General features: G+C 41.4%; 1 protein-coding gene across 1 annotated transcript; it reads left to right on the top strand.

Moving 5' to 3' along the window:
- The first annotated feature begins 11484 nt into the window (after positions 1–11484).
- FAXC (failed axon connections homolog, metaxin like GST domain containing) lies at positions 11485–80278 on the top strand. The gene is made up of 6 exons (XM_003404329.3): positions 11485–11750; positions 18086–18221; positions 24128–24324; positions 34432–34655; positions 67723–67839; positions 77816–80278. Exons 1-6 carry the CDS (start codon positions 11485–11487, stop codon positions 78103–78105), a joined length of 1230 nt encoding a protein of 409 aa, XP_003404377.1. The 3' UTR covers positions 78106–80278.
- Positions 80279–121896: the final 41618 nt, after the last annotated feature.

Below are 121896 nucleotides of genomic sequence, written 5' to 3'. Positions count from 1 at the left end.
CATCGTTGCATCTTACTGCATTGTGTGTATATACCATAGTTTGTTTATCCATTCAAACTATAGATGGGCATCTAGGTTGTTTCCATCATTTTGCTGTTGTGAACAATGCTGCAATGAACATGGGCGTGCATATGTCTATTTGTGTGATGGCTCTTATTTCTCTAGGATATATTCCTGGGAGTGGGATTGCTAGATCATACGGTATTCCTATTTCTAGATTTCTAAGGAAACACCATATCATTTTCCAAAATGGTTGTACCATTTTGCATTCCCACCAGCAAGGCATAAGAGTTCAATCTCCTTGAAGCCTCTCCAATATTTGTTATTTCCTGTTTTTTTTATTCGTGCCAATAATGTTGGGGTGAGATGGTATCTCATTGTGGTTTTGATTTGCATTTCTCTAATGGCTAGTGGTTGCGAGCATTTCCTTATATGTCTGTTTTCTGCTTGAATGTCTTCGTCGGTGCAGTGTCTGTTCATTTCCTTTGGTCATTTTTTAATTGGATTATTTGTCTTTTTATTGTAGAGACATTGGATTTTCCTGTAGATTTTAGAGATTAGGCCTTTGTTGGATTTGTAATAGCCAAATTTTTTTCCCCAGTCTGTAGGTTCTCTTTTTACTCTTTTGGTAAAGTCTTTTGATGAGCATAAGTGTTTAGTTTTTAGAAAATTCCAGTTATCTAGTGTCATGGATTGAATTGTGTTCCCTCAAAAATATGTGTCAACTTGGTTAGGCCATGATTCCCAGTATTGTGTGGTTGTCCTCCATTTTGTGATTGTAATTTTATGTTGAGAGGATTAGGGTGGGATTGTAACACCACCCTTACTCAGGTCACCTCCCTGATCCAATGTAAAGGTAGTTTCCCTGAAATGTGGCCTGAGCCACCTTTTATCTCTCAAGAGATAAAAGGAAAGGGAAGCAAGCAGAGAGCTGGGGACCTCATACCACCAAGAAAGCAGCACCAGGAGCACAGCGTGTCCTTTGGACCTAGGGTCTCTGCACCTGAGAAGCTCCTTGACCAGGGGAAGATTGATGACAAAGACCTTCTCCCAGAGCTGACAGAGAGAGAAAGTCTTCCCCTAGAGCTGCCACCTTCAATTTGGACTTTTAGCCTACTTTTCTGTGAGGAAATAAATTTCTCTTTGTTAAGGCCATCCACTTGTGGTATTTCTGTTATAGCAGTACTAGATGACTAAGGCATCTAGCTTATCTTCTGGAATTTATGTGTTGGTTTGTATTCTGTTAACGCCTTGTATTAGGGACTCTTGTGGTAATCCTATTTTTTCTTCTATGATCTTTATAGTTTTTGGTTTTATATTTAGGCCTTTGATTTATTTTGAATTAGTTTTTGTGTATGGTGTGATGGAAATATTTTTAAACCTGGATTGGCGAGGTCCCCACAACTCTGTAATAACACGTTTGCATCATTATAAGCTACAGAAGCAAATCTGAAAATCTAAGGAAATAAAGATGGAAACAGGATCAAACAAAAGCATAGTACAGTCAATGCATAATTGCTTTTACTTACTTGGTGACACTGTGAGAAGTAAGACTCTTACTTGACCATTACTAATAAAATGCAAACGACATCCATGCCTTTTTGGTATCAAAAAAGCATCCTGACACTGAAGGTTTGCATAAAAATCAAGCAAAGTATTTTATTATGAGATCAATAAACCTCTTGTATTCCAGTGAAAAAAGGATGCAGCATGTATAAACCAGCCACTGTCTAGGACCTAAAAGGCTCTAGTTGGAACCAAGGGAAGGGGGGGCAGGCGGAAATATGTTCTCAAGATGCTCTGGTGGCAGAGCTGAAAATGGGAGTGGAGCATTACAAGATAAATACGGATGTGACATGTTTCCACTTCAGCTAGATGTGAACCCTTGTTTCTCATTGATGGACAGAACCTAATGTGTATAGAACTCATTGGCATCACATAGACTCCCCACTTTCCTGGCTCTGAAACAGGGTTTGAGTCTGGGGTTTGTAGACAGGCTCTGAAGTTCCAGGACTCCTCCAAAATAGGACACAAAATTGCCAGTGTGCATTTTTCTGCAGAAAATGTTCCAAAGCTTTCATCGGAGTCTCAGAAAGGCCTGTGACCCCCAGAAAGGTTAAAAATCACTGCTCTAAAACATTGCAGTGGGGAAATACAGTCTTTACTTGACAAAAGTATGTCAGGAAAAGAAAACCGTGATCACCCTCTCTTCTCCATATGTTTTGTAAATGTGAGCATAAAGGCTGTCAAAAGTCACGGAAGGCAAAAACTGGGACATGATTTAAATTACAATTTAAATTTTAAATTGCCTTTTTTGGTCATTATTTTCATATTTAATTGGATAGGCTTTCCAGGATTCTGTTTTCAGGCTTTGATTTTGTCAGAATAGTTGGTAGAAGACCAGTCTGGATTTATGCAATGTTTAAAAAAATTCAACTCACGATAAAGAAATTCTGGTTTTAGATACAGATGCATAGCTAGGTTAGTAGGTATGGGTGTATGTGTGAATGAATATATGGATGTAAGATAGGGAACAGTGGGGCCCCCAAATCTGCAATTCACATAAACAAAGTAACAAAGTAACAGAAAATAATGGGCCAGGGGGCAGAAACAAAGCCATTCCCCAGAACAATGGGGCAGGGTATCAGAAAACAGCCTGGAAACTTCCTTAATGTTGTCTTTCAGAACCACCCCAGGGACATGCGCAGAACATCCACCTATGACCACTGTGTGACCTTCCACCAGAGGCAGTGAGGGGCTGCAGCCACAGCTGGGGAATCAAACTCAGGGAACAGGGGACTGCGCAGGTGCGACACCCCATAATAAGTCCTGCTACGGATCCCAGAAGCCTCCAGGACAGGAGCCATCTTAAAGCCATCTTAAAAAGCTGCTGAGCACGCACCTTAGTTAACCTATGCCTGCTGAAAATAGGCCACTTGCCAGAAAACCGCAGCTAGGCCTCTGAATAAACATGAATCTTCCCCCCACCCTCAAGAATTTTTAAAAACCATGCAAGTCTTTTGTTCTGGGAGACGGGGGCGGGGGGTGGGGTGGGGCAGGTGGGGTGGGGTTAGCGTTGCCTAGGCCCTCCTCATCTCCGCTTGCAAGCCTCTTTTAGTAAAGCTTTCCTTGTGTGGAAAATTCTCTGTGCCTTACCTGTTCATTCTTGACCAATGAGAGGCAAAAACCTTATTTAATTAAAGGCATAGAGGTGCCAGCAACAGATAGGTGGATGAGACATACTCAGCCACAATATTGGCAGTAGAGGAAGAGTCGAGGTCCAAGTCCTACCTCATCAGCAACAGGACCTTCTCTCTAGAGATGTCTACCTTCACAGCCATACCCTAGCACTTAAGGTCACTTAAGAATACTTGAAATCATAGATTTGAACATTCCATTCAGAGGAGAAAGCCTCTCTAAAATTATGATAGTAAACCAAGGAAAGATTGGTAAATGACCAACTGGGAAAACTACTTGTGAACCAATTCACAAAGAGTTATTTTTTTCAATTAAGAACTCACACAAATCAATGAGAAAAATACCAAATACCCAATAAAGAGTGAACAGAAAAGTCAATACAAATGTGTCTTTAAAAAAAAAAACATTCAACTCCCCGCATGCCAAGAGAAACGCAAATTTAAAACAAGGCATTGCTTTTTCACATATTAAATTAGGAAAGATGAAAACATTTAAGAATATAATGTGTGGCAAGCATATGTATGAGGAAACAGACACTTTTAATATTAAGAGTGTAAATTGCCTCCTTCAAAGGGTAATATGGCCGTATGGAAACCCTGCTGGCGTAGTGGTTAAGTGCTGGCTGCGAGCCAAAGGATTGGCAGTTTGAATCCGCCAGGCGCTCCTTGGAAACTCTATGGGGCGGTTCTACTCTGTCCTATAGGGTTGTTATGAGTCGGAATCGACTTGACGGCACTGGGTTTGGTTTTTTGGTTTGGATGGCTCTGGGTTTTTTTTTAAATCATAATTACGGAGCCCTGGTGGCGGAGTGGTGAAGAGATTGGCTGCTAACCAAAAGGTCAGCACTTTAAATCCATCAGCTGCTCCTTGGAAACTCTATGGGGCAGTTCTACTCTGTCCTATAGAGTCACTATGAGTCAGAATCGACTTGACAGGAATGGGTTTGGCTTTCAATTTTATCACAATTACAGTGTATAACTCCTTTGATCTAGCAATCTCATATCTAAGAATATATATGTGTGATTGTATGCATGTAATATATCTATACATACATATATAGATACATTATGGGGAAAAAATTGAAGTTGTCAAGGATTTCATTTTACTTGGATCCACGATCAACAGCCATGGAAGAAGCAGTCAAGAAATCAAAAGACGCATTGCATTGGGCAAATCTGCTGCAAAGGACCTCTTCAAAGTGTTGAAGAGCAAAGATGTCACCCTGAGGACTAAGGTGCACCTGACCCAAGCCATGGTATTTTCAATCACATCATATGCATCTGAAAGCTGGAGAATGAATAAGGAAGACCGAAGAAGTGTTGACGTCTTTGAATTGTGGTGTTGGCGAAGAATATTGAATATATCATGGACTGCCAAAAGAATGAACAAATCTGTCTTGCAAGAAGTGCGGCCAGAATGCTCCTTAGAGGCAAGGATGGTGAGACTGCATCTTACATACTTTGGACATGTCTTCAGGAGGGATGAGTCCCTGGAGAAGGACATCATGCTTGGCAGAGTACAGGGTCAGCGGAAAAGAGGAAGACCCTCAACAAGGTGGATTGACACAGTGGCTGCAACCATGAGCTCAAGCATAACAATGATTGTAGGGATGGCGCAGGACCGGGCAGTGTTTCGTTCTGTTGTGCATAGGGTCCTATGAGTCGGAACCAACTCGGTGGCACCTAACAACAACAACAAATACTTATCACACTATATAACCTATATACAAAGATCCTCATAATCAATAGGAAACTAATTATAGAAATCATGATACACCCCTACAAAGAAATCCTATGCAAATATATTTAAAAAAAAAACAAGAAAGAAAAAATAAGGAGCACTGAAAAAGAATAAGATGCAGGACAACTTGTATACATGTACATGTATATATACATATATGTGTGTGTGTGTATAATGCTTTTATAATGCCTAGAATATTTCTGGAAATATGCATAGAAGCTGGTGACGGTATGTGTCTCTGCGGACGAACTGGGTGATGGGGGTCAGAGTTATCTGGGAGACTGTGTCACTCAGGGACACAGCAGGAAACTGGAGGCACACACAAACTGGATATTTTGAGGAGCTATGAGTCGAAATCCACTTGACGGCAGTGGGTTTTTTTGGATTTGCAAAAGTGCAGAGCCTCAAGGTTTGCAAGAGCAGTGAGAAAGCTTTGGACGTACTTACTAGAGCCCAGCAGAATAGCAGTGTGGAGAGGGCTGCCTGACAGGAGCCGTGGTCCTGGGCGAGTCTGCAGGAAAAAAGACTGAGGATCAATCATCCCCTCCTGTCCTCCACACTCCATTGTCGGGCAAACTCCACGAGGGGTGTTTCAGTGCGAGCAACCACAGCCTTTGCGCACAGAGTCCATTGATGTGGTCCATGCGAGTCAGCCTCCAGGTGCAGGGTGGGGGAGAGTCTGAGTGAATCTGGAGGCAAGAGGAGAATATCCAGCGTAGAAATTTACTTTTCAATGCATTTTTTGTAGCCTTTGAAATTTTGTACTGTGTACATGTGTTATTATTAAAAATAAATTATATCTTTTTTAATTGAGAAATGTTTATTCCTCCCTCCCACTATCACCTTTGCTTCCCTCTTTCACAGCCAAATTCCTTGAACGTGTTACCTGCACATACTCTCCTACCCTTCATGTTTCAATCCCCTGCCACCTAGCTTCTGCCTCCTCGAAACTTGAAAGTGCTTGCCCGCTGAGGTCATTAATGCCATTCCTGCTGGCTCAGTTCATTTTACAGGACTTTTAAGAAGCACAGACACTGTTGATTCTACCCTGTACTTTCTCGAAACATCCTCTTCCCTTGGCTTCTGCAGCCCAGCACTTGCCTGGCTTCCCCTCCTCTGCCTGTTTCTCCTTCTCATTTCCTGTTTGGGCCTCTCTTCCTTTTATGATCATCAGGCTTCTGTTCTTTGTCTTCTTCTCTTACGTAACATGATGAGAATCCATCACATTCTCACGTGTACTCCTATGCCTCCCCCCCCCCAAGGTCTTAGAATATATTCTTCTTCTTCTTTTTTTTTTTTTTCCTAATTATCAATTTTGGTGGCAATGTACACAACCAAACATACACCCATTCACAATTTCTATATGACCAGTTCACATTATGTCACCATTCTCACTATCGCTACCAATAGTGTTTCATCACCAATAATTTAGGCTCTCTGCCCCTTAAAGTTCTCATCTGTGCTTTAGATGAACTGTTGTCTGATCAAGCTCATATAGATAATTCTTTATAAGAGCCCCCTAGGGTCGCTATGAGTCGGAATCAACTTGATGGCAACGGGAAATGCTCAGGGCAAACATTTTTTTATTAATTGGGCTAAACTGTTGTTTAGTTTAGCAATGGCTTTGTGGGTACTCCCAGACCTTTAGTGACCACCTCCCCAATCTCAATCCTAGGCCTGAATCTCTTCTCTAAATCCACATATTCAGTTGCCTACTGGGCAACTCCACTTGGGCAAAACTCAAAGTGTCCCAAACTCTCCTCATGACCCGCCGGCTGCCCAATTATTCCTCATTTGTCTGAGTCTGGTCAATATTTGCATATCTTTTCTGAGCACCAAATTAATCTTGCAGAAAATGGTTTCCGAGGGTTGCACAATGATTTATTAAATGTCTGAGTCTAGTGGATCAGAAAGTAGACGGACAAAGTCACTATAATGACAGGCTGACTTCCAGCTATCGATGTTAGTTAGGATTCAGGACATCTGGGTAGGATAGTATTAGGTGTTTTCTCAAGAAAAGAAGTTTTACAGTAAGTTTCAGAGTAACATTTTTCAAGTAAATTATTTATTTTTGAGTAATACAGGATTATTTAATTAAAATACCATGTTAGTTTTCATTATGTAAAACCAGCAATAGTGTCAATCTCATATCCACTTATTACCAGAGCAGCAAGGTCTCTTAAGCTATGTTTCGAAGCAAAAAGTTTTATAACATCCTGGTGAAAAAAATTTTTAACATAAATTAAGTAAGTTTATAAAGTATTTCATTTGTTTATATTTGTGTTGGTGCCTGGAAAAGACCACATGACATCATTAATTCCTCAAGCAGGGAAACAGGGGCAAGATAATCACTCATTCTCATTCTTGTTTCCCCTACCACCTCCCTTCCCCTCCCCAAGTATATCCTCTCAGATCCTGGGATTTGGGCATCTTATCAGCCTCTCAAAAGGATTGCTCTGTTCTGATTGCTTTCCCAGAGTCTCGATTCATTTTCTTTCTATTTCTGATTCTTCTGCTGTTCCAACCCTTTTATCTATATGCCTGGTGTCCAAAGTCACCGAGAACAGATTGAGTTGATTAAGAACCATAAGACATGAGACACTTCTATTGGGCAGAGCTCTTGATCCTCCTCATCAGCCAGTGGTCTAGACCATCGTTACTCCAAGTGTGGTCTGGTATAAAATGGATGCAGAATTTCAGGCTACACCGCAGAGCTACTGAATCAGAATTTGCATTTTAACAAGATTCCCAGAGGTTCTTATGTAAGATAAAGTTTGAGAAGCATTGATCTAATTGTCACTTGTTTAATCATCATAGCAGAACCCAGGTGATACATATGCACTTCAAAGTTTGGGAATCACCGATCTAGTGGTTCCTCGTATGATCATGATGGCCAGGCTGCATGACATAGGACATAACAACATCTGCATAAGGAAATGTCTGCAGTCACTTTTCTCAAAAGGTGACAGTATAACCAGTTGGCATTTGTGGTTTTGTAGCCATTTGATTTAGACGTAGTTGAGATTTGAGCCATAGACTGAGAGCCCAAAGACGGGAATACCATGGACAGCGCTCCAGTACTAGTACTTGGCACCAAAGAGACTGTGGTGGAAACCACACAAGGCCACTGGTCTGAGACACACTTAAGTTTGAATCTTGGCTCTAGCATTACTTAGTTCTCAAAATAAACTTGTTAATTGACTTCTCTGGGCCTCAATTTTCTCATTTGTAAAATAGGGATGATATAACAGTCGTCTAATACAGGTCCTTTTGAAAACTTACTAGAATGATAAATGTAGCATTAGATAGACAGGTAAAACCAAAAACCAAACCCGTTGCCATTTAGGCGATTCCGACTCTTATCAAGTCTACAGGACAGGGTAGAACTGCCCAATAGAGTTTTCAAGGTGCGCCTGGTGGATTTGAACTGCCAGTCTTTCACTTGGCAGCTGTAGCACTTAACCACTATGCCACCAGGGTTTCCACCACAGACAGGTAGGCACTGATACATAGTAGTCTCTTCTCTTTGTGTTGTCACACCTGAATTAAAGTTAGTTAAAAAAACAACAAAAGTCCTTGAAAAGGAAAAATAACAACTTGCCTCTAGCTTGGACTAATGCCAATGGTTTTGAAAACAGAGGCTATCAAAATTGATAGTATTGGTGGGAGGGTGGAATAAAGATACGCATTCTGGCTCCTGAAGTCTTCATCCCATCCCACTAGTTGAAGGAGCCTGGGGGGCGGGGAGGGGAGCAGAAGAGCAGGCATGCTCAGCTCCCTATGCCTTCAACCTGGAGGGGCCCTGCACAGCCATCACGGGCTGAGCCTGTGATCTGGCTCTATGCAAGGGGTTCTGAGGAGCCATTCATGGAACATTTGGTCTTCCTGGCTCCTTATGTTAACCCAACTCTGGCCAGTTCTCTTCTCAGGCAGTGTGTCTCTGAAAATGTGAACCATACTTGAAGCAAAGACTAATACGAAACCCATTGCTGTTGATTCCAATTCATAGTGACCCTTACAGGACAGAGTAGAACTGCTCCACAGGGTTTTCAAGGCTGAAAATCTTTACGGAAGCAGACTGCCACATCTTTCTCCCACGGAATGGCTGGTGGGTTTGAACCACTGACCTTTTGGTTAGCAGCTAAGTTCTTAACCACTGCAACACCAGGGCTCTTTAAAGACCAATAATGCTTAGCAGTTAGTCACACTTCTTGATACTCCCAGGAAGTAGCCTTGGGCCAGTGGAGTCAGTGTGTGGACAGGGCAGGTCTGGCTCCCACCCCGGCTCTCCTTGGGTCTTGGTTGGCCCACCAGAGCAGTTGTGAGAGTAAAATGCAGTGAGTGGCTCTCTGGGATCAAAATATCAAATATACTGATATTCTTTAATTATTGGTTCACCATTTACTGAGAGGGAAGGCTGAGTGCTATGTAGGGAATAGCATAGGAGGAGAATGGAGAATGAGGTGCCAGCCCTCAATGTCCACCCTAGGCACAGAGCATTTCAGCTCTGACCACAAACTTGCCCACTCCTGCTTCCTACCAAGAACATCCTGCCACCTCCAGGCCCTTGTCTCCCTAGAAGATAGTCTGTAAACCACCTCTGTCACTCCAGCAGGCCCTTGGGTTTCACCCCTCCCAACCTGCTGACTGAAGATTCACTTTTGGCCTCATACACTACTTCTTCGTGAAGGTTGATGTAAATTTCATTCCCAGTGGTGTTTAGCACCCTTGCGTGTGGGTGCTTGGGCACCAGCTTGGCTAGCTCCTCCCTGCAGTCTCACTGGTGATTACATATGTGATCAAATGCCCCTGTTTTATTAACCATACAACCGCACTCACTGCCTGTTGTAAAGAGCTGGTGGTAAGGGAAGTGGAAAGGGAGTGTCTTGTTCCCCCCAAACTCTGCTCCCTCAAGCAAAAGTCTGGAGGATTCCTTTCACCTTAAGAGTGATGAACCTCAACTTCTTGAATTTTGTTTTTTGAATTTTATTTTATCCAAACTGAACTTTAAACTATCTATGCTCTTACTAATCATTTTTGCATACATCATACACTTCAATGAAACAGGCCCCTATTCTCCATCCTGATAAATTTTTAAAAATGAAGTTAAAAAGAAACATTAATAACACACACACACAATTACTTGACAGCTTTTCTACACCAAAAATTAAAAAAAAATTTTTTTTCAAAATAAACGCGTGAATCAAGGAGTTTTGTGATAATGATCTCAAGGGGGAAAGACTTGAGCTGGGTCTGTCAGAGGGGAAATCTCTCTAGTTAGAGTGGTGTTGTTAGGTGTTGTTGAGTCGGTTCCGACTCATAGCGACCCTATGCACAACAGAATGAAACACTGCCCGGTCCTGCGCCATCCTTACAATCGTTGTTATGCTTGAGGTCATTGTTGCAGCCACTGTGTCAATCCACCTTGTCGAGGGTCTTCCTCTTTTCCGCTGACCCTGTACTCTGCCAAGCATGACGTCCTTCTCCAGGGACTCATCCCTCCTGACAACATGTCCAAAGTATGTAAGACACAGTCTCGCCATCCTTGCCTCTAAGGAGCATTCTGGCCGCACTTCTTGCAAGACAGATTTGTTCATTCTTTTGGCAGTCCATGGTATATTCAATATTCTTCACCAACACCACAATTCAAAGGCGTCAACTCCTCTTCGGTCTTCCTTACTCATTGTCCAGCTTTCACATGCACTAGTTAGAGTACATTTTTGTTATTTGTCAAACTAGACCTCTCCTCCCCTAAGCACGTGACCGAGACTAGGTAACTGTGTGACGTAATAACAATGTCTTTATAAATTATTTAAATACACAGGGTTTTCCTGATGCCTAGAAACAATCTAATTTCCGACCTCTCTCCGGGCTCTCGTTCCCAGCCCCCGCCGGTTGAGGCGTTTCCTGCCCACAGCTCCGCGCGGCCCCAGGTGAGTCCTGCGCGCTCCCCGCAGGCAGGCGGGGCGGGAGCGCAGGCGGAGGGCGGGCCGGGCGCGGGGCGGGGGAGGGGGGCACCGAAATCCGGGCCCTGACTGCAGCTGCGTTTGTGGGGAGTCGCGTTTCCAGCCACCTCCGCAGCCCTTGCCCTGGTCCACGAGTGTTCCTGGGCGTGCCGCCTGGAGGCGCGGAGCCCACCCGGCGCGCCCCAGCCCTGCAGCTCCGGCCGGGCGGAGGCCGCCGGACCGCGGAGATGCGGGGCGGGGGCAGGGCGCGGGGTAGGTGACTTTATCCCGCCTCTGTTTCCCTGCCCCGGGGAGCAATGACATCACGCGGCCTTCTCCAGGCGGCGACACAAAGAGCGGCGCGGAGAGGCCGCTGCTGGGGGAGCCGGCGGCCGCCGCTGCCGCCCAGGGCCCCAGGGCTCCGCCGGCCAAGCCCGCGGCCCGCGGCCCGCGCCCTCACTCTACCGCCGCCGCTGCCGGTTCCTACTTCTCCGCCGCCCGCGCCGCCCGCGCGCAGCTGAGCCCGCGCCCGGCCGCGCCGGCCCCTTCCCATGCGGGCGGCGCGGGCCCTGGGAGGGGCGCCCGCAGCCAGCCACGCAGCATGCACTGGGGGGTTGGCTTTGCCTCGTCCAGGCCGTACGTGGTGGATCTGAGCTGGAACCAGAGCGTCTCCTTCTTCGGCTGGTGGGCCGGGTCCGAGGAGCCCTTCTCCTTTTATGGGGACATCATCGCTTTCCCTTTGCAGGATTACGGTGGGATCATGGCAGGGCTGGGCTCCGATCCCTGGTGGAAGAAAACCCTTTACTTGACCGGGGGAGCTTTGCTGGCCGCAGCTGCGTATCTGTTCCACGAACTCCTGGTCATTAGGTGAGCCGGAGAGAGGGCCCCGCGCAGGGGCGCCGACAGGGGCACCTGGCCAGGGCAGGGCTGGCGCGAGGGGGACCTGTGCCAACCCGTCGGTCACGCCGCCCAAATGCCCAAACGCCCTGCCCTTACCTTTACCGAACGGGAGTCCTTGGTTATCTGGCCTCGAGGGGCAGTTTAGAGCTAACAGAAGAATTAAATTGCTACCGGAAAGGAAAATCATTTGTCTCCCAACCTTTCAGTGCTAAACGCAAAAATACTCTGGGTCACTAATGGTTATCTGCAAAACAGTCTATTATGAAGTGTTTTTAGTAAAATGCTAAGTGCAGTGTGTTTTCAACAATAGAATTGAGCTCTTTTGAAAGCCTAAGTTCCACTTTTATGAATTGCCTTATTTGTTTATAGGTAGTAATACTGGAATCTTAACTGCTAACCCCATGTTTTACTTAAAGCTTAGTTCTCCACTATCCTTCCCCAAATGTCAGCATCCTCAAAAGACTGAAATTGCAAAAGCTCCAGTGAGCCTGGGTCCCTGTTAAGGATGCATGCGTGGCCAAGTGTGTGGTGTGCAGTTTTGATGCAGTGCTAACCTGGTTGCCTGGTTGTCTAGTATTTAAAGCTAATCACCATCTTCAGGTTTGAATGTCATTGTTGTGTGAGCAGTAGGAGATCCGAGGACAGGACTAGCACATGGGCGTGTTTGACATAACAGGAGTCACCCCGTGCCGTGCCGTAAACAATTGCATCTACTGCCGCAGAATGTTTACAGGGTTGACTAGGAAATACCAGAAAATGGAGGCCGTTGCTGCCGGTACATCCAGCTGGGCAGGAGATCTTTGTTTCAGGAGAGTAATACCAGAGGGTATTGGGAAGGCCGTTTGGTTGATATAGGAGGATTAAAATTTCCATGCCTTTGAGCCCTCAGTCACTGGATGATTACAAGATGCCGAGCGGTTTTCAATAGCTTAGAATGTCCCTTTTGGCCAGTGTTTTCTGAAGAGCAAGAACTGTGTCCACACTGCCTCTTTCCAGTGGGGGTGTCCTGCACAATAGGCTCTAAACAAAGATGGGGTTGGTGACCTTTAACAGGCCTGCTAGGATTCCAGGAGGGCATGGGACAGCCTGTCTTAGGTATTTTGAATATTTTCAGTCTCAGAGACTCTCTTAGGTCTGAGGAAATGTATTGGCTTTTACATTATTGATTCATACATAATTAAGAAGTTCTATTTTAAGCTCATTACATGTTTGATTCTGTCATTCAGCAGGGTGCCTTGAATCTAGTTGAACCAAATAGACGTTTTTAAATTGAATTCTCTCTCTAGATGATTGTATATTTGTGCTAGTTTTAGAGCTCTATTTCAAGTTGGGTTTCAAGCTGCATGAAGGACTAAAACATTTGTGCAGTAATTTAAACAGCAACTCAGTTGTGTCGCCATTGTATCCGAGTCCAAAGCTTTTTGAGAATCCTAAGCCATGTGGCTTCTCACCAGTTTTCCAAGTTGTGGATGGAGTGAAGGCATGGATTTACAGGACTGAGTCTAAACCATGGCTTAAATGACCTTGCAGAAATAGCGGGGAGTTCAGAGTTTGCCCTAGGAGCAGACCCCGTCCTGGGATATGTGGCTGTGAACACAGAGCCCTCTGCCCACAGATAGCTAGCTCCTTCCACAATTAGGGCACTTTAAGCCTTAGCTTTGGACACTTATTTGGATTAAAGTGTTTTAGGCTCTAGGCTTATTCGCTTTTGTTTTTTGACAAATGTTTGTTAAATCGAATTGGAAAACCCTGATATAATGTGAATAATAACAGTGTTACCCATTTTTTGAGCACTTAGTAGGACTATGTAAGTGCTTTACATGTATTACTGCATTTATTCCTCACAGCTGTCCTTTGAGGCATGATGCTTATTATATAGATAAGGAAATTGAGGCTGAAAAAGGTTAAGCAATTTGCCCAAGATCACACATGAGTAGAGCAGTAGAATCTAGATTTAAATAGGAATGTGGGTCTGTCTAGTCTGTACTTTTTTTGCCACTGCCTCCTAGGAAGTACCAATTCTGAAATAAGTTTTGATAGGGGGAGAGGAAGAGAAATGTAGAGATTTGGGCATGTGGTGGGGCCCTGCTGCAGGGGTGGATCATCCAGGAAGCAAGGTAAGCACTGTGCCTACCTTGCTTACCAGATCATCTGTAGTGAACAATTTCACATGGGTTTCACTGCTACAGGTTAGTAAGCAAGCACAAGTAAGCTTGTCCCTTACCTTGCTTATTGGGTCAACCGACCCCTCAGGGACCCATCAGGGATTGTAAATTTAAAAAGAGGCATTGATTCTGTAGGAGGGTGCTGTGGGGTTGGGAGAAAGACATGCCAGCCTAACCTAGAAGAAGAATCTTTGATGTGGTGAAAAAGTGAAATTGTTCGCTGCAAATGATCTGGTAAGCAAGGGAAGCACTGTGCCTATCCTGCCTATTGGATAATCCACCCCTGGGTGGGAAAGAGGGGGTTTGAGTTTCTGACAGACCCTGGGAGTGCAGGGCAGTGAGGGAATAGGAAACTGAGGAAAACTGAAGATTGAGACTTCAGAGATTACATGATAGAGGGCACTGCTTAAGACGAAAAATCTGAGCTTCAATTGTCTGTAGTTGAGGCAAAAACCAAAAACCAAAAAACCCAAATTTGAAATATGTGGGGTGGAAAATACACCTTGAAATGGCTATACTGTCTGAATTCCCTGCTAACTGCACACTTTTCACCACTACACTAGATTTTTCTGCTGTATAGACTTAATCTATGGCTATGTCTGCACAGAGGAAGGTAAACAGATGAGAATTATTTAGGAAGTTTAATTAATAATGAGTATAACCAAGGTAGGTGTTTCTGGTTTTAGGCATGGTTTTTCCATAACAATATTTTAAAACTCATATTGTCCCACTACATTGTTTTCCCTGAGTGGGGCTAGCTGTGTAGCTCTTAAATATAATAAGGCATTTGGAAATTTGTGGTTTGTAAATTGAATGATGAAGTAATGGCTTCATTACCGGTAGCTCATTTGCTCTTTTGGCAATGGGTTCAGCCTGTCCTAGAAAATATAGTTAGGGAATCAAAGCAGGCCACGGAGCCATCATCAGGTCTCCATAAACTGGTAGCTCCTCAGCCATATACAAAGGCATGGTCGTCTGTGATATCCTTAGCCAAGAGAGTAGGGGCTAGTCTTGATGCTCTAAAGGGGTTCCATTATATAAATCTCATTATAAGGCCACTTTAAAAACTATAGCTGTACAGGAAACAACCCACCGGGGCTTCTGATCCTAAGTTAGAAGTTCCTTACATGTGGAGGGAGAGCTCTGGAACGAGGTTGTCTGGGTTCAAATTCAGGCTCTGCCTTTAACCAACCATGTAACCTTGAATACCATAGTAAACCTCTTGGTTACTTGGTTTCCTTATCCGTAAAATGGGAATGATAATAGTAACTTTCCTGATGGAGTTGATTAAATGAACTAACACATGGGACGTGCTTAGAACAGAGTGTGACGTACAGTGACCGTTCAATAAAAGTTGGCCATCATTAGCTATTAAAACTTTCATCAGAAGATCCTCTGAGGCTTGAGTGGTCTGAATCAACTGTTAATAAAATTAACTGAAGAATCGCCCATTTTGGTGTAGTTTAAATGCTTAAGAGTTTGGGAACTGGAATTATTACAGACTTGACCTTAAATTGGTATTCCTTGGGCAAATTATTTAACCTCTTTGAGGTTCAGTTTCCTTGTTTATTGTAAAATATAAGAATAGTATGGTATACTAACTTTAAACTATAACAATGCTCACTCTATAGTATTATTGTCAGAATTATGTAAGTTAATATGTATGATGTGTGTAAAGTCGTTGATACATGCTTGACACATAGCTAGCATCCATTCTTATAATGGCATGACCCAAATTAACCATTAGAATTAGACCATCCTGGCCAGTGGAACAGGGGCTTTTATACTTATTCTCTCCTTTCAGTTCTTCAATTTTTGCCTGGAAAATTTACATGAAAATACCCCTTCGTGAGCTGAATTATTTGGCTGGCCAAAATCAGTTAATTGTCAAATCGATAGTCGCGCTCTGTAGGAACACAGTTCTAAGCAGGTTCTTGACTTGATAATGTCTGACCACCCAAACATTACCATCAGAATGAAAATTTTATTTTATAGTGAGTATTGCCAGAAAGCAGCAAGCAGCATTTTAGATTTTGACTTGAGAGGATTAATATTCTAAAAATATTTTTAACTCTTTAACTAAGTCATTTTTAAACTCTCTAAGTTGAAAAAGCATTCAGGTGGTAACCTTCTCCAAAAGATTCTTTTACTAAATAAAGATGCTTCAGTAGGTTGAGTGTCTGTGTGATGTTTATACAAAGAGCTTGCCCTTGCTTGGGTAGAAGTGGTGTGGGATTAAACTGGGAATGATGTGAGGGAACCAGAGGCTCAGGAAGGTCAAGGGGAAGAGTAAAGTTTATTTGACCAGGAAATGTTTAGGTAGAGTGAAAGATGGCAAGGTATGAGTGGGGCTGTGCGAAATGATGGCATTTTGTAGCTTAAGGGCATAAGACCACTTGAGAATAAATCCTGTCACTCTTATACAGGGCTTGATAGCTCACCAAATATTTACAGATACCACCCTATTTAATCCTCACAATCATTGATGCAGAATTGGTCCTGTCCTCACTTTCCAGGTGAGGAAGGCGTGGCGGTACAGGGTAACACAGCCAGTGAGCAGCAGGGCTTGGACTTGACACCAGGTGTCCAGACTTGGAATCCAGGTTTCACTCTACTACATGGTGGCTATTGAAAAACGGTACCCATGGAAGTCATCCCCACCCAAAAAAGTAGCCAAAGGAAAAGATGGTTATATGGCTGAAATAGAAGACAGGGAAGAGGCAGGGGTGCTAAAATACATGCTGTGTGGTGAAAGTGGGGACCCTGTGAAGGCAGAAATGTGAGAGCAGAGAACCCAGACGTCACCACAAAGGCCAGATGAGGACATAAGCAAGTTGGACCAGAATATTCAGTCATGGATTTCCTGCAAACCTTGGTTATGGCAGAGCACATCTGCACTACTATTCCTGGGTCTATTCTTAAATAGACTTTTATGGTATAGTCAAGAAGGTAGGCTCTGACTGCCTGGTTTAGTCAGGTTCTGCCATTTACTGGCAATGTGACTTTGGGCAAGTTAATCCTCTGTGCCTCAGTTTCTTCATCTATAAAACATGGATAACAACAGTTCCTAGCTCATAAGGTGATTGCGAGGATGAAATGAGACAATACCTGTGGAATACCTGCCACATAGTAAGCACAGAATATCATTTTTATCCATCCAACTTGTCTCTGTCAGGTAAACATAGCCGACTGGAGAAGAGGTGAACCTGTACCAGAAAATACCCTTCTGGCCCATAGGCTACAGATAACAGAGAAGGCTGAAATGTGGTTACTTTTCTGAGCCCTTGTGGTCATGGCCCTATCGAAGTTTGTAAAGTTCTCGTGTGTGTGTGTGTGTGTTTTTCTTTTTTTAAATCGTTTATTTTATTTTTTTCTTGTTGAGAATATACACAGCAGAACATACCAATTCAACAATTTCTACGTGTATGAATCAGTGACTTTGATTACGTTCTTTAAGTTGAGCAACCATTCTCACCCTCCTTTTCTGAATTGTTCCTCCTCCTTTAACATAAACTCACTGCCCCTAAGGTTCTTATCGATCTTTCAAGTTCCTGTTGTCAGTTTGATCTGTGCAGATAGTTCTTAAGAGAGCACAGTGCTCAAGGCAGACATTCTTTACTAGTTAAGCTAAACTATTTTTTGGTTTTAAGAAGACTCCAGGGAATATTTTTGGTTTAAGTTTAAAGATTATTAGGGCAATAGTTTCAGGGGTTCATCCAGCCTCCATGGCTCCAGAAAATCTGGATCCCAAGAGAATTTGAAATTCTGTTCTACATTTTCTCCCTTTTGATCAGGATTTTTCTATAGCATCTTTGATCAAAATGTTCAGTAATGGTAGCTGGGCCAGTTCTTCTGGTCTCATGGCAAAGGAAGCAGTTATTCATGGGGGCAATTAGCCATACATTCCATTTCTTCCTCCTATACCTGATGCTTCTTCTTCCTCTGTTGATCCAGGTGAATGGGGTTCTCTTATGTTTTGACTAAGCTTGCATTTTGTGTTTCTGGGTGAGGTGAGCCCCAGTGACAAACAGATCTGGTTGTAAATTGAAGAGTTCCAACCCAGCAGTGTCTTCTCAGGAACAAAGGGAACTGAATGTATAACACATGGACTGTTTATTTCTGCTTCGGTTTTGACAGGAAACAGCAAGAAATTGACTCCAAAGATGCTATTATTTTGCATCAGTTTGCGAGACCTAACAATGGTGTTCCCAGTTTATCTCCTTTCTGTTTGAAAATGGAAACTTATTTAAGGATGGCTGACTTACCCTATCAGGTATATATTACAAATATGTTTTATTCGCATGACAGCAGTATCTGTTATAGGAGGTAGTATTTAATCCCACAGAGTGCAACTAGCATGCTCTTGGTGGCAGAGGGGGTGGAGTATGAAAGTAGCAGTGTCCAGTCCTTAGTAAGATGGGAATACTTGATTCAGGGTCTCTTTTACAAAAGGGTATGTAGACCTCTAAGAGCTTCAGGGCAATGGTATTTTCCCCTGACATAGATCCTGGTTTGGTTAATAGTTTGAATAGGCCTGTTGTCATTGTTATTAGTTGCTGGCGAGTTGATGTAGACTCATGGCGATCCCATGTGTGCAGGTAGAATTGTTCCATAGGGTTTTCAAGTCTGTGACCTTTCAGAAGTAGGTTGCCTGACCTGTCTTCCAAGGGTGTCTCTGGGTGGTTTGAACTGCCAATCTCTTGGCTGTTAGTTGAGCACTTAACCATATGTGTCACCCAGGGATTCCAGGATAGGCCTGTTGGGTGGTTGTTACTAAAGATGAGTGCGCCATTGCCTCCTGTATTATTTGGGTTTTTATTTATTGACAGCATTATACTTTGTCTTTCATGAATCCCAGGAGCAGAGGCACCAGGAGGCCACTGGATAGATATTTGTAGATTTTGTGAGAGCTTTCCACAGTGTTCTAAGTTCTGTGTGAATGCTTGGGAAACACTTGCTCATTTCTGCATTAAAGAATGAATAGAGGAGTGTACTTAAAGGCATAAATTTCCCTCTGAGTAATGCTTTACCTGCATCTCACAGATTTGACATGTTGTGTTTTTTCATTGTCATTCAGTTCTTGTATTTTTAAAAATTTCTCCTATGTTTTTCTTTTTAACACAGTTCCAGCCAGGTGGAATTTTTTTAAGGCTTTGATTTTGTTACTGATTTCTAATTTTATGGTCAGAGAAGATAGTCTCTGTCGTATTGATTCCTTGGAATTTACTGAGACTTTTTTTTTTTTAGCCTATTGTGTCATTAATTTTTATAAATGTTGAAAATAATCTACATATTCTCTGGGTATAGAGCTCTTTATATATCTACTTGCTTGAGCATGTTTAGGGTGTCATTTACACCTTCTATATCTCTGCTTATTTTTTGTCTGCTGTTCTAGCATTTTCTGAAAGGAGTATGTTAAAATATTTAAGTGTATTTGTTGATTTATGTCTTTTTCCTGTCATTCTATCTGTTCTTGCTTTATATAATAATATTTGTCATTGTATCGATAAGTATGTATAATATGAAAGATTATATCTTTACTGTTTTGTTTCTTTTCCAGTATATAGCATTCCTTTTTGTCCCTTATGAATCTTTTAATCCTTGAATTCAATGTTATCAGGTATTAAGATTGCTTCTCTAGCTTTCTTTTGGTTCATATTTGCTTGACACATCTTTCTCCACCCTTTTGTTTTTGGCTGTTCTGTATTTTATGTTTGTCTCTCATAGGCAATGCATTAGTTTTATCCAATCTGAGAGTCTTTTAATTGGGTAGTTTAACCCATTTATATAATCTGGGGTATACTTGTTATAATTATTATTTTATTAGGACTTATTTCTAACATTTATTTTATATTTTATATTCAAGCCAGGCCTGATAATGTCTTTATTATGCCTTCATATTTGGTAATTTGAGGTTTAAAGTTCTTTTCATTTAGTGCTTTGAATATATTCCTGTATTGTCTTTTTGCATCAATGTTGCAATAGAAAAATCTGATAGTAATCTGATTCTTTTTTCTTTTTCTCTCTGGAAGCCTCTGGAATTTGTTTTTAATCTTATTATTCTTAAATTTCACAACAATGTACCTTGATGTGGGTCTTTATGTATCCCGTTTGGTCATTTATAAACTTTCACCCTGAGACCTTCCATATGTTTTTACTTCTGGGAAATTATTAATTTTCTTCATCTATTTCCTCCTCTTGTTCATCTTCCCTCTCTTCTTTCCCCCCTGTTCCTTATTATCTACATATTGGCACTTTTGCTTTTCTTTTCTGTCTCTTTGAATTCTATCCCTTAATTCTTTTCTGGTTCTTTCTGAGAGAATTCCTCCCTCTGAGCTTCTGTTGCACTGGTCTGTTCTCTTCCTGTATTCATCATGCTATTTATCTCATCTGTTATGCTCTTTGGAGCCCTGGTGGCGTAGTGGTTAAGAGCTTGGGTGCTAACCAAAACTGTTGGCAATTCAGATTTACCAGACGTTCCTTGGAAACCCTATGGGGCAGTTCTACTCTGTCCTGTAGGGTTGCTATGAGTTGGAATCGACTCGATGGACACAGGTTATTATGCTCCTTATTTTTTTTAATATTTTTCTTCTTAATGTTTCTACTTGGCTTGTATTATTAATCTCTTCCTTTATCCCTTAAAAAAAAATTATGCTAATTCAAGTTATTTGGTTTGTCCCAATAATTCTGCTTCTGGTCACATGTATTCAGTCTGTTGCCCTTCTTTTATAGTAGTTGTACTCCTCAAGTGTCTACTTGTTCTCATCCAAAAGCTTCAATATACCATGGACATCAGCCTCTCTGCCTGGGAATTTGTGCTGGGCAAGGGCTAAAGCCTAGACCCCCGTTTGTGTCCCTCTAAGAGAGTTTAAGAAAGGGAAGTGAGCAAGCCTCAGGCATTCCAAAACCAGGGTGGTCCCTCTGGTTTCCTGCCATTCCAGATGGCTCCTCTCCTCAGAGTTCATCTTGAAGCTCTTACAAAGAACAGCCTTGGGAGTAGGTGGTCTTTCTAGATTGTAACAGATCTGCTGGGAGATGAGAGGGGGAGGGCTCCTCACCCAGCCGAGCATTTGACTGCCCTGCTTATGGTTTTGCTTCTCTGACTCCTGACTTTCCACGGCCTGTACTTTCTGAGCCTACTTCGGTCTGGGAGATGGATGGGGCGAATTACATCCTCTCGGCTTTCCTAAGTGCTATTGCAGAGGTCCTCTGGGAATATGGTGGAGGTGGCACTCAATGTGGACTTCAGGTTGGGGCATCAGGAAGAGCATGGGGGTGTTTGAGGAACAGAAAGGGGTTCTTTTGACTGGGGACTGGAGTACAAGGGTAAGTGGAGAGAGAGAATCAGGGAGATTATGCAGGACATTGTAAGCCAGCACTGAAGGAGAAAATAGCAATTAGTAACTAAAAACAGACAAAGCTTAAATGATCTAATGCATTGAATCAGATCTGGAAGATCATTGTTCAGCCTGGTGTTGGCTGTCAGCACTTGAATGTGTTACTGAGAGTCTCAAATTGAAGGAAGAGATTGCTACCCAGCTTCCACCTATCTCTGTTCCATCATCACACTTGATCAGAATGCCTTTTTTAGCCATGACAACTTTAGGGCAGCTAGGGTCCAAACCCTGAATTTTGCGCACTGTAGTGCTTCTTGTACTCCTCCCCCATGATAAAGTACTCCTGCTGTTTGCAGCAGCTGCAGCAGCTGCCAGGCTGTTCTGCCCTTTCCTTTCTTTCCTTCAAGCCGTTGAGGCCAACTGCTGCAGACCTGTCTTTACCAGCCTCCTGCCTACCTTTGTTCATGTTTCAGAGCAGCTGCCTTTAGTGAGTGTAACTGAAGCAGTAGACCACCCTCCTAGCTGTGGAGCCTGAAGCTGTTACAGAGGTCTTGGAGAAGGAGAGGAGTCCCTGAGCAGTGCGAACATTAACACACTCAACTGCTTACCAAAAAGTTGGAGGTTCAAGTCTACCCAGAGGCACCTGGGAAGAAAGGCCTGGCAATCCACTTCCGAAAAGACAGCCATTGAAAATCCTATGGGGCGCAGTTCTATTCTAACACACATGGGGTTGCCATGAGTCAGAGTTGACTGGATGGCAACTGGCTGGCTTGAGAAGGGGAGAACTTAACCCCTTCTAAAATAATTATTTCTTATACGCATGTTTTTAAAGAAGTAGTCACCCGGGTAAATTTTTCCTTTTGTGAGGTCTCTATGAAAAATAAATGCAAGGAGTATTCAGGAGGTGGCAGAGATCCTAAATAGAAGGAAATGGTTTGGTGGTTTAGAAAGGGACACTCTGTCTGGCTAGAGTTCCCTGAACGCCCCATGCTGGCAGCGAGGGCTCGTGTTGATGCAAGTGATGCCTGGGAGGGCTCATAGCTCAGTTCTTGGACAGGTCTGCAGAGAGGTGTTCTGTCCTAGCCCCAGGGCACTCCACCCTCAGCCTGTTCTTTGCCCTGTGCCCTTTAGAAAAGACTAAAATGCCATATTCCTAAGATCATGCTCTTATACTTCAAGCTTTTTTAATTTTTTAACCTAAGTGAGACTGGAATGAATATTTGATGACCATTAGTAGGAACCCACAAGCTTTTTTAAAAAAAGCGCAATGTATTGGTCATAGTTATTTTTAAAAACCAAAAATCAAGATATGAATACTGGTAACTCATTTTTATTTAATTTTTGTTTTGTTTTGTAATAATTATAGATTCACTGGAAATTACAGAAAATGTGCAGAGAGGTGAATAGAGTTAATTTTTTTAAAAAGAAAAATAGCTTTACTGTTTTTTCTGATCACATATGACATGTGGACCTTATAAAAAATTCAAACAATAAAAAATGCAAATGGAAAGTAAAAATCACCTTTCTAGAGATATCCATTCCTTCTTATTATCCAACAGTGTCTGAACTCTCTACTTGTATGGAATATGAAGAAGAGTTTGCAATAGTGACTAATTTAGGCTGTGTAGAACACCAAGAGAGCTGATTCAGATTTAAAAATCAACTTTGGGATCTAAGTGATCAAAATTCACTGAGAAAAGCAATTGTATAAATGGAATCATTATCCCAATCTCCTCCATCAGTGTGGCTAAGATCTTGACTGTTTTCATACAGTAGGCAGCAAATGTCACTCTGTAATTATTACCATTATTTTTTTAAATTGTGCTTTAGGTGAAAATTTACACAGCAAATTAGTTTCTCATTAAACAGTTAATATACAAATTGTTTTGTGACATTAGTTGCCAATCCCATGATGTGTCAACGTTCTCCCCTTTCCTACCCTGGGTTCCCTGTTTCCATTCTTTGAGTTTTCCTGTCCCTTCCTGCCCTCTTGTGTTTGCTTTGGGGCTAGTGTGCCCATTAGTCTTGTATACATGATTGAACTACGAAGGTCACTCTGTAATTCTATGTGTTCACAAAATGTGCGAGCCCCCATCTCACCCCTTTCTGGGATCGAGTTCCTTTGAGACACTGTAAACTTCCAGTATGCGTATGAATCAAAGGGGAACTTGTCAGAAACATAGATTTCTAGGCCATCTCTCCAATATTCTGATCCAGAGGACTACGCCAGGGCCCAGGAGTCTGCATTTTTAGCAGGCACTGTAGTTGAGTCGCTATGAGTCAGAATTGACTCAGTGACAGTGGGTTTGGTTTTAAGGGTAGTTGAGTCTGTTGTGTATACTTTGTTATACCTAAGTGTTACAGTTCCTGGAACCACTTGTTTATAGTGTAGTGGTCTTAAGCATTATTCAGGTGTAAAATACAGAATCTTAAGTGAGGTATTTGGTCAATAGCCTAGTCAGTACAAGCTTCCTCATGGTTTAATTTTACATTTTGGACTGTTCATTTATTATAACTAGACTGACCATTATCAGGATCGTTTAGTACCCTTTCCTCTCAGGGATTGGGGGGCTGAGGTTCTATATTTTACAATAAGCCAGAGCCTAAGATAAAATCGATGGGAATAAAGTGATATCTTCCTGTGGGATAGTTCATCCCCTCCCCCCCTTTTTTCATAAAGTAACCATTTAATCTCTTCAAGAATTTATGTGCTGAATTCATTCACTTGAATAGTAAGTACAGTCACTACCAAATATAAGGTTGCAACGTTTGTTTCTGTTAATCATAGAGTGAAATATAAATACAACATTGTTCTTCTCTTTTTAAAATTTACTCTGCTTAGAACTATTTTGGCGGAAAACTGTCTGCTCAAGGGAAAATGCCTTGGATTGAATATAATAATGAAAAAGTTTCTGGCACAGAGTTCATAATTGACTTTTTGGAAGAGAAACTTGGAGTGAATTTAAACAAAAACCTTGGCCCTCATGAAAGAGCTGTCTCCAGAGCGGTGACCAAAATGGTGGAGGAACACTTCTACTGGTGAGTCCCTTGGGCTTAGTGGCGGGCGCAGCGCACCTCCTGACCACAGACTTCTCAAGTAAACTCCAAGTTCTGTTTCATTTTTTAGATACTCGTCCCACCTTCTCAAAAAACTTCTGTGTTAATCCTTCAGGATAAGAAGGCGCCAAAGTTAGGACTGTTAAATTGCTAGGTATCTAGACTAGGGATTGGCAAGCATTTTCTGTACAGGGTCAGATAATTTTTGGTCTTCGTGGGCCATGTGGACTCTTTTGCAACTACCCAGCCCTGCCTTTGTAGCAGGAGATCAGCCATAAACAATATAGAAGTGAATACTGGGACAGTGTTCCAGTGAAAGGTTTTCTAATGGACGTTGAAAATTGAATTTTATAAAATTTAGTATTTTATTCCTCTTTTGATTTTTTTTCAACCTTTTAAAAATGTAAAGTTTGCCGACCCCTGGTCTAGACTGGAACTCACAAAGGTGTGGGGGATAATTCATTCGCTTGGGATCAGGAGTATTTACAAATACAAAGTACTGAACTAAAGTAATAAATAGAAAATGAAGCCAGGGTAGAATTCCTAGGTGAAGTAATTTGCACATACCTTTGTAAGATTACTGTCATTTTTGTTTAGATAACAAGAGCTTCTCTGTGTTCCAGAAGTAACAGGCTACTCCTTTCTGGGGTGTCTTTGCTCTGATAGCCTATTGACTATAGTTTGTATTCCCTACGTTTAATGAGTTGCCCCTGCTCTGCGTTGTCACTGCTCTGCTGTCTGTGACACCGTGAGTTAAGCAGACACAGCCCTTGCTTTATAAACTCATTATCATGTGGGCCTTTTCCTTTTTCTTTCATCCGTTTTCTGGAGTTTCAGTATCTTTTTCTACACCCCAAGAGATGAGAGTAGTTTTCTCCCATTTCTGCGAACTTCTCTTGTTCTGAAGATTTAATTAAGAATTAAACGTAATTTTTTGGCATTGATTGTTATTCCTGGGCCAGGTGCTCACTCAGTAGCTTTTACTGCACCTCCTCCACCAAGAGATACACTCAGTGTGGGGTTGATTATAGAATGTCCTTCCTCATCATCTCTGTATTTCATCTAGATAGCCCTTTCTTTAATGGAAGACTTGCTGTTTCTGTCTCTCATTTTAAAGTGATTCTTTATTTTTCTTCTTACTACTTTCAGCTCTTGCCTACCTGACCTGAAGTACTGTTTTCTGCCCACCTCCATCATTATAGAAGTGAAGGGAGTGGGAACAAGGAGGGAATTAAGAGAGGGAAGAAGCAGAGATACAGATCTGTGTGGGAGTAATCACAGACTCAGTGTTACGGGAATGAAGCCAGGTCTTCTCCTTATAATACGGATGGAGAACTGCTAGGCCTGTCATCTTAAATAGTGCAGGGTTGCAGTGTGGGTAGAAATCCATGACCGTGATGTGCTTAGCTTCTGGGAAAAGCCTTGCTTGCCAGGCTCCAGTCCTGGCATTGCAGCAACTGAAGGAAATGAAGAACCAGCATAGGGCCACCCCGACCCTCTGTGTCTTCTGTCGATGCTGCCCTCTGCAGCACCACCTCATTTGATTGATGGGCTCGTTGATGCCTAGTGCTTTTGTTCTGTCTGTTTTCTCGAAAAAAAGCTGAAAGCCATACGTTTTAGTTGTTGCTTTGGGTACCAGTCTATAATTTCTATAGTGATTCAGAAAATTTATATTTGGGTTATAAAGTCTTTGATCCAGCAAGATACCAAAGTACCACCCATTGCTGCTTTCTGCTCTGGGTATGCATGTTATTTTATATGTTTACTTACTAGCAGAAGTTCACGTCCTCTTGCCTTCCCTCCCCTCATCCCTGAGCTAGTTCTTGATGGGAGGCAGGTCTTCGATGGGCGCGAGGAGGGTGGCTGTGGGTGGAGGGCACAAGGGAGAGTTGGGAGGCAGTGCTCTGGTAAAAAAAAAAAAAGAAAAGAAACCCAGTGCCGTCGAGTCAATTCCGACTCATAGTGACCCTATAGTACAGAGCAGAACTGCCCCATAGGGTTTCTCTGGTAGGGAAGAATATTTTACAAACCACAGATGCCCAGGTGGTTCAGGAGCTGCTTGGGGCATATGTAGTTGTTGTTGTGTGCCATAGTGTCCATTATGACTCATATCAACCCTATAGGACAGAGTAGAACTCTATGGGAGAGGATCACCAGGTCTTTTTGCCCACAGAGCCTCTGATGGGTTCAAACCACCAGCCTTTTGGTTAGCAGTGGAGCATTTAACCATTGCGCCAGAGGGGTTCCTTCATATGTAGTAGACTTTTCTAATGATAATTTGATTTCCTTAATTGACTTTATAAATTGAAAAATACTTTTTTTTTTGGGTTAGCTATTACTTCTTATTTGTGTTTACTCAATGATTACTGTATTTTTACGTAAATTACATGGGCCTTCTATGTGTTTCCCAACTGTGCCCTTCCCTGTGCCACGAGATGTTTTCCTGAGTGCACTCTTAGTTATCTAGTACTGCTGTAACAGAAATACAAGTGAATGATGGCTTTAACAAACAAATTTATTCTCTTACAGTCTAGGAAGCCAGTAATCTGAATTCAGAGCGCCAGCTCCAGCGGAAGGCGTTCTCTCTCGGTTGGTTGTGGGTGCAGGTCCTTGTCATCAATTTTCCGTGGTAGAAGACCTTTTCAGTGCTTATGTGTTATGCTCCCAGTGCTTTTTTCTTGGTGGTATGAGATCCCCCTGTCTCTCTGCTCCCGTCTCCCTTTTATATCTCAAAAGAGATTGATTTAAGACACAACATAATCATGTAGATTGAGTCCTGTCTCATTAACATAACTCCTCTAATCCTGCCTCATTAACATTATAGAGGTAGGATTTACAACATATAGGAAAATCACACCAGATGACAAAACGGTGGACAATCACACAATACAGGGAATCATGGACTAGACAAGTTGATACACAATTCAAAACATGCAGCATGCTAACTTTTTAACAGCATCGTATAAAAAAATTGACATAGAGGAGGTTATGAAAATACCTCCTGGGGGGAGGGGAGGAGTGTGGTTGGCAAACAAACATAGAAGGTGCGTGTTATTTACATAAAACATGGTAATTTGAGGAAAAATATTGAAGCTGGGAGGAGAGGCCTTTGTTGAGAGGAAATTTCCAAGTAACATAACTAATTCCCCCACAATTCTTTAAATACCAAGTAGCAGAAGAAAAAGGAAGCCCATCTCTGTCTGTTTTATCAGGCTTCCAAAACTTTAGCCAGTTTCTTGCTTTGGGGAAACTGTGCTAGGGCTTTCCTGAGATCTCTAAATCCCAGTGGAGGAAACATCCTTTCTGTCCACACGGGACGGAAAAACCTCAAGCAGAGAATCCCCAGTACCCTTCCCTTCACACCCTCTCCTCCCTCCCCTTTTCTGGTCCAGAGATCACACCCAAAATGTGCATCTGTGGCCCACCAGAGGGAAGTACCGCAGTGTGCAGGAAAACATTACAAGTGTGAGCTTTCCGTGAGATCTTGTTAAGTTCTGACTGTCACTGTGGGGAATACAGTTAGTTCCAAGGCCATGTCTGTACTCACAGAAGTGGAAGAGGAAATCCAGTAAACCCACCCAACTGATTTCATTATCTGGACTTTTCACATGTGTTTATTTTGACCTGAAACTGTAAGAATCTCCCACTTCAGGTATGATTTTCTGGAAAGCAGAGGCAATAGAAAGCATTATTATATAACATCGCATAATTCTGAGTCTGCTTTAGGCTTGCTCGGATAGGGTGGCTCAGTTATAAAGTGGTTTTTCTGGCACTTGAAATCCAATCATTTATGTTCCACTTGCTTGTAAAAGCTGTTATTGAAGATGAAGGAGACGGTTTTGTATTCCCTTTGTGCCACTGAATGCTTAAGTTAGATCCAATGCAGGGAAGCCCGTATAAGGGAAGTCAGAGAGACACAAGGTCAAATTCCTGGAATGAAATTGATTTTCGGTAACAGAAACTACAGCTTCTTCGGTGTGCCATACTGACCCCTTGTGGACATCAGTGAGTGTCTTAAGAGTCTTCCAGCCCCATAAGAAAGTGTGCAAGGCACCACTGTGAGACCATCTAGTGGTAACATTTTCACCTATAACAATATAAGTATTAGAACAGTGAATTCAAGTTCCCTTCTAGGCAGGTCATAGGTTTTAAATTTCAACTTTGTTGTTTTGATGAATGGAGGGTAGGTGGGGTGGAGTGCATTACTAAAGTGACTTACTCAAAGAAGTTCTTTTCTAAAAGCCAGGAGACTCCCCCCAGTTACAATTCTACGATTGTGTTTCAGTTTTCTTTTCTCCCAGCATTAGATGTAGTGAGGGTTCCTGTTCGGAGGGGCTGGTCTAAAGCTCATGAAACTTGGTGAAGTAGAGAATGTAGAAGACAAGCAAAAGGTTTCGAGGATGTGGCACGGCACGGAGAAAGGCATTCTTGAGTTTGGAAGTCTCTCACTGGGTCTCATTCATCAAACAGAAGTTTGCTATGGTATTCCACATATTAATATTTCTTTCTTCTATGGGCCAGGCATTGTGTTAGGTTGTAACTAGAGATTCTGTCATTGAAAGATCAGAGACTGGCTTTTGTTGGTCTGTCTTCTTGAGATCCTTAAAAAAATGTTTGGGCAGGTGTTATTCTGCTGTTTGACAACTAAGACAATCAATCTTATTTAAAAAAAAAAAACACTCTGACTCCATTTTGCAGGAAAGATCGGATATATCCGTTGCGATAAGGAAAATAAGTTTCCCAGCTTCCTGAAGTAGGCCTTCATTCAAACCAAACCCACTGTCATTGAGTTGATTCCAACTCATAGCGACCCTGTAGGACAGAGTAGAGCTGCTGAGTTTCTGAGGCCATAAATCTTCATGGAAGCAGACTGCCACATCTTTCTCCCCTGGAGTGGCTGGTGGGTTCGAATTGCCTGCCGACCTTTTGGTTAGCAGCTGAGTGCTTAACCACTGCGCCAGCGGGGCTCCTTCCTTCAGAATGATAGATTATTTTAATTGCCTAGCCAAGTCTAGTTTCCAAATTGGCCCTCCCTGCCCTCTCCAGTTAATAATTCATGATTCCTTGTGCAGCGGGCCTCTTCCCACGAATCCCAGAAGAGTGGCAGCCCCTCTTTATTCTCCATCGGCACTTTTCTCTTTCCATTTTTCTATTTAAATGTGTGTCATCTCTTAGAAACACTGCTTAGCAATAGCTGGTTCAGGAGGAACACATTTTTTCATTCAATCAATAATTCATTCTTTCAGCAAACCTAATGAATAAAGTGAATAACTACTAGTGGCCAGGGAGTGTGCTAGATGTTGGGGAAGCAAGGCGAATAAAACTCTGTCCTCATAGGCTGGAGAAGAGTCACTGAGCCTGCATAATGGTCAGTGCTGGGGGAGAGTTTGAAGAACTGAAAAAAGGCAGCCAGCACCTGCTGGAAAGAAGAAGGGAAGGCTTCCCAGAGGAGGTGGTATGACATGGAATCTAGGGATAATCAAAGTGGTGAATGAAGGGGCTGGATAATAGGGAAGATTAGGGTGTCCAGGCCGAGGGAGCAGCATCTGCAAAGTTTAGAGGCAAGAAAGAGGAGTTTGGGAAAAGGCATGCAATTCTGTATGCTGGGAGATGGGCTGGAGAAAGGTTAGGTCATAGAGGGGGCAGGCCATGGGCTGGGGGGCTGGTGTGCCGGTGTGCCGTGTACCATGCTGAGGAGCTGTGGGGAGTTAATAAAATACTCTAAGAAGCAGCGTGATACACAGTTATATTTGCGTTTTAGGAGGCTCTTAGCAGCTGTTTTGGAGTCCTGGTGGCACAGTGCTTAAGTGTTATGGCTGCCAACCAAAAGGTTGGCAGTTTAAATCTACCAGCTTCTCTTTGGAAACCCTATGAGCAGTTCTACTCAGTCCTATAGGGTCAGTATGAGTTGGAATCGACTCAGTGGCAGTGGGTTTTTGGTTTTAGTGGCTGTCTTGGGGCAAATAGATTTCGAGGGGACTAGAAGGAATGTCAGAAGACCTACTGGGAGGCTACTGTCCTCATGGTTGAGGAATGATGAAGGAATGATGTAACAGTGTTAATGGAATTGGAGAAAAGGGCAAATTCACAGAGTATGTAGCTGTCAACAGAGAGGGGGCAGTGGAGAATAACTCCGAGGATTCTGACTTGGGTGAGGTGAAGCAGGTTTGAAGGAAGTGAAGACGATGAGTCCAATTTTGGAAATGTTTGTTTTCAGTTTCTGAGGATTGGCCACATGGAAGCTATAGATCTCATGACAAAGGTCTGGGCTGGATATAGATTTGGGAGTCATCAGTTTGAAATCATGGGCATGAATTAGATCGTCCTAGGAATGTGGAGTAAAGAGATAGGAGGAGTGGAGATAGAGATCTTGGGAACATATAAAGAGTTGGGGAGAAAAAGAGTCCTTCAGGTAGGCTGAGAAGAAGACACATGAGACATGGGAGGAAAAGCCGTAGAGACATAAGCCAAGGAAGAGATCCAGCAAAGAGGTTAATAGTGTCAGATGCTGCAGAAAGGTCAAAGAAGCTAAATATAGGAAAAAAAAGTTTCTTTGGATTTTGCGACAAAGGGGTCATTGTTGAATTGGGCAAGAGTGGTTTTGGTGAAATGGTGGGGCTTGGAGCATCCTGCTACGTGGACCAAGTTTTCTGAAAGCTAGGCTGTAACAGGAGGTGGATGCTTGGTAAATGGTGTGTAATGTGTTATGTTGTGTTCTACTGGTAGCAATTGATTTAGGAATTCATGAAACTCCTGTTTCCTTTGGTATTGGAGTTTAGAGTGAAAGGGAAGAGAAATTAGAATGTGTCCCCTTCCTAGCCCTGACTATATAAATATTTCATTGGGCTTGACCCTTGAAGTCCCTACTTGGCCCTCATTTATTTATTTTCCCTGAAACAGGTCTACAGTATTGGGTATGGGGAAGCAAAGAGAGGAAGAGAAATCAAGAAAACAGGCAGGAAAGAGAAGAGAGGAAGACCGACAGTTTCTGAAGTTACTTTCAACTGCAAAATTCTGAATCAACCCAGTGTTCCTTCTTTTGTACCCTAACACTTGACCTGCTTATGCAGGTAGAGAAACTTAACACTGTTGCTTGGATGGAATCTCCTTGCCTACCTGTGTGCCCAGAACAGCTGCCTCTCCAATCCCGACCTGCTACTCCAGACCACCATTACTCTGCTAAAACTCTCTACCCATTGCCACGTCTTTGTCTTCTGCCTCATTTCCTGCCCTACAGAGGACATTGAAGTCATCAGGCAGGAACTCAACCTCTGTATATAGCCCCTCACCCCTTGCAACCTCCTCCTCCTCTCCATTCAGAGAAAGAGGTGTCCCTACTTCTCTGTAAGCTGGCCCTTCCTCCCTTGCTGTCTTATCATCTAACTTGCCCTTAACTGTAGTGTCTCTAACACTACTCATCCTAGAAGTGTCTTTTTTAATCATATTTTATTGTGCCTAGAAGCTTCTTTAAGTGACCTTATCTCCTCTTATAGCTTTAAAATTACCATCAATATGCTGCCACCCACCAGTTCTTTATCTTGAGTCTCAACCTATCTCCTGAGTCCTCAACCTTTTGGACATCTTCACTTGGGTTTCCATGGGCACTTTAAATGCAAGAGGTTAACTCATCTTCTATTGCCCAAGTATGTTTTATCTTGTGTATTCCAGTAGTGGTTAATGGCATCATAATCCCCTCAACCTAGTGGATGATCCGCTCATTATCATCCACTGATCTAGGAGAAAATATCCAATTTTTCCTTATACCTAGTCCTTTATATCCCTTGGTCAATAGATGCTGTTTCTCCTATTTTGGTATTTCTTCTATGTATTCCCTTATTCACTATCGTCTCTGCCGTTGCCTTAGTTCAGTGCATCATTTCTGCCTGGTCTTCTAACTGGCCTTCCTACCCCCAGTTTCTTCAACTTTCAACTTCCTTTATATCACCACAAATTGGTTTATGTTTCTTGTCTGCTTAAAACCTGTCAGCGGTTTACCTTTGCATTTGGAATAAAGTTAAATACCCTTGACCTCAGGCCCTCTTGATTTGCTCCTCACTCACCCTTTCAGCCTCCTTTCTCACTAGCACCCTCACAAGTAGCCCATATCCGACCCAGCCTTACCAAGGTTCTTGCAGTTCACCAACCATCCATTGCTCTAAACATACATGCCTTCTCCCTCTGCTCTGCCTTGTAAAGTCGTGCTCACCCTTCAAGATCAGTTATGCTTTTTGATAAACCCCACGTAATTTGTCTACAAAGAATGTATTTTTTTTCCACATCAACCTGTCAGAGCCAGCACATTCCTCTACTCTTTAGATGCTTCTTGGATGCTATTATTACTTCGTCATGCTCAACTTAGGATAATTTAGTTTTATCCTGAGACCATTGACTTCTCAATCAAGGATGGTGTAAAACCCTTATTGTGAATTTAGATCTAGTACAATTAGAATGAAAGTGCTGAATTGTTCTAATGGGATGTGAAAATGGTCACTTCAGTTACAGCAGGTGTAAAGAGAAGAGCAAGTAGAAAAGCATTTAGTTTTCATGTTTACATAGAATTTACTAAAATTAATGTGAGATAGTTTATATCAAAAGAGCATTGAGTGCTCTGACTGTACACATTAATTAGCCACCATTGCAATGTACTTTTCCTCTTTTCAGCAAAACCCATTTCTTGACTCCTGAATATATCAAGAGGCTTACAAAGGAGAGAGAAGGCTTTCCTAACACAATTTGTAGACATTTTAAAAAAGGATAATAAAGAAGAGTTATGGATGCAATACAGAGAGTGTGTTGAAATTGATTGTAGGAATTTTCAGTAAAATTCAGAAATGCTTCAAAAATTTTAGAGTGATCTTCTGTTTCTTTTTCATTTTCTCTTTTTAAAAAAGAGAACCCTCCAAAGAAGAGAACTATGAAATGATAAAAATTTCAAGGCCCTTTTCTTTCTGCCTTTGTTCTTTTTTATTTTCCATGTGATAGAAAATAGCATTTCATTGTAGCTGCAATTTCACTTTCATCCCTTGTGTTCTGTTAAGCTATTTTTCCTAAGTGGCCATTAACGCTATTTCAACCAGCATCAGGAATAGAGGTGACTGCCAGTACGTTTTTTATTGCTCATTATGTGGGAAAAACTGAAATATCTTATGCCTGGACTCCCACCACTGCATTTACCTCAAAACTCTTTTAATTTGTATTTACCAACACTATTAGCCATAAAAACATTCCCGTAATTGCACAGGTTCAGAGAACAAAATTAGCAAAAGCCTGGATATTGCGACCAACAGAATGTACAGCCTGTGAATAGCTGCTTAACTGTCCATACATACTAAGCAGGAGCACCTGGATGGATGAGCTTGCTGCAAGATGGGAAATATGATTCCACCGAGTTCCTTTGGTGATTTATTCCCTGTAGAGTCCTTGAGAACAAATGGAAGCAGAGAGTTGACTTTCTGGAGAGTGAATCATTTATGTAATAGTTATAATTTATATAATTGATAATAAACATAAACAGGTATATCCATTCCCCAATCCTTTTTTGAAGAAAATCTTTTATGAAATATAAAATGCATATACAAAGTATATAAAATAAAAATATGCAGCTTAATTAATGAACACAAAGGATATACCTGTGTAACCATCACTTGGTCAAGAAAGAGAATGATGCCAGCCCCCCAATTATTACCTCCTTCTCCCCTGTTCCCCCACAGGTACTATCATCCCAACTAAAACGCTTCTAAAAGTGGGTTTCTACTTGTCTGCAGTGGAGTTGCATCAGAGAAAGCAGAAGCATGGCATTGGGAGGTGGGAGATGGGGAGAAGTCTGAGGGAGGGTACTGGGGGAGGGTTGGTGGCATTGTAACAAATGGTGCTGTTATCTGGATATTTTATGGTTTCTCTTGCAGGCCATTATGTCTAGGCATTATCTAGAGCCTGTTGTAATACCTGCCATGCAGATTGCTCTTTGTAAAAGCTGGAATTATTCAGTTCCTCCAGAGTGCACTAAATTCTGAATGATTCATTCAAAAGTGATTCTGGAGGTGATATGTATCTGATGCACAGTAGTAACTTGTTTCCACACAATTCCAGGACGTTAGCTTATTGCCAGTGGGTGGACAATCTCAATGAGACCCGGAAGATGCTCTCCCTTAGTGGTGGTGGTCCCTTCAGTAACCTGCTGAGGTGGGTTGTGTGCCACATAACGAAAGGAATTGTGAAACGCGAGATGCACGGTCATGGCATTGGCCGCTTCTCCGAGGAAGAGATTTACAGGCTGATGGAGAAGGACATGCGGTCGTTAGCAGGGCTTTTAGGTAATGTACCATGCCTTCTGTTCTTTATGTCCTGACTTTCTGCATGATTAGTAAAGCACTGTTGGTTATTACCATTTCAAGTTTTATTTGGGTTGGTTTATTTGCTTTCACGTGTAGGTAGTAGTCCCACCATTTAAGCAAATCCTCTAATTTCCAGGAGCATGTGTTTCTCTTCTTACTGACTTGCATGTGACTCTTTCTAGTGTGGTGAGGCCCCATGTGACAGAGTATGGAACATGGTGCGGCATCACTACCTAGCTGTAAGTGATACCGGCATTTCTGAATGTGTTGTGAGAAAGGGGTGATTTTGAGCAAGGAAGCTCTTCTATTTATAAAAAGGTTAGGTTTAAAAGGCTGCTTATAAGCATATCTGCTCAGAAGATGGGACTGTGCACCTGGTGAAATCAGGTTATGTTTGAGAGAGATGCTGATCATTCTGACCCATCTCATGTGCATGTCCAGCAAGTGCTGTATTCTTATGCCTTTCATTTCCATTTGTAATCTTGGGTTTCTTCTTACTAGCATGTTATAACACTTGTCTGTGTTTGGATTTACTGCACACATTGGGTTTACTTACGTTTGGGAAACCCCTCAAAGAGAATCCCAGAGCAGCAGACATCCGTGGGCTGGTGAGGATGGTTGAGTAGAATGGCATGCTCTTGTTTATCTTGTTGGCTGGAGGTTGCCTGGGCAGACATGGTTCTGTGCTGAGACTTAGCTATGACAATTCAAAAACAGATCATTTGAATTTAGGAGCTATGTGTGAAATGGAGCCCTAGCGGCTCAGTGGTTAAGAGCTTGGCTGCTAACCAAAAGGTCAGCAGTTTGAAGAGTAGAGTAGAAATAGCCCATACGGTTTCCAAGGAGCACCTGGTGGATTCAAACAGCCATAGCTGTTAACCACTATACCACCAGGTTTTCCAGTGGAGGGCAGAGATCAAAAATAGCCAAGTTCTTGACATGAAAACAGTGGATGGAGTAGCCACTCACAGAGTTGGGGAACACTGGAGGAGATGGGACATCATGAATTTTAGTTGTGAATATACTGAATCTGAGATTCCTGTGAGACAAATATGTGAGTGGAGATGCAGTATATGATAAAGGCAGCCTTTCAAATCAGTGGAGCAAAGACAGATGAATTCAGTAAATGGTGTTGGGACAGCTGGCTAACCATTTGGAAAAAGATCAGTATAGTGCTGACTTCATGTTGTACATCTGAATAAATTCCAAGTGATTAAGCATTGAAATGTAAAAAATAAAACATAAAGGTACCAGAAAACTTTTATATAATCTTGAACTTTGGAAAGTTTTTCTGAACATGGTACCAATGGGAGAAGCTATAGAAAATTGCGTAGTTTGATTACATGAAAAAACAAAACAAACCTCCTGTATGTCAAAAATCACCAGAAATAAAATAAAAAGTGAAAATGTTCAGCTGGATAGATATTTGTAACATGCGACAGGCTGATGGAGAAGGACACTCGGTCGTTAGCAGGGCTTTTGGGTAATGTGTGAAGAGCTTCTATAAATCAATGAGAAAGGAGAATACCTGAAGGGGAAAATTGGGCAAAAGACATTAAAAGGCAGTTCACAAAAATGATGAATGATGAATAGATATATGAAAAAATGTTCAACCTTTTCAGAGAAATGCAAGTTAAAAAGTCAGGCACACCTCTGTCAATGAAATCAGCAAAGTTTTTTTTTTTTTTTTTTTTTAAGAGAAGTAATGGCAGTAATGTATTCTGCTGACAGGAGTAGAAATTACTACATACTTTCTGAAGTTGAGTTTCATAGTTTCAAAAGTAGCAAAGCTTTACACATTTGTTTATTAAACAGTTCAACTTTTAGTATTTTTTCCTAAGAAAAGTATTACAAAGATTTCTCTAGCAGGAAGATTGTAACACTGAAACATTGAAATTGTACAGTTGTTTAATAGTATAGTTCTTTGATGGAGCCTCTGATGTTTTGTTTTGAGATGTTAGCCAGAAAGTTAAGTTACTTTGGGCACTTGCTGCTCTGTCTTTCCTCTGTTGCTCGCACCCTCATGTCATCAGCTTTCCAGTCTTCCAGCTGCGTGGGGGGTGAGAGGAGTTTGAGCCTTTAACCATGGGAGAAATCATATAAATTGGTATATCTTTAGGTGACAGAAACCCTGGTGGCATAGTGGTTAAGTGCTATGGCTGCTAACCAAAAGGTCAGCAGTTCAAATCTACCAGGCACTCCTTAGAAACTCTATGGGACAGTTCTACTCTGTCCTATAGGGTCACTATGAGTTGGAATCCACTCAACTCGACGGCAACGAGTTTGGCTTTTTTTGATATTAGGTGGCCAGTGTGGATCATTTGTAAGTAATGTGCGTTTATCTCAAGGGATGGTTGATACCTGTTGCATCAGTTTTCTTTGATGACCCATTAAACCTGTTGCTGCCGAGTTGGTTCTGGCTCATAGCGACCCTATAGGACAGAGTAGAACTGCCCCATAGAGTTTCCAAGGAGCAGCTGGTGGATTCAAACTGCCGACCTTTTTTGGTTAACAACTGAGCTCTTAACCACCGTGCCACCAGGGCTCCTGTTTGGTCATAGACACAACTAGAGAAATGATCATTATTGCTAAGGATGCTCTAAAGACATGAGCAGGGTGGGTGTCAGGAGGTTGGGCCCAGTGGACTTTGCTGTGTAAGACCACTTGGGAGAGTTAAAGGCTTTAAAAAAAAATTTTTTTTTTTTTTTTTTTTTATTAATGGTGCATAGTTAAGTGACGACAGGAATAAATTCAAAACACTAAACTCGTAATTTGCTTCCATATGGGTAAATTGACTTGAAATCCAAACTAGATGAGAAGGCAACAAATGAACATTTAAAAATTTTTCACAACTAATTAGACTAACAAGAAAACTAATTGTTTGAACATTAATTTTCTATCTGTTAATGCAGATGCTCTGCTAGGCTCTTGGGAAATGAAGATGAATAAAAACGGTCTCTACTCTCAAGAAGCTTATAGTCTAGGAGTGCTCAAGTTTCTAGGCCCAAGCAAATGATATCCTAGGATGTGGAAAATTAAATATCTGATCTTGGGACTCCTATTATAAGCTTTCAGAAATGGAAAGAATAGGAAAAATATCAGAAGATGGAAATAGTAAACTGTTCCTATTTTCAAAAGGGGTGGGAGGAATAGATTCGGATTACAAAATAAAATACTAGAATGAATTATTAAATACATACATGGTTGGTTTTCATGAAGGACTGTTATTAGTTCATTGTGAATAAATTGTATTAAAAAGTAACTACTGTGTCTTCTTGACTTGCTGGACTTACTACCTGAATAGATAATCTTTTGATTTCATCAAGCTATTGGAGCCCGTTCATGATATTCTTGGGGGCAAGATATCTTATTTTCAAAGGGTGCTTCATGGATTCATATGGTTTCACCAAGTTTCCTTGAGTGCTATGGTAGGGAGAAGAGGTGCCCTAGCAAGTGTGTTTCTCCCCACTCCTGCTTCACCTAGAGCAGCTCCTCTTTATCTGTTTATATATTGGGAATCTGTCAGGTTTTATTTGACACAGGGCTTTCCTTCCCAAAGAAAAAAGTTTGAAAACCCTGGGATTAGATTGTGGTGGATTCATGGCTGTTTGAGTAGCTGTACCCTCACGGTTTCAGTTAATGGATTGATATCAACTGGAAGGGAGGCCTCTAGGGACTCTGCATTTGACCTTATCGGGTTTAGTACTTTTCTCAATGACCTGTTGACAACTGCAAAGGCATGTTTAATGGTTTTTGAATGATGCTAGGTGGGAGGATAGCTAAAAACTTGAAAGGGAGAATCAGGGATCAGAGGTTTCAACCTTAACAAGAAGAAACCTAATAGGAATAAATGTCAAATTCTGTACTTAGTTCCAAAAATATAATGGCACAAATACAAGGTGGGAAGAGACATATGAAAAAAGATTAAGGACTGTGAGTTGATTTCAATCTCAATGTATGTCACCAGAGTGATGGGCTGTGCCAAAGAAGCTAATAAAAACCTAGGCTGTATAAGCAGAGTATAGTGTCTCAGCTTAAAAGTTGCTTCCTCAAATGGTTAGTAGTGATGGTTGAACAAGATGATGAATATATTTAATGTTACTGAACTATACATGTGAAGCTTGTTGAAATAGCAAGTGTTTTACTATCTATATGTTTACCACATTAAAAAAAAAAAGTATTAAAAAATATTGTTTCCTTAAAGAAACCTTTTTGGAACTGTCCCAGAGTGTGTCAGGCAGAATTGTTCTGTACTTCCAGGCACCAGGTGCCTTCTTCATCAGAACATTGCCTGCACCTTCTCACAGTGGTTTGGCTTGACCCTCTCTCAGCTGGACTCTGCGCTCCGTCAGGCATGGTCTGGTGGATTCATCTCTGGGTCTGCCTGAGTGCCTGGCATGCATTAAGCATGGCATCCGACAAATGTTTGTTGAACAAAGGAGTGTGATGTTCAGTTCTGGGATCCACTTTTTAAGAAGAAAACGCACAATCTAGTGTGTATCCAGAAGAGGGAGTTTAGGAAGGTGGTTGGTCTTAAAATAATTTTATTTGAGGAATTTGAGGATACTGGGGATGGTTAGGAGTCCCTGAGAGGAACAAATGGCTAACATGTTCAGCTGTTAACTGAAAGGTTGGAGGTTTGAGTATATCCAGAGGTGGCTTGGAAGAAAGGCCTGGTGATCTACTTTTGAAAAATCAGATATTGAAAGCCCTGTGGAACACAGTTCACTCTGGCATACGTGGGAGTTGCCAGGAATCGGAGTCGACTTGATGGCAACTGTCTTTTCTGGAATGGATAGCCTAGAGAAGGGAGGATTTAAGGGTCATATACTTGCTTCTTTTCAAAAACAAAAAGTGGTAGTGATTTTGGTGTTGTTGCAGATGACTGGCATAATAGGGGAGGGGAGGAAAGGACAGAAAGAGTGTGGAATGTATATGAGAGGAAATGACAATAGATTACAACTTAAGATGAGGTTGGATAACCGTTATGACAGCTGAGGAGGATTTTTTAAAAAAATTTTTATTGTGCTTTAAGTGATTTACAAATCAAGTCAGTCTCTCACACAAAAACTTATATACACCTTGCTACATACTCCCAATTGCTCTCCACCTGATGAGACAGCCTGCTCCCTCCCCCCACTCTCTTTTCGTGTCCATTTCGCCAGCTTCTAACCCCCTCCACCCTCTCATCTCCCCTCCAGGCAGGAGATGCCAACATAGACTCAAGTGTCCACCTGATCCAAGATGCTCACTCCTCACCAGCATCCCTCTCCAACCCATTGTCCAGTCCAATCCCTGTCTGAAGAGTTGGCTTTGGGAATGGTTCCTGTCTTGGGCTAACAGAAGGTCGGGGGCCATGACCTCTGGTGTCCTTCTAGTCTCAGTCAGACCATTAAGTCTGGTCTTTTTATGAGAATTTGGGGTCTGCATCCTACTGCTCTTCTGCTCCCTCGGGGGCTCTCTGTTACGTTCCCTGTCAGGGTAGTCATCAGTTGTAGCTGGGCACCATCTGGCTCTTCTGGTTTCAGGCTAATGTAGTCTCTGGTTTATATGACCCTTTCTGTCTCTTAGGAAACCCTGATGGCGTAGTGCTTAAGTGCTACGGCTGCTAACGAAAGGGACGGCAGTTCGAATCCGCCAGGCGCTCCTTGGAAACTTTATGGAGCAGTGCTACTCTGTCCTGTAGGGTTGCTATGAGTCGGAATTGACTTGACGGCATTGGATTTTGGATTTTCTGTCTCTTGGGCTCCTAATTACCTTTTGTCCTTGGTGTTCTTCATTCTCCTTTGATCCAGGTGGGTTGAGACCAGTTGATGCATCTTAGATGGCAGCTTGCTATCGTTTAAGACCCCAGACACCTCTCTCCAAGGTGGGATGCAGAATGTTTTAATAGATTTTATTATGCCAGTTGACTTAGATGTCCCTTAAAACCATGGTCCCCAATTCCCCGCCCCTGCTACGCTGGCCTTCGAAGCATTCAGTTTATTCAGGAAACTTCTTTGCTTTTGGTTTAGTCCGGTTGTGCTGACCTCGCCTGTGTTGTGGGTTATCTTTCCCATCACCTAAAGTAGTTCTTATCTACTATCTAATTAGTGACTACCCCTCTCCCTCCCCCATCTCGTAACCATCAAAGAATATTTTCTTCTCTGTTTAAACTATTTCTTGAGTTCTTATAATTGTGGTCTTTTACAATATTTGTCCTTTTGCGACTGACTAATTTCACTCAGCATAATGCCTTCCAGATTCCTCCATGTTATGAAATGTTTCACAGATTCGTCACTGTTCTTTATCGATGCATACTGTCCCATTATGTGAATATACGATAATTTATCCATTCATCCGTTGATGGGCACCTTGGTTGCTTCCATCTTTTGCTATTGTAAACAGTGCTGCAATGAACCTGGGTGTGCATATATCTGTTTGTGTAAAGGCTCTTATTTCTCTAGGATATATTCCAAGGAGTGGGATTGCTGGATCATATGGTAGTTCTATTTCTAGCTTTTTAAGGAAGCACCAAATCGATTTCCAAAGCGGTTGTACCATCTCACAGAGAAGGAATGTTTTTACAGCTGGTGAGTTTTTTTTTTAATTTTTTTGAGATATTTAGCTAGAGATGATCTCTGGAGGTCTTTCCAGTTCTAACGATGTCTTAGTTATCCAGTGCTGCTATAACAGAAATGCCACAAGTGGACGGCTTTAACAAACAGAAATTTATTCTCTCACAGAAAGGAGGCTAGATGTCTGAATTCAGGATGCCAGCTCCAGGGGAAGGCTTTCTCTCTTTGTCGGCTCTGGGGAAGGTCTTTTCATCAATCTTCCCTGGTTGAGGAGCTTCTCAGTGCAGAGACCCTGGGTCCAAAGGACACACTATTCTTATTCTCCTGGCTCTTGTTTCTTGGTGGTATAAGGTCCCCATGTCTCTGTGCTTGCTTCTCTCTTTTATATCTCAAAAGAGATTGGCTTAACACACAACCTAATCTTGTAGATTGAGTCCTACCTCATTAACATAACTGCCTCTAATCCTGCTTCATTAACATCATAGAGGTAGGATTTACAACACATAGGAAAATCACATCAGATGACAAAATGATGGACAATCACACAGTACTGGGAATCATGGCCTAACCAAGTTGACATACATTTTGGGGGACACAATTGAATCCATGACAGATGTTTCATGATTTTATATTCATTCCCTAGAGAGAATAGCAGAGACATTTTTCCAAGTCGAAAAACAAGATAGAGACCAAAGTGGAGATTAGTTCACTCTTGTTCTAATTGGGCTCTTGGATTGTGTTTTAAGTTTCATCCACCACTCAGATTTTCTGGAGGCTCAGCACAGTAAGTCATTCTGTGTATACTCTACACTCCTTATAAAATGGCGTGAGTGGTAGTGGTGTTAGAATCTGTCAAACTTCAGGGAGGAATAATGACCAGGGTCACCTCAAAGCTGATTGCCATGAGGTGGAGGTCAGACATACCTCCACTCTCCAAATTTTTTACCAATTCTGACACCAGCCATCATTCCTACTGCACTCTCTATTTCTCTTCTGGGTTCAATAATCCATTGCAGGGGCCACACAGAACTCACAGACCATACTTACAGTTAAGTGGTTTATTAAGGAAGAGAGTACAACTTGGAATCAGGATCAACAGGCTACGGTTCAGGATCGGGATCAAGAAGCACGTTGGCAAAGTTTCTCTTTTTCAGTGAAGGACAGCAGCTCTCTCAGCTCCTCTCAACCGTGAAGGCCGCCTCTCAGCTCCCTCAGGACAGGCCACCTCTCAGTTCCCTGAGAAGAGGCTCTTCTTGGCCCCCTGAGGACAGGTTCTTCTCAGCCCCCTCAGGACAGGCACCTCTTAGCCCTGCTGTCTGTCACTACCAGCTCTGCTGCTGGGCCCCTTTTGGGCCTGTTTCCATCTGCAGTGTTACAGCTCTTGACCTGTGTTACAGCTCTTTTAGGAAGTCCCTTGCCTTCTCTCTCTCTGTTTCTTCTTTCTTCTCTCTTCTGTCTACCTTCTGCTTCTTCTCTTCTTGCTTCTTTCTCCCTCAGAAACCTCTATGGGGTTTGTTGCTTATATACCCAACTCCTTGTGAATTTCAAGGCATGGCCCCTCCCAGTCTCCTCTAGGTAGGCATAGTAGGCCTTCACTCATTTGCATAGTCTACAGTCACTTCATTTGCATAGTATATTCACCAAGCCCTGCAAGGTGCATACCAGTCACAGGGCAGGCTGCGGCCCAGGGCCAAACAAAAAGTATCAAACCACAATTTGTTTACAGTTACCCGGGAAATGTCAATCAACCTGGATAAAAGAAACAAACCCTCTGGGGTAGAAAATAAGGGCAAAGGTAGCTGCTCAGGGTTTAGGGGAAAAATCCCTCAAGCAGTTTATCCAAAGAACCAAGACAAAAGGCCATATAAAGGAACTCATTTCACCACACCGTTGTTACTAAATCTACTTTTCGAACAATCATTGATTTCCATTAAGGTTCTCTTCTAATCTTCCACTTTAGTAGTAAAATTGTTTTTAAGAAAGTTTGGGAATAGGCTATTTTGATATCTGTTTTCCCTACTCTGTTTAATGATATCATCTAAACAGTACCACATAGAGATGCCTAGGTCATCTCCACATTAGGTGCTCAGGCCATGGCAGGAAGCTGCTGGGACACAGCAGCCACACATCATGCCTCCCAGTGACATTGATGGGGGAAAAGACTGTTCAGAACTAGGTAGTTGAAAAGGGTGAGAAATAATAGGTTATAGTTATTCAAATTTTTTGGAGACCCTTGTTGGTGCAAACGGATAAGCGTGAGACTCCTAGCTGAATGGTTGGCAGTTTGAACCACCCAGAGGCACCTGGGAAGACAGGCCTGGCCATCTGGTTCCAAAAGTTCACAGTCTTGAAAACCCAATGGAGCAGTTCTACTTCACACACACGGGGTTGTCATTAGTCAGAATTGACTCGATGGCAACTAACAATGACAACATTCATATTTTAGCACATTTAGCATATGCCGAATAACAGAGGACAGAGAAAGGGAATACCTGTCAATCTTGCTAGACTGATAAAATCTACAGTTATAAGAAAATAGACACTACAAGAAACGTTCTGGAGCCTGAAAGCAGGTTGTAAGTGCTCTCCAAATCTTAGCCTTGGTTGCTCATTAGAATCACTTCTCTGCTTTTGAAACACGACTGCACTGGCCGCATGCCAGGTCAGTTAATTCAGAGACTCTGGGAGCAGGGTCCGGGGAAAGGTATTTTTTAAAGTTCTTGAACACATCTGTGATCAAATGTAGGGCAGAGGTGGAGGATGGAGAGGCCTGGGTGCTGGAAGGAGGGCAAGCGGCAGGGAAGAACCATGATGGGGACCATAGTTTGGTACCTGCCTCAGTTTGGGCAAGTACCAAAAGAGAGAAAATTGTAGTCTTTTGTCAGAGGTGATAAAAATCAGAGCAATCTAAGCGAAAAAAGCTGGACACAAAAGGACAAATACTGTATGATCCCACTTACATGAAATATCTAGAATAAGAGAATGCATAGAGACAAAATAGGTTTGTGGTTACCGGGGCTCAAGAAGGAGGCAATGAAGTTGTTGCTTAATGGGTAAGAGTTTCTGTTTGAGGTTATGAAAAAAATTTGGTAGTAGTGGTGATGGTTGCTTTGTTGTTGTTACTTGTCACTGAGTCGATTCCACTCATGGCGACCTCGTTATGCAGAGTAAGAACTGCTTCTTAGGGTTTTTAAGGCTGTGACCTTTCAGAAACAGATTGCCAGTTGGTCTTCCGAGGTGCCTCTGAGTGGGTTCAAATTACCAACCTTTCGGCTAGTGGTTGAGCGCTTAGCTGTTTGCGCCACCCAGCGACTCCGGTGATGGTTGCCCCCGAAATCAGAACAAACTGGGTCTACTTAACAGTTTTGTTGAGGATAACCTTGGTTGGGTCTGACTATATGGTACTTAGCCCAACTTTTTCCTCTTTCCATGTCAATTATTATGTAGACTGCAGCTTTTTATGTACTATTATGTAGACTGCAGCTTTTTTTTTTTTTGTTGTGCTGGCAAATTTTAGACACTATTTTTAATAGCATTTGGAGATGTTCTAGTCTTACAATGCCCCTGAGAGCTATTTATTTTACAGTCTCATTTTACAGATGAAAAAGTCAAATGAGGTTAAGCGAGGCTAGGGAATGAATGGGTCAACTTCTGTAGGTTTGTTTTGGTGACTGGTTAAAATTACAGGCAAGAATAGCAATAATTTGACCTGGGGATCGTAAATTCTGTTTTTACCTGTATTGATTGGATTCTGACAACAGCCTAAGCTTTTTACAAGTTTTTACTGGAGTCCTGTACTCACCTTTTGAAGTGGGAGTGATTTACTCTGAACAGTCTTTACATAATATTCAGTAACTCTGAAATTGCTCTCAGCTCACTAATGGAGAGGGCCATGAGATCAGATATTCTGAAAGCACCAACTCTTTTTTTCGTGAATCCTCTCCAATCCAGACTTCCTGAGGGAGGAGGGAGGAACAGATGGCCTGCTTTCCCCCCACCCACCCCAGCCTTAAATAGCCAAGAACTGGTGGGGCAGGGCCTGCTGTCAGTAAAGTGTTTGCATCCTGATAGGGACCAGGCAGTTGCAGCCCTGAGCTGTGGTTCCTTTCTTTTCTATTTTCAATGCTATTATCTCATTGGTAAAAAATATGTTGATTATTCACGAAAATAAAACAAAACAAAATACGTTTAGCAGAATAAAATTAAATGCTAATAAGTACCGAGTTCCTGGAAATTTTTTGGCTTATTTAGAAACACAGACTGGTTGGTGTAAACCTGACAGAAGCAGTCTGATCTCCAGTTTTTCCTGGGAGCACTCTGGCTTCTTCTTCCTCTGAGAAAAGTGACTTTGACTTTGTATTTAAATTTCAGGGTTCCAATTCCTGAATGATTACTAAAAAAACAGGGAGAGAAGAAAAATGTAAACAAAAGTCACAAGATAGCACCGTGTAGCCAGTCTTTATCTGTATCAGGGCATACCCTTTAGTACTCCAGGCGTGGGAGAGAGGAAGATTGGGAAGATAAGGAAGAGCAAAGCCTATCTAAAGTTATTTAAGGGCTCTCCTGGTGGAGCAGTGCTCAAGAGCTGGCCCCTAACCAAAAGGACTGAAGTTGGAACCCACCAGCCACTCTGTAGGAGAAAAGACCTGGTGATTTACCCCTGTAAAGATTGTTGTTGGTAGGTGCTGAGGAGTCAGTATGGACCTATAGCAACCCTATAGGTAATAGAATGAAACATTATTCAGTACTTTGGCATTCTCACAATAGGATTGTTTGAGTCCATCTCCTGGAGGGTCTTCCTCTTTTTTCACTGTTCTCAGGAGGGATTGGCCATCCTCCCTTCTGAGGAGCATTCTGGTTGTACAGTACTTCTTCCAAGACAGGTCGTTGCTTTTTCTGGCAGTCCATGGTATAGCTATAGGAAACTATGGGGTAGTCCTCCCCTGTCCTATAGGGTCGCCATGAGTTGGAATCAACTCCATGGAACACAGCAAAAACAAGAAAATTATTTAAGATCCCTGAGTGGTACAAATGATTAAGCACTGTGACTGCTTGCATAAAGATTGGCAGTTCAAACCCACCTAGTTGTGCCTCGGAAGACAGGCTTGGTGATCTACTTCAGAAAAGTTATAGCCTTGAAAACCCTATGGAGCAGTTCTACCCTGCATGCATGTGGTTGCCACGAATTGGAATCCACTAGATGGCAACTGTCAACAACAACTGCGAAGTTATTTAAACAAAGTAGGTCATTAAGTCCATCTAGGTCAGTTGTTTGCGGTAAACCTTCTCTAGATCACAAGAGTGAAAGATTTCTTTAACAAAGGGCTCTAGAAAAATTCAGCTTTGTCAATATTTTTGTGTAACTTTATGATGTACACATGTCTTTGTATTTCTGTTCATTTTAAAAGTAAACTCTAAAAATTCGTATGTGTATGTCATATTTTAAAGATTATCTGCTGTAATTGCTGTGTATTTTATTTCATTGTTAGGGGACTGTTTCATTGTTCCCTTAAAATTGGTCCTTTTTTTTTGTGTTATAGATAACGGTTAATTAAATATCTACATGCATCACTTCTGAGGAATTATTTATTTGAGATAAATTCATAGGAGTGAAGTTCCTGGGTGAAAGAATACAAACATTGTTAGGTTTGTTCCTAGGCATTGCTGTGTGTTTCTAAAGAGAAGTGCAAATTTACAATGTGATCAGCAAAAGATTGAAGTCTTAGTTTTACTGGAGGCTTTCCAGCATCAGATCTTTTATTAGTTAAAACTATTAGTTAAAACTACTGCTTCATTATAAACTGGTTATCTTTAAAAAAATTTTTTTTTAATTGTACTTTATTCGAAGGTTTACAGAGCAAACTAGTTTCTCATTTTATTAATACACATATTGTTTTGTTACATAGGTTGCCAATCCCACGACATGTCAACACTCTCCCCTCTTGGCCTTCGGTTCCCTGTTACCAGTTTTCCTGTCCCCTCCTGCCTTCTAGTCCCTACACCTGGGCTGGTGTGCCCATTTAGTCTCGTTTTGTTTTATGGGCCTCTGTAATCTTTGGCTGAAAGGTGAACCTCAAGAGTGACTTCAGGACTGAGTTAAAAGGGTGTCCGGAGCCATACTCTTTGGTTTCTCCAGTCTCTGCCAGACCAGTAAGTCTGGTCTTTTTTTGTGTGTGTGTGTAAATTAGAATTTTCTTCTACATTTTTCTCCAGCTCTGTCTGGGACCCCCTATTGTGATCCTTGTCAGAGCAGTCAATGGTGGTAGCTGGGCACCACCTAGTTGTGCTGGACTTGGTCTGATGGAGGCTGTGGTAGTTGTGGTCCGTTAGTCCTTTGGACTAATCTTTTGTATCTTTGGTTAAACTGGTTTCTTAAGGTTGCTTTATTTTTCTCTTTTAGATTTTTGTTTCTTATGTGAAATTCTAAGTTCCAATCCTTTGTCCATTTTTTCCCATTGAATCTTAAGGTTTTCTTTAAAATGTAATTTATCTATTTCTGTCGTAGAGATATTATCACTGAATGATGTTTGAGGCAAACATTTTCTCAGTTTCACATGTAATTTTAAAGATTTATGTGGGTGGACACCAGATTGCTCTTGGTTCCTTGAAGCATATCAAGCTGTTTTGTACCTTTGTACCTTCCCATAGGCTGTTTCCCCTGCCTTGCTTTTTTTTCAAGACTTATTTCCACTTAATAGAAACTTTCTTATGTTCTCCTCAACCTTCCCCACTCCATGGGACTTCCTACATTGGGTGTTTCTCTTTTGTGCTTCTGTTTCACTTTGTGTGTACTTCCATGTTGGAAGCGCTATATTGTACTTGTCTGGGTGCTTCATGTGCTCCTCCTTCCCGCCTCCCCCCCGCCCACTCCCTTTCCCTCAACCTTGCCTGTGGACAATTTCATTTTCAAGGAATTTGATGACCTGTTTATTTATTTTACCTTCCCTCTAACCTTGGTGTCTGGGAGAAGGTCTGGTAAAATAAGTAGGCACTCAATAAATATTTGATGAATGAACTAACTTCCAAAAGGAATTTAAGGCAATCCATAACGCTGAGATGCATAGGAGAGGGCAATATGATATAGTCAACATTAATACAAAAATTTCAGAAATCAATGAGAAAAAAAAGTTGTGTTCTTAGAATGCATTTATTCCTGGAATTGGGTACAGTTTAACTGGGAGCTTTTTGGCATGAAGGTAAAAAGGGAAATGTATAGGGATAGATTTGTGTTCTTCAGTTGGGACACATGTTTTTCTCTGTCCTGAATTCTAGGAAGAGATTCTTCCATGGATGTTGTGTAAGTGCAGTGGGTTTTCTTTTCAACAGTGTTTTCGAATATAAACATTTCTAAAATTTTTCCTAAGGAAAGCTGAAAAGATTATCATCGAATTGCAGCTCCAAAGGCATTTCTTTGGGGACCTGCTTTAATACAGTTCATCTTTTTTTTTTTTTCTGATCAAATTTAGTGTAGGGGTAGAGCTCTTTTACATGTAATTCTTTGGTAACCACCAGAGGTGTATAGCTCTTCCACATTGTTGGTTAAAGGGAGGCTCATTGCATTAGACACCCAGTGGTCCTGCCCTGGACATTCTTTTATGAGAACTTAAGGGCCTGACTATTGTGCTGCCTGGTTTAGAGGACCATGTTACCTCCATGGGATAGTAGACTGTAGCAGTATGGGAGAGCCAAAGTAGTTCTTCATGAAGAACTTCATATGAGCTGCAGTACCTATACAAGTCCTTGGTTGAGCCCCAGAGTTTTAGACCCCAGAGTTCCATGCCATCAAGCATTGGGCGGGATAATTTTAGTCTGAAAAATTTAAGAGCAATATATTATAAAATAGTTGCCATTTACTGAAAAATAAATGTATTAATTGAGCACCTACTGTGTGCTGGGCACTGGGCTGTGTACTGGGGATATAGTTCTAGTGCCTACATACAGCTCATTGTCTAGTGTGGTTTCTGGCCTTACTGATTTCACAGTCCAGATGATAAGAAGAGAGCCATTCTGATGAGAATGTCAGGCCACCTAGGTACCAGATAAGCCCTGAAATAGCTGATTTAATTTACCTTTTAGATGAGGATTATTTAGAATTGTCCATTTAAACATTGTAGAAAGTCTGCCTAATGTTGTCAATTAAGATTTAGCATTTGTTCTTGTTGTTAAGTACCATCAAGTCGATTCCAACTCATAGCAACCCTATAGGACAGAATAGAACTGCCCCATAAGGTTTCCAAGGAGCTACTGGTAGATCTGAACTGCTCACCTTTTGGTTAGCAGCTGAGCTCTTAACTACTATGCCCTTGACCCATTATTAGCGAATAAGATCAGGTGTTTATTATTTTTTTATTATGAAAATTTTTGTTGTTATTAGGTGCTGTGGAGTTACTTCTGACTCATAGCGACCCTTTGTACAACAAAACGAAACACTTCCTGGTCCTATCATCCTCACAGTCATTGCTATGCTTGAGCACATTGTTGCAGCCACTGTGTCAGTTCATCTCATTGCGGGTCTTCCTCTTTTTCGCTGACCCTCTATTTTAACAAGCATGATGTCCTTCTCCAGGAACTGTTCCATCCTGATAACATGTCCAAAGTATGTGAGATGTAGTCTTGCTGTTTTTGTTTCTAAGGAGCATTCTTGTTGTACTTTTTCCAACATAGATTTGTTCATTCTTTTGGCAGTCCATGGTATATTCAATATTCTTTGCCAGCACCACAATTCAAAGGTGTCAGCTCTTCTTCAGCCTTCCTTATTTATTGTCCAGCTTTCCCAGGCATATGAGGTGATTGAAAACACCATGGCTTGGGTCAGGTGCACCTTTAGTCTCTTTGCTTTTCAACACTTAGAAGAGGTCTTTTGCAACAGATTTGCCTAATGCAATGTGTCTTTTGATTTCTTGACTGCTGCTTCCGTGGATGTTGATTGTGGATCCAAGTAAAATGAAATCCTTGACAACTTCAATCTTTTCTCCGTTTATCATGATGTTGCTTATTGGTCCAGTAGTGAGGATTTTTGTTTTCTTTATGCTTGAGGTGTAATCCATACTGAAGGCTGTGGTCTTTGAACTTCATCAGTAAGTACTTCAAGTCCTCTTCACTTTCAGCAAGCAAGATTGTATCATCTGCATAACGCAGGCTGTTAATGAGTCTTCCTCCAATCCTGTTGCCGTGTTCTTCATATAGTCCAGCTTCTTGGATTCTTTGATCAGTGTACAGATTGAATAGGTACGGTGAAAGGATAGTACAATGAATATATTTATACCCATCACTGAGATTTAAAGTTAATATTTTGCCATACTTGCTTTATTTTTTTTTTTCATGGAAGCATTTTAAAGTAAGTACAGATATCATAACATTAAAAAAACATTAACCTCCACACATTTCTGAATGCTGAGAAATGAGGATCTTTTCTGCTTATAGTAAAAAAAAAAAAAAAAAAATGCCATCAAGTTGATTCCGACTCATGGCAGTCTCACGTGTGTCAGAGTAAAACTGTGCTCTATAGGATTTTCAATGACTGATTTTTCTTTTGGAAGTAAATCTCCATGCCTTTCTTCACAGATATCTTTGGGTAGACTTGAACCATCAACCTTTGGGTTAGCAGCTGAGCACATTAACCATTTGTACCAGCCATGTACTCCTTTCCTGTAGTAGGCAGTGTCTGAAATGGTCCTTGCCCCTGCCTCCTGGTGTTCATCTTCTGTAATCCCCTGACCTTGACTGTAGGTTGCTTCTAACAATAGAATAAGGCAGAAGTGATGAGATGTTCCTTCTGGGATTAGGTTATGCAAAGACTGTAGCTTCTGTCTTGGTCATCCTCTCTCCCGTTCTTGCTCTGTCACTTGCTGCCTCTGAGGGATGCTGTCTGTTGTGATCTGCTCTATGGAAAGGCTCATGTGGCAGACAACCCCTGGCTGCTTCTGTCCAACAGCCAGCGAGATCCTGAAGCATGCTGACAGTGATATGAGTGAGTCTAGAAGCAATTCCTCTCCCAGTTGAGCCTTGAGATGAATGCAGCCCTGGCTAACTTTTTTTTTCCGCTATATTATTATTATTTTCAATAGACAGTTTTTTTAGAGCGGTTTTAGGTTTATAGAAAAATTGTGCAGAAAGTATAGAGAGTTCCCATTTTCCCCCTCCCCTGCACATTGTTTCTGCTATTAGCATCTTGCATTCCTGTGGTAGATTTGTTACAACTGATGAACCGATACTTGTACATTATTATTAACTAAAGTCCATTGTTCACATAAGGATTCACTCCTTGTATGGTACAGTTCTATGGGTTTTGACAAATGCTTAATGTCAAGTGTCTACTGTTGTAGTATCATACAGGATAGTTTTGCTATCCTAAAAATGCCTTGTGTTCTATGTATTCATTCCTTCCCATTGCCCTGAGCTCCTGGCAACCCCTGATTTTTTTCACTGTCGCTGTAATTTTGCTTTTTCCAGAATGTCGTATAGTTGGAATCATACAGTATATAACTTTTCAGACTGGCATCTTTCACTTAGCAATATGCATTTAAGGTTCCTGCATGTCTTTTTGTGGCTTGATAGCTCATTTCTTTTTATCACTGAATAATTACATTCATTACGGAATGAATATAGTTGTATGGATGTACCACAGCTGTTTATCCGTTCATCTATTGATCACTTCCAATTTTTGGCAATTGTGAATAAAGCTTCTACAAACATTTGTGTACAGGTTTTTATGTGGACATACATTTTCACCTCACTTGATAAATACCTTAGATGGCTGACATCTTCATTGCAGCCTCACGAGAGACCTTGAGCCAGAGGCACCCAGCTAACCCCTCCTGGATTCATGACTCACAGAGACTGAGAGAGAATAAATGTTTGTTGTTTTAAGATGCTGAGTTTTGGGGTAATTTCTTGAGCAGCTAGTGATCACTAATACACCTCTTATGGTTGTTAGTTGCAATCTAGACCATTCCGACTCATGATGACCCCGTGTGTGTAGAATAGAACTGCTCCATAGGATTTTCAAGGTTGTGACCTTTCAGAAGCAGATTGCCAGGCCTGTCTTTCGAGGCTCCTTTCTGTGGGTTTGAAGTGCCAACCTTTTGGCTAGTAATTGAGTGCTTAACTGCTTATGCCGCCCAGGGACTCCTACTAATATATCTACATGCCCCCAATCCTATTAATCCCAGTAGGTGCTTCTTTCACCTGCCACTGGGCTGTGAAGAGTAAAGCCAGGTGCTCAGCAGAGGAAAGGGTGCTTATTCTGCTGTGATGGGTGGGCAGGCATCTGATCTCAGTGGCCTCAAGTTATTTAGATAAAAGTTTTTATATCTTTGAGAAGTAGAATTTTATCTTTCAGTCTCTCTGGAGACTATTGTTATTACCCATTCTGATTCTAATAGGACTGTCTTATCTTGGCTTTGAGGAAACTGGGATCTATTCCAAGATGATAAGACTTGGCACACAGGAGGTTTCTGTCTCTGGATTCAGTGATCCTTGAGAAAGTGGTGTGTACTGGGGAAAGGGTTACCCCAGCTATTCTTAACCATTTAATGATCAGGATAAAAGAACAAGAGCAGTTAGTAGGGGAATAAAAGAATACTAGATAAAGACTCAGTCCTGCACTTGAAAAGAAGCATCCCACAGAATTTTGACATGATGTTCAGCATACTGATGGGTATATCATTTGAGAAAGCGTAGGGTTGCCGTTTTTAAAAGTGAGGTAGATAGCAATTTGATTTTATCACAAGGAACTTGTATCTATTGAGTTAATTTGAATAAGGCCCACCACTTTGGGCAGGCCCTAAACAGCTCTGGTGGTGAGAGATCTTTCCAGGCTTTGGTGGTAGCTCAGATGTTCCGAAGTGATTGAGGACCCTGGATTCCAACTAAGGAATTCATAAAACGAAGAAAAGACCTGCAGGTATGTGGAGTCAGCTTGCAGAGTTGAGCTCCTAGTGGCCCTTGTGGATAAACACAAAACCTTCCCATAGAATTTGTAACTACTCAGCTTTTTTTTTAAAGATAAGTTCCTGGTAAAAGGATTTGAACTTCAATTTCAACTTGACTTTGAGTTCTGTCTGATGTGTTGCTTCAATATCTAAACCAGAAGTTGGGGGCTACCAGATAGGCTTTATTGCATAAAGAGCTAGAACAGCTGGTTCCTTTGACCACACATAGGGTGGAAAAACTGAAATGCAATTAAAGGGAAAACCTCTCCTAGAACATAGTTTGAGTTGAGTGCTCAGAAGGAGTATTTGGGAAAGCCAAACTGGGGAGGCGTGATTAACTTTATACCTCCCAAATGTCACCATTTGAGTCAAAACTCGGAAGCAACAGTATTGTAGCAACTTTAAGAGATAAAGAGATGAATCAGCAGATCATTAACACCTACTTCTTCATTGGAGTTGTGTGGGTATAATTCTTTATGACGTCCAGGAGCTGTTCTTTCATGGTTTTAGATTGTGATAATAAGTGAGTCTGAGCAAGCATTTATTTCCTCCTAGGAAATACCTCCCTAATCTAGATTTCCCTATTTGAAGTTTTTCCACAGCTGATCCAAATCCTAGCATCCAGGTTTCCTAAAATGACAATATATAATGGAATTGATATTATCAAATTGTACACCTGAAAAATAGTGAATGGGCAAATGTTGTTTTATATATATATATATATTTACAACAGTAGGAAAAAAAAATGACAATATGCATGCGTGGATGCTTTGAGTATATGGAGTTCCAAAGGTGCTCAGACACGTTAATAGTAGGACTGAAACAGTGAAGAGCAAGTGCACACCTGTGCCTTCTAGGAAGGAATTTATTATGCCCTTCCTAGCCTCAATCATAGGGGCTTCTAAGAGCTGGGATATCAGCAAAGACAAGACTGGGAGAAAGGGACAGGGTGACTGATATCAGTGGCTAGTGGGGAAGATGTTGGGATAGCTCATACAAGCTGAAAAAAATTCTCTGTGAGTTCTTTCAGAAAATCTCACAGAAAATTACAGGAGTATCTAGTTGTGTTCTAGAATGAAATCTGAGGATTAAGTGAAGAGGCTGCTTCTGGAGTGTCTTTTCCTCCACTCCCCCTTAATTTTTTCCCAGAATATAAGCTGCAACTAGTAGATGTCAGGAAGTTGCTAAAGTCAATGACTTAAATTTGAGATTTACCCATAAAGATCACAAATACCTTAGCTGTAAGATGGCACCTCCTTCTTCCCCCCAGTTAAAGAAATATTTATGCAGTGATTTTAGAGCATCCTGGGAATGTGAATAAGGACTCTTTAAATGAAATGGCCTGTCATATTTCCAACAAAGAGAGGTCTGATCAGCAGGGTAAGAGAAAACAAGAGTAGATTTTATTTTTCCTGTAGCTTTGCCATCTGGAGGTTTCCACACTGGAAAAAAAGATCTTAAAGTATGTGCTCTCTGAGGGTTCACTGGTAAGACTACTGTGACCTGTGCTGTCCTTAGAAAAAGCACTTAAAACCTTTGTTTCTCAATTTCCCTTAAATTTGCAGTTAATTAAAGATGGAGAGAAAGGGACAATGATAGATATGAATGGTGACCATATTGACTTCACTTGGAAGTATCTGCTTAAAAATCATGGCAGTGCTCAAGTATAGGAACTCTATGTATGTAAACACGTCATTGCCCTTGATTTCTTAGACTAATAGAAAAACAAGCCCTTGAAAACCTTTTGACTATTTTTTTTGATTTCTCTCTTGAACTTACATTTTCTAGTATTCAGTCTTCTGTCACTGATTGTTGTTTTGGTTGTCAAATAGCGCTGGGAAATTAAGCTTAATGGCAGAAGTGGGGCTGACAGTGACTAGTGGAAACTGGGAACAGCATTAGTAAGAGAGGAAGGGATGCATTTCAGAGATTCATTTCTATAGCCATTTTCAATGCTCTGAAATAACCTTTCTACCCTGTATGCCTTGGTGATATATGTGGAACAAGTGAAAATCTTTCCGTAGAAGTACATTAGCAGAGATTTACTTTCCTGGGAATAGGTGCTGTGGTAGAATAAATATGCCCGTAAATTCTTTGTGTGACTCCAGGGGAAAGAAATGATACCAGCAGTGGAAGTTCTAAGGAGACATATGTTCTCAATATTTAGTCTCAGTCTCTAACCATAGAACAGTCTGCTCTGTGTAAGAAGTGTTGGAGGAGAAGTCCTGAGTAGGGTTGGAGTCGGGCAGATTAACCAGTAATTTATGGTATGCATGGAAACCCTGGTGGCATAGTGGTTAAGTGCTACAGCTGCTAACCAAGAGGTCGGTAGTTCAAATCCACCAGGTGCTCCTTGGAAACTCTATGGGGCAGTTCTACTCTGTCCTGTAGGGTTGCTAGGAGTCAGAATCGACTCCACGGCAGTGGGTTTTGTGGTATGCACAGGCTTACAGTAAGCAAGGTACTCAACGGCTTAATTGTGCTTACTTACTAATCTGTAGTGAAAATACCAGGTGAAATTGTTCACTAGAGATTAGTAAATAAACACAATTAAGCCCATGCATACCTTGCTTTTTGGGTAATCCGTCCTTGGTTGGAATTGAGGAAGGTTAGATAGGGAAGTGGTAGGAGAGATTTCTAGTCTGACGGAGAGGTTGGGACTGGTTCTGTCCACAAGCAGTTACTTTCTTTGATTATTGGCGATAAATATAAAATGATTCCTATGTTAGAATAGCATCTTCTTGTTTGCAGAGTGCTTTCACATTGTTATATATTTTAATCCTTACAATAGCTCTCCATTTTAAGAAAGGAGAGACATGAAACCTGACTAAGGCAAATCTCCTGAGGTGGCACTTGATGACCGATTATATTATCATCACCATAATTGATTGTTTCTACAGTGACTGGTACCAGATGGACAGAAAAATAAAACAGACTCAACTTGCTCACAAGGAGCTTAAAAAGTGCCTGAGGAGATAGGGCATACATATACATAAGAACACAAGAAGGCAAGTGTGAATTACCTAGTAAGTGATCTGCACCAGTAGTTCACAAAGTGTGGTCCCTGGACTGGAAGCATCAACACCAATACTAGGAACTTGTTAGAAATGCAAATTACTGGATCTGTGCTAATTGAATCAGAAACCCCTAGGGTGTGGGGAGGAGCAATAATTTGTTTTAAGCAGCCGTCTAGGTGATTCTGATGCATGCTCAAGTTTAAGAGCGCTGGTCTGGTCTAGACCAATGCTTTTCAAACCAGGGCTTCCAACTGGTTATTTTTGGTTTGACCCCCTGCTGAGAATATGAGTTTCTACCCCAGATATACTGAATCAGAATCTACATTTAACAAGACCCCTAGGGATCTTGTTAAAATTTAACAAGATTTATCAAGAGCGGTATATGGTCTTAAAAGTGGGTATAGAGGGTAGGATCACATACCAGTGCAACTGAGAAAGTGCTCCCGATCCTAGGCTGTTCGCAGAATTTAACAAGACCCCTGAGTGATTCTTATGTATACATAAGAATACCTAAGAACGTAGATTCTGATTAAGTGTATCTGTGGGTGGAAATGCAAATTCTCAGCAGGGAGTTGAACTGAAAATACCCAGTTTCAAACTTTAGCATAACTAAGAATCACCTGGAACAGCACTAATGTGGCCTAAGGTCTGCAGGCTTTCCAGGTGATTTTTATGCCTCGAAAGGAGCCTTGGTGGTGCAACTTGAAAGGTTGGTGGTTTGAACCCACCCAGCTGCTCTGCGAGAGAAGACCTGGCAATCTGCTTCTGTAAAGATTACAGCCAAGAAAACCTTATGGGGGCAATTCTCCTCTGTCACATGGAGTTGCTATGAGTTGAAATTGACTCGACAGCACGAGCAAAGCTGGAGAAACACTGACCTGAAAGCTTGTTAAAACACAGATTCTCTAGCTCTATTCCCAGAAGACTGGTTCCATAGATGAGACTTGGTAATTTGTGTTTCCAACAAACTCCCAGGTGATGCTGATGCTGATGGTCTCTGGACCATTCTCTGAGTACCCTGTTACCATTGCTGTTGAGTCTATTCTGACTCATAGTGACCCTATAGGACAGAGTAGAACTGCCTCATAGAGTTTCCAAGGCTGTAATCTTTACAGAAGCAGACTGACACATCTTTCTTCCACAGAGCGGCTGGTGGGTTTGAACCACTGACCTTTTGGTTAACAGCCAAGTGCTTTAACCAGTGTGCCACCAGCGCTGCTTATTCTTTGAGTAGCCCTGCTCTAAACAGTATGTGCCTCTGCGGTTTAGCAAAGGAGTGGGTAATGAAAGGTTCCAGTGGACTGAAGTTGTGGGAAGCCTTCATGAAGTGGGGGAGGTGGAACTTGACCTGAGTCTTAAAGGAAAGGTTGGCTTAGATAAAGAGATTATTTCAGACATGGAGGATTGGATGTGCAGTGGTGCTGAGGTAGCAATGTCCCCGGTATTTTTTACTGAAGTGGAGCATTCGTGGGAGGTAGACCTTTGCTTGCCATCCTGGGTCTGAAAAGTGTTACACACTGTCAACTCTGATACACCTTCCCCAAGGAGAGGCTTCAAGCCAGGCAGCTGGCAAACACACTAGAATCAGGAGCACTTCCTCAGTCGCACTGTTATGTGGTCCCACCTTCTAGTATCCACTTTTAAGACTCATGTAACCGTCTGCTTGTCTTCTCCTATTCCCATGGTTCCCCTGCTCAGCAAGCCCAGCTTGCTTCAACTCTACAGCTTGCTTGTTTCCTCAGTTAGGCTTGAATTCTGGCCAGTCTTTGTTGACTCTGTATTGACTTTGTTCTCACTGGACAAGCCCCCAAGGCTGTGTGTTACCCTCCATATTCACTCTCCCCTCTCTCTTCCAGCCATCATCCCAGTCAGTGCTAACTGGGATTATGGGTAGGTTTTTTTTTTTAAGCACCGCTAGCCTGGATGTTGACCCCTCTGCCCTACACTTTTGTCTTTGCTGCATCTTGGTATTTCCTAATCACATGTGTTGCTGCCCATGACAGAGATGGGGAAGACAATGTAGGAAGATCCAGAGGTCAGGATAAGCAGCTGAGGGTTAATGGAGTCACTGAAGGCTTTAATCAATGATCTGTGATAAAATCAAATCACAGTGAGCTCAAGTCTGAAGTACAAAGAACGAATGTCTGTCAGGGCCCTGGCACATCCAGGGCTGTGGGATATTCTTGTTATTCATGACTAAGTACTTGCTCCCCACTCAGTTTTTGGTCTTCCTCATGTGGCCCAGTGGTTCTTAGATCTACAACAATGCTTTCCTCACAGAGAGGAGCTGCCTAAACCTCCCAGGAGAGATAGGATCAGATTCTGGAAACAATGGGGACCAGCTATATTTCCCTGCCCCTCAGAAGAGCTGTGGGGTATCCTTCCCCAGATCTGCATGGCCTCTTTTCCTCTGATTGCATGGTCATTGCCCTTGTAGTTTCTCACTGGCCCTTGCTCCTTGATGGCTACTTGAAGACCCATCCACAGAGGTCTGTGAAGTCACCCTGGGCACCTGAAGTCACCCTGCCACTCCTGGGACATGGGCTTAACCTCATAGTCAGGAGGACTCAGCACTCTTCGGGAGGTATTCAGGCTGATTGGAAGCTGGCCTCGGGTGGAATATCCCTCAAGGAGCCTGACGTACCCTGGGTCCCCACCCCTCAGAGTTGATATTTTCCACCTTAATTTGCCCTCACCAAAGGTCCACACTCCTAACCTGGAGGCTAGTGGGGAGAGTTACAGGTGCTCATAGAGCCCTCAACTGCTTCTGTCCCTCCCTACAGAAGTGGTGGTGTGGTTCACCTGCCAAAAAACAAACCTCAAGGTACGTCATCACTGAAGCCTGCTCCTTCAGTGCCCTTAGCGTTTTATCATGTTTTTGCTAAAATCCTCTGCTTGTGAGATCTGGAACCACCTAGTGAGACCTGGGAGTGCTGCAGGTTTGAGTCCATTAGCTTGGCCTCTTTGGCACTAAGCAGAGTCAAATCTAAATTCAATATCCGTCTTAAAAACGCCTCTGGCCAAACTCCCAAAAGCCAAAGCTGGAACAATTTGAGGAACAAAGTGAGTAGTGATAATACTGGATTATAACCTGTAGAATGAAATAAATTTCCATGAGTGCATACTTCCATAAATAAATAATTGAATAAATTAGTAAATGGGGGTGAAGGGACAGTAGAATTCCAATCAATAAATGTAGAAGGAATGAGAGAAATAGAAAATCACTGTTAGGCACACACCACAGTAATAATTGTTTCGGGTAACATCCACCAATGGATGTTAAAATCAGCGATCCACAGTTTGAGGAGAAACAGGATATTTGCACAGTCTCAGAGTACCTCTCCCAAGATTATTATTTGCAAGGGAAAAAGAAGTAGCTTTATGGTGGAGGAACCTGGCAGACACCACCTTGTACCAAGTGACCAATTTGAACGTCACCGATAGTAAGACATAGCAACACCAGTAGCCCCTGATATACTGAGAAGGGCACGCTGTGCTATGCTTGCCAAAAATGCATAATCTCAATCTAATCATCAGAAAACCTTAGACGAACCCAAAATAACTGATCAGTATTTTACAAAATAACTGATCTGTTTTTTTTTCAAAATTGTCAAGACCGTGAAAGACAAGGAAAGACTGAGGGACTGTCACAGATTGGAAGAAACTAAGCAGACGTGACATGTAATGTGAGATCCTGGATGGCCCTTGGAACAGAAAAAGAACACTAGTTGAAAAACTAATAAAATTTGAGTAAAGTTTATAGTGTAGTTAATAGTATTCTACCAATGTTAATTTCTTAGTTTGGATAAATATACTATGGTTATGTAAGATGTTAATATTAGTGGAAGCTGGGTAAAGGGTATACAGCAACATTGCTATTTTTGCAACTTTTCTGTAAGTCTAAAATTATTTCAGAATGAAATGTTAAAAAATGCTTCCTGCGATTGGGTATCCTGGAAACCCTGGTGGTGTAGTGGTTAAGAGCTACAGCTGCTAACCAAAAGGTCGGCAGTTAGAATCCACCAGATGCTCCTTGGAGACTCTATGGGGCAGTTCTGCTCTGTCCTTTAGGTTCACTATAGGGTCGTTCTGAGTAGGAATCGACTCGATGGCAATGGTTTTTTTTTTTTTTTTTTACAGAATTGGGTATTCTGAGTACTTTTTAATAGCAGAGAATATTTTCATGTTCTTTAAATTTACAACTTCGTATATGTGAGTGTATACATAGAATTTATGTATTTGCCAATCCACATTTTCACAAATGCTAGATTCCATCCATATATTTTTTTGCAAATACCTTTAGAAAAGCCTTCAGATTTCTGTTCTTTTTTCTTTCGGCGTTCTGTATCCCTTCCTGACTATAACATCCTTATTCCTTCCTGACCCTAGCATCCTTTCGTAAATTTTCACAGCTCAACCCTTGTACTGTTCCATGGGATCTTTATCTCTGAGCAAAGAACATTGAACCAAAAGTCAGGAGACCTGGGTGCCACCATTCTTAGTCTGGTTCTGTTACTAACTAGCTCAGTGTTCTTTCAGTTCTAATGTTCTAGGCAAACAGCAAATTTTGATTGAATATGTACTACTCGATGTGGCAATTCAAATGATTTTATTTAAAATTTTTTTCCTTTTTATTAAGGTCCTATGTGTTCTTTCATTGTGTTTCCAAAGTCCTTTATCCACATACTTTTTTTCATCTTGTCCTCAAAATCTGTTGATTCTGCCACAGACTTCAGAATTTACAGATTTTACTCTGGCGTTTCCCTTAGATCCCTGTATAGTGGTTCAGTGGTAGAATTCTTGCCTTACATGCAGGAGACCCTGGTTTGATTCCCGGCAAGTGTGCCTCATGCACAGCCGTGAGTTGGGGGCCAACTGGACTACAGATAACAACAACAACTTTTTTTTTAGGAAGCCATTGTATCTTTTCTCACTCCTTGATTTTATTTTGTTTTCTCCTTTCTCACACTGAGTAGCCCTTCTCACAATAAGCCTTTTGTGGTTTCTACTTTGTGGCCTGCCCCATGTTGAGACCTAGCATGGCCCGAACCCTGGCACTTTCCCAGAGGGAGGACTGTTTGGCCCTCTGGCTGGCACAACCCTCCTGTCCTTGCAGGATGGCACTAGAGCTCAGGGGCAGGGCCTCTTCTGCTCACCTCCATATACTTAGTGCCAGTAGGATGTGGCTGAGGCCCTGAGTCAGTGGAATACATCATTAATAAGTAACTGACACTTCTTGAGTAAACACACGAGCCTAATTTTTCAGTGTTATTTTTGCCCAGGCAACATTTTGTCCCTGTTTTCCCTGTATCAAAGAGCCCTGGTGGCACAGTGGCTTTGTGCTTGGCTGCTAACTGAAAGGTCACTGCTAACCCACCAGCCGCTCCTTGGGAGAAAGCTGTGGCAGTCTGCTTCCTTAAAGATTACAGCCTTGGAAGCCCTATGGGGCAGCTGTATTCTGTCCTGTAGGGTCACTATGAGTCGGAATCAACTCAACAGCAGCTGGTTTTCCCAGTATCTGGGTTATAAGGTTGAATCCTAAGGTAAGATTCAAATGATGGAGAAGTTGTTTGACAGTGGAGCCCGAGGGCTGTAGCATGGACAACTTTATTGTCCTCACCGAAAAAACAAAAACAAAAACAATTTGGTTAGGTTCAACATATTGTACTAGTCTAGAGTATTCCTTGATCCCTGTGGACTATACAGTAGAAATGACTTAAAAAAAAATAAATCAATTCCAGCTTCATTTGTGCTACATTGGTCTGTTAATTCGTGTCCCACCTCCAGCTATTTCCCTCTTTGTCTTACTTGTACATTGTCAGCAGATACTTAATTTCCTCAGCTTGGCCGTCAAAATGGTGAAATGGGTTAATATTGGTAGAGAACAGCACATACAACTGTGCCTGGCAGGTAGTAAATAAATACTGCATAAGAGTTTGTTAAATCAAAATAAGAAATGATCCTTTCAAGGAGCTCACTACTTAGCTGCAAAGATAAGATGCACAAATAGAAAATGACCTGTGTATAGGGAAACCTCCCCCCTGCTCCAAAAAAAAAAATGTACCTCGAGAGACCTGGGAGAGAAGAAACAGGGCATACCTGCTCTGTGCTCTGCTCAAATCACCACAGTATTCCTCTCAACAACTAGAGATTCTTCCCATTTTATAGTACAGGAAATTGAGGTTCATAGATGGCAGCAGGTTTAGGCATTGTGTGCCTTAATTTTAAAGTTTGATAAGATTGTACAAAAGTGAGGTTTGAACACAGATCAGTATGAATTGAAAGCTCCTGTTGCCACCAGATAGAGTAGGTGGAGAAGGCTTTGAAAGGAGGCTTGAGCTGGACTTTGAAGGATAGGTAGAATTTACCATATGGAGAGAAGTGGGGAGCACATGTAGGTTGTGGGGGCCAGGGAGACACGTGTATGCAGCATGTGCAAAGGTGTAGCAGTGGGAAGCATAAGGTGTGTTGGGGAACAGGGAATGTACCCTAGTTTTGCTGGAGCAAGGGAAGAATGAAGAATAATGCTGGAGCATGGGTTGGAGGCAGATTATAACGGACCTTGAATTTCAAGTTGGGTTAGAACCATTTCACAACCCATTGAAGGTGTTTATCAAAGGGAGCAACACAAGGTAAAGGGTGTATTGTTGTTGTTGTTAGGTGCCATTGAGTCAGTTCCAACTCATAGCGAACCAACACACAACAGAACGAAATGCTGCTTGCTCCTGTGCCATCCTTAACAATCGTTGTCATACTTGAACCCATTGTTGCAGCCACTGTATCAATCCACCTTATTGAGAGTCTTCCTCTTTTTTGCTGACCCTGTACTTTGCCAAGCATGATGTTCTTCTCCAGGGACTGATCCCTCCTGACAACATGTCCAAAGTATGTAAGGTGCAGTCTCGCCATCATTGCTTCTAAGAAGCTTTCTGGTTATACTTCTTCCAAGACAGATTTGTTCATTCTTTTGGCAGTCAATGGTATATTCAATATTCTTTGCCAACACTACATTTCAAATGCATCAATTCTTCTTCGGACTTCCTTACTCATTGTCCAGCTTTCACATGCATGTGATGTGATTGAAAATACCGTGGCTTGGGTCAGGCACACCTTAGTCTTCAAGGTGACATCCTTACTTTTCAACACTTTAAAGAGGTCCTTTGCAGTAGATTTACCCAATGCAATACACTGTATGATTTCTTGAATCCTGCTTCCATGGCTGTTGATTGTGGATCCAAGTAAAATGAAATCATTGACAACTTCTATCTTTTCTCTGTTTATCATGATGTTGGTCATTGGTCCAGTTGTGAGGATTTTGCTTTCTTTATTTTGAGGTGCAGTCCATACTGAAGGCTGTGGTCTTTGATCTTCATTAGTAAGTGCTTCAAGTCCTTTTCACTTTCAGCAAGCAAGGTTGTGTCATCTGCATAACACAGGTTGTTACGGAGTCTTCCTCCGATCCTGATGCCCCATTCTTCTTTCTATAGTCCAGCTTCTCGGATTATTTGCTCAGCATACAGATTGAATAGGTATGGGAAAGGATACAACCCTGAAGCACACCTTTCCTGCTTTTAAACCAGTCAATATCCCCTTGTTCTGTCCAAACAACTGCCTCTTGATCTATGTGAAGGTTCCTCATGAGCACTATTAAATGTTCTGGAATTCGTATTCCTCACAATGTTATCCATAATTTGTTATGATCCACACAGTCAAATGCCTTTGCATAGTCAATAAAACACAGGTAAACATCTTTCTGGTATTCTCTGCTTTTAGCCAGGATCCATCTGACATCCCTTGTTCCACATCCTCTTCTAAAACCAGCCTGAATTTCTGACAGTTCCCTGTCTATATACTGCTGCAGCCGTTTTTGAATGATCTTCAGCAAAATTTTGCTTGCATGTGATATTAATGATATTGTTCTATAATTTCAGCATGCAGTTGGATCACCTTTCTTAGGAATAGGCATAAATATGGATCTCTTCCAGTCAGTTGGCCAGGAAGCCATCTTCCCTATTTCTTGGCATAGACGAGTGAGCACCTCCAGCGCTGCATCTGTTTGTTGAAACATCTCAATTGATATTCTGTCAATTCCTGGAGCCTTGTTTTTCTCCACTGCCTTCAGAGCAGCTTGGACTTCTTCCTTCAGTACCATCGGTTTCTGATTGTATGCTACTTTTTGAAATGGTTGAGCATCAACTAATTCTTTTTGGTATAATGACTCTGTGTATTCCTTCTATCTTCTTTTGATGTGTCTTGCATCGTTTAATATTTTCCCCATAGAATCCTTCACTATTGTGACTCAAGGCTTGAATTTTTTTCTTCAGTTCTTTCAGCTTGGGAAACGTTGAGTGTGTTCTTCCCTTTGGTTTTCTATCTCCAGTTCTTTGCATATGTCGTTATAATACTTTACTTTGTCTTCTCGAGAGGCCCTTTGAAATCTTCTGTTCAGTTCTTTTACTTCATCAATTCTTCCTTTTGCTTTAGGTGCTTGACGTTTGTGAGCAAGTTTCAGAGTGTTCTCTGATATCCATCTTGGTCTTTTCTTTCTTTCCTGCCTTTTCAATGACCTGTTGCTTTCTTCATGTATGATGTCCTTGCACAACTTGTCTGGTCTTCAGTCACTAGTGTTCAATACATCAAATCTGTTCTTGAGATGGCCTCTAAATTCAGGTGGGATATACTCAAGGTCATATTTTGGCTCTCGTGACTTGTTCTGATTTTCTTCAGTTTCAGCTTGAAGTTTCATATGAGCAATTGATGGACTGTTCCACAGTCAGCCCCTGGCCTTGTTCTGACTGATGATATTGGGCTTTTCCATCGTCTCTTTCCACAGATTTAGTCGATTTGATTCCTGTGTGTTCCATGTGGTGAGGCCAATGTGTATAGTCGCCGTTTATGTTGGTGAGTGAAGGTATTTACAATGAAGAAGTCGTTGGTCTTGCAAAATTCCATCATTTGACCTTTGGCATTGTTTCTATCACCAAGGCCATATTTTCCAACTACCAGTCCTTCTTCTTTGTTTCCAACTTTCACATTCCAATCACCAGTAATTATCAGTTCATCCTGATTGCATGTTCGATCAATTTCAGACTGCAGGAGCTCATAAAAATCTTCTTCTTCCTCATCTTTGGCCTTAGTGGTTGGTGCATAAATTTGAATAATGGTTGTATTATCTGGTCTTCCTTATTGGTGTATGGATATTATCCTATCATTGACAGCATTGTACTTCAGGATAGATCTTGAAATGTTCTTTTTGACGATGAATGCAACACCATTCCTCTTCAAGTTGTCATTCCCAGCATAGTAGACTATGTAATTGTCCAATTCAAAATGGCCAATACAGTCCATTTCAGCTCACTAATGCCTAGGATATTGATGTTTGTGTGTTCCATTTTATGTTTGACTATTTCAACTTTCCTAGATTCATACTTTGTACATTCCAGGCTCCAATTATTAATGGATGTTTTCAGCTGTTTCTTCTCATTTTGCGTCGTGCCACATCAGCAAATGCAGGTCCTGAAAGCTTTACTCCGTCCACCTCATTAAGGCCGACTCTGCTTTGAGGAGGCAGCTCTTCCCCAGTCATCTTTTGAGCACCTTCCAACCTGGGGGGCTCATCTTCCAGCACTATATCAGACAATGTTCCGCTGCTGTTCATAAGGTTTTCACTGGCTAATGCTTTTCAGAAGTAGACTGCCGGGACCTTCTTCCTAGTTTGTCTTAGTCTGGAAGCTCAGCTGAAACCTGACCTCCATGGGTGACCCTGCTGGTATCTGAATACCGGTGGCATAGCTTCCAGCATCACAGCAACACGCAAGCCTCCACAGTATGATAAACTGACAGACTCGTGGGGGAAGGGTGTATTAGGAGATTTATATTCAGGTGGGATATGGAGTGGACTGGAGAAAGAGACCTGGTGGCATAATGGTTAACAGCTCACTTGCTAATCAAAAGGTCAGCAGTTCAAATCCACCAGCTGCTTCTTGGAAACCCTATGGGGCAGTTCTGTTCTGTTCTTCACGGTTGCTATGAGTTGGAATTGACTCAGTGGCAATGGGTTTGGGTTTTGGTTTGGAGAAAAAGAGAAAGAATGTAATAACTAACATTTATCGAACTAGTCCCAGACGTGGTGCTAAGTGCTTTATGTGCTTATGCCTTTTAATGCTCACAGTAGCCCCAAGAAATAGGCACTGTTAATATCACGCCTGTTTTCCAGATAAAAAACTGAAGCTGAGAGGTTAAATAAGAACCAGGTTCCCACAGTGAACAAAAAGGGTGCCAGGATGTGAACTAAGTTGATGCAACTCTGCCTGTGTGGCCTCTATACACTGTAGCACCTGCCTGTAGCCCAGCAGAGAACTTGGGGGCAATTTTATAGGTCAGGTGTGACAGCGTAGATGATAAGGCCTGAACCAAGTCAGTAGTGATGGGAACGGAGGATGGAAGCAGCAGTGTGGAACATCCTTATATGGGAGCCTGATCCCAGGGCTAAGGCCTGCCTTTGATTTCATAGCCTTCATCTGTCTGTAGACATAGCTTCTCTTTACTTAGTGTTTCTGTCGAAACTGCTGCTCAGTGGTGAGAACTTTGTCAAGACTCTGGAAGATTTGCCTCTAAATGTCTTACGCTTAGGCTTCTTATGTTTCCCCCCCTCCCAAGGAAATGTATTAATTTAATGTAAGTGCTGAAGTTGGGTGTGTTTGGCTTGAGCTATCTTAAAGAAAGGAGCCCTGGTGATACAGTGGTTAAGTGCCCAGTTGCTAACCGATAGGTCAGCAGTTCAAACCCACAGCTGCTCCACGATAGAAAACCTAAAACCAAATCCATTGCCACTGAGTTGATTCTGACTTATAGCGACCCTGTAGGACAGAGTAGAACTACCCCATAGGGGTAATCTTTAAGGAAGCAGACTGTAATCTTTAAGGAAGCAGACTGACACATCTTTCTCCCATGGAGTGGCTGATGGGTTTGAACTGCCAGCCTTTCAGTTAGCAGCTGAGTGCCTAACCACTGTTCTACTGGGGCTCCTTCTCATAAAGATCACAGCCTAGGAAACCCTATGGGGCGGTTCTGCTCTGCCTTAGAGGGTCATTAGGAGTTGGAGTCGATTTAACAGCAATGAGTTTTATCTTAGAGAAGGCTTATAAGCAAACTTCCAGATGTTCTCAAACATCCCAAACTTTAGTTAGTAGGGTTTGAGACAAGCAGGTTTGAGATTTGGCGATCAGTTTTCCTTTTGTCCATGATCACCCTCCCTCATCTGCTTATCTAGGTTTGTTTTAGTGACTTACTTGCTTTGGTGCTATGTGGGTAGATGTATCACAGAATTGTATAATTTCTTTTACTTTTTGTTTCTAAGTTTTTGTTTTTTTTTTAAAGAGGGCATGTGCATTTTGGCCCTGAAGATCTTTATGATGCACAGTTCAATGAGTGTGTAATGCGAGTGCTCTGAGTGCATTTGTGATACCGGGGGGTGGAGGATGGGTGCAGGGGGCCAGCATGGGCCAGCCCAGTGACCTCTCTGCTGTGTCTGCTGCAGGTGATAAGAAGTACATCATGGGGCCCAAGCTTTCGACTCTCGACGCCACCATCTTTGGGCATTTGGCACAGGCAATGTGGACCTTACCAGGAACGAGACCGGAGCGGCTGATCAAAGGCAAGCCTGCAAACCTCTTCAGATTTGGAGGGGGGGGGGGTCACTGGGGCGGGAGGGGTAGCACAATGGGGAATTCAAAGACAATGCCAGTGAGCTTGGCTTTGCTTTATAGAGACACAGGCCATGCTATCTAGGGCCAGGGTCGGGCCTCTATACTCAGGATACGTAAGGGTGGAGGAGACACCTGCCACCTTCCCCATACTATGTTCTTAGTAACGCTGACACAAGTCCTGGCATGTTTTACACCAGGTTTTTTTTTTTCTTCCAACTCCTGAAATAGTAGGACTTAATACCTGTCGCCAAAACAGGGCTCGAATTCCTCTCAGTGCCCTCGTTTTGTTGGTCTTCTTTAATTTCCTTTGGGCCGTGATGGCTCATTGCTTCCTGGCATATTTGCTGGGGCTGAGACTGATACACTGACTGCCCAACTCAGATACTCTTTTTGAGTTTGAGCTGGCCTGGGATCTTTGACATGTAGGTGTATGTGGTTCTGTGCCATTTGAGTTCAAGGCACTCCTTCCTCTCTTCTAGTGGGGCGCTGCTAGTTATACACTGAAAGTAGTAGAGTGGAAAAGCTCAAGATTGTAGGAAAATGAGGGAAGTGTCGACAAATACTTTGTAGGTGTGGTGCTATGGAAAGTATTATTATTATTACCTGTGCATTTTAACCAAAGAAACACAATCTTAGTATTATCGCTGTGTGATCTTGGCCTTAAGACTTACCAGATTTAGAATTCTAGACTGGTATGGAAAAGAAAGGAAGTGGGGATGAATGGGGCCAGAGCCAGGGGATGGACATGGATGTGGGGTGGGGGTAGTAGCCAGGAGTAAAATTCATGGCAGCCAAGGGTGTAGGGGAGAGTTAGCTTAACTTGGGTTGGATAGTTAGCTTAACTAGATCTTGGGGTGTGTGTGTGTGTGTGTGTGTGTGTGTGTGTGTAGGTGGGATGTACATGGCAACAGGGGTCTTTGGGAGAGGCCTTCTCTGCATAGATGAGTGGGAAATGTTTGAAGTCATTTCCAGTTTGAAGCAGTACCTAAGCATATGCCTGGGGGCTGAGGGTGTGGTGATCAAAGTTTAATATTTAGAGTTGGGAAGGGAATTGATAAAACTTAATCAAGGTATTCAAGCCCTAACCAAGCAGGTTGAGAGTATAGATGAGATCACCAGTGAATAGCACATAGAATGCTCTCAGTAAATGTTTGATGGAAGGATGGATGGAACCAAGCAAGGCAGAATCATACAGGAAACTGAGGTAGGCGAGAAGTCACGTGTGGTGTTCTTGAGTGGGAGGGTGAGGAGGCTGTTGAAGGCTGCAGGTGTGTGTATGTGTGTGTGTGTCCTCATGTGCACTCCCAGGAGCTCAGACCCGCAGGACTCACTCTCTTATTGGTGGGGATGGGGCTCTAGTACATTACCAGGCTTGGTGGGAGTGGATCAGGCACTGGTTGAAAGTCTTCTGGAGCTTCAGCTGAGTGGGGCTAGGGATAGCACAGACTGACATTCAATTTCATGAGTGATCAACATGAAGAAGTTCCGTGTCTTGGGATACATTGTAAATTATCTGAATTGAATGTCATCATAAATGTTGTTTTTAAAATATTAATTTCCCTTTACTTTCGTCAGGTTTTCCATGGTGGTCAAAAAGATAGATTCCTCTTTTCTCCATTTATTTAGGGGCATATTTTGTATCCACACTTTTATTTCCTACTCCACTCTTTCTACTTCCCTGCCACACCACTTTACGTACCTACACCCCGCCCACATCTGCTTGCATACTTCTGTACACACACACCCCAGACACCTACGTGTATATACACACCTACACTCCTATGAAACACACTACTACCCAGATATCCCCTCCCTGTACCTCTACACACACACACACTATTGAGGTTATCATTATTTAGTTAGAAACATTTAGTTATCCATTATAGTAGAACTCTCAGACCCTATGGAATCCCTTCTTTCTTAAATGAAGCATTCGTTCGTTAACTTATTCATATGACTCTCCCTCTATTACTTCCTGAAAGAACTTGAGGCATTTAGTATTCTTTTTAAAGGAATGATCAGCCTTTTTGGTGGATTGATTTTGGATTTCATGCTGAGACACACATTTGGGGGAATCTGATGCCATCGTCTGTGAGGGGCTTTTGGTAGGTAGTCGCAAGAACTTAGCTTCTTTAAAAGAGGATAGTGAGCTTCCAGCTCTCCCTGGGGGCTGGTATCATTAAAATCCAAGGAAAATTTCTAAATCTTATTTTAGTCATTCATTCCATGCCTCTTCTGAGCTTTTTGATTTAAGCTATTATGAGGCAGCCAAATTGCTAATGTTGTTTTCATTTCTTTCCCTGTCTTTGTTCTTCTTATGGTAGAGACTTTACCAAGAAGGGACAAGAGGAAGGAGAAGTAGAAACAACTAAGAGCCTGGATAATTTAGAATTGACTCAAACGTAGGAGTGTGAATGGCTTACCTCAGACAGTTTTCTGCCTTGGGTTTTTAACAGTCAGGGCACTGCTGGTCTGGCCATATGTGTGAGTGTGTGTGCATGAAAATGAGTTTTTGGTCCTACACATTATTTACAAAGTTAATTCTGAAACCATCTAGAATAGCAAGGAATTTTGTTTTATTTAGGTGAGTAGGAGGACAGACTTTGGATAGTTAGCAATTCCTTAAAATACACACACATCCCATATATATGTATATGAAACAAACAAAAAAATTGCCGTCGAGTCGATTCCAACTCATAGCGACCCTATAGGACAGAGTAGAACTGCCCCATAGAGTTTCCAAGGAGCACCTGGCGGATTCAAACTGCTGACCCTTTGGTTAGCAGCCATAGCACTTAAATACTACGCCACGAGGGTTTACATATATGTGTGTGTGTGTGTCTTAGTTATCTAGTGCTGCTATAACAGAAATATCACAAGTGTATGGCTTTAACAAAGAGAAATTTTTTGTCTTACAGTCTAATAGGATACAAGTCAAATTCAGGGAGTCAGCTCCAGGGGAAGGCTTTCTCTCTCTGTCAGTTCTGGATGAAGATTCTTGTCATCCGTCTTCCCCTGGTCAAGGAGCTTCTCAGTACAGGAACTCCAGGTCCAAAGGACACTCTGTTCTCCTGGCTCTTCTTTCTCAGGGGTTTGAGTTCCCCAACTCTCTGCTCACTTCTCTTTCCTTTTATCTTTTGTAAGATACGAGGTGATGAAGGACACACCCAGGGAAACTCCCTCTACATTGGATCAGAGATGTGACCTGAGTAAGGATGTTACATCCCACCCTAATCTTCTTTAACATAATCCAATCTTGCCTCATTAACCACGGGCAGAATTTAGGGTTTACAGCACGTAGGAAAATTACATCAATCAGGAAATGGAGGACAATGACACAATACTGGGAATCATGGCCTAACCAAGTTGACACATATTTTGGGGGGACACGATGTAATCCATAACAATATGTGTGTGTGTGTATACACATATATGTATGTATATACACACATATACATACATACATATGTATATACATATATGTCTATATCTATCTATGAAATTTTTTTTCTTATTGGAGAGAATTTAGAGAAGATAGAAAAGTTTTTTAAAAACAAAAGGTAACTGTGAGCTTGTCACCCACAGAGAACTATGAATGTTGTGGTATGTAGCCTCACTTTTTATGAAGTACATGAATGTATACGTTTTATGAAAGTGGGATCATGATATTGATACAGTTATAATTCCAAATTAAATATTCTTCAAAGCATATTTTCAATAGTTTATAATATCCTATCCTATGATTACATTTTAATGTATTCAGTTAGTCAATTTTTTTTAGACTTGTGGGCTGTTTTCAAATATTTTTTACTTATATTCTGTAGTGAATATTGTTATAAATATATGTTCTTACTCATTTCTGGTTATTTCCTTAGGCAAAATTCCTAGTTGTGAAATTAGGTGTAAACACTTTTACAGCTCTATATGGTCTATATGGCTAAATAGCTGTCTAGGAAGACTGGCAGTTTACATTCCCAACCAGCAGTTCCTTCAGAGTTTGGTCAGATATCTTTTATTCCTAAATCAGGGTTGAGTATTACTTGTTTTGAAACTTTTGCCATTTTTACAGTAAAAAAAGAATCTTACTTTTATTAACAGCAACATTCTTACTATGAAGGCAGGTTTAGTACTCTGATCAGTGTGTCCTTATTAGAGAATTGGATGTGGGTTTGAGCACTCTTTAAAACAGATGTGGAAAAATGAAGAAAGCCCAGAAAAATGAAGTTGAAGTAATGAGTAAAATTCAGTAGCACGTCTGCTGGCCCTTTAGAACCTCATGGAGACCGCAGAGCCTAACACTGTTTTCTGAATGAGTATGAAACACAAACTTTTGTATTCCAAGAAAAAACTCATTCAGCAACTCTTTTGCAACAGTTATTTATTTAGGTGTCTGTTTTACTTATTATCTGGTGTGTTGTAAGTGAAAAAATGCTGGATGCCCTTGAGAAAGTATATAATTGTATCCCTGTCTTAGGCTGGGTATCCTAGAAGAGCAAAACCAGTGCAGCATATACACTCGCTTGTACGTGCGTGTGTGTGTGTGTGTATGTGTGTGTGTGTATATATATATATATATATACAGAGAGAGAGAGAGAGAGCCCTGGTGGTTACGAGCTCAGCTGCTAACCAAAAAGGTCAGCAGTTTGAATCCACCAGCCGTTCCTTGGAAACCCTACGGGGTAGCTCTACTCTCCCCTATAGGGTTGCTGTGAGTTGGAATCGACTTGAAGGAAGCGGGTGTGTGTGTGTACATATATAAATATATATATATTTATGTATGTACATACACACACACACATATATATATACACACACATATTTATGTCTATCTATACAGTGAAAGAGAGAGATTTATTTATTTCAAGGAAATGGCTCACACAGTTATAGAGGCTGGCAAGCCCCAAATCTGTGGGTCAGATGTTGGGCTGGAGACTTCTGACTGAAGTGGTTATAGGAGCTGACAAACCCAAAATTGGTAGGTTGGACTGCAGGCCGCTGGCTCATGGGGCTGCAGGAGCTGGCAACTCCCAAAATCTCCAGGTCAGACAACAGGCTGCTGGTTCACAACCCAAGAACCAGAGGTCAGAGGATGATGAGTTGGATTCAGGATCCAGAGAGGGCAAGCTTTGCCAGAACATCTATATATCTTGCATGCAGACCACAACCCCAGGGAAACTTCCCTTCAACTGATTGGCTGCTCACATTTGATCACAAAATGGAGGATGATTGCATAGTATCTGCCAAGCCACTGAGAATAATGGCCTAGCCAAGTTGACACATAATCTTAACCATCACAATCCTCATGCCCATACTCTTTCTGTTCTCCCTCCAGAGCGTTCAGGGAGAGGTGGTTGTGGAAGATTCAGCCCTAAGGAAAGGGCTGAGTCAGATGACCTCTGAGACTGTATTTTGAGATCTATGAGGTAAAGTCCTTCAACTTCAAGGAGAGAAGGTGAAGGGGGTGCCCTTATTCCAGCATTCAAGTATGTTAAAAAGTCCTTTCTAGCTGACCTTGTAATCAGAATTGGTATGATCCCAACAGCCTTAGTCATTAAAACCTAGGATGGCCAGACTACTCATGGTGTCCTCTCTGCTCTCACAGCCCATGACCAATGAGAGATGACCACTGTAGAAGGACAGTGAGCACTGTTTTGATTCTAGGAAAGCTGAAGTTCATTTTACCAAGAAAAGATTTATCTTGACTTTTAATTCTATGTATATTGGTTTCTATTATTCTTAAACCCTCAGGTTTTAAAGTTTACACATTTTAAAAAAGTTAATATTACAGTTTATGAAGATTCTGTGATGTCTGAAATCTGCTGATGTGAATGAGAGAGAAAAAGCTTAGCAAATTCAGTTATTGTGAGTTTATATACGCCTCTCTTTTCAAGGTTTAACCAAAAGGCATTCTGCTTTTGGCTACATGTTATCTAATTAAAATATATGTGTCATTTGACCTTACTTCCTGGAATGAGATAAAAGGCTTATGACATTGTATAGATGCCAGGAGTAGGAGAACTGTAAGAGAACTTTAGAGATTATCTAGTTCAGTGATTGTCAACCCAGGCTGCACGTTAGAATCACCTGTGAAGCTTTTAAAACGCGTCTGTGACCTGGCCCTATTCCAGACCACTTAAATCAGATTCTTTGTGGGTGAGGCCTGGGCACTGGTATTTTTAAAAGCTTACCAAGTGATTCTTGTGTGCAACCAGGATTGGAAGCTGCTGAGCAATCCTTCTATTGCTCTGTGCCCCTGCCTGCATCGTTTTCCAAGTGAGAAATCTAATTTGTAAAAGTCACGAGGTGCGTTAGCATTGCTGTTAGAGCAAAGACCAGAACACAGGCTTCCCGACTCTTTGTCCAAGCATTCAGACATGTAAAATGCAAACAGTTAATTTCCTCAGGGCCAAGGATGGAGACAGAACCTCCTGAAACAGAAAACAACAGAATGAGAATAAGATTATAAAAACAATGCCAATTCGTCCAGGGGCATTATTGAAGTCACCTGTGGTCCCCAATACATTAGTATAATGAAGATAGCAACTGCTTCTAGAGCTGGCCTTTGCAGGGCCATCGGCGTTTGTATTTGTTGTAGTTGTATGTGTTGGTGACGGCAGACTGTGGATGAAGGCTCGCAGCCCATGGCAGGATGGCAGGAATTCCTAGGGAGTAGATTTGATTGAGGCAAACGGGCTGGTCCCCAGGCTCTACTGTGAAGTAACCTTAATTCATCTTTGATATTTCATCCCTGTTGGATCCTTTTCCTCCATTTTTTTAAATATATTTTTTATTTTTATTGTGCTTTAAATGAAAGTTTACAAATCAAGTCAGTCTCTCATACAAAAATTTAATACACCTTGCTATGTACTCCTAGCTGCTCTCCTCCTAATGAGATAGCACACTCCTTCTCTCCACCCTGTGTTCCCCTCTGCCTTCTCATCTCCCCTGCAGACAGGAGCTGCTGACGTAGTCTCATGTGTCTACTTGATCCAAGAAGCTCACTACTCATCTTCTATCTTATACTCCAGTCCAATCCCTGTCTGAAGAGTTGGCTTTGGGAATGGTTCCTGTCTTGGGCTCACAGAAGGTCTGGGGACCATGTCCTCCGGGGTCCCTCTAGTCTCAGTCAGACCATTAAGTCTGGTCTTTTTACGAGAATTCGAGGTCTGTGTCCCACTACTCACCTACTCCCTCAGGACTTCTCTGTTCCTTTCCCTCCTCCTTGCTGCTGTCTTCATATCTTTATTTGATTCTTGGTTACTTATGATTGATAGCAACACCTGGTGAGGTGTTCCATGATTGTGAAGAATTTACGTGCTTCTGCCCACAAGAAGCAATGATGTTGTCTCCTTGGCTTCTGGCTCCTAAGCCTGTGAGTAAATGTCTCTAGGTAGATGGCAGTCAAAGTGGACTCTTCTGTAGTGTGAGTTGAGCTGTTATGATAGGAGAAGACTGGAAATGATGACCAGAAGTCAATACATGTTCCACTGGTTTACAGGATCCAGGAAGGAGGGAGATTTGCTTTGTTATATTTTTAGGGGATGTTTTCATTTAAATAAAACAGCAATCAGTTTGTGAAAACTTCAATGACATGAGAAAAAGTTTTATAATAATGTTACATGAGGTAATAATAATGATAACCAAAACCAAACCTGTTGCTGTCAAGTCGATTCTGACTCACGGTGACCCTGTAAGACAGAGTAGAACTGCCCTATAGGGTTTCCAAGGAGCAGATGGTAGATTTGAACTGCCAACCTTTTGGTTAGTTGGTGAACTCTTAACTACTGCGCCACCAGGGCTCTAAAAATGGTAGTGAGGTAAAATAATAAAAACCAAGAGTACTGAAAGAAATGATACTGAAATGTTAATTATGAGTGGATCTTAGGTGCTTTTTGTTTTCTTATGCATTTATACATTTCTTAAATTTTCCAAAATAAGAATGTATTATTTTCTTTAGCAGAAGAATGAAAGTACTTACATATCATAATCAACAGTTTTAATATAGAAATAACCTAAATGGCCTTCAATAGAGATTGGTAAAAGCTATGATATATCCAGATAAAGAAATAACCATTATGTAACTGGAACCCTGGTGGAGCAGTGGTTAAGAGCTTGGTTGCTAACCAAAAGGTTGAGAGTTTGAATCCACCAGCTTTGCCTTGGAAACCCTATGGGGCAGTTCTACCCTGTCTTATAGGGTCGATGTGAGTCAGAGTCGACTCTATGGCAACTGGTTTGATTTTGGGTTTTTATTATGCAATTATCAAGATGGTCGTAGAGAAAAGAGTATTTACTGAAATTGAAAGATTTTCATTACATGTTAAGTAGACAAAAGTGGATTAGGAAACAGCATATATTAAATCCTGTATGTTTATATAAAAATTATATAAGTAATCCATGTTTTATTGCAGATTAGAAAATACAAATAAGCAAAAAAATGAAAGAATTATCAAGAACCCCATTCTCCATAACATTTTAGTTTATATTCTTCCAGAAATTTATACTTATATATAAATTTATACTTATATACTTATATGTTATATATATAATATATATGCATATAAAAAATATTATATAAAAAACGCTAAAAAATATAATATATGCTATATATAATATACATTATATATAATATATATTATATATGCATATGTTATATATAAAATGTTATATATATCATATATAATACTTATATAACATATAATATAATATATATGCATATATAAGTATACATTTCTGGAAGAGTATAAACTAAAATGTTATGGAGAATGGGTTCTTGATAATTCTTTAATTTTTTGCTTATTTGTATTTTCTAATCTACAATAAAACGTGGATTATTTATATAGTAAGTAAATGAATGTTTATATAACTTAAAAAAAAATAAACATACAGAGTATTCTTAAGGGTGATAGTCCTAGAAGAGAGAATGACGAAACATATGTTTATAAGCAATGTTGCCATCTGGTGGACAAAGGTGTAAACTCACCCTGTTTCTTTTTCCTTTGCAATTATGACTGGAAAGCCAAATATTGTGCCATCTTTTAGGCAAATGCCTAGACAATTTTAGAGATTTAACAAAAGTGTTCCTTCAATTCACATGAAAAAGAAGTAGTCCACTGACTGAGCATAATCCCGATTGTGGATGCAGCTTTTTAATTTAAATTAAAAAAAAAATCTGTTTTACTAAGTGTGTTCACAGGCATCCTTATCCGTCTAAGTTATCCATTTCATGGATTATTTGGGGCAAAGTTTTCATCTAATATAACTTCTCTCAACTACTTGGCATAGTAAACAAACAAACAAAAAAAAACCAAACCCGGTGCCATTGAGTCGATTCTGACTCATAGCGACCCTATAGGACAGAGTAGAACTGCCCCATAGAGTTTCCAAGGAGTGCCTGGCGGATTCGAACTGTGACCCTTTGGTTAGCAGCTGTAGCACTTAACCACTACGTCACTTGGCATAGTACCCAGTCTATAATAAACACACTACAAATATTTGTGGAATGAATGAATGCTTACTTCTGGCTGTCTTAATCCAACACTTGGTGTATTTTCATGGAATGTAAATTAACTTAAATACAACCAATCAAAACATAAGTTCTTTTGATCTGCAAACATAAGATAATAAAATGCATCACAAAGTCAAACGATGGCACTTTACCTGCCATTTTGGACAACTATCCCTCTGCTTCTCATCAGGCTTTCACTATAGGCTCACTCCTTCATTTTTTTCAGCCCATTCATTATTTTTTTTCCCACGCACCTTTCTTATTATGTGCCTAAAAATCAAGATATTTTGACAGTATTTCTATGGAAAAATACTGTTACTTTCTCCCTCACCCCAGTCTGAGTTTCCCAGAAAGCTAAGTAGCTGGTGGATTGTTGCCTTTGAGAATTCACCCTCACTTTCCTTCTCATGTTTCAGGTGAGCTGATCAACCTCGCCATGTACTGTGAGAGGATAAGAAGGAAATTCTGGCCAGAGTGGCATTATGATGACGACAACACCATCTATGAGTCTGAGGAGAGCAGTGAAGGCAGCAAAACCCACACGCCCCTGCTGGATTTCAGCTTTTACTCAAGGACAGAGACGTTTGAAGATGAGGGAGCAGAGAACAGTTTTTCCCAAACCCCAGACACGGATTTCACTGGACAGTCGCTCTTTGATTCTGATGTGGACATGGATGATTACACAGACCACGAGCAGTGCAAGTGACGTCTAGCCTCTCTGACCCTCTGCTATCGGAGCTGCCATTCCTGGGGTTCGTCCAGCTTTCCCAGGTAGATGCCCATTCGAGCTGGGAAGAGAGCTCCGTGCTTGGCACAGTTTTCACATGCTAACTGGACTATAGCCGCCTTATTTCTTTTTTTGTAAGAACAGACACAGAACCATTCAGATGGCTTCATTTAAAATGAATAGGCAAAAAAAAAAAAAAAAGTCAGCATGGTTCCTGAAATCCATTTTTGTTTTCGTGACAAAACCAGTATTGTATGGTAAAGCAGATGAAAGAGCAGGTTGCCTACAGATAGCGTTTATGCTGATCCTCTTCAAGTTGAGGGCTTAGTTGGAAGCTGGATCCTTGAACATCCTGCATCCGCCAGGGTCCCGAAGTCTTGGGAGAGACCATCAGAAAACATGTAGGAGATGAATGTTCTGTGGTGGCTGCTTGTACTTGATGTGTGTATATTGTATGTTGAGACATAAATAAAATTCACAGATATTTAATGAACACCTGCAATGTGCAAAGCACTGTGCTAGGTGCTAATCAGTATAAGTTTTATTCTAAGCTCTGCCACTGACTAGCTGTGTGATTTTGGGCAAGCCCTTTAACTCTTGTGTGCCTCATTTCCCCCACCTGTAAAGTGGGGATAACTACTCTCCACCAACCTACCTCACAGGGATGTTGTGAGGATTCATGTGGTAACATTTGTAAGGCGCTTTAAACCTCTTGGAAGAGGTGTGACATAAACAAAAAATTTTATTCTTTGTTGTGCTTTCATATGTGTCAAGATTGGAGGGCAAAGGAATCCCCATATCCAGGCAACAACAGCCACAGACAGTCGATTGCAACAGCCAGCAAATGAAACACATACGAAAGGCATGGTTAGAACTCTGCCATTGTTCCTTTTTGTGATCTTGCTTGAATTGAAATCTTTTGTTGGAAGAACCTTAGAAATGTTGTTACAAGTCATCAACAGCTACAAACGGTCTTCGATTCTACTCTGTTTTTGCAGGAAAGTATTTCTTTCATTGCCGGAACTCATGCTGGAGTGCTGTCCTCTGCCGACTCCAGAGTGTTAGGTTGCCCATGTTTGTTTATTTTTAAGGAATAAAGCTCAGGAATATGGCGGGTTTAATAGAGGTGAAGGGGAACGCATTTGATTGATTTTTTGTAGGCAGAAGCTTGCCAACTTGTAATGTCTTTTTGAAAACGAACCTTGCAGGATGTATTGAAAAGATGAAGTAGGAAGAGGATCATGTTACATATATTAGGCACTTTGTGCAGTGATAGACTATGCAGTTCACGAATGCAACTTTTCTGGTGTTTTCAGCCCTTGCTCAGTGGGAGGAGAACAGCTGTTGAAGACAAATCTTAACGTTTCTTAAGGATCACCCAGGCCCTTTCTGTACTCCCTCTTCCTCCCTATAGGGCACAGGAACTGTTGGGATTACCTCTGTTTGCTAAGGCACTCTATTTCTGAAGACATCGTTTGTGTTGGCTTAAAACATTTTTCAGGGAAGTATGGGGCAAAGATACTAGGGAATGGCCATGGGTTTGGACAAGGAGAGCCAGTGTTACGATTTACAACTGCAAACAAAACTGCTTTGCTTCTCATCACAGCTGACTGACTGGGTAAGGATTACTCATTATGAGGTTAAAGAGCGTTTCTTAAAAGACAAGAGCTTTTGAGAAGTTCATGTGCATCTACTTGAATAAGCCTTTCCTGGAGTGTAGTGTTTGCAAACCAGTCCTTAAAGACTGCTGTGGAGTCACAAAGAGGTAAAGAGGGAGAGTTTTTGAGACTGTTTTCTAGGTTGTTTGGCACCAGCTGAGCAACTGTGTGGAGCATATGTAACTGGCAATAAATGTTCCGATACCTTAGATTAGAAATTCTTATTCCACAGAAAACTCAGTTGTTTATATCTTATTAAAACCATTCATGTTTGAGAGGACTCTTTGATGCCTAATGAGATATGATGGAGAAGATATGAGTGGATAAGCCTGTTTTATTTCTCCAGCGTTACGTGGGGGAACTTTTAGCCTTGTTTCTAGCACGTGATTCTAAGGCCAGCTAGCAGGGGTTCTGTGTGACTAGGCAAAGTCCTGGCCTGAAAACGTGAATGTACTGAACAGGTGGGACTATGGACTTGCCACCACAAAAACTGAGTTTCCCTTCCCCACCCTCGGCTGGGAAGAGATATACATGAAATTTTTCCTACAAACCTTTTTTTTTCTTACAGTATAGCACCAAATGTGATGTATTTTTACTCTAAGAATAATTAGGTTATAACTATGTAGATTTACATATATTTTTTATTGATTACTAGCTAGGTGCATTACTTAGAGGACAAAAATGTGGAGAGCCAACGTTCAAAGTGAAGTTGTAAAACAATTCATTCCATCCAGGTACCTCCCACAGGAGCTTGAATGGACACTGCCACCTGGAGTCTTGGGTACTTGCTTGACAGTTTCTGATGAATACTCAACATTTTGTAGATGTAAACTTCATTTGCAACTCTAGAATATACTCAGGTTTTACTTTTCCAAGGTGGGTTATGAACAAAATGACCAAGATAAATAATCACTGTGGTATGGGTGACTTACACAGTCTTTATTGTGAGGATTTCAATTTTACGTGCTTCATTCTTAAGCTATCTGGATTTCAAATGTTCCTCAATCTGATGAACAGGTGCTACTTATGAGAAAAACAACAACAAGAAATTAAGGACCAGCTTGATCCTCTGGTTCACTTATCCAGTTATGTGTTTCTTTTTCTGTTTTTTTGCTGGAAAGTAATTTAGGAAGTGAGATCTTTAATGTTAACAGATGCTTTTGGTTGGACAGAGACCCAGTGGGCCACCTGTTCTTTTTTTACTCCTCGTTGTAAAAATCTGCCTCTGCTTTCACCTCCCTTTGCCCTTCACCCCCAACTCATCGGGATTAATGAGCGGCAGCAGCGTGCTTTTCTTTGAGCCATTAGCGTATCTATAGGGACAATATAAATGTATGTAGAAATAATCTATATTATCAGAGCTTACCATTTTGTTCCTGTGACATAATGAGTTGTGAACAGTAACACTGCCAAGGCCACAGACTGATCACAGACTTAGAACAACTTGGACTTGAATCATAACAGCAGTCTAATACTCAAGTTGAGCCCTGCCTGTGTACCCTTAGGTATCAGTGTACATTTCTGTGAAACAAGTAGAGTTCAAAGAAAGGAAGTGCTAAGGTTTTTAGCTTCATAGGTACTGACAGTGTATGATGAATTTTCAACATTTTGTAGTTGTAAACTTGATTTGGAATTCTAGAATATACCCAGGTTTTACACTCCCCAGGTGGTTCTAAAAACACAGTGACCAAGACAAATAATTATATATAGTCTTTATTGTGAGAGTTTTAGTTCCATGTGCTTCTTTCTTATGCTACCCATATTTTATATGTGTTCGCCTGTTTGATGAACAGGTACATAGATTTGTTTGAAAGAGTGTAGAATCACAGGACTGTATAGCCAGGCCATGGAATAGCTTTAGAAAGCCCCTTACAAGAGAGCTCTAGAGGTTGTTACTGGCTCAGTGTTACTCACATACATACTTATGTGAAGGGCAGGACCTGGTGAGGTCTTTCACCTTGCCCTAGGCTGGTTCTGTTATACCACCTTGACTCAGTTTCTTTTAAAGCTCGTACTCCCTCAGAAATCACTATATGTCCACAGAACCTGGACATCCCCAGCCTCTCTCAGTGCTTGGGATCTTCCTTCACTCACCCCACATGTCTATTCAGCCCAGGCTAGGTTAATCCAAGAGAACTTTCTCCAGGATCTACTCTGTGAAGGCACTGCTAAGCTCTGTAAATAATATCAAGATGGATATCCAGGTCACCAAGACTCAGTCTTATTTATCTTTTAAAGAACCTATACTTACTGGGTAGCTAGGGTTATACTCACTCACTCACTCATTGAATATTTACTGAGCACCTTCCCTGTGCCTGGCCCTGTGGTCTACACCAGGGAGAGAGTGGTAAACAGAACAGATATGGCACCCTGACTTTAGGCCATCCTCTCTTGTCCAGACTTCTGCAAAAGCCTCCTTTACCTGCGTGGCCATACCTTAGATCCATCGCACCCATTGCCACTGGGTTAATCTTTGGGTTGCCACATTGTCTCAGGATGACGACAACTCCTTGGGACCTGGTGTTCTCACCTCTTTATTGATCTTATCTTCCATAGCTCCTCCATGGGAACCATCCAGTCTAGCCAATGGTGATCCATTTGTGTTGCCTACCCCCACCTCTGTGCCTCTATTCATACCATTCCTTCTCCCGAAATGCCTTGCGCCTCCTCTCCACCAACCATAGTTACACCCATCTCTCAAGGCCTGATTTCAGTCAGTTCTGCATGAAGACTTCCCAGATCGTTATAATCTTCTCTTCTTCTAAAAATACACTACTTAATATTTCTACCCCCAAAGGTGGCATGGAAAGGTATGCCCTGAAGGTGGGCCACATGCTATGAAGTAGTGATTTTTAAACTTTTTTTGTGTCACCGATGCCATTGAAAATCTAATGAAAGTCCTATACCCTTTTCCCAGATAAATACACATATGCAAATATGTAGAATTTTGCCTGTAAATTCAGGGGATTTAAAAGCCTGAAATCATCCATGGATTCGTTAGGAGGTCCATAGACCCACATGAAGAAGCCTTGCTCTAAAGAGTCTTTAAAAGTTAACTGTTGTTAGTGTTCCTTGAGGAGAAAAATTGGTAAGGGATATGCAAGCAAAGAATTTCTGTTGTTATCCATGTTGAGTATGTGTTAAGTGAAAGGAAAGTAAGGAAGGAGAGTTTGAAACAATATCTTTGTTCTGACCTTTTGGAAGTGACAGAATTTATTGTTATCGTTGTCATTTATCTTTTAGCCATCCAAAAAACTGGTTTATCAAAATCAGCTCAGAGCCGGGTGAACTTTATTTCAGCCTGAAACCCCTAGCTCTGCATAGGTAAGCCCCCCAACCTGGCACTTAAGGCAAGAAAAGAGTCTGGATTTTCTCTTTCAGGGTAGTCTGTCCTTCAAAGTCTGCACAATCAGGTTTTCCCTTGTTCATTTTCATTCATTCATAGAACAATGATGCAGGTGCATTTTTGATAAAAGGATAGTGCCTTTTGTTGATATAGAACAACTCAGGTTATACTATTGTCTTTTTTTTTAAACAGGGTGAAGTTATTTTTATTGCTTCTGACTATGACCCTTGGGATCCTTTGTTCTCCTTTATGTGCGTGCTGTTTAAGCCGGACAAGAACTGATGAAAATACCTTCAATGACAGATACTTCCAAGTCTAACAGCTGAGCTTTAACAGGTCCTGGGGTCAATTGCTTGTGATTGTGAAGTGCTTGACTTTTATTGTGGATGAATTTGTAAAGTTCAAAAGGATCCCTTTGGTGGGTGGGAGGCGCCTCTTGTCTGCAGAACTCTTGCTAGTGCCAGGGGCAGATGCATACATACTTGAGATGTTTTCCTCATTTAAATTCCGTACCAGAAATTTAAGTTTTTGGTTCCTGACTTTAAAGAATACCTTAAAGATATTTAAGATTCCTTAGTCTTTAAAATAAGATTGCTGGAACTAGCAACATATTAGCCTTGCTTCTTAGAGATGGTTAGAGGGTACTGAGAAATAGCTTGAAGGAAAGTGCCTCAGTGGTTTTGGGGCTGAGAGCGTGACCCCTTAACCATTCTGGCTTTTGCTATTGGAGGGAAATTGTCTTCAGGCCTAGACTTTCTGGAATATCTGCTGCTGGCTAGACCATGACAGTCTAGGATACTTAAACTTCATAAGAATTATTGGCCCCAAACTGTCGAAGTTGTAGACAAAAGGGACCGTTGCACTAATAAGTAACTCATGGACATAGACTATGGAGCACCAAACTCCTGATCATCTCAGTGGGGAAACAAGAAGTTATCAAAGAGCAAAACATCGATACAGGACTTTGGTGTTTTGTACACAAATCATTTCGGCAATGAACTTGATGGCCTTCATTTCTTCTTGCCTTTTTTTTTTTAGTGCTATTATCCCTTTTTTTTTTTTAGTGCTATTATATGTTTTGAAACAATCCACTAACTTCAGAGCAATGTACATCTATCATAATCAGTTAATTTTATGAAAGGCAGTGTTACTAAATGTGTCTAATAATTCATTCTTCATGCCCATTGGCAAACATTTTTTTTTTTTTTACTTTGTGGCTCTGGAATAGAGCAATTTTTATTTATTAGGAATATTTACACCTTTTGCCTTCTTTAGTAACCAGCTTTTTAAATCACCATGTTAATTAGCTATGACTAAACAGATAACAGCAGAGAGAACCTGAGAATATAATATCCTTGTTCTTTGGAGGGCTAGGAAAAAGGAATGCTCTGGATATTTATTATCTCCCCACTCTTTATTTTAATCAATGAACTTTTTCTTTAATAATTGTTCAGAATTACAAATGTTCTCTCATAATTGCTTTTGCCCTCCACAAGAGGTCACACTTGGCTCATTTAAATATAAACCCTGTCCAAATGGTTGCGTTTTTACCTTTGACTAATTGTATCTGAAAGGTGTTGCAGCAATAAAACTAAAGACAGTGCTCAGATTTTTGAGGAATCTCTGCTTCAGTTGAGGCGACATGTTTATGTTACTCCTGTCAAAATGATTTTACCTCACATATTAAGCCTCGTGGGATCGTTCTTACTGTACACATATGCTTCTCACAATAATCTGCATCATGCAGAATGCCCGACAACTCAAATGTTGATGAGGGTGACAGTTTCTTGATGGTGATGGTTGGGACATTGAGAGGCTGAGTCCTTCATTCGGTGGTATCTGACTTTCACTGAGTCCGTGGGGAGAGAAGGAGACGTAAAAGATACTGGGCTTCAAGCAGCCAGGTGGTATGGGTGTGTTCTCTATCCAGGCACATTGAACATTATCTAGATGTTGGCATCTTTAGTAAAAGAATAAAAAGTACAGGTTTAGAAAAAAAAAAATGCATGTAGGGAAGTATTAGCTATAAATAACCAGTGCAGGAAACATTGTGGTAATGCTTATCTCTATCTTATTTGTGTGCTTGTGCCCCAGGCTGCAAGGTGCCCTGTGGTGTGGTGGTTAAAGTACTCGGCTGTTAACTGAAAGACTGGCAATTTCAACTGCTCTGCCAGAGAAAGATGTGGCAGTCTGTAATCTATAAAGATTACAGCCTTGGAAACCCTATGGGGCAATTCCACTCTGTCCTATGGGGTTGCTATGAGTCAGAATCAACTTATGGCAATGGCTTTGGATGGGCCCTAGGCTGCCCCATCTGGAGCTCTGCGTGGGACTTGGAGGAATAGCTTAGAGTGGCCGGTCCCAACGTGTGGAGTTACAATATACTCCTTTGATTTTCGAACATTCCTTATAGCTTTTCTGAAATGTTTATGGTACATATTTTCCATTTTACAGATATAAAACATACAAAATAATCTACATTTTGTTCTAGGGAAGTCCTTTCAATGTTTGGAGACACTCAAAGCATTTCTATTTAGGTGGTGGTCTCCAAACCTTTATGTTCATTCACTCCATCAGTAAAAGCTTCCTGAGCATGTCCTCCAGTGTATTTATACACACACACAACTAATATATTATGTACATTAAAAACTATAGCAAACATAGAAATTTAAAAAAGAATATTCTCCTGTATTCAATGGAACTTAGAGAATGGGGCAGGGGTACTTAGGAGTAGCACCTAGAAGATTGTAATTAATCAGAGAATGTGTGTGTGATGTTTGTGGCAAAGCAGGTTGTAAAATAGTTATGGAAACATAATTTTAGGCCAAGTTATTTTTTTTTTACTCAAAACAGGTGTTTTTGGTTAGGAGAAGGGTGAAAAATTTGATGTCATCCTTATGGGAGCACTTTTTAATTGTTTTTTGGACAACTTAATCTAGAATATCTTGAAAGTTCCTAAGAGATTTCATAATACACTAATTTATGCAAAGCAAAAAAAAAAAAAAAAAAGGGAGGGGGAGGGAACAAATGATTCAAATGCAGGATGTATTGCCTGAGAATTTTAGCTCCCATTTCTTTTCATGTTTTGATCATTCATGGTAATCATCTTGTTGATTGTATGTCTTTCTTCGATTTGCTTTTAACTTAGTGTATCCAAGTATGTGGAAGATGTACAAATTTATGTTCAGATATCTGAGATAAGAAGGGCCAACACTGGTATAATTTGAACCCACATTTCAGCCGCTTGGGGGCTGATGGGTGGGCACTGCCTGAAATCACTTACCTGCACCATCTGTTTCACAAATATGATAAATGGCATCTTGCTGAATGAGGATCCCAATGCAGAGGCGGCATTCCAGTGTTGATCTCCGGACCTATGAGTTACTTTAGCACAGTTATTGTTAGTAGTTTATAAAGCCATATTTAAACTTGTACATTTGATTGTAAGATAGATTTGAATTGTGCACTATGTTGATTACTGTATATAAATGTGGAAATTCTGTATACTTGGTCTTAATGCTGTATGTATTTGATGTGTAAATGATAACTAATGGGTATGAAATAGCTTTCTGTGAATGTCTTTATTCCATTTCATTTCTCTTTTGCAAATTTGGATGTTTAAACTTTATATCCATGGGGAAAATCTGAAAATTTTGCATTGAGTATTCTGTTAAGTGATGGTCTCTTAGATGATTAGGAGAACATTTTAGTTGGAAGGTTTTTGTATAATTAGAACAGGGGTAATGAATTTTTTAGAAACATGACTTCCTGGTAGAATTTTTTTTAAAAAAGTGTTTTTACTTCATGCCTCTTGTGCCCCTCAAAGCACTGTGAGGAGCGATTACCACTGGTAGAGAGAAGGGAAGGAGGAGCAGAGGGAGAGTTAGAAACACATATCAAGTCCTTTCCTGCAGCTATGCCTGTTACAGACCGATTTCCCATTTTATAATTATTATGTCAGTTTGTTTTCACGCCTGTTCAATGAAGTAATTATGATTCCATGTTACAGATAAAGAAAAGGGCTTGGGAGGTAAATTTGCATAGGATAGTGGGGTAAGGAACTCTGGTGGTGTGACAGTTAAGTACTTGGCTGCTAACAAAAAGGTTGATGGTTCGAATCCACTAAGAGCAACTCCATAGGATGAAGACTTGGCAATCTGCTCTCATAAAGATTACAGCCAAGAAAATCCTAAGGGGCAGTTCTACTCTGTCACATGGGGTTGCCATGAGTCAGAATCGACTTGGTGGCACACAACAATAAGAACAGTAGGGCTAAGATATGCTTAAGTCATGTCTTGGGATTGGAGATTCACAGCGAGGTTTTGTAAATACAAACCCTATTACTACGTGTTTCACACATAAGTGTTTAACGATGAACCAGAAGCATAGCTGGGCCTGTAGGCATGTCAGAATATTTAGAGACATTCGGGGTGTTTGAAATCTTTCCTTAAAATTTGACCAAATAGTATTCAAATATTAGCTTTTCGCCATTTAGAGAAAATTACAATAAGGTAACACCCCAAATTCCAGTTCCTGCCTCACCATGGGAATATCTATGAAGAAGAAAAGAAGGGAACCCCCTAATCCCACCTTCCAGATACAATAGTCTGGTTTTTATCATTCTAAATGTCCTTTCTCTCCTGACCTTTACATTCTAGTGGTTCAGTCCTGCTTGTAAACATAGACACTAATCAGAAGTGCTTTGAGACAAATCTACATCTACCTCAACTTAAGTTGGCTCCAGACCCCTCCTGGAGCTCTGTGTGGGGTTCCTGAACTTCGTGCTTACTGTCTGTCTTAGGCTGAGTTCTCTAGAGAAGCAAAACAATTGCAGCATGTAATATATATATAAAAAAATAGGGAGAGATTTATATAAGGGAAATGGCTCATTGGTTATAGAGGCTGAAAAGTCCCAAGTTCACGGGTCAGGCTGGAGGCTTCTCCTGATTCATGTAGCTGCAGGTGCTGGTAAATCCAAGATCAGAAGATCAGATAGGAGGCCTCAGTTCAAAGGCTGTGGAGGCCGACGAACCCCAAGTTTGGCAGGTAAGACAGCAGGTAAGCTGCTAGCATAAGTCCCAAGAACCAGAGGTCAGATGAACAGGAGTCAGCTGCAGGATTCAGAGCAAGCAAAAGCCAGTGAGCCTTGCCAGAAAGTCCACCTATATTGGATACAGGCCACATCCCCAAGGAAACTCCCTTTCAACTGATTGGCTACTCACAGCAGATCCCATCATGGAGGTGATCACATTATACCAGATTTCATCATGGAAGTGATTACATCATTATACAACTGCCAAACCACATCATAACTGCCAAACCACTGAGAATCGTGACCCAGCAAAGTTGACACACAACCTTAACTGTCACAACGTCCATACCACTGGGGAAGCCTTGCTCTCCTTGCTTTTGGAACACATCAGAGGGAGGGGGGTTGTTTGCCTTTCCAATGTGCTGTGCTCTCAAAAGTGTTAAGACAAATGTTTTGCTGCCGATTGCACAGAATATTCCATGACTCGATTTTCCATTTTTTTTGTCCTTCTTTCCTTTAAGAGGAGAGGCAGAACAGGTGGTCTCCTTGCTCTCTTAGGAGCTGTCTGCTTAGTTTATAGATGATGCCACTGCCTTCACCCATTAAACACTTTCCAGCTAGGCTGGTTCCCATTAGCAACAGATGTTTCTTTTAAGAACTACCAAGGACAAACTAGCTTATTCTTTGGATAAAGAGAACTTTGGAAAACGAAGACAACCAGCTTCCTCCCTCTTGGTAACTACTGCAGTGTAGTTGCCCTGTGTGCCCAAGAGGCACCTGGTTTATTTTATTGAAGGCTGTCCTTGTCTCCTGGTGCTGCTAGAACAAAGTACACTGTGTGTGGCTTTAAAGAACAGACATTTATTGTCTCAAGGTTTTGGAGATTAGAAGTCCAAATCAGGGCATTGGCGTGTAGGGGAGGGTCCTTCCTTATGGTTAGCCTCAGGTGTTTCTTGGAGTTTCTTGGCTTGTAGAAGGAACTCCACCCAAAGACTCTGTGATTGTATCCTAATTAAGCATTTCTGTTTCATTTTTTGTTGTCGTTGATGGGTATTTCCTCCCCAGGCAGGGCTCACTAGCTGGCTGTAGGATGGTTGGCTTCCAGTGTTGAATACTTTAAAGGCTTAAAGTCTGCAGTAGCTGGAGACCCAAAGGGAATCGCACAGCCCACTCCTCCCTGCGGCGTGATATATGTAATACATGCTCAATAAAGATTTGTTACGGGAATGGACAGATTCTCAGGCAAAAGACAAATCAAATTGCAAAGAAATATCCAAAGTTTGAAGTTTGACACGACATACTGTGCAAAGGCAGCCAGTAAATTACTCATAACACAAACCACAGGTGACTGAAATATGAGGTAGTAATTTCTGGAGGCTCAAGTGGTTTATGCAGTCCTCAGCATCTCTCGATGGAATTATAGCCCCATAACTTAAATAGCTCCTGTTTCTGTGACACACATATACCATGGAACTGAATCCCAAATCCTGTCCATGGTTGGCACTGCGTTTTCCTTCCCACCCCACTAAACCCCATACTCACCTTTTGCCCAAGAAATAATTTTGCTGGAGCTGCTAATGTTAAGTGCATTCATCCTTGTTTCTGTTATATTGCTCCGCGTATTCTTGAAAGATGCTGTGGTGGCACAGTAGTTAAGCACTTGACTGCTAACCAAAAGGTCAGCGGTTCAAACTCAACAGTCTGCTCTGCAGGAGAAAGATGTGGCCATCTGCTTCCATAAAGATTTACAGCCTTGGAAACCCTATGGAACAGTTTTACTCTGTCATAAAGGGTCACTATGAGTCAGAATTGATGGCAACAGGGTTGGTTGGTGTATTACTGGGTATTTAACTTATTAATATGGCTGCATATATTAAAGCTCTGTGGCTGGCTTTCTTCTTTTGAGGCCTTGAAAACTAATTCATTTTAGCTATCAGGTGAGCGATGCATCCTTTGCTTAAGTATTGACAGGTATGGACTTAGCTTGATTTCTGTACCCATAAAGGGAGAACTTTCTGTAGGTTAAGAGATAAGTCTTCTTTTACTTTTGTTCCTCCTGTTGCATATTTTGAATTTGAATTCATAGTAATATACGACCTTGTTTTTAGTTTTCTTTCCTATGCTGTTTTGTATGTGTGTAAGTAGTACCTTTAAAGCAGACATGTCAAGAATGATTATAAAGGTAACATTATTATTATTTTAATTTTATGCTGTTTTAGGTGCAAGTTTACAGCACAACTTAGTTTCTCATTCAAAAATTTATACACAAATTATTTTGTGATGTTGGTCACAATCCCAGCAAATTTGTCAGCACTCTCCCCCTTTCCCTTTCTACCCTGGGTTCTCCCCGTCCATTCGTCCACTTTTCCTGTCCCTTCTCATCTTTGCTCTTTGGGCAGGTGTTCTCCATTTGGTCTCGCATACTTGATTGAACTAAGAAGCTCATTCCTCACACGTGTTATTGTCTGTCTAACCTTTGGCTAAAAGGTGGACTTCAGGAGTGGTTTCAGTTCTGAGTTAGCAGGGTGTCTGGGGCTATATCTTGGAGTTTCCTCCAGGTTCTGTCAGGCCAGTAAGTCTGGTCTTTTTTTGTGAATTTGAATTTTGTTCTACATTTTCTCCTGCTCTGTCCAGGACTTTCTATTGTGATCCCTGTCAGCAGTGGGTGGTGGTAGCTGGGCACCATCTAGCTCTTTTGGGCTCAGGCTGGTGGAGGCTGTGGTTTATGTGATCCACTAGTCCTTTGGACTAATATTTTCCTTGTGTTTTTGGTTCTATTCATTCTCCTTTGCTCCAAATGTGATGAGACTGATAGATGTATCTTAGATGGCTGTTGGCAAGCTTTTAAGACCCCAGACACTACTCACCAAAGTAGGATGTAGAACATTTTCTTTATAAACTATGTTATGCCAATTGAGCTGAATGTCCCCAAGACCATGGTCCCCAGCCTTCAGCCCAGTAATTTGGTCCCTCAGGGAGTTTGGATGTGTCTATGAAGCTTCCATGACCTTGCCTGGGTCAAGTTGTGCAGCAGCATTTTATGAACTATGTTATGTCAGTTGACCTAGATGTCCCCTGAAAGTATGGTCCCCAGTCTCAGCCTCAGAAACTCAGTCCCTCAAGGTGTTTAGGTGTGTCTAGGAAACTTTAATGGCTTTGCCTTGCTCAAATTGTGCTGACTTTCCCTATATTGTGCGTTGTCTTTCCCTTTACCAGAGTTCATTATTATGTTTTTTTATAACTGCCCCTGCAAAGTCACTCTATCAGGCTAGATTTTCCCCTGATGTTGACTGAAATTTCAGGCAAGCTTCATTGCTCATCTTTTCATTCTTAGATACTGAAAAGCCAGTGGATGTCTTTAATCCTTAGAACAGTTGCAGTTCTGCTATTAATATGTCAAGTCTAGTGTAATAATGAAAACTCTGAATTGCATTCAGCATTGAAGCTGGCTCCCTGCTTTGTTTGGGTCTCTGTCACAAGGAAGGCATGGCACTTTTCTCTGTCAACTTCTGCCTTCCTAACCCCATCCCTCTCCATATATGCGTTGGCAAGCCACAGGTCCTGACCTTTCTAGAGTTAGAACAGAGGAAGTGAGAAGAGTTTAGGGGGCATGTCTAACTTGAATGCCACCAAAATGGTTGCAGATATTTGCAGATGCTTGAAGATGACTCTTTCTCTTGTGGGCATGTTCACAGACCCTTTGGAGACCTCACTGATACTGGGAATATCTCACCTGACAGTTACCATAATGTTGGCAAATACATCTCCTCTGGCCTACCGCCCATGACTCTGTCATTGCACCATGGTTGTTGGTGATCTACTTCCAGGGCTTTCTTGGTTGGAATTCTACCACTCTTCTAAAAGTTCTCTTGGGCAAAGTCTCTTTAAGATGGTGCTATTCTCTCTGATCATCAGGGGCAAAGGACCTGCTCTCCACCAAGTCCACTCACTCCCCTCTCCCTCACCCACCTATAGTAGAGCTGCTTGTGTGGTCTAAGACCCCACTGTGGAGAGTGGGATTAGTTGCCTATTGTCTTGAGGCTTCAGCTGAAGGTGAGGGTAGAGTTCCAATTTTAAATGCTGTAAAATGTAGCATACACTTGTAAAAGAGAACAAAGTAGTTTTCTAAGAAAGCCTGTTAGTCCTGAGACTGTGGAGAGTCACTGGTGGCCTCATTTAATTAGCAGAACTCTGGTGTCTCATCTCTCAGGCTTGATGTGGGAGGCACTTATCACAAGGTCTCTGCTCCCAACATCTCCACCTTTCCTGTTCCTTCTCACTTGCTCCTATTTCTTCCTTTTTCATTGCAAAATAAAAGAATGAAAAATGAAAACTTCTCCGTTAATTCAACTACCTGGTTCATCTAGCCTTGTATTTTGTCTCTGAAGTGAGATTCTGAGGTACACTGAAGATATTCCCTCAGCATATAGGGATAATTCCAAACCTGGGGTGAAAGTAACACCTGCGTATATTAAAAAAAACTCTTATGATTAATCAATCAACAGATATTTATTACTCACCCATGCTCTGTTCTGTACTAGTGATTTGAAGGGAGTAAATAAGATCATTTTCTATATGAGAAAATGTAATTATGTACAGGTGAAAAGATATATAGCAAGTAGGCAAAGGGGACTAGCAAGGGGCTTGGCTTAGAGATCTATGAGGCATTATGGAAATTAAGTGGAATTTGGTGGGAAAGGTTAGTTTCAAATTTTGAATTTAAAGCCCAAATTGAGGGACAAATTCTTTTTTTGAAAAAAATTCGTGTTTTGTTTTTGTTGAGAATATACACAGCAGAACATACAATTCAAAAATTTCTATGTGACCAATTCAGTGACACTAATTACATTATTCAAGTTGTGCAACTATTCTCATCTTCCTTTCCTAAATTATTCCTTCCCCATTAACATAAACTCACTGCCTCTTAAGTTTTGTATCTAATTTTTTGAGTTGCTAGTGTCAGTTTGATCCCATATGTATATAGTTCTTGAAAGATCACAGTGCTCAAGGCAGACATTTTTTACTAGTTAAGCAAAAACTATTGTTTGGTTTAAAGAAGACTTCAGGGGATATTTTTGGTTCAAGGCTTAAGGTTTAAAGATTATGTCAAGGCAATAGTTTTGGGGGTTCATCCAGCCTCCATGGATCCAGAAAACCAGGATTCCAAGAGAATTTGAAAATCCGTTCTGTATTCCCTCCCCCCCACCCCCCTCCCACCTTTTGATCAGAATTCTTCTAAGGAATCTTTGATCAAAGTGTTCAGCAATGGTAGCTGGGTACCATCTAATTTCTTCTGGTTTCACGACAAAGGAAACAGTTGTTCTTGGAGGCAATTAGCCACATATCCCATTTCTTCCTCCTATCCCCAACTCTCCTTCTTCCACTGTTGTTCCAGGCAAATAGAGACCAATTTTTGTACCTTGGGAACTTGCAATCTTTTAAGACCCAGGCACTATCCAACAAACTAGGAGATGGAACAGAATTACTACACATGGTATTAGGCCAATTAATTGAGATGTCCCATGAAACCATGACTCTAAACCTCCAAACCAAGAAACCAAATTCCATGAGGTGCTTGGCGTACATAAGCAGCCTTAACAGCTGCTATTTTTAAATTTTTTTAGCAGCTGCTATTTTTGTTGTTGTTGTAAATACGTCTATCACACATTTCCCAAGTCAACTTTTTACAGGTATATGACTTATTGACATCGATTACATTAATCAGCTGTGCAACCATTATCCTTAATCGATGTGATTTTTCCATCACTGTAAATCAAAACTCAGTGTTTCACAAGTAATAACTTCCCCTGGACCCCCTGCCCCTGGTAACCAATAATAAACTTTGGTGTCTGTACTTTTGCCTGTTCTTGTCTTTTTATATGTGAGGTCATACAATATTTGTCCTTGTATGATTGACTTATTTTACAGCATAATGTCTTCAAGCTCCATCTAGTTGTAGTGTATATCAAGAATTCATTTCTCGTTCTGGCTGAATAGTATAGCATTGCATTTATGTACCACATTTTGTTTATACATTCATTTGTTGATGGACATTTATATTGTTTCCGCCTTTCGGCTATTGTGAATAATGCTGCAATGAACGTTGGTGTAAATATGTCTGTTCCAGTCGCTGCTTTCAAGTCCCTTGGGTATATTCCTAGCAGTGGAATTCCTGGGTCATGTGGTAGTTCTAGTCTTAGTTTTTTGCAGAACTGCCTCACTGTTTTCCACAGTGGCTGTACCATTTTGCATTTCCACCAACAATGAAAAGGGTTCTAATTTCCTCACATCCTTGCCAACATTTGTTATTTTCTGGTTTTTTTTTTTAGTCTTAGCCATCCTAGTGGGAGTGAAATGGTATCCTATTGTGGTTTTGGTTTACATCTCTCTGATGGCTAATGACTTTGAGCACCCTTTCATGAGTTTGGAGACCATTTGAATACCCTCTTTGGTGAAATGTCTTTTCAAGTTTTTTTTTGCCTGTTTTTCAATTGGGTTTTCTTTTTCCTGTTAAATTGATGAAATTATATATATATTTTGGTTATAAAGGGCAAATTAAAAAAAAATTATTGTGCTTTAGGTAAAAGTTTACAGAGCAAATAGTTTCCAGTTCAACAGTTTGTACATAAAGTGTTCCATGACATTGGTTGCATTCCCCACAATGTGTCAGCACTCTCCCCATTTCCACCCTGGATTTCCCATTTCTTTTCATCTGGTTTTTCTACCCCTTCCTGCCTTCTTATCTTTGCTTTTGGGCAAATGTTGTCCTTTTGATCTTGTATAATTGATTATTCTAAAGAACACATTCTTCTTTGGTGTTATTGTTTATTTTATGGGCCTGTCTGTTGTTTGGCTGAGAGGTGATCTCTGGAAATGGCTGCAGTTCCAGGTCAGAAGTGTGTCTTAGGGCCATAGTCTTCGGGGTTCTTCCAGTCTCTGTCAGACCAGTAAGTCTTGTCTTTTTTGCGAAATTGATTTTTTGTTCTACATTTTTCTCCCACTTGGTCTGGAACCCTCTGTTGTGATCTCAGTCAGAGTGGTTGGTAGTGGTAGCCAGGCACCATCTAGTTTTTCTGGTCTTGGGGTTGTTTAGGCCGTGATTCATGTGGTCCATTAGTCCTTTGGACTAATTGCTTCCTTCAGTCTTTGTTTTCTTCACTCTTCTTTGCTCTGGACAGGAAGAGACCAATAGTTGTATCTTAGATGGCCGCTTGCAAGCTTTTAAGGCCCCAGACACTACTCACCAAAGTAGGATGCAGAACATTGTCTTTAGGAACTATGTTGTATCAATTGATGTAGATGTCCCCTGAGTCTATTGTCCTTCACCTTCAAGCCTAGGAACTTTGTCCTGTGAGGTGTTTGGTTATATCTAAGAAGTTTCCGTGACTGTGCCCCTTGTGTGCTCTATTGTCCACATTAATATACATGCAGCACCTACAATTATGTACGTAGAAATATCCACAATCAAATCTATATCTGCAGGTAGGTATGCTCCCTTACACCCTCTTGAACCTCTTTAGCATACCTGTCTACTTACATATCCACTCATAAATTATTATTTGTTAATACTATTGTTGCAGAATTATCTATGTTATAGTAATTACCGAAGTTGCTCTTTATTCTTACGTTTCTCTCAGTGACTTCATTTGCCTTGGTCATGTTGTGATGACTTCCTCCATGTTGTGTATTGAAAGATGAATTTTCACCAGATGGCTAGAGCTGTTACCAGGTATATGAGCCTAAGAGTCCATTCACTTTTCTTGTATGGATTCAGCTCAGGTGTCCAGGTAGTTAGTCATCAAGTGTGTGGTACACACTCTGTCCTACAGTCTTAGAGGGGCAGGGGTGATTGGTGTACGTACAGGTATCTGGTTGCAGCAGGGGGTCACACTCTGAACAAGGCAGGGGGCTGACAATTGTCCCCGAGTGTCTGTGAGGAAAGTGCATCCCTGTTCCCTACAGCGCACAGGTGGGTGGGTTCTGCTGCCGGACTATGGGCACCCAATGCTTTTGGTTGTAAGAGCTGGGAGGTGCCACTTATACTTGGAGCCCTGTCATGGGTGGCTAGGTAATGTGGTGGAGCTACCAGTCCTTAGGCCCCTGATGTGGGTAGGTGAGGACCATGTTTAATAGGCAAAGTGGTGTAAACATCAAATACCCGCCTCTCCACTGCACAGCTGAAACAGTTGCAGTCTGCCAACAAGGGCCTATTCTCCTGAAATGGGCCCACACAGGTCCATGCAGGGATGAAAGGTATTCAAAGTTTGCAGACTGTTTGTGCCTGGACAGGAGCCACTTCTGTCCTAAGCTCCTCAGTTTAGTGGAGCTGGCAGATTATCTTTCCCCCCAGGTGTGAATTTATTCCTTCTCCAAGGCCGGAAGAATGTCTCAGAGCACACAGCAGGACCTGTCTCAGGCACAGGGAAACTGACAGCCACTGAAGCCAGCTTGGGGGCGGGGGACAGAGTAAAATAAATGCAAGGGCTTAGCTTTTGCTGAGAGTGCTATTCTTCTCTGGTTCCAGAGGTGTGAGTGGGCTGTGCAGCTCGCTGTCTCTCCCTGAGGAAACCACATCCTGAACATTAGCACCAGTCCCTCCCCGGTTGCTCCAGGGAATGGTGCCTGAGGGTTCCCAGCGATTCAGGTCCAGCAACTCCTCCCTGCTTCTGAACCATCTCTCCCTCCCCCTGCTGCTCAGTCCATTTTCTAACTTTGCCTTTGATGTTCAGGGCTCCTAGCTTGTCGTATATATAATTGTTGCACTTGTGTTTTTTTGGTCTTTGTTGTAAGAGGGATCACCGGAAGCATCTGACTACTCTGCCATCTTGGCCCCGCCTCTAGGACAAATTTTTAATAGAGATTTATTTTCAAATTATGATCCAGGAAAGTGATCATGTTTTGTGTTTTAATTATGCCTTTATAATATTAGTGTTAATATAAGACTTAGATATAAAAAATAATAGAATCTGTGCTTTTAAAGTCTGGTGCTATGTGCTATTGTGCCCATGGCATGCCATTGCCTCCTGGTAACAGCATATACAAGTTGTAGGGGCAGTATCCAGGAAAAAAAAACAATCTTAAGTGTCGGCTGTGTTAATAATAATAAAAAAAAAAGTGACAACTTTTTGAAATGTTAAAACTTGGCTTGCTTGTCAAGGACTTCCATGAGCTGGTTCCTAAAGATCTCATCCTCCTGCTCTCCTATGTGAATGTTCCTCACAGGAAGCTTGTTCTCTATCTAGACAGATGATTTATTCAAACAATATTTGTTCTTTTGTGACTGAGTTACTTCACTCAGCATGTTTTCACGGTTCATCTAAGTTATGGCATGGGCTTCATTTCTCTTTATGGCTGAATAGTAGTCCATTGTGTGTATGTACCACATTTTGTTTATCCATTCATCAGTTTATAGACATTTTGGTTATTTTCACCTATGGCTATCATGAGAAGTGCAGTAGTGAACATTGGTGTACAGGTTCCTATTTGAATTCCTGCCTTCACTTTCCCAGAGCTGGCATTGCTGGGTCATATGGTAATTTTATGTTCAACTTTTTGAGGAACCGCCAAACTGTTTTCCACAGTGGCTGTACAATTTTACATTTTTACCAGCAATGGATGAGGGTTCCAGTTTCTCTACAACCTGTCGTTTTTAGTTTTTTTCATCATTGCTGTTCTAATAGGGGTAAGGCGATATCTCATTGTAATTTTGACTTGCATCTCTCTAATGGCTAATGATGTTGAGCATCTAGATTTATTCCTTCCTTTCTATTCACATTGTTGCCCTCAACCTGGGTCTTTACTGCTTGCCAGAAGTCTCAGCTCAGGCACCTTTGATGACAGCTCACTATATACAGAATAGTCTCAACTCCTTGGCTTGCTTGTCAAGGACTTCTATGACCTGGTTCCTAAAGATCTCATCCTCCTGCTCTCCTATGTGATTGTTCCTCACAGGAAGCTTGTTCTCTATCTAGACAGAGAACAAAATTGTGTCATGCCCTTGGCTGCCTTCCTGTTTTGGCTCACACGGTTTCCCTCCTATCTACTTACCCATGTGCATTCCATACATTCTGGCCATATCAAGTTCATCCTTCTCCAGGAAGTCTTCCTGCCCTGAGATGTGGTCTCTTCTTAATTTCTGAAGCAATTATTGTTTACCTGTTCATTTAGTACCTATCATATGCCTACATGATTTTCTATTAATCTCTTGTTGTATACCATATCCCACTTTCCAGAGTATAAAATTCCAGAAAAACACCTGAGTCCCTGATTTCTTTTTATTTCCACTGAGGGCTCAATAAATATATGTTGTCCAAAATAGGAAAGTGGGAATAGAGGGTAAGAGATCAATCTATGAGTAATTTTGAAGGAAGAAATCACAGAAATTCGTGATTAGTGACTTATCTAAATCTTTCTTAGACTTATTTGTATGTTGTTCAAACTCTTGAGATAATGGATTCCATATACATATGTACTCTTGTGCAAAGAAGTACTTCCTTATATTTGTCCTAAATTGCCCTTTATGCTGATGATCCTATTTAAAGCATTTGGTCTATATGCCTTTTAAAGGTTAGGGCACTGTTTAGCCAGACGCCCAAATATTTATATACTGAGACCTACACGAGTGTTGTCTGATTAATAGCTGTCTTCTTGGGAAAGCTCTGAATAATGTCAACATGAACTACATTATTCCTACTAAAAATTCATCTCTTTAGTTTAACTTGCATGTAACGACACCTGAAAGTCAGGAGCTGTTTGCTGAGTGCTGTTGCAATACTGTTGCAGCTCATTCATAACAAATGGTGATGAAGTATCCCCAGCATACCAAATGGGAGCATCAGCAGAAATGGGAAATTTAGGAGCTCCTGGAAACCTTTAATATGTGATGAATATAAAGGGAAAATCAACGGGTCTCAGAGAAATCCTTGTTTGGAAAAAAAGACGCCTTTAGTAATAAAATTGAATTGGGAGCTAAAACCAAGGTATTAACTGCATGCTTTACATCAATTCCAGTTGAAATTTATCAAAATAGTTGAACAATAAAGAAGGTGGAGATGGAGCTATTTAATAGACCTAGGAAGTGCTGGGAAAAGGGAGAATTTTCCCATTCTCCTTTCACCCTGTTCTTTCCTCTTATTCCTTCTTTTCTCTCCTCTTACATAATTGTTAATGCTTTTTATTCCCTTTTTATTTCCCTGGTGTTTCATTAACCTCTCCTCTTTTATCCAATTGCGCACTTCCTTCTATTCCCAGAAGGGACAGATTATCCAATAGGCAAGGTAAACATGGTGCTTACCTTAGTAATCTGTACCAGATCATCTGTACTGAACTATTTCACTTTTTTTTTTTTTTCTTTTTTACCACATCAAAGATTCTGCTTTTAGGTATGGCTGGCATCTATCTCTCTCCCAACTGACAGCACCTTCCTACAGAATCAAAGCCTCTTTTCAAATTTACAATCCCTGACAGGGGTGGATGACCCAGTAAGCAAGGTATGCATGGGTTTACTTGTGTTTACTTACTAATCTGTAGCGATTAGTAAAAGATAAGAAAAAGATTAGATCAAAGATGTGGCAAAACTCATGTGAAATTTTTCACTACAGATGATCTGGTAAGCAAGGTAAGCACTGAGCTTACCTTGCTTATTGAATAATCTGCCCCTGCCCTTCCTCCTGCTCTGTGTACACCTAACCATCTTTAGTCTCAGATGTCCTATTGTAAGTTTTGGAATTTTGTAATGTGAGGGACCTTGAGACCATCTATTATAGTCCTCTATCCTTATGTGTGAGGGTGAATAGCCCAAGAGAAAGGAACTTACCCTGTTTGAGGATATTTCCAGAGTGCATTGTTGCATTTTGGAGAATTCTGAAAGAAATCTATTCTTTAGATTAAAATCTGATTCCCCGTAATTTTCTTTCACTGATCCTACTTCTGTTGCCTAGAGTTACAATGATATCTTTCATGTGCTTGTTCTTTAAATATGTGACAAAGAAATTAGACTCTCTTAAACCTTTCCTTCCCCAAGCCAAACATCCCCAATTCTGTTAATGGTTCCTTACATCACATGGTTTACACATTCCTCATCACCTTAGAGCCCTCGACTAGATGGTTTCTAGTTAGTGTCATCCTAATAGGATGACAAGAAATTTGGATACAATACTTTAAATAATATTTAATCCACACGAACATCAGAGTCATTATTCCCTATCATGACTTTGACATTTTATCAATTGACTAGTGCAACCTGTTGGCTTATCCTGAAGTTAGGCTCAACTGAAAGCTTCAAGTCTCTTCAGTTGAAGCTAATGACAAGCCAGATCTTTCCATCTCCAAATTATCTGATTATGTAGATTATTATAACATTACATCTTAATAGTTATTCTTGGAAAATTTTTATCGTTTTGGTTTTGTACAATTTTCCCAGAAATCTAGGCTCTCTCTAGGTTGGCAGCTTTTCACCTGGGTTTCTACCCCTTACAATGCATAAACAGCTTCCCATGGGTCAACAGCCAACTTTGATCAATATGTAAATTTATTTTGGCTATAACTAAGTGCCCATGCTGTTATAGCCTATCTGCCAGACAAATACTAGTGACAGAGTCATGTGCTACAGAGTGGGGTAGAGTACACTTTGTCTTGTATTGGTTAATCTGCATTTCATTACAAGAAACAGGAATCAATTGGAAGAACCCTGTCATATCTAACAAAGCTAAAGTAAGAATAGGATAACCAAACCTGAGTATGGATAATTCAGTGATGAGGGTTCATAACATTTTTTTCTAGATATTGGTGACTTGCAGTCTCTGAGACTTTCCATTCTAAGTTTCAACATTCTTGGAGAAAGAATCTGATTCATCAGACTTGGATGTCACTAAGGTCCCTGGAGCTGTCTTGGTTTCTGTCCTCCCCGCTCTTATCTGCCTCACTGCTCTGGGTCTTGTAATCTGAGGTCAAGGTTTTGTTACACATCCACAGAATCACTGAGACTCAACTCTTGTGCTCTGGACTTCCCCGTGAAGGGGAAATATTGTAAGCTAGCCACCCCCAGTGAGCCTACTAAATGCATGTTGTTGGTAGATGCCATCAAGTCAACTTTGACTCATAGTGACCCCATGTGACAGAGTAGAACTAGGCTATTTTCTAGGCTGTAATCTTTATGGGAGCAGATTGTCAGATCATTCTCCCGTGGAGGAGCTGAGTAGGTTCAAACAGCCAACCTTTTGGTTAGCAAGTGAGCTCTTAACATTGCACTATCAGGGCTCCTATGAAAGGCATAGCATAGTGTAAAGTGAGTGCCAAAGGAAGAGTGTGGTTACTGGATCATGTGAGAATAAGGCCTTATTAGTATATAAAAAAGCAAGGTCAGGGCAGTGAAGAGATTTTCTCAACTATCTACACTGTGCTGAAGGGCAACCAAGGGTATAGCAAGAAATTTAAAGACACTGAAAAACATGGTTAATTCTGTCATAATTATTCATTCATTCATCAAATATTTATTGTGTGTTTACCATGTGCCAGTCATTATTCCAGGTACTAGGGATACCACTTTGAATAAGACAGATATAGACCTGCTCTGATAGAGCTTTTATTTTAGTGTGTGTATGCTGTTCGAATCCACCAGGCACTCCTTGGAGACCATATGGGGCAGTTCTACTCTGTCCTGTAGGGTGGCTATGAGTGGGAATCCACTTGAAGGCAGCAGGGTGTTTTTAAAAAAAAATTTTTTATAGGCACACAATAGTCAAGGAAACAAACAAGAAAGATAATTTCAAATAAGATACTGGTTGTAAAGAATATGCCACCACCCTTCTGTCCATTTGTCGTACTGTGGTGGCTTTCGTGTTGCTCTGATGCTGGAAGATATGCCACTGGTATTTTAAATACCAGCAGGGCCACCTATAGTGGACAGGTTTCAGCAGAGCTTCAGACTAAGACAGATTAGGAGAAACGCCTAGTGATTTACTTTTAAAAATTAGCCAGTGAAAACTTACGGATCGCAACAGAATATTGTTTGATAGAGTGCTGGAAGATGAGCCGTGTAGGTTGGAAGGCAATCAAAATACACAGTAGCCACAAGAATGGACTCTAGCATACCAATAATGGTGACGATGGCACAGGACTGGTCAATGTTTTCTTCTGTTGTACATGGGGTCAAGATGAGTTGGAACCAACTTGATGGCAACAACAACAACAATAAAGAACACAAAATAGGGTAGTGTGAAGGAGAATGACTAGGGATGGTGCAAGGTTAGGAAAAGCCTCTCTGAGAAGATAACATTTGAACTGAGCTCTGAAGATTTTAGGAGGCTGCCATGTGTTGATTTGGGGCTAATGATATCTAACTCATTTAGAGTTATCTTGAGTCTTTTAGTACCTTTAGATGCCCCTAGTAATTCTAGTATTTGAATGATAATCACAAACACAGTAGGTCTGAGAGCCTCAGCCTTGGTAGATTGCTACTAAGGAATGACTTGTGATTTGCCTGTAAAAATCTGGTGGCTCTATTCAGCAAACAGTCCTTGGTGTTATACAGTTTGGGATGGATGGCGTAGATTAAGCAGAGATTTAGGTTTTGTTTCCTGAAGCTTCAGAATTAAGAGTGGGGAGTTCTAACCCCCTGTAATTCTACCATCTTTGCTGCCCACCATTCTCCCACTGACTTCCTGTTTAGGTGCCAGCCCTGGAAGAACTAGAGAAGTTTAGTGATTTGCCTAAGATCACACAGGTAGGTAGGGCAGAGTCAGGATTTGATCCCAGGTTTCCCATTCCCCAGTTCAATTCTCTTTCTTTCAGATCATCCTGACCCTGAAGACAGAGAAAATGTTTTTCTGAGAGCTATATTTTAAGCTATGATGGGGTTACTACTGGCATTTATTTTCTTTTTAATAATTATTTCATAAATTTTCTAAAAGTAAAAACTAATTTTATTAAATAAGATAAATGTTATTTTATAATCAAATGTACATATATTAGTAAGATATATTATGAAAACGATTAACAAATAAAACATATTTTATAAAAAAACAAACAGCTATGGGATTACACATAAGAAACCACCTAACCTTATACTGTAGTTATAGTGGGGGAAAGTGGATCATGGAAACTACAGGCAGGAGGTGGTATTTAACCTGGATCTTGAAGGGTGACTAGTAATTTACCAGGTAATGGGGATGGGAAATAGAGGGGTGAGACCCCAGGAAGATCAGTGTAAGTGATGCAATAGAGGATCATGTTGGGAGAGAGAGGCCAGAGGGCAAATTAGGAAGGCAGGTTGGGCAAGGCTGTAAGCCACCTTGTTTACCTCACTAAGGGTTTTGCACAGTTTCTGTAGAGCAGCACTTTCCAAGAGAGCGTTCTATGTTCTTGGAAATGTTCTGTATTTGCACTGTCAAATATAGTAGCCACACGTGTCTCTGACCAATTGGAATTTGTATAGTACAAAAGAGGGACCTTAATTTTAATGACTTGAAATAGACTCACCTGGCTGGTGACTACCATCTTGGGCAGGGCAGCTCTAGAATATGGAGGGCCATATGAGGGTCTAGATAGGTGGGTGACAGATCAGATATATGTTTAATGATTCTTCCATTTGAGGAATCAATATGAAGCTGTATCTATACAGTACAAGAGAAAAATAAATCCATTAATTGATTTTTGCATGGGTCAGCCTCAGGGTGGAAACAATGGTGATCTTGAGATGGAAGATGCTCATAAAACAGGATTTTCTAGTGTAAATATTCAGGGAATCAGAATGAACACCGCTTTAAAACCAGTACTCCCAAAATAGTAGCCTTTGTACTGTAAAATATCGATAAAATGATAATAGCAAATAAAATACTGTTTTATTAAGGCTCCCCTCTTTCCTTAGATTATTGGAATATGCTATTGTATCTCTGTAAGACTTCTGCAATTCCATGTATATATTAAAAATGTAATAATTAAAAAATCCATTCTGGTTCATTTGTCAGTCACTAGTTAAGTTGCAAATGATGTGGTGGCTAACAGGGAAATCTTAAATCTTTCATTAGCACAGGGTGGTCTCCAGAGAGACTGCGACTTCAACACACACTTTGGATATATTCCAAGCAAGGGAGGGTATCTTTTAACATTCCTCAAAACAAAAACAGTTTTTTTTTTTTAGCTCCTGCAGGGCTGAAGCCTTATTTGGCCCACCAGAGATGGGACTTGGGCTACGGTAGGGGACACAGGACCTACCCAGGGCCTCCCTGGAATTCTGTGTAGATTCACCTCCCCTTCCTGTTCCCTGGAGTCCCTAGGTGATGCAAATGGCCAACAGGCTCAGCTGCTAACTGAAAGTCCACCCGGGGTACCTCAGAAGAAAGGCCTGGAGATATGCATCTGAAAAAATCAGACATTCAAAACCCTGTGGAACACAGTTCTACTCATCTGGCCCCTATGAGTCAGAACTGATTCAATGGCAACGGGTTTCTGCTTCCTGAAGCCTGGTTTGGTTTCATGCCTGATTTGGTCCAGGACTTCATGAGGATTCAGTCCCTGACCTTAGCTACTCTAGAAAAGATGTAACCCTAAGGATTAGCCCTGGAATACCTCATTTACTACTATACCCCCTCCAAAGCTCACTGATCCAGAATTTTTCCAGAAGCCATAATCCAGATTTGGACCATAGGAAAATTATAAACAACATTGTTGAGCAAACTCTGATGGTGAAGTGGTTAAGAGCTACAGCTGCTAACCAAAAGGTTGGCAGTTTGAATCCACCAGGTGCTTCTTTGAAATCCTATGGGGCAGTTCTACTCTGTCCTATAGGGTGCTATGAGTGGGAATCACTCGACGGCAACTGGTTTTTTGTGAGTGTGTGTGTGTGTGAAGACAGACCTTTTGTTGTTTCTTCTCTTTTACAGTTTCCTCCAAAGCTAGGAGTATAATCCAGACTTCTCTTAAATATTCCAAGCCTAGGCCAGACTTAGACCTATTTCCAGGAATATGTATGGGGGATGGGGGGAGGTGGAGGTACTGTTTTTTCCTAGGTCCTTTGCAGAGCTGGACACCACCTGTATTTCCGAGTCTGGGAAAGTGGCAGGACAGTGTATCAAGACAGCCACTAGAGGGCAGCAAATGATTTCCTATCTAGTTTTGTTTCCTTTTTAAGCCATTTTGCCTCTCTTCCACTGAGCTTCTATTTAGTCAAGAAATACAAATTTGATGCTGATGGGAGGAATGGGACCTGGGTTTCATTCCCTGCACAGCTCTTGCACATTTCCTGCATATCCTCGTTAGTACAGCTTATCGCTGAAGTGTGGCAAGTGCTGCGCTGGAGATCCCAGCGGTGTGCAGGATGGAGAGGCTTGAGGGACGCAGCCTGCCTGTCCGCGGGGCCTTCAAGGTCAGGGCTTATTCTCCAGGAAAAAAAAAAAAAAAAAAAAACACATCGCAGCTCTGCACTAGTAGATTATTTATATATTTTCTTGTTTCAACATCCTTTGTTCTTAAAGATCCCTCAGATTGTGCCTCTGAACGATTTATCAGATGCTGGTCAGCTGTCAATTCACCTACACAGAAGACAGAAAGTGGCATGGATGTCCTGAGGGAGGAGGTCTTTTCCTTGCTGGTTATCACGCTGAATCCTTCCCTGTTGGCGAATGGTGTGCCATTATTCCTGTTTTCCCTCCGGGTGAGGTTCAGACAGGCCCAGGTTGCATTGTGAAATTAGTGGTAGCCTGGCATTCTTTGATTGCCTCCTTCTATGTATCCTTGGCTCCTGGGGGTGGGGGGGAGGGGGGCTTTCTACAGCCTCCAAATTCAAATCGACAAATGATTTTTAAGTATGTGATAAGTCACTGGGTGGCTGCTAAAAAAACACCAAAACCAAACCCATTGCCCTTGAGTCATTCCAGCTGATAGTGACCCTATAGGACAGAGTAGAGCTGCCCCATGGAGTTTCCAAGGAGCGCTTGGCAGATTTGAATTGCTGATGTTTTGGTTAGCAGCTGTAGCGCTTAACCACTATGCCACCAGGGTTTCCAAGGTGGATGCTAGAGGGCCATAAAATGACACTGAAAATAATATTTACTAAACGCCTATGCTCAGCCCGTTTCACATTAATCCTTATAACAACCCTATGAGGTAGGTGTTATCTCCAATTTGCAGATGAGGAAAATGAGGTTTCGAGAAAGTTAAGCAATTTGTCACTTAGCTCGTCAATAGGAGGAGCAGGGATCTGATCCCAGGTCTGACTGACTCCGGGTTTTTAACTGCGCTGCTGTATTGGCTCTCTCCCTAGCTAGGTCTTTAGCCTCAAGGAGCTTATACTCTAATGCAGTGGTTTTCAAACTTGGATGCACATTGGAATCACCTGGAGAACTTTTAAAAATCCCAATGCCTGGGCCTTACTCCCAGAGGAGTTAAATCAGAGTGTGTATGTGTGTGTGTGTGCCCCCATACATGAATATTTGGAGGAAGGGGCATCCCAGGTGCTGGCATTGTTAAAAGCTCCCTAGATGAGTGTCATGTGCAACCAGAGTTGAGAACCTCTGCTGTCATGGATGGAAAGGGATAAGTAGTGGGAAGCCCAGACACCAAAATAGAGAGGAAGATACTGTTTTGCTCAGGATTACTCATCACGTTGCTCGCCCCTCTCCCTCAGGTGCTTGTCTATTTCTGTTGTTAGTTGCCATCGAGTGGATACCAACTCATGGCAACCCAATGTGTGCGGAGTATAACTCCACTCCATAGGGTTTTCAAGGCTGTGACCTTTCAGAAGCAGATTGCCAGGTCTTATTTCAGAGGCATCTCTAGGTGAGTTTGAACCACCAAACTTTCAGTTACTAGTCCAGCACTTAACCATTTGCACCACCCAGGGACTCCTGTCAAAGTGAGTACCCATGTGCAAAATGAGCACCCATCTGCTAACAGTTACAATAGCTAATATAATTTTAGTACTTGCCACTCATGAGGTACTGTTGCAAGTTTTTGTTTGTTTTTTTCACATAAATTAACTTGTGTAATCCTTACAACAACCCAGTGCAGTAGATCCTATCAAGTCTAAGATGCCAAGGGTTCTAAGATGCATCATCATTTTGTGTACCACGAAGAAAGAAAGAGAGAATGAGAGAGAGAGAGAGGCTATCAGCTAATTGTAACTTAGTGTAAGTTACGATTTGCTTTTTTCAGGGCTGTTAAAATGTGAGAAAACATGCATCTGAAAATCAGTGAAATGTGGTGGTGTTATTTCCATTTATAGTTGAGGAAACTGAGGCACAGAAAGATTAGGTACTATGCCCAAGATCACTGAGGTAGGAAACATTATAAGCACTTTACCATGACATCAATATTCTAAACAATTCTAATGACAACATTAAATTTTATATACATATGCCATAAATATTTTAATTACTCTCCTAATTTTGGATGATGATATCTTGATGTAGCTTTTCATATGTACTTTTCCCCAGGGCATTGCCAGCAATGGATTAGGCACTGACTATTTTGTAGCCATTAATTCAGATCAGTCCCTGAGGCATCCTCACTACCCATTTGTCTTCATGGCGAGACTTTCATTTTCTCAGTTCAATATGGCAACCATTCTAAGTAGGGTGGGGTTACTTCTACTTCTAAGAATAGGCTTCTAGGCTCCCAGTAATATCCTGTTCATCTTAGGGGCGCTCAATACCAACTGACTGAGAAGAGATTATACCCAGGAAACCACTGGCCTCCACTGTAGCTAAATGGTGTTCCATGTCTCCATTCTATCTGCGATAGATGGGCCCCAAGACCACCATTACTTCCATGGTGAGAGCTAAGTGTAGACTATAATGGGAGGCTAACACCTCTGCAGATTTATGACCTCCAGATCAGCCCTAGTCACTGTTCAGATAGACAGTATCTCCTTTTATCACGTCCCTCTGTTATAACCTGGGAGATAGCAGTCAGAGTCCAAATAAATGATACAACTCAAGTTCAATTGGTGATTTTTGTTTCATGGTATTTATTTCAGGTGTACACCCCCAAGCCCTATAAAATGTGGTGTCGTGTCTCTTCTGTATGGGAACTGTTGATTTGTAACACTCATTTTCCAGATAATTGTTTTCTTGGTCTTGCATTACTGCAAACCACTCCCTAGAAAGCTAATATTGTATCTTCTTCTTTCAAAGTGGTCCAGTTTAGATAAGGAAACACGATTTCAGATTTTTATCCAAAGCCTATGCAAACCACTTTGGTTGAGAAAATTGGTCTGTAAATCTTACAGGGTCTGGGATTTTCTTGGGCACTTACATGGTTTCAGGTGGATCAGAAATATTGATGCAGTCTTTCTTCAGAATTACAATTGCTCTCTGAAGCCAGCCTGTAATTGCAAATACCGGGCAGTGTTATGAAATGGAAAAGAGAGGTACCTACATGTTTTGAACTTTAAAAAGAATTTTTGTTTCATTTCCATTTGAGTTTAAAGGTCAGTCCTCTCTGATGGCAAGCTTACTTTGTCCTCTGGGGCTCACCCAGACTTGATGAGAGTTTGCTTGCCCTCCAAGGGCCACAGCTGAAGGCAGACAGATTGGGGTATTGCTGTATTCACCTTGACTGGTGGAGTTGAGCTGTGTGTGACACGTGTGTGTGATTAGCTAGTTATAGAGAAAGTAACAATGGCATATAGGTGCATGATTTGTCAGGGCAGGAGATAATGATTAACTCTACCATTTATTGTGTGCCTACTGTATGCTAGGCTCTGTGCACTCCTTGTATTATTTGATCCCCTCAGCAGTTCTGCAAGGTAGGCATTATCATTCCCATTTCACAGTGGAGGAAACTGAGGCTTGGAGAACAGTGGGCTTCACTTTTCTTCCTAGCTGTCATGGGAGGACCTGGGGATACAGCTAGATTTAACAATGGCAAAAAATTAATTAGATTGGTTTTTCCAACCCCAGCCTTATCCATCCCTTTAACCTCTTTGTTTTCCCCTCAACTTTGCCTTTTCCCTTCCTGAGCAGTTAAGGGATCCAGGAATGGTGAGAGGGGAGAAAGGAGGGGGAGTAGGGAAAAAAGGGATAATGTTAGTGGTTCAAGCTAGGAAAAGGACTGCGCAGACTCAGAAGGTGGGGGCAAGTGGAAAAAAGTTGCTCATTCTTGAGTTTCTAGGCCCTGACACACATGAGCAGTTTCCTGGGAGGGAGATACATGTGTTCTGGTCAAATTCTTCTTTGTCTGGTCAAGTAGCATTGGGGGTGGGGCGGTGCTGAGCTCTCCTTGGCATCACTGCCAGCAGCAAGGGTGATACAGGAATCTTCCATTCCTTTTCTCTAACGACAGGCCAGTGACTTCTGTCTTATTAACACTCAGAGTTCAGTTAGTTTTTTCACTTTTTTTTTTTTTTTCCAGTACAGGGAGCAAGACTTCAGGGGAAGCACTTCCTTTCCTTTTTTGGATCTACACTCTGCTCCAGGGATGAGGGCACTGCTGCTTGGTGCTTCACAGAGCTGTGGGACGAGGTGCCACAGGACTTGGTTCTGGAAAGCCTGAGCCTTCCTTCTGGAATACTCCATAACAGCTCTGGCAAGACAGCCTGTCCTCCCCTCTTTGAAACTGGGCTTATTTGCTAAGCAAAAGCACCACCATCACATCTTGCTGATGCTCCCGGCAAACATCAGTAGTAAATGATCCTCTTAAGCAAGTGCAAGTAGCTAGAGGCAATGCTGGGGGCTAAAAACACGAAATGGACTAAAACCAAAACAACTGCTCAACCTCAATGCCACCGAGCAGCAGAGGGCCCCTTCAGAATACTGATGTGGAGGGGGCTCCTCAGGTCCAGCAGCTGAGGAGTGGGAGAGGGGGCTGGTTTCCATGGCAGCAAACTGCTCCACATGCAGGGGCACTGAGTCAGTGGCTTGAGCCCTATTGTTTTGTCTGTCCAGCCAGAAAAAGGCTCAGCCACTGAAGCTGACTTAGAAAAAAAAAAAAAAAAATTCTTTTTTTTTTTTTAGACGAGGATGTAAAAGCCTGGAACTGAGCCGGAAACGGAAGTGTCCTCTGCACGCTCCACCTCTCTGCCTCCAGCAAGGGAATTTCCTCGAGCCCAATGGACCCTTTCCCATTCCTTCTGATGGATAGCAGTATCCCTGCTACTTAGGTGAATGGTCTATGTTTCAATCTGGGAAAAGAAAATCTATGGCTATTTCCTACATAGTCCTTGCTCAGCCTCAGCATTACTATCAGCTTTATATTTGAAATCCCAGGACTTCCCTTTTCTGACTGAAGCCTGTGGCAGGGCTCTTTGGATGGAAGGGGGAGGGCGGGAAGTCGGGGAGTACTGATGGCTGGTGGCGCTGTGTTACGTGATGTTGCTAGTGTAATTGGGCTTGTGAAGTGGGCCCACATCAGGAGTTAGGCTTCTCAACCGTAGAGCTATTTGTCTGAGGGACGGACGTGTTTTCAGATGGCTGTTGTAATGGTCCATGGGATTTGTTGTTCGTGTTCTCCTGGGACATCATCTCGGTTTCCTTTTCTCTTCACTGGGGTCATTAGGGCCCTGTTTTCTTCCCAGCACATCTGGTTTCCAGCTTCTGTTGTCTCCTCTTCCCAAGGCTCTGTCTTCCTGAGCAAACCTGCAGTCTCAGCTCTGCCCTGGGTTCCAGGACTAATACTGCCCTGAGGCAGGAGAAATTTAAGGAGTTCTGAGTTTCATTATCAAGTGATATTTGATGCTAGTCCAGCTGACCTCATGCCCCAATTCTGATAGCTGGAGTAGTGCACTGGTCCTGAGACAATTTCTCCGCTCTGTGCCCTAGGCACTGTCTAGCCTGCAACACTTGTTGTTTGTTGTTACTGTTTTCTCCTTGCAGGTTTAGTTTTTGTGTAGTTCCCCTGTGTACCAATTATTGTTTCAACAATCTTCCATTTATACTGGCTCCTCTAGGATGGGGGTTCTGCTCTTATTAGATTCTTCTCTGTTCTTTCTCCTCAAACTTTACCTTCCCATTGCTGATGGACATCTCTGGTGCTGCCTCCCTCTTGGGGCTGTGGAGTTTCTCCTGAATCTCTCTGTCCCCTGACTTTCTGCCTTTTATTAGTAAAATGATATCTCCTTTTGAACTCTAACACTGAATGCCCACCCATCCACTCAACCATCTGTCCATCTGTCTATCCAATAGTTACTTAGCACCCACTGTGTGCCAGGCATTGTCTTCTGTGACTATACTCTTCAGAGACCCTGCTGTACCTGCAGGTTGAGTTTCCTCCCAGTGCTTATAGCTAGGTTTGTCTTTCAACTCCACTGAGTCTATACAGGCATGGGGCATTCTTTCCCAATGTCAAAGCCTTCCAGCTGCTCTGTCTTTGTTTACTGACATTTTTCATTTGCCCATATGGTAACATCTTCAATTAAACCTTTTCCTTCTTCTTCTTTTTTTTTTTTATGACTGTGATCACCATTATGAAGACGTTTAGTTTAGCATTTTAAACTTAAATATTTTCTGCATGATGTTCCTTGAACTTTGTTTACTAAGACTCAGGACTTGGTCGATATAGAGAATAATTATGTTCTTTCAGATATGTTCAAATTCCTTCTCAGTTGTACAGTTAGTTTATATTAATTCCACTCCTACGTTTGTTTGGTAAATTTTAATGTTGTGTGCTTCTGAGAAATATCGTACCATTTTGTCAAAATCTCTCATATTTTCAAGGTCATTATAAATAGAAAAAAAAAGAATAAATGACTTGCCCAACTCTGACAGCCTCAGAGATTGACAAGAGTAGAGAGAGGCATTCACTGCCCTACCTTCGGACCACTCAGTAGGTAATTACTGCTGCGCTTTGCAAAAAATGGTTACTTTTGAAGCGATGGGTTTGTTCTGAAAAATAGTAAAGTGGTAAAACTGTTGATTTTATTATTTTTATTAATTTTTTATTTGGCTTGAAGTAGTATGAAAAGACATCCAATAATCTGAAAATGTGGTGAGTGAAGGAAATCTTTTTTTTTTACTTATGAAGTAGTGGCATGTATAATACCAAGATCAAACCAGACCCATTTTCATTTGAATCGATTCTGACTCATAGTGCATGTATAATAAGTTAGTCCAAATTCAAGTACTATATGCAAATTAAGTGCTAAACTTACTGAGCTCATAGAATACATAAATATCTCAGGAAGTGGGGATCGATGACATTCTCTGGAAGGTCAGAGGTCCCTGAATTAGGGTGGAGACATTTAAAGACTAGCAGATCTCGCTGGAATCCCGGGCACTTTTCATTTAAGCTTCCAGACAGTATACCGTGAAGGAGCACTTGAATACTTCCTCTGGGCAAAGTCCTTAGATGTGGTGGCTGCAAGCCAGTCCTATTATGTCCTCCTTCTCTCTCTTAACTTTATAGCAATTCGCATCACTCCCAAATGAAATGTTTCTCTCCTGTCGGAGTCTTTGATTTGATATGTCAGCGTCACAACAGATTGCGTCACCTGCTCTCTTCTCTCCTTGCTATATCATCTTACTCTGTTTCTTCTGAACTGCATGTCCCTTCGCATTTGGGTGATTATGTTTGAAAACGCTGCCTTGACGTTTTCCACGTTGTATCATGTGTCTGGTGCTCCCACTCTCTGTGAGAGATGAGAATGCATGGTTAAAAGAACCGTAAACATTCTGGTTAACAAGATAGGATGGAAATCCCCTGTGTGTACCACGCGTGGTGAATATCAGAAAAGACAACCTAAAAAAAAACCACTTCTTTAAGACATCACATATTCATTCATTTAAAGTAGTTAAATCTAAAGTTTAGATAACTCTGAATTCTATATAGACTCTGATTGGTTCATTCCCTTCAGCTTTCTTGCAAATTGTTTAGCTAAAACCTACCCGATAAGTTATACAGCTCTTCTCTCTGACCTTATTACAATATGGTATTTATTATAGAATGGTATTACAGCATATCACATGTTATTTAAACATGATTGCAATCGTTTGAACTTTCATCAACTTTATAATTACAATGTGTCCTACTTATTAAGCACATACTAAGTGGAACAGTGGGGAGGGGGCATTGGTGGCTCAGTGGTAGAATTCCCGTTTTCCGTGTGGGAGACCTTGGTTCGATTCCTGGCCAATATACTTCATGTGTGGCCACTGCCTGCTGGTCAGTGGTGGTTCATGTATTGCTATGATGAGGCTTGTGTCAGCAGAGCTTCCAGCCTAGGACAGATGAGGAAGAAAGGCCCAGTGATCTATTTCTGAAAATCAACCAATGAAAACCTTATGGATCATAACAGTTTGATCTGCAACTGATCATGGGAATGATGTGGGACGGGGCAGCATTTTGTTCTGTTGTGCATGGAATCACCATGAGATGGTGGTCAACTAGATGGTAGCTAACAGCAACAACGTGGAAATGTGGTTTTTAAACTTGCGTGCACCTCACAATCACCTAGGGACCTTTTTAAAAATCCCAATGCTTAGCCATCTCCAGACTAACTAAATCAGAAGCTCTGGGGCTCAGTCATCAGTAGTTTTTTTTTTATTCCGTGGGTGCTCCTAAGGTATAGACAACTCTGAGAACCAGTAATATAAAGCCTTGTTACTCAAAGCTTGGTCTGTGTACCAGTGGTATTATTGTCACCTGGGAGCTTGTTGGAAATCTCGAGATTTATCCCAGACCTACTGAATCAGAATCTGCACTTTATCAAGATCTCAAGATGCTCAAGATAGGGAATAGGCACTTTGAAATTTGAAAAGCACTGATGGACTTTGAGGACACTCTACTGAGCATTTTAAAGCTATTTATTCATAAACAATTCATAACCCATTGCCTTTGAGTTGATTCCGACTCATAGCGACCCTGTAGGACAGAGTAGAACTGCCCCATAGGGTTTCCAATGTTGTAATCTTTATAGAAGCAGACTGCCACATCTCTGTCCGGTGGAGCAGCCCACAATGTGCCAGGCACTACACAAGGCTTATATTTACCACTACCCAAAAAAGTGATATTTCAGCATGATTTTAGGAGGAAATGGAGGCTTGGGCAGGTTAAATATCTCAAAAGAGGCTCGGCCAGCATTTGAACTCCGGTCTTTGTTTTTCTAAAACGTAAACTCTTCCTATAACACCGAGTAATTTTCTAACTATAGTTCTTTGTCTCTCAGAGCCTTGGATATTTTCTATAATAAACCTAATAAACAATACTTTTCAAATCTTTATCCAAATAGTAAAATCCTTAAATCTATTTCTCAAGAATATAGTTAAAAGTAAGATTGTCTGGTAAAACATATAGTTCATGATGGAGAAACACAGTAAAGAGTTGTCTTTCAGTCACTGAGGCAGGTAGAAGGCAGGAGGCAGGACAAAAAACACCCCTTTGGTTCCAGTGAGTCCCAAGGGATACACTGAATATTCATTTTGAAGAGGAAATAGCCTTAATTAGTTATGTGGGGACTCTAGTGTGCCTGACTTTGGGTTAGAAAAAGAAAAAACTTTGGGTTACTAGTCTGGAAAAACCAAAATTGCCTGTAGGGGAGCTTCCGTTATTCTACATGCATTCTTGTCATCTCTGCTCAGTTGTTTGCCTCAAGGGCATCATTCTGGGGCTACTTGTTCCAAGATTCTGTGTAAGCAGTTCATGGGGACCCTGGTAGCTGGAATGTGAGGGATATTTGATGTGACTGGAAATGTGCTCAGTGATGTATATTATATGTACTGATATTATTTCAACTAAATAATAATAATGATCTGCCACTGTAATTTTCTTGTACAAATGTAACTCTTGGCTCTCTTGTGTCAGTTTCCTCCCCAAATTAGAGATGTTTTCAGTGGAATATTTCTAAGATATATTAAAAATAGGTGTAATAAAATAGGATGGGTAAAATACACTTTAGCTTTTCACTTAGAAGTATTTTTCCTGTCATTAAAAACCATAAATATGCAACAGCTTTTTAAAAATTACTGTTTAATATTCTATTCTATGGATACATCATAATTTTCTTCACCATCACTGTACTTTTGGACACTTAATTTTTTTCTGCTTTATGTGGACATCTTTTTCCATAAACCCTTGTTCATAATTTGGACAATTTCCTTAGGATACATTTCTTAAGTGAGGACAGTGAGTCGAAGAGTATAAGGATTGAAACGAAATCAGAAAGGTTATGTAATTATTTACAACCAGAAGGAGAGTTATCAAAAAGGCTACTCATCAACACATTCTCTCCTTGTCATGGAAGAAGTACAGATATTTGGACGGATTATGATACATATTGTAAATTTGCTTTCTAGAAAGCCTATGCAGTTACCCGTTTGGATCAGAGAGGTAACATTTGAACACAAATTGCCTCTCTAGGAGTTGTGAGGAAGCCATCAAACAAGAGCCTGTAGAGCTGAGAGTTGCCCTAACTTTGCTTCCTTCATGCTATGTGACTTTGGCAATCATTGGTGGCTGTCATTTTCTGAGGAAAATGCAAGCTAGTCAGCAAAAACAGGTATTCCAAGAAGATGGTCCCAGCCACAGTCACAACTGGATCCAGAGACTCTAATGATGTCAAGAGGACATTGTTTCCTCTCTCAGATCCTCTTTTGTCTGCTTGGATTCATTTTCAGGTGGAAGTTTTCCACTTTGTAGAAAAAAATATGCCTAGGTAGCTTTAAGCTTAGATATTTCTCATACATAGCAATTCAAGGTAAGAAGTATGAAGTTCTAGCCCTGACTTTCAGGACCAGTTCCTAAAAATGATTCTAACTGGCTGTGTCCCTGTTCACATATCTATTCCTAGACCAAGTTTTATGTCCTGGGGGATGGTATAGTCTGATTGGCTAGCCAGAATTACATGCTCCTATTTCTGTGTTTGAAAGTCCCACCAAATAGAGAAGAAAAATAACTCAAAGAAGAACTTGGAGGACAAACAAAGAAGTAATTGCTGTGGTAGACAGTGCTCATTCATTGTGTGATTCTCTGGGCTTCATTTTCTCAGTAATAAAATAAAGGAGTTGGATGAAATAATGTGTAAGTTTCTTCAAAAAAACAAACTATTGCTTTAACTGATCCCCAAAGTAAAAATTAAAATAATATACCAATTAATAATATAAAAAAAAGAAACCCACTTATCTAAGTTATCTAGTGCTGCTATAACAGAAATACCACAAGTGGATGGCTTTAATGAAGAGAAGTTCATTTTCTCACAGTAAAGTAGGCAAAAATCCAAACTGAGGGCATCAGCTCCAGTGGAAGGCTTTCTCTCTCTGTTGGCCTTCTCGTTAATCTTCCCCCAACTGGGAGCTTCTCCACGCAAGGACCCTGGGTCCAAAGGACATGCTCTGCTCCTGGCACTGCTTTCTTGGTGCTTTGAGGTCCCTAACTCACTGCTTGTTTCCGTTTCCTTTTTATCTCTTGAGAGATAAAAGGTGGTACAGGCCACACCGCAGGGAAGCTCCCTTTACATTGGCTCAGGGATGTGACCTGGGTAAGGGTGGTATTACATTCCCACCCTAATCCTTTTTAACATAAAATTACAATCACAAAACGGAGGACAACCAGACAATGCTGGAAATCATGGCCCAGCCAAATTGATACACATTTTTAGGGGGACATAATTCAATCCGTGATACCATTTAACCCCATCTATCTCCTCCAATTTTGCATTATGTTTTTGTGGCTTTTTCCCATGCATCACTAATATTTATTTTACAAAATTTTACCTACTATTCAGCTTCTTATTTTTATATTTGGTAGTATATATTGGACATTTTTCCTTATTAGCACATATTGTTGTTAGTTGCTTTCAGTTGATATTCTTTTAAATGGTATCATAGGATTCAATTGATGGACATACTTTATTTAACCAGTTCTCTTTTGATGGCTATCTGGTTTGTTTTTAATTTTTTGCTATTATAAGCAATGTGGCAATACATTTTATTTCTTAAATATGAATATATATTGTCAAGTGTCTCACCAAAAGATTGTGTGAATTTATATTCGCACTGACAGTGACTGAGAGGCCTTGCTTCCCTACACTTTCATCAACATAGAGCATGTCTTTTTAGGCTCTACCAATCTAACAGATGACATATTATCTTTGAATTAAGGAATCATAATTACCACTGACAAAGTTCTTCAGTTTGTTTTCGAGACTTGTCATAGGCGATCTTAGCTTATAAAGTAGGAGATCACTTCTACAATTTCATGCAAATTTGGTAAAACTTTAAATTTACTGCACGTGGGCATGTTATAATAGAACACTACCTTAACTACTGCAGAAAGTTCTGCATTCATTAATGTATTCAACAATATAATTTATTGAGCACCTACTATGTACAAGGCACTATGGTGGTGAAAATGTAGACGTGAATAAGGTAGATATAATTTCTATGTTGGTCCTTAAGGCAGGAAGACAGATATTACACAATTAATTACCAAAATGAAAGCATGATGCATTGGGAATGTGAAGTAGGGAAACCGGACTTTGGGGAATTAATTAAAGCATCCCTGAGAAAGTGATGTTTCTGCTGAAACTGAAAGGATGAGTTGGCTAGGGGATAGAGGGCACAGAATAGTTCAGGGAGAGAGAATAGCTTGTGAGAATATGGGAAGGTCTGGAGTTAAGGAGCATGGCACATTGAAAGAAGCCCAGATCGGCTACAGCAGAGACAACAAGAGTGGTACAGGCTCTGGATGAACGGGGGCTGTATCACGGGGATCTCGTAGGCCATGGTAGGGATTTTGAGTCTTTTTCTAAGGGCAATGGGAACCCACCTTAAGGTTTTAAGCAGTAGGGTGACATGATTGTATTTGCATTAAAAAGAGTGCTCTAGCTGAAGTATGGATAATGGATTGAAGGGGAGCAAGGCTAAAGTATGCAGAGACCAGGAGGAAGCTTTGCAGCGGTCCAGGCAAGTCTTGGTAGTACCTGGTCAGTTGAGGACAGTGAGGAAGAGAAATATGACAAGGTATGGGAGATGGGTACGGGAGAGACTCAACAGGACTTGGATGTAAGGGTATAGGCAGGGAGAGGAGTCAAGGATGCATTTGGTAGAGGGTTGGCCTAGATGATATTCAAAGTCTTTATACCTCTGAGATGGGAACTTTCCATGAGGCTTGGGCGTGGACAGAGTTACAGAGTTTGAAATTTTGTTTTAAGAAATGTGCTTGTCTGTAGGGAAAAAATGATAATCCTCAAACCCAGGAGTCATTGCTAGCTGCCACACTTTTTTGCCAGGATAAAAATAAGCATAACAAAGATAATAGTAACATCTGTGTATTACTTTTCAATACTTGACGTTCTTTTATTTGTTTATTTATAAATAGCTTTATTAAGATCTAATCAACATTCAGTAAACTGCACATAGTTAAAGAGTACAATTTGATGTTTTGACATATGTATACATCATGACACCATCACCACAATTAAGACAGCGAACATGCTCATCATTGCCAAAGTTTCCTTGTGCCCTTTGGTAATCCCTCCCTTCTGCCCTTCCTTTTCCCACTGCCTAACCTCATTTGGGAGCTCTGGTGTCCTTGTGGTTAAGAGCCCTGCTGCTAACCAAATGGTTGGCAATTTTAATTTTAATCCACCAACCACTCCTTGGAGACTCTATGGGGCTGTTCTACCCTGTCCTATAGGGTCGCTATGATTTGGAATCAACTCGATGGCAATGGGTTTACCCCCATTCCTAAGGAACCACTATCTTTTTTTTTTGTATTGGTTTGCATTTTTAAGAGTTTTATAGAAATGGAATCATACTATTTTGTGGAGGGGTTTGGCATCTTTCATGCATGAAACTCTTTAATATGTATTATCTTAATTATTATAATGACAACTCTGTGATCAAGAAACTGATATTCAGAGAGGTTAAGCCCTTTGTCCAAGGTCACTGAGTTGTGCTTTCCCCATCTTGACCCGGGCAGCCGCCGAGCCCACGTACACGCGGGAGGCGGCTCCCCTCTCTGTGCGCTTGCGCTCCGAGGGTCAGGCCTGGGCACAGCCTCTAGTGAAGGAGTTAAGGGTCGTCGGGGGTCGACGGGCTTCCCAGTACCTGGGCGCTGACATAGGAGGCGAGGCTGACCGTGGCGCCGATGGCGGCTGCGGTAAACAGTATCGCCCTGCCCTTGCCACCCCCTTGGAAAGAGTCTGGGGGCTTAAGAGTGATGCTGTAGGCGGAGACACCCAGGCCGGTGGCTCCCTGCCCCGATGGTGGTGCTGGCCCAGGCCTCGCGGTGGCACTTGGTGCCGTGGGGCATGTCCCAGTGCTGACGAGGAAGTGTCCGCGCCATGGCCGCGCTCCCTGGGCGGTACCACAGCCCCTGCGGGCTCAGCGCACAGGGACAACCCTGGGTAAGATTTTTTTTTTATAAAACATTTTTGCTCTTAAAAAGTCTGACAATCACTGATCTAGTTTAATATTCCATTTACAAATGAGGAAACTGAGGCCTTGACAGGGTTGCCAGATAAAATACAGGAGCCCAATGAAATTTGAATTTTAAATTAAAAAAACACATTTTTTTGTATAAGTCTGTCCCAAATATTGCATGGAACATATGTAAATAAAAATTATTATTATTATTATGATTTTGCTAAATCTGTCAACCCTAGGCCTAGAGAACTAAATGCCCTGCCCAAAAAGGGCTGACAGCTGGGGATCATCGTGGGTAGGGATGGGGGCTGATTCAAATGACTAGTCTCCTTTCCAGAAGTGGACTTTGGCTCCACAATGTTGCATAAAGGAGACCTGGTGGCACAGTGTTTAAACTCTTGGCTGCTAAGTGAAGGGTCAGCAGTTTGAACCCACCAGCTACTCCAAGGGAGAAAGATGCCCTAGCCTGCTTCCATGAAGACTGTAGCCTTGGAAACCCAGTGGGGCAGTTCTACTCTGTCCTATAGGGTCACTGTGAGTCGGAACTGACTTGCTGGCAACGGGTATGTTGCATAAAAGTACAAATCCTTCCTTGCTGGGGGCCTAAAATTTGTTTTCAGCAGGGCCACATCTGTTCAGGGGCTGGGGTGAAAGAGGTAGTGGGGGAAGCCTGGATGAGACCAGTGGACCTGCTGGTGTCCACCGCTCCAGCTCCCTCTCTGTGTATCTTCCTGTCCTCTCTGCCCAGCTGCCCTGGGTTGTTGGCAGGGACCGATTACCCAATAAACATGGTAAGCATGTGTATAAGGCATCAATAATACAGGGGCACCAGTTGTCCAAAGCAAAGACCCATAGATGACAAGCAGAGAGGATACAAGGAAAAGTGAGTGCTGCAGTGGAAGGGAACTGGCAGGGCACTAAGGAAACCGATACCAGCTCCAGTGTGTGAGAATGTGCTGGCTGAAAATAAAATTCACGCAGGGTAATGAGGGTGCCTACGCACATGGTTGTTAATTAAGCTGTAGAGCCATGGTGGCACAATGGTTAAGTGCTGGGATGCTAACTAAAAGGTCAGCAGTTCGAATCCACCAGCTGCTCCTTGGAAACTCTATGGGGCAGTTCTACTCTGCCCTATAGGGTCACTATGAGTCAGAATTGACTCGACGGCAGTGGGTACAAGTATGGTATGAGGCCCCTACCACTTCAGCACCTTCGTTGGCATCCGTCTCCTACAATCCCTTCCTGTGTAATTGAAAATCTTGGTGGGTCTTTTGGGAGTATACTAATTTCGTTCTAATAAACGAGGTCAGGGTGATCCGTTGAGTTTAACTCTTGGTATATTCACTCGTTTTGCAGTTGAATCCAACATAAGTGGTTACTGGGCAAGACAAAGCCAAAAACCAAACCTGTTGCCATAGAGTCAATTCCAACTCACAGTGACTGTGTAGGACAGAGTAGAACTGCCCCATAGGTTTCCAAGGAGCAGCTGGTGGATTTGAACTGGCGACTTTTTGGTTAGTAGCCGAGCTCTTAACCACTGTGCCAACAGGGCTCCCTACTGGGCAGGGTGGGTTATTTTAATAGATAACAGGCCTGTGATCTATTTTGAGAGAACTGTCTTATACATCCACGTCTGCTGATCAAGCAACTCCAGTCGGGAGGGTCAGCCATGCCCTTTGCCACGATATAAACACAAGGGTATGGCCTTATGTGCATCCTGGCAAACAACCAGTGGAATCTCAAGTCCCAAATGATGCACAAAATCAAGGGCACTTGAATAAGTTGACTATTGGCAGTGGATTCGGTGAGGTCAGTTTTTAACTGTATAGCATTTATGTATAGAGTTATGTCTTAAGTTCAGTAAACAGTATTTATGACTAACTTTAGAATATGTTTGACATGCACATGGATGTAACCTAGCATAGAGTTAATATAATAGTAACAGGTAATAATTTGATATCATACTAACATAGCAAATGTCCAAAAAATACTGGAAATATTATTATTTCTACCATGAATAGTTTTAATTTATGTATCAAGCGAATTTAGTTTTTTATTGTCTGTTGTTCGGGACACAGTGTTTGATATTACTCTATATATGCTAATAAATGATGTTTATATTATATATATATAAAAATAACTCTCATATCCTCATATCTGCATGAGTAAGCAGAGGAGAAGGCACCACAGATTATCAGTGTTTAGGGCCCTCCCATTCCTTAATGTAATCCTAGGTGTTAGGGCCGAGCAGCCTGTGACACTTGGGGCGATGAGGCATGTTCTGTCTCCAGCACTGGTGCCAAGTGAGGGGAGGGCACTAAACCTACGTCCTGATAACATTCAGCTTTCTGGAGCATGGGAGGAGGAAGGGCAGTGGAGAGAGAAGAGGACTGAAAGTTAACAAGCAAAATCACTCAAATGATCTCCCTTCTTACTCTTCTT

This window comes from Loxodonta africana, chromosome 1, assembly GCF_030014295.1.
Source record: "Loxodonta africana isolate mLoxAfr1 chromosome 1, mLoxAfr1.hap2, whole genome shotgun sequence".
In the NCBI taxonomy this organism is placed as follows: Eukaryota; Metazoa; Chordata; class Mammalia; order Proboscidea; family Elephantidae; genus Loxodonta; species Loxodonta africana.
Note: the sequence above shows the minus strand (reverse complement) of the source record. Positions and strands in the feature narration are given on the sequence as shown.

Bases quoted from the DNA above. Each gene is read 5' to 3' on its own strand.
- FAXC (XM_003404329.3), top strand. From the start codon at position 11,485: ATGCACTGGGGGGTTGGCTTTGCCTCGTCCAGGCCGTACGTGGTGGAT. The intron at 18,222-24,127 runs GTATATATTACA...TACTCTGCTTAG, and splicing joins TGGCTGACTTACCCTATCAG to AACTATTTTGGCGGAAAACT. The intron at 67,840-77,815 runs GCAAGCCTGCAA...CTCATGTTTCAG, and splicing joins ACCGGAGCGGCTGATCAAAG to GTGAGCTGATCAACCTCGCC.